General features: G+C 34.8%; 7 protein-coding genes and 1 pseudogene across 14 annotated transcripts; 5 read left to right on the forward strand and 3 right to left on the reverse strand.

The window, feature by feature from the left end:
• Positions 1-308: 308 nt before the first annotated feature.
• On the forward strand, positions 309-28,227 carry LOC110810081 (dehydrogenase/reductase SDR family member FEY-like). Its single transcript, XM_022036144.2, has 8 exons — positions 309-656; positions 825-945; positions 1,160-1,277; positions 6,699-6,835; positions 12,476-12,577; positions 13,869-13,961; positions 16,525-16,597; positions 27,524-28,227. Exons 1-8 carry the CDS (start codon positions 448-450, stop codon positions 27,784-27,786), a joined length of 1,116 nt encoding a protein of 371 aa, XP_021891836.1. The 5' UTR covers positions 309-447; the 3' UTR covers positions 27,787-28,227.
• A 357-nt stretch (positions 28,228-28,584) lies between these two features.
• LOC110810096 (Tetratricopeptide repeat (TPR)-like superfamily protein) lies at positions 28,585-30,306 on the forward strand. Its single transcript, XM_022036164.2, has one exon. It carries the CDS (start codon positions 28,794-28,796, stop codon positions 30,153-30,155), a length of 1,362 nt encoding a protein of 453 aa, XP_021891856.2. The 5' UTR covers positions 28,585-28,793; the 3' UTR covers positions 30,156-30,306.
• An 811-nt stretch (positions 30,307-31,117) lies between these two features.
• Positions 31,118-38,567, forward strand: LOC110810083 (RING/U-box superfamily protein). Of its 2 annotated transcripts, XM_022036147.2 has the most exons (6): positions 31,118-31,583; positions 34,591-34,674; positions 35,970-36,148; positions 36,551-36,634; positions 37,676-37,834; positions 38,106-38,567. In XM_022036147.2, the coding sequence occupies exons 1-6, from the start codon at positions 31,373-31,375 to the stop codon at positions 38,226-38,228; spliced, it is 840 nt and encodes a 279-aa protein (XP_021891839.1). In that variant the 5' UTR covers positions 31,118-31,372; the 3' UTR covers positions 38,229-38,567. The 2 variants fall into 2 exon arrangements, with proteins under 2 accessions (XP_021891839.1, XP_021891840.1); XM_022036148.2 differs by lacking the exon at positions 34,591-34,674 and having other exon boundaries at positions 31,121-31,583.
• Positions 38,568-38,937: 370 nt separating this feature from the next.
• Positions 38,938-43,983, reverse strand: RPE (D-ribulose-5-phosphate-3-epimerase). Of its 5 annotated transcripts, none has more exons than XR_002538934.2 (11): positions 43,620-43,983; positions 42,654-42,768; positions 42,270-42,410; positions 42,059-42,172; positions 41,297-41,375; positions 40,601-40,710; positions 40,457-40,513; positions 40,234-40,303; positions 40,049-40,129; positions 39,860-39,900; positions 39,471-39,745 (listed from the first exon to the last, which is right to left on the reverse strand). XR_002538934.2 is itself a non-coding variant. In XM_088210820.1 (10 exons), the coding sequence occupies exons 1-9, from the start codon at positions 43,724-43,726 to the stop codon at positions 40,080-40,082; spliced, it is 843 nt and encodes a 280-aa protein (XP_088066946.1). In that variant the 5' UTR covers positions 43,727-43,983; the 3' UTR covers positions 38,938-39,116; positions 40,049-40,079. The 5 variants fall into 5 exon arrangements, 3 of the variants coding, with proteins under 3 accessions (XP_088066946.1, XP_088066947.1, XP_021891870.2); XR_002538935.2 differs by having other exon boundaries at positions 39,471-39,769; XM_088210820.1 differs by lacking the exons at positions 39,471-39,745; positions 39,860-39,900 and adding an exon at positions 38,938-39,116.
• Positions 43,984-45,145: 1,162 nt separating this feature from the next.
• Positions 45,146-47,097, reverse strand: LOC110825011 (amino acid transporter AVT1I-like). Of its 2 annotated transcripts, XM_088211931.1 has the most exons (5): positions 47,075-47,097; positions 46,736-46,852; positions 46,335-46,430; positions 45,817-46,028; positions 45,146-45,679 (listed from the first exon to the last, which is right to left on the reverse strand). In XM_088211931.1, the coding sequence occupies exons 2-5, from the start codon at positions 46,821-46,823 to the stop codon at positions 45,176-45,178; spliced, it is 900 nt and encodes a 299-aa protein (XP_088068057.1). In that variant the 5' UTR covers positions 46,824-46,852; positions 47,075-47,097; the 3' UTR covers positions 45,146-45,175. The 2 variants fall into 2 exon arrangements, with proteins under 2 accessions (XP_088068057.1, XP_088068056.1); XM_088211930.1 differs by having other exon boundaries at positions 45,817-46,430.
• A 24,321-nt stretch (positions 47,098-71,418) lies between these two features.
• Positions 71,419-74,982, forward strand: LOC110825851 (galactoside 2-alpha-L-fucosyltransferase-like). Its single transcript, XM_022056370.2, has 2 exons — positions 71,419-71,915; positions 73,261-74,982. The coding sequence occupies exons 1-2, from the start codon at positions 71,669-71,671 to the stop codon at positions 74,718-74,720; spliced, it is 1,707 nt and encodes a 568-aa protein (XP_021912062.1). The 5' UTR covers positions 71,419-71,668; the 3' UTR covers positions 74,721-74,982.
• A 602-nt stretch (positions 74,983-75,584) lies between these two features.
• Positions 75,585-111,824, reverse strand: LOC110824574 (DNAJ heat shock N-terminal domain-containing protein). The gene is made up of 20 exons (XM_088211636.1): positions 111,603-111,824; positions 111,417-111,486; positions 110,088-110,130; positions 109,855-109,932; positions 109,598-109,682; positions 109,388-109,470; positions 109,032-109,089; positions 105,735-105,845; positions 105,201-105,258; positions 104,969-105,065; positions 92,902-92,937; positions 88,432-88,568; positions 88,166-88,236; positions 88,032-88,085; positions 86,024-86,166; positions 78,924-79,064; positions 77,689-77,916; positions 77,410-77,469; positions 76,651-76,896; positions 75,585-76,121 (listed from the first exon to the last, which is right to left on the reverse strand). Exons 1-20 carry the CDS (start codon positions 111,742-111,744, stop codon positions 75,993-75,995), a joined length of 2,070 nt encoding a protein of 689 aa, XP_088067762.1. The 5' UTR covers positions 111,745-111,824; the 3' UTR covers positions 75,585-75,992.
• A 24,784-nt stretch (positions 111,825-136,608) lies between these two features.
• Positions 136,609-139,597, forward strand: LOC110810090 (transcription factor MYB76 pseudogene; annotated as a pseudogene). Its single transcript, XR_015816605.1, has 3 exons — positions 136,609-136,796; positions 137,075-137,204; positions 138,547-139,597. The product of XR_015816605.1 is annotated as a transcription factor MYB76 pseudogene (transcript).
• The last annotated feature ends 4,582 nt before the right edge of the window (positions 139,598-144,179 follow it).

Genomic DNA, 144,179 nt, shown 5'->3' on the forward strand with positions numbered 1-144,179 from the left:
TTTACCTGTCTCACAATTTTCTAATCTTAACCAACCAAATTCCTCATTTTTTATGAGACAGCTATCAGCAGGTTATATATATATATATATATAACTTGTCTCCTTAACTATATCTATACGTATAATATTGTGTAATTTATTTATAATAATAATTATTTTTTTTAAAAAATGGGTTTATCATTAAAACGAAAATTTTAAAAAATAAATATTATGTTTAAGGTAATTATAAAATTTATTTATTTAAAATAGAAAATGATAAAAATATGGCCACGTTTATTTTTATTTTTCTATTTTGAAGAGAGAAGCCGGCGAGTCATGAACTTTACCATGGGAACCTTTTGGACTGATATATTCACGTGAATTTTTTAATCCATCGAAACAGAGGGTGCGGATTCAAACTCGATCGCCCCTCTGGTCTGCCAGGAGTTGGTCGCCGGAATTGGAGAAATGAGAAGGGAAACGGCGTCGTCGAGCAAGAAGAAGGAAGGATTGGGGTGGATAGAGTGGGGAAGAGGATGGTTGTGTCTGATACAGGAGATGCTTTTCCAGAGAATAATGGCTAGCCACTTGCAGAACCCTCTGCCTTTGCCTCCTGTTAATGATCTCACCTGCATCGTCACCGGATCCACCAGCGGAATCGGCCGGGAAATTGCCAGGTCCTCATTTCTTCGTTTTCTTCGCCGAAGAAATTAACGTTTTCTAGCAGATAGAATCTGTTGTATAGTTTTAGATAGAATCTGTTGTATAGTTTTACTCTCTTTTCTTTTAGCATGCTAAAGTTGGATAATACATTTAGGTTTTATTTATTCTTCCTCATTCTATAGGCAATTGGCAGAAGCAGGGGCGCACGTTGTTATGGCAGTTAGAAACTCGAAGGCCGCTCATGAGTTGATACAGAAATGGCAGAATGAATGGTCTGGAAGGGGCCTTCCTCTTAATATCGAGGTATTTATAAGAGCAACTGTGCGTGGCATTATGTCTTTGAAGCTGTTTATTATTTAACCAGCTTTGTAATGTGGCCATCCATAGGTAAACATCGTAGTTGTTAGAGTTTGAATCCGTAGGCAATGCAGATTTTCATATTTCCTGCAAGTGATTTTCTAGTGTTCCTTTTAGAATTTCATTTTGGCATGGCTGACACAAATTTTTACTTCTCAAGGTGATGGAACTTGACCTTCTCTCCTTGGATTCTGTTGCGAGATTTGCTGAAGCCTGGAATGCACGTTTAGGACCCTTGCATGTTCTCATTAACAATGCAGGGATCTTTTCCATTGGAGGTTGGTGCCTGTAAATGAATTGAGTTCGATTTGCTTGTATGATTTGTTTGACTTGCCCTATGTAAGGTGTACTGGTCGTTAGAGTTTTATTCCCTAATATCTTTCTTAGTATTTGTGGTTCTTGTTGTTATTCTATCTAACCTATTCTGTTCATTCTGCTTCTCTTCGTATTCTCTCATCTTTTTTCTTTGAGTGTAAAAAAGTAAAACATTCAAGAGTACTAAAGGAGTGCAAGGCATGTGAAAAAAATTTACAAATCAACCAAAATGTCTATCAAGTTCCCAAAGTCATCACTAGAACAAACTAGATGACACCTGATCAGATAACTCAAGGTCTGAAAGTGTCTAAATCTATTAAAATTAAATTCAATCCCCCCTCAAAAGATCTTATGTTCCTTTCTTTCCATGTGACCCAAAAGGTGGCTAAAGGTATAAGCTTTATCCTCTTATCCCCTTGTTACCCACCCCAAGCATAGAGTTCACTCTTGACTGACTTTGCCCACAGACAACCTCAAGAGTCCGTAAGCCGAACTCTAGAGCCTTTGTGCAAGACGACATCACAAAAGGATGTGATTAAAAGTTTCTTCGCCACTCTTGCACAAATGACATCCGCCTACAAGAATTCTGTTATTTAATCAACTTATCTAGATTGAGAATACATTCCCATGCTACCACCATAGTAAAAAAAAGCCACTCTTGGCAAAGCTTTTACCTTCCAAATGTGTCTAACAGGAAACTCAATCCTCTCCATCCCCTTAAAGGTCAAGTGCTCATAAAAAGATTTCGGCGAAAATTTACCCGTTGAATTCAACTTCTAGATTGGTTTATCCTCTGCTGTATGTCCACTTTCATAAATGAGAGAGACCTAATAAGATTCATGTACTCATCCAACTTCCAATCATTTAAGTTCCTCATCAGCTTGATACTCCAATTCTTGTTGCCATTGTTGCCCATCATAGACTCCTTGATAGTTATTACAAACTATTACATAAATATTCAAATATATATGCGAGAAGGACCCCCTTCTGTATCCAGTCATCTCTCTATAACTACACTCTCCCCGGACCCCACCCTCTAGCCAATGCACCTCTACAAGTCCCCTCTCCTCATGTGTATTCTCTTCCATAATCCCACTCCATGAGATATCCTCGGGAATTAAGAAAACCATCCCATTCCTTCCACCCCCATGTTTCACTGCTATAACTTTCCACTAGAAACTTTCTTTTTCCCCCATAAATCTCCATAGCCACTTTCCTTGTAATACTTTATTAAACCCAAGAAGCAATCTCAAACCCAAGCCTCCTTTATGAAAAGGCCGTTTCACCATGTCCCATGCAAAAAATGACATTTTCTTTTTCCCATTGTGTCACCCCATAAAAAATTATATTGGATGTTCTCTATTCTTTTACCCACCAAGGAGGGGATAATTGACAAGTTGGAGATAAATGGGGATACTTGCTAATTTGCTTTTCAGGAGTGTCAATCTATTGCCTTTAAATAACAAACATCTCTTCCACCTAGCTAACTTACACTTAAATTTGCTCACCACTGGGTCCCAAATATTGCTTGAATTTAGCTCCCAAAGGTATTCTCAAATACTTTATAGGAAGATTTACATTTTTGTATCTCAGGATTGAGCCTTTTGAATTGCATCCCTATTTTCTCCTAGTATTAGAAGCTTAGATTTAATCTTGAGGTCTGATATTGCCTCAAAGCAAAGCAAAACACACTTGATGTTAAGCATATACAAGAAATTTCTCCTATATATACTAGACATGTTGGGTTTCAACGTGGCGTACCTGGATTAGGACGTGCATTGTGAAGAAAGTTGCATAAGTGGAGTGATGACTAGTTCGGTGAGGGAAGATATTTGGTCTTGGAAGGGAATTAGTGGAGAGAAGAAACATGTTAGGTAGGTTGGATTTCAGTTTCAAGTGGTGTACCTAGATTAGGATGTGCATTGTGAAGAAATTTGAATAAGTGGAGTGATAGATAGTTTGGTGAAGGAAGAAATTTGGGCGTGGAAGGGCATTAGTGGAGTGAAGAAACATGTTAATCTCATTCCCTTTGCTACCTTTTGGGCGATGGAGACAAAGAAACAAGAGAGGTTTTGAGGCTGTGGAAGATGATTCTGATAGGGTAAAAGATAGATGGTTACCGACAATAGGTTTTTTGATTATGGGTCATTTGAAGATTTTGGGAATCTTATACATATTTTGATCATATGTAAATATCTTTCCACATGGACTTACACACATTGATGCATGTAAATGAATCATACCATACTACTATTTTTTCTTGAAAGACCTATTTTTGTTTGAAGATTATCAAAATAATTAAAGATTTTATGAACATGTTTGAACTTTTCCTATCTTAATGCTCTGCCACTCCAAAACTCGAGATCGAGCTCTCACCAAGTAGTGTAAAATGATGCAAAACAAGAAGATCTCAATTTAGAATCAATTTTCTATTAAAGAAATCTTTTGCAATTATTATTATTTTGTTATTTTTAACTTACTTAGGTTATTTAGCTTTATTTAGACATTATAATATCTTAATTTTTTTTTAGATAGATTTTAAATATTATAAGAATAGAATGTTTGAAGCTTCCTCTTTTATATTTCCTTACTGGTTGAAATATTGAAATATTTCAGTTTCCTCTTAGGGAGATTATGATATTGTAGGAATAAGAATTTTTAAGATTTCCTCTTTTATAATTTTCCTTATTCATTGTAACTAATGCCTATTAAAAAGCTAGTGGTCACGAACGAAAAAGGAGGAGACAATGATGAATTAAGAAATTTTTTTTTCTTAGGATTTAATTTACTATCATCTTTCTTTGTGTTTGTTTTTGTGGTTGTTATTCTATCTAACCTATCTAGTTCATTCTTTTTCTCCCTGTATTTCCTCACCTTGCTCCCTAATTTCCTTTCTCATGTCTATATTCTTCTGTTTCTCACATAAACGTCCTCTATTCTAAACTAGTATATAGGACAAGATTATTTTCTGGTACCTGTACTACATCATCTATTCTTTTGTTAATAATAGTTTGGGCTTGTTAAGGGAGAGCGTAAAATTCTTATTCAACATAAAGAAGTCATGATTTGTGATGCAGTTGAGATGAGGGGAGGTATCAGCGAGTGGCAGATTTCAGTGCAAAGAAATTTGAATAACTAGGAGATTGGGGAATATGATCGGCTGCTCAGAATTCTGGCCAACATTTCTCTAAATGACAGTAGTGATACCCCTGTGTGGTGTTTGACAAAAAACCGGATCTTCATAGTCAAATCCTATTATAGACAGCTATATAAACTTGAAGGGAATGCAAATCCTATTCCGTACAGGCAGATTTGGAAAGGAAAAGTCCCACCCCGTATTTCCTTTAGCGCCTGGGAAATGAGTAGGGAATGTATTTTGACTATAGATAAACTCGAAAGGAGAGGTAAAATATTGGTTAATGCATGCTACTTTTGTAAAAAAGCAGAGGAAAGTTACAATCATGTCCTGCTTTGGTGTCTTGTGGTGTCAAGGCTTTGATCAATGGTCTTAAGCACTATTGGAATCAGCTGGGTAGCTTCTGGTTTGGTTAAAAACGAAATTTGGGCTTGGATGAGGATGGGAAGTTGGAGAAAACATGCTGAGATAATCCCTCTTATTATGTTTTGGGTTGTGTGGAAAGAACGTAACAGAAAGGCTTTTGAGGGGGTAGATTATATAGATGGATTTGACTTACTTAAGAATAGATGGTTCCAAACCCTTGGTTTTTTGTTGTTGAATCACTCCATCCGATCTTTTGGAGAGTTAGGGAACATATTAGATAACCTAATAAAATTGTAAATAATCTATAAATGGATCGTACCTCATTGGTACCAATATTAATACAATTTTTATTTAAAAAAAAGGAAGGGAGAACGTAAACTTCTTTTGAAAAAGAAATGCTCAAACTTAATCTGAAAATGCATCTGTATTCTTTGTCTTTCTTGAAAACAGCATTATATGCAGTACAAAAGAAGAAAGTCAACTCTCCAGTATAATTGTTTTCCTTGGGTAAGAGCTATTGCTTGAATAACAAAAAATTCAAACAATTAACTAACCAGGTCAAATTCAATTACTCAATTTCCTAAATAACTATTTTGTTGAATTAGACCACTGGGATGGCCAACAATTAACTTTCTAGGTCCGATTCAACCTAAATAACTATTTTGTTGAATTAGACCACTGGGATGGCCAGTAGAGTGGGTTACTTGTTAACCTGTTCCTGCCCACTTCATTAGGAGCAAGTAAATGGGTAAATATAGAGCTGCAGGGCAGATGTGGGTGAAAGAACAAAATATTTGCTACCTGGGCAAATATGAATGATACATGTGCCCGTGCTGCACCCTTAGTATTTATGAATTCAGAAATTACAGTTAACATGTTGTGTTATCACAATGTATAATTATTAAGTTTGATTACATTATTTTGATTAGCAACATGTTTAAATATTAATTTAGATTTTCTTTGCTAACTATTAATTTGAATGTTGTTGGATTATAAGAAGTTATCAATTTTTTTTAATTTCTGAAGTAAAAAAAAAGGGAAAGCATGGTGGGCTTGGGAGGATGGAGGCTGTGGGATAGTTAAATAGATGGTATCGAGTTGAGTGGTGGTATAAGAAATTATCCGTACAATGTGGATGATAATTAGATTTGCATACCTGCCACATACATGCTCTGTGGCCATCACTAGACCACATAATTATCATAAATCGTTTTTATCCACAAATACGATCTTAACTAAAAGTAAACACAAAATAAACACAACAATCTGTTATGACTACTAAATTACTAATTCTTCTTCTTCTTCCAATGAGTGAACCATTTATAAACCTCACCACGAAAAGGGTACCATTCTGGTTACCAATTCTTAGTCTGTTGATTGTCGGTCTAGAACGGTAGCCCTGCGCATTCCTTAACTTGGGTCCTGTTTGGAAGGCTAATCTGGCCTCTTATTTTCCATTCAGTCAGGGGTAATGGGTTGCTCAAACAGCAGTAACTATAATTTAGGCAGAAAATTTTAACAGTAAAGGAGTACTAAAATGATAGTGCTGAAGTAGCCTTGCTAGTCGCCTCTTCCTGTCATTTCTTTCACAAAAAGATGTGTTGCATGCTTATAGACACAATTAGTAGCAAAATGTTAGCTGTTTAAAATGTTTAGTATTTGAAAGCTGAGTGTTACTGAATGTGATATGGTTCAGATTTTAGTGTCTTATCACAAATTTGTCAACATTTATTTCAAAAATCTTGTATTTTTGATACTATTTTACAATTTATGACAATAGCAGAAAAGTTGTTTTTCGCAATTTTTATCAATTTTATCATTAAATTTTTTTTTTTCCATCCCATTATTTCTTGCAACTTATCATCTGTCATGTGACTTTCAGAACCACAAAAGTTTTCCAAGGATGGATATGAAGAACACATGCAAGTAAATCATTTGGCTCCAGCATTGCTTTCAGTGCTTCTTTTTCCATCCCTTATCAGAGGCTCCCCCAGCAGAATTATTAATGTGAATTCTGTGGTAAGTTCAATGGTGATTGCACCTGGTTCTGTCATTATAATATAAATTTTATTTTTTGCATTATCCCTATAATCTCTCATTGATGTTTCTTGTTCATAATGTTATAATTTTTTTTCCAAAAATTTGATGGATAATGAACATGGAATTAGCTGGCAATCCAATGGAAAGAGTTCCCATTGACAGCAGAATTTATGCCTAATTTATTTAGGAGAAAAATGAGATAGTCTTGTGGCAACCCTTTGGAGGTTGATTATTCTGATTTGCGAACAATACTGTTTTTAGCCCCAGAACGTTCATCTAGATCTCACTTTAATCCTTCAACGGCAGTTTATTGCAGTTTAACTATTGACTTCTACAAATACTATTATCTGAGGACTTTCTTGACTCTTCGAATGCAAAAGTTGGTAGATTTGCCTTACCTAAGCATGAAGGGCGCTAGCATGGCAGTCTATTAGTTTGCACCAGAAGTTAATGAAGTCACCAAAATCTGTTAGGTTAGATTTTCCCCCCATATTTGGTAGTTATATTTTTGTCACTTTTAATTTACATGACATTCCAACACCACATTATGGCATAGTGGTCTTGATATGACAAATCTGTTGATTTACTTACTATAAAAAAATAGTTATGGAGATTTAACTTGTTTGAGAGTAACTTTTGGTGGAAGATAAGAGCCAAGTATAGGTTTGATGATGCCGAAGCCGGGATTAACAACTTAATCCAAAACTCCATAGATACATCAACAATCAGAAACTAAAAACCCTAAATAAACCCTCCTTACTTGACCCGCACTAAACAAGTGAATACAAACCAAGGTAATAGGGATAAATGAATTAATTAGAACGCCACAAAGAAAACTTTGATAAGTTAAAATTAGTTCAAGAAAGAGATTGATGAAAACATTACAAGTTATTTTAATAAGTAAATATCAATTCCCCACTTAACAAGAAGGTTGAAAACTTCACTAGTTGAAACTAAAATTTTGTAATTTTATTATTATCAAAACTTGAATTAATACAACTGGGAATTGATGGTCTAGTTATAGTACAAGTCATGTGAATAATAAGAAAAATAATGTAAAAAATTAATTGCAAAACTATATAGAAAAATAAATTTAGAATAAAATAGGAAATTTGCAACAATTAAAATGATTGTGTTATAAAATAGAATAAATATGATCTCCCTATGAGGAAACTTTTTTAAATGGAGAATATCGTAATTAATTGTAGAGATATTTTCTTTTAAAGGTTGGAGATTTAGTTTCCTTTTTTCTTAAAAGATTGATTGATTTAGGAAAATGTAGTAATTTAAAGAAATTTTTTTGAAAATATCTTAATTTAATAAAGATCTTTGGATTCTTTAGAAAAGTAAATCCATTCATGATCTTGTGATAAATGTTTAAAATCCATCTATGATCTCCCTTGATTTTTTCTATATGCGAATATGCTCTTTTAGGAAGATACGATCTTGACTTGAAGACTTGTAAAGATATGATCTTGATTCTTCCTTGATGGATTTCTGAAATTCCTTGATCATGGTTTCTTTTTTGCCACTTGAGAAAGATATGGAGTGGAAAAAGAAACTTTCCTTCTACAGATAAAAATCTCTCTTGAGTGGAAACAGTCTCTCATGGGTGGGGAGAGATTTCCTATGGGATTTCAACTTCTTTAAGGGTTGTTTCTTTTTTTGACTTGGTTGGTTGCTGGAATAGTCCAAGCTATCCATGCTCACATCACTTGATGAGGGAAAGTAGAGAGCCAAAAGATCCAGAGATTTCTATGGAACAGATTTATGGCAAAGATCAATTGGGATGAAGGTTAATTTTGGTCAGAGGATAAGTTTGTCCTTTGTAGATGCACTTCCTAGGCTAGAAATTTGGAAGCAATGGTGTGTGAATACTTCTCTCTGTCCACTGATCATGTGGTTTGGGATGTTAAGCTATTGAGAAATTTGAATGATAAGGAAGAAGATAAATATTGTAACCTCTTCAATAAGTTCTCTCTTTGCATGGTGGACCTCATGGGGAGGGACTTGTTAGTGAGGAAGCTGGGTGGTAATGGATCCTTCAGCATGATTTTTTTCACTTGCACCTTGACCATCCCCCTTACTTATCATTGTGGCCTTACTTGGAAACAAATCTAAGAGAGCAATATTTTGCCTAGAATACTTTTTTTGCTTTGAAAGTTGTGAGAGGAAAGATTCTAACTTTTTTTTTGAAATAAAATGTATAAATATATTAACAAAACACCAAGAGGGTGCAACCCATGTATAAAAGTATTTACATGTTAGTAAAACAACCAATCATATACCCAAAATCTTCCACCCTATACAAATCATGCCCAAGCAATAAAGATCCGAACAAACGGAATCTTCTATCTCAAATCTTTAAAATTTCACTATCAATACCATCAAAAGCCCTCTTATTTTTTCTTTTCAAATAACCCAAAAAATAGTCAAAGAGACGAAACTAATAAATTTTTCCTTTTTACTTATTCCCTCCCATGCCCAAATCTCCTTCCTAATCGAACTAGTCATGACTCAACTCACCCCTAAAAGACCATAGATCATAGACCAAATATGCTGGACAGCCGGACAAAAAAGCAGTAAATGGCTGCACGTTTCAGCCTGGCGTTTACACATGTAGCAACTGTTAACCAACACTTTTCGTCTTTTCTTCAAGTTGTCAATAATCAAAATACAATTCCTGCTGGCCTTCCAAGCAAAAAAAAAACAATCTTAGACAGAGGCTGAATCTTCCAGATCTGCTTGACGGGGAAGAAAACGGACTAATACCATCCATCCCCATAAAGAACTCATAGTAGGATTTTACAGAAAACTACCCGTTTTTCTTGAGTTTCCAAATCAGATTGTCTTTTTCAGTTGTAACATTCACCTTGGACAGTAAGAGGAGAAAATTTTCATATTCCTCTACCTCCCAATCATTAAGACTTCTTGTCACCACCACTCCAACTACCGCCACTCCTTCCTAGCCCAGAAGCCTCCTCCACAGAAATATCTTTCTCTGGTGCAACAGCAAATCTGTCCCTAAGCCGTCCGTCATCAGCTCACTCATCCAACCAAAAATGAATTCTTGTTTCCCCTACCAAGCTTCCATTTAATACATTCACTCCAAGTAGCCATCCAAGCTGATTTTTCTCCATAACCCAGTACCATATGTTCCCCCCATTCCTTCACAACAGCCTCTACCATTCCAACTACCCCACCTCACCTCCACAATCCTTGTCCACATCCTATCCTCCTCACTAAGATATCTCCAAAGCCATTTACCGTGTAAAGCCCAATGCATCTCCACCAAGGATCGAATACCCAAAACCTCCTGCTCCAATGGTTTTTTAACCTCCATCCATTTTACCAAGTGATATCTCTTTCTATCATCATCATCCCCCCAAAGGAACCGATATTGAATTATTTCCAATTTTTTTGCGACCTTTACCTGAATTGTGAGAGCCGGTAAATAATATATGAGGATGTTAGATAGAGTGCTTTTAACAAGTTCCGTTTCCAACTAGCCAATCTTCTCTTAAAGAGCTCTATCACCGGATCCCAAATCCCACTATCTTTGTGCCTTGCACCTAGTGGAACATCCAAATATTTTAGAGGGAGTTTGACCGTTCTACACCCCATCAAACCGTCAAAGAAATCGTCATCGCGGCGCTTCCCATTTCTAACCATTTTGGACTTTTCCAAGTTGATGTTAAGGTCTGACACAACTTGAAAGCATGAGAAAACACCTCTCAAATTCATCACTATTTCCTCCTCCGATTGACAAAAAATGAAAGTATTGTCTGCAAATAAAAGATGTGCCCCAATGATTTCTTGTCACCAGCACATTCTAACTATTGACATTCTTAGGAAGAGGGAAAGGATTTGGTAAATGTTCATTTTGCTTTCCAAGAGAGTGGCTGAGACCCCAGATCATCTTGCTTTTCTGCTGATCTTTCTCCTTTTACTTGTGGTGCACCACTTTGAACTTAATTCTAGTAGGTCATAGTCAGGTTCATTTTGGAAGAGCTAAAGGCTTGGCATTGTATTCAAGTTGATAATAGAAGGAAAAAACTTCTCTTTCTTGTTCTCTTTGTTACCTTGTGACTTATTTTGAAGGTTGTACAAATCAAAATTACCTTAAAAAATTCATTTGCAAATGCACAAGAGACATGATCACTGTTCGTGCATGTCTGTATAGGAAATATCCACCAATCACCCGACGATATCACATCTTCTCCTACAGCTTCTAGGTCATTCCATAGAGCCCTCCTCTTACTGGCCTTCCATTTATCATACACCTTGCAAAACAAGTAACACCATGCCAAAGCTTTGATTTTAACAATATAAGTAATCAAGCATTCACCCCTCTGCCAATTTACCATCTCAATATTTCAATTATCCCACAAAACAGAAATTCCACCAGCTGCCCCAACCAGGAGTCACGCCATCTGAACTCCCTACTTTTCGGCAACACATGCTTTAGAGAATTAGGCATACATTCCATTTTCGTTTCGAGAAGACACACTATATTCTGCTTCCATTTAACAAGACAACCTTTGATAATTGCCCTTTTGTTTGTCTCATTACTATCACACACATTACAAGAATTAATCTTTTTCAAACATAATTTAGACAGGTATTTCAGAGGCAGAAGCACCTCTAGCCCCTTAACAATTATATTCCCTTTTTCATAATTTATAGGATGCTACAATCTCTTAAGTTCCTTAGTACTGTTCCTGCTGACTTTCTGTTTGCTTTGGTCCTTAGGTGTTTTAGCTACCCATTTGCTGTAACCTGATGGCCTCTGTTTAGTTCAATTGCCTAAAAAGGTTAGTAGCCATCTCTTTATATCCTTTAAAACTTACACCTGGAAAGATCGCTCATAACCCATTCCGATGCACTATCCTTGTCAGTGAAATCTTCATCATTCACAACTGATTCTTCCTTTCCAGCAGTTCTGACTACTCCCAGCTCACTCAAATGGCTATTCTCAGCCCGTAGAAGCAGTCTCCCTTTTATCTCATGGATCTCCAAAGATGCTAGAGGGAGGATGTCAAAACTGGAGGCCTCCATAAAAGGACCAACCAGGTTTGCCAGCAGGAATAGCTAAAGGGTGCCTTATATATCAGGTTGTTTGACACCCTTTAGCTACATTGGTGATCCAATGTTACTGTAGATAACTGCTTATGAAACTTATTGCTGTTCCCATATTGATTGAGTACCTCATAGTCCTGTGACTTTAGATTGGATTTTTTTTTTCTTTTTCTATTTTTCTAAACCTTATTGGGCTGTGTGTCAGTAACCCAGTCTCATTGCCAGAGATACAAAGAAACCCTCCAAAATGCAATGAGATTTGACCCACACTTAACGAGGCAATAATATGTCTATTACTAAAGCCTTGTTGGAAAATTCTTACATTACATTCTGAGCACAAAGCCCACATCCCCACATGAACAGCAAGTCTCTACATAGCCATATCTTTAATTGAATCAGTTTGCTTTTCCATTCAGAAAGAAAGGTGGTGGATATTATTTCTATGTGCTATAGTATCAGAACTTTGTTTTACATGTGGTTCTTGTCATGCTAATCCCATTCAATAGCACATCTCATGATGTCTTCTTTTTCTTCTTGTAGATGCACTATGTTGGTTTTGTTGACACAGAAGACATGAATGTTGTGTCTGGGAAAAAAAAGTATACAAGCATGTTGGGATATTCAAGCAGCAAGTTAGCACAGGTGAATCAGGGAAAGGCTTTCCTGGAAATTTGCTTCCAGTTTGTTTAGGAATTCATTTCCAATACAAATTTGAAAACTCTTTTAGTACTTTGGATGAGTGTAAAATTCTTCTTTTCCAAAACCCACTTCGGTCCAGTTGTGATTCATATATAGCTAAAGGTAAGTTATCAAAAGAAAATTCGAGGGCTTCAGTCCAGGTTGTGTTTGCATTATTGGCTGCGTTCATATGGTTTCTTCAGTAATATAAAAGCGCATAATTCAAGGGCTTTTGTCTGGGGCATTCTTCTTATAAACTTGTTTTCACTATGTTGTCTCTCGATTTGCTAGGAATATCCCTGTTTGGGTATACGTGACTAGCAATATGCAAGTTATAGGCACTTTGACATTGAGTATCTCATTTCTTACAAATACAGAGATTTCATAATCTCTCAAGTTCTAATGTTCTACTGCTGGTAGAGATGGAGGAAGCACTACATCAGTAGATATGACTTCATATTTGAAAAAGTGTCATTTATCATTCCATATTTGCTTTTATATGAAACACTTTTACTTATATCTTATTCTTTTTGTGATCTGAAAAGCTCAGTTTTTAACAAAAGTTAATCCTTCTTGTTTAAAGAAAAGAAAGGTAATTTGTGTCCTATTGTTACCCTTTTAATCTTTATATTTTCTTTTTGAAATATTTTAAATAAATTTATTTAAGTACATCTTTCCAGTTTATATTATAATATGCTATTTTTGATGGTACATTTGGCTAATTGGCTTATACTGAAACTTTTAAAGTATGTCTTCTTGTCTTCAAAAAATGGATTATGTTTTTGGACAGGTTAAAATCAAAAAGTGGTTCATTTTGGGTGGGAATAACTGATTTGCATGAGGAAGTGGATCTTCAGTAGCTTGGTTCCATTATTGGATGGAAAGATCTTAAAGTGGAAAGATTCATACTAAAGAAGTCTTTTACAATTATTGTTTTTCTCTGAAGCTAGAAATGTTCTTTGTGAAACAACCGGCACAGTTGCTTTGGCTAGCCAGTCTGGCCAAAGGAAGAAGGCTAGAACAGAAGGGCCGGCCTCCCTAGCTTACACTATCTCTCTCTCTTTAAGACTTATTTCTCTCCTTGTCACTTGCTCTCTAACACATATCCTTAGCTAATCGATTATGCTTATTTCAGTGATTTCTAGGATTATTGGGCTGCAGAGCTCTGAGTTATGAAAAATAAATAGGTATCTTATCACATGCTAGTAAAGTTATCTATAATAACTTAGAGTTTGTTGTGCCCCTTGAATTGCAGGTTATGTTTAGCAGTGTCCTCCATAGACGACTTCCTGCTGAAGCTGGCATTAGTGTTTTATGTGTATCACCTGGAATAGTCCAGACAAATGTTGTAAGTCCCTTATTATCTTTTGACTTATTTTCCTGAAAACATAGGTGTCTATTCATGACTTACAATCCCCTTTAATTTGCCTAATGTGAATGAATGTTGCAAAAATATGTATGATTACTGCAATTACTCCTCAAGGAAGTTTCCAGCATGAAGCTAGGCAGTGGTTTTCTGGAGGTAGCTAGAAAGGCCCAGAGATTTTATTGAATAAATTTCAGAAAATGACCAACTTCGTTTTAAAAGATTGCAGCATGTCGAATGTTTTGATTTTATATGTGAACTAAATCATAATATTCTTTCACTCTCATTGCGTCTATGGATAAAAATTTGGACTTGTTGATCTACTGGACTTTGGTATTTGTCAAACTGATCTGCATTTAATACTTCTATATAGGTAGTTTCCACTGCGGGTAACTTTAGCTGATTAAACATTTTAGTATGCATTTTTTCTTGCCTTTGGCCCTACAAACTTTTAGTGGAGTTCATGAAAAAGGAGTAAAGCATATTAACAAGGCACCAGGGGGGTGCCACCTAAATACATTAACTGTATAAAACTCAAGAAAACAAAACATTCACAAGGTTGCCTAAATCCTCTTCATGTAGCAGAGGCTGATCATTAAACGAATTAGTCAAGTTCTGGAACCACTGATCTCCCATGCTAGCGAAACAAGCAAAAGAAGATACAATGCCATAAAAAGAACTTATGTTACTTTCCTTCCAAATGATTCCACATGATCGCCAGGAGAAAGAAGGGAGACAATCTTTCTCATCTACTTGTATGCTTCAATCCCATGCCAAGGCAATAATTCAGTCGCAATCCAACCACTAATCACCTAGGAAAGGTTAAGTGAGGACAAAGAGAAATTGCATAACTTCTAACCTGAACGCACCAAAGGAGGAGATGATTAATGGAGTGTCACTCATGTGGAGGCTCCAGAAGTAGTGATGCATAAATTTGGAGCAACGGTTCTTATTTGAGATACATTTATTTAGGTACATCAACCCGGGAAAATTTTAGAGAGTGCTTCATGTAGAGAGCCTTAATGTTTAACATAAGTTACATTTTGCTCGAGCTGAACATATACTTTTTTACTGTTCATTTCTATAGTTAGTAAAGGAGAGCTTACTATAGCATGGTTTGTGGTACAAATAGTAAGGCTTTTGGTTAGAGGTATGTTTAGTGGCAGTAATAGAAAATTTGTGTAAATTAATAAAATGGATTGAAGAGTGAAACATAAACTTATGCATATAGATGTTAGTTTTTCTGGAGATTCTAGATTTGGGTAGAGCAGCAGCTGCTTTTTGCATAAAACTAGGAAGTTGATGGAGCTTTTGGTAAGAGAAGAAAGAGAACCATTGGGGCTGGTTTCCAACAATCATAGAGTTCACCAGATTGAATAATTTTTTTATAGTTAACTCTTAGAATCTATTTCTTAGTTCATGATCCCTCTTACTTATACTAACCGGAATTAAGAATTAGTAGATTGGTTCTACTTAAAATGAGAATGGGTTGAGGGTATGAACTATATTCTATAATATGATGATTGAGTCGATTCCATAATTATAAGTGCATTCCATAGTTCACCAGATTAGAATAAGGTTATATACATTTTCATTATGAGAAAAAGTCATTCAAGTGTATCTAGATAGATATATGTCTACATATAGATCATTATGTTGTTATATTCTATTTAGGATTAGGAATAGGCGTAAATGGACTCACTTTTTACATATCTCTCATTATTGGGATGTTATTCATCTGTTTGGGCTTCTATTGAATTGATAAATAGGTTTCATTATTCATCTTTTTGATAATTAATGTTATAAGACATTATTTGGATAACTCAAATCGAAGCAATTGGATGTCTGACTTTGGCCTATGTGACATGATTGATTAATAGAAATGTTCCAACACTCTATCTTTGTTATATATTTTATATATCACACTAGATAGATATCATATTCATGAAATACAATTCACTTTCAAAATGTCTTGGTGGTGAAATGGTAGACGCACATGACTTAAAATATTTTCCTAAAGGTCCTAGAATTTGGGGGTGGCTTGGGTAGAACAATTTGTGTAAGTTATGGCCTTGTCAACCTTACTTTTATATATATGTATGTATATTCTTTCATACATTATAGTAAAATGTAATATCTGGATGGTTCACTATTAAACTATGTGAATCATACGTTTCAGTAATTAGGAGTACATTACTGCATATTTATTTATTTGTTTCCTCCACTTATAATAGATTTCACTGGTATCCTTGTTGCTCATTATAGACTTTCAGTGCGTAATAGTTAAAAAAGTTCTCTTTTTCGTCATACATTTACCATATAATAGGAAATTAAACATTTTGAGAGATCTAGTTTTGCAAAGTTACTAATTTTTGGGGTTCAATAATGATTTTCTTATGTTCCCTTTAAGCAAAAAAATAATTATGGTCTCAATGACAAGATTGATGTTCAAAAGATACACTAATACTTATTAAGTAATTCACTTTTGATCTTTCAAAATTTTTGGTTGGTCTATTCTCATTATTTTTACTTTATATAAATGCAGGCGAGGGATCTTCCTAAAATTGTTCAAGCTGGGTATCACCTCATACCTTATTTCATCTTTAGTCCCCAGGAAGGTGAGTTTCCTGAATATTAGTTCAGATGTATTAGCGGATAAAGTTATGCAACAATTGGTTTGGAATACCAATTTTTCCTAAAAATTTAGCTAGTAAGAAAAGAGATGTTTCTATATTTATTATTATTTTTTTCTTTTGACCCAAAGGTCTCTTATTCTATGGGATTGAATCTCAATTAGGAAGGCCTATTATGAGAGAGGTGTTATATGTAGAAATATATTAATATAGGGCGCCAAACCTATGTACAAAAAGATTTACAAGTCAATTAATATATTTACAATTGATCGCAAATCATCAGAATGGGTAATACTATGATCTGACACAATAGAACCAAAGATATGGAGCCATTTGCTCAAAATATTGCTAAAGGTGTTTTTCTTTCCTTCAAAAGCTCTGTTGTTCCTTTTTTTCCAAATTACCCAGAAAATAGTAAGAGGGATGAGTCTGAATTTTTTATTCTTTCTGCATATCATTTCCCAAGCAAGTAATTCCTTTTTGACAAGACCAGCTGCAACCCAAAGAATGCCAAGAAGACTGTAGACCATGGACCACAGAGAAGAAGTGGTAGGACACCAAAGCAACAAATGGTTACATGATTTTGAATTGCTCTTGCACAAATAGTATCTGTTTGTTAGAGTAGTGCCTCTTTTCATGAGATTATCGATGGTAAGGATACAGTTTTTAGAGGCTTCCTAAGCAAAGAAGGAGATTCTTGGGGGTCTGCTGTTTTGGCCGGCAATATGGTTATAGAAAAATTTGATGCTAAAAGAGCCACTTTTGTTCAAAAACCATATCAGCTTGTCATCTTTATCACTAATTCTTATAGATTCTAGCATAGCCATCAAGTTATCAAATTCCTCTATTTTTCAATCGTTTAAATTCCCGTTCAACACGATATTCCAATAGTTGCCTGTGCTATTGTCAACCGCATGCTCAGTGCACATAAGTTTATCTTGGCCAAAGCATAAATGAGAGGAAACGTGATTGCATATTTTTGTTTCCACACCAAATGTCCGACCAGAATTGGATTTTATTTCCTCTGCCCACTTCCCATTTAGAGCGTTTCATAATAACTTTTTCCATACTAGAGATACTCTTCCATAAGTTCATTCCATGATTACTGCGGTTCAACAGATTCTGGTTTAGACAACCCTTCATATTCCATTTGCAGTCCACAACTTTTTTTCACAAGCTATTAGAATCATTTCAATATCTCCATGCCCATTTTCCATGCAAGACTTTATTTAAAGTCCTTATAGATCTCAACCCGAGGCCTCCAGAGCTGATGGGAGTCTTCACCTCCTCCCAATTTATAAGATGGATTTTTTTCTTGTTTTCCTCATCTGCATTGTATTCTTTTGAGAATTTTGGCAACATTTGTAAGGATAGTTAGGACAGAACGATAGTATGTTGGGAGGTTTGATAAGGTGCTTTTGATCAATGTCAATCTCCCTCCCTTTGACAAGAAATTTCTCTTCCAACCAGAAAGGTGTTTATCAAAGATATCCATAATTGGCTCCCAACTTTTAGAATCTTTATGTTTCGCACCATGGGAGACCCCAAGGTATTTTATGGAAAGCAAAGTTGTTTTGCATTTCAAAACCGAAGACAGAGGATCCACATCATTGTTGATCCCAAAACCCACCATCTCAGATTTTGACATGTTGATCTTTAAACCCGAAACAACATGAAAGCGCAGAAGAATACATTTAAGATTAAGCAGCATGTTAATTTCAGGTGGACAGAAAATTAGGGTTTCATCAGCAAAGAATAGATGAGTGATCTCAAGATTTTCCTCTTTAACCATGTTGATTCTTCTGATCATATTCAAGTTTCTTGCTTGCTCAATAAGGTTGTTTAAAGCTTCCATAACCATGATGAACAGTAACGGAGACAACGGGTCGCCTTGGCGCAACCTTCTTGAAGCATTAAAAAATGAGGAAGGGCAACCATTGACCATGACAGTAAAACTAGTTGTAGAGATGCAAGTTTTAATCAATTTGTACCATTTTAAGCCGAATCCAAAAACGCTTGAGCATATAGTCAATAAAGTCCCAATTAACATTGTCGAAAGCCTTCTCCATATCTAATTTACACAACAACTCTCTTCTTTTATTTTTGTTAAGATCATCAACCATTTCGTTTGCAATCAAAATAGTATCAGAAATTTGTCTCCCTTCAACAAAAATATGTTGACAATCCCCGATGATAGATTTTAAAACTTTAGAGAGTCTTTTAGCCAACACCTTTGAAAACAATTCGTAAAAGCTGCCCACTAAACTTATTGGTCTAAAATCGGCAAAACAGGTAGTCCCTTCTTTCTTAAGGATTAGGACAAGGAAAGTGGAGTTGATCGATTTAACAAAATAGCCATTCTTGTAAAAATCATTGAAGAAATCAAGAACACCATTTTTTAGCATATACCAGAATTCTTGGAAGAATTTTAGGTTGAAACCGTCAGGTCCAGGTGCTTTGTCACCCTCAATCTTTTAAACAGTCAAAAATTTCTTTTTCCGAGAATTCAGATTCTAGGATTGATCTATCAGCGTTGTTTATCTAGTTGAAGTGGATGTTGTTGAGTTTCAGCCTTTGTTCAATAGATTTTGTATATAAGGATTTGAAGTGGTTTTTTGCAGCTTCCCTTATGGCCTCATTACCGCTGACTTAGCAACCGTTGACAGAAAATTCCTCCACATAATTTAATCTTCTTCTATGATTCGCAAACATTGAAAGAACTTTGTGTTCTTCTCTCCATCCCTAATCCATTTATCTCGGGCTTTCTGTTTCCAGGATACATCTTCCATATGAAGTCTGTTAGTGAGTTCCTCACGTAGGCTATTCCTTTTTTCGTTTTGTTTAGGGAGTAGCTCGAATTCACTTGCCAGAAAATCCATTTTAGCCAATTCGTTCAACAAGTCGTTTGTTCTGTTTTCTTCTTTCAAACCAACTTCCTTAGTCTAGGGTTTTATATTCTGTTTGAGTCTGATAAGCTTTTTAGATAGTTTGAAACTTGTCGTGCCTCTTTTAAACTGATGATTCTATGTCATATTGACCATGGACTTAAAGTTATTCACTAGTAACCATTTATTGTCAAAACGAAATGTGCTGGGTCCCCATTTGATCCCATTAAAAGTTAGGCATATAGGAAAATGATCAGAAATAGGACGAGGAAGTACCTTTTGATTGAGGCCTGGAATAGACAAAAGAAAATTGGTGGAGATCAAGAATCTGTCAATTCTGGAGAAAGGAGGCTTGTCTCTCTAGTCGGCCCATGTTCATTTTCCACCTTTGGGAGGAATGTCTTCTACCCCAAGGCTGTTGATATTATCTTTGAAATTTTGGGCCACAGAAGCAGAGAATTTTTTCCCAATCGTTCGTTTCGGTGCATGATCATGTTGAAATCACCACCCACCACTCTATTTACCCCCTATCTGACTTGACACTGGAGTAGCTCATTTCATAATTTTTCTCTGTGCGATGCATTCCCCCGGTAATAGATTCCAAAGAAAGACCATTTTTCTTTGTTTTTCTTGTTTACAAATAAGTAAGAGATAGATATTTTACCTTTTATGTAGTCAGTACATGCTAATATGTCTGATTTCCAATAAATAAGGATACCACCAGCAGTCTTGTCTGTCAGAAGATAGAGCCAATCGGTATCTTGTAAGCCCCACGCACTATTGACCGTAATTTTGTTAATGAATGCCATTTTGGTTTCTTGTAGATAAATCAAATCCGGTTTCCATCGATTTGTGCATCCCTTGATGATATTTCTCTTCTTTGAATAATTTAAATCTCGAACATTCCAAGATATTATTTTGTTAATCATCGATTTTGCTTGGTCTTTGTTCCATTGTTGGATGCTATTTTGTTTTTTCCTTCATAATTGATAGAAAAATGCAATCTTTTCAACTCGCGGGATCCTCACTCGATCGGTTTTTCTTTTCCCTGCTGGCTGTCTCCTCATCTTTCTTTTTTTCAAGGGTTTTTGTTTCCAACATGGAAAATAATGCCATCGCTTGCTCTTCGTAGCCTTCGAAAGTGACTCCCAAGGGTTTACTAACTCTGAGAATATTTCTTCGGACTTATGTTGAGTAAAATTTCTCGTCGTAGTGGTTCACAGCTTCTATCGGCTCCATCATTTCCATGTATAGTTCAACTGCCGAGATAAGAAGTATATAAGGCACTGGTTTAGGAAGAAGAACCATTTCAAGGCCAGACAATGAAGGCGATGAGGAGATTGAAGAAAAAATCACCTGATGACATCTTTTTGTCTCTATCATCCTCAGTCTCACTGGGTAGAATAGTGAACTCGTCGGGTGAAAGATTGTTAGCCGTGGTACCCGCAAGACTCGACAACGAAACATTTAAGGATTTTTTGGGAATGATCTGTTCAAAGTGAGTTCCTTTTTCCCTGTCAATGCTCTCTGGACAAAAAATAGTGATTGGGATTTTACCTGTTAGAGAGAGGTTGATGTGGGTTGGGTGCTTGGGCCTCCGGACCTGCTTGAACTTTGGGACTTTGATGCCGGGCTTTTTGAATTTCTTTGCGTCTTTGCTAGGCCCATTATAATTGGTTCTCTTGCCTTTTTTTGCCCTTGAGGATCTGGGCTTTGACCCATTAGAGTTATTCACCATGAATTCCGATCTGGCCGGATTTGCAACAGATTAGGTTTGAGCCAAAATTTGGAAACGGTTCTTTGTGTGTCAGAAATCCTCGATTACTGAAGCTTGTTTGAAATTCAAACGAATTCTGACATAGGGTGGGTCGGGTACACTCTTCTTCGCTTGGTTTGTAACTTTAGGACCCGATATCACTGCATCAATGAAAGTTTTTTGTTGTTTCAAGTCGAGATGAAGCTCCATATGGCAGTGTGGGCACTTAACTGAGAAAGGGTCTTGTGAATGATCGCTTGAGACAGGATGGGGGATCCTGTCTAACGTAGTATCACAAAAAACAGGAGGTAGAGTCTGCATTTGCTTGGTTTGCTCCAAGAAAGGGTTTACAATTGGGACTTCAGCAAGTTCTAAGACCGATTCATGATGTGCCACAACCCTCTTGCTTCGATTCCTTCCGGGATAAATATTCTCCTGTGTTTCTTGCCCCATATCTCGGATAAAACAAGGAAGCGACCCCTCTTGTTCCTTCCAAGCGCCAAACTGAGAGAATGGTTATTACCGTTGAGAGTTTTGCCCCAAGTTTGGCCCCCCCTTATTCCAGTAGAAATCTCTCAGGATTTCGACAACCCAACGGATTTCCTCTGCATTAAGATGAATTGAGATCCTGAATCCGTGCCCGTTTTTGCTGATTCTTAGTTTGTCCATTTTCTTTCTTGCCCATGCGATGTCAAAAGGTTTGCTGTCGATGAGAATGAACTTCTTATTCAGACTGTTTGACATGCCCATAGGTTTTTTGGATCGACCGAGAACGCTTCGAGGCTTCTTTATCTGCAGGATTGGTAAGGGTTTTGATAAAGAGAGAGGGATTAGTGAAGAAAGTTTAGATCTGGTTTTGTTTTGAGTTCAGTGGAGGGTGGGAGGGGAGAGAGAGAGAGAGAGTTAAAAAAGCTTTTAACCTTTTTATGGTAAGAAATGTCACTCAATTGATTTTATTTTTGGGATTAAAAAATTTAAATCCTAAGAAAATCCTAACTCCTAGTCTAAGAAAATATTAGTTTATTGTTTATGTTGGCTTTTTAATGGAAAAATAAGTATAATTTTTTTTTGATAGAGAAATAAGTTTTATTAAGAATGAAAGGAGTCAATACAAAAAACAGCGGATAAGATATCATATCAAAAAAGAAGTTAATTTTTTTGAAATAAAAAGTGTGAAGTATGTATTAACATGATACCAAAAGGGTATCACCCATATACTAAAAATTGACAATCGTGTTAGGATATCAATGATACTCCCAAAATCCTCATCCCTCATGATGTCATTCCCCAACAAGATGTAATTAAAATAATGAAATCACCTATATCTCAGCTGATAAGTCAAATTCTCTTTACCCTCAAAAGTTGAATAGTTCATCTCTTTCCAAATAACCTTAAAAATAGTCAATGGAATCAATTGGGTACATTCTTTTTTCTTACATAATCTACCCCAAGCCCAAATTGCCTCTCTAACAGTACCCGCCATCACCCAATTAATCCCTAGAAGCCCTATAAATCATGCACTACAGATCATAAGTCGCAGGATGCCACAAAAGAAGATGGTTCCACGACTCCCTCACATTCATGCATAGTTAACATCTGTTGACAAGAATACAGCCTCTGGAAATCAGCTTGTCAATGGTCAGTATGCACTACCTGCTAGTCTTCCAAGCGAAAAAAGCAATTCTAGGTGTTCTTGATTTGCAAAATTTGTTTAACCGGGTATTTGTGGCTCCTTTCAGACCCTTCCCTCCTAATATGGCCGTAGTAAGACTTGACAGAAAATTTTCCTCTGATTCAGCTTCCATAGCACCTGGCCCAGTTCATTGTTAAGCTGTTTGGAATCCAGAAGGTGCAGAAGAGCTTCATACTCCTGAATCTCCCAATCATTTAAATTTCTATTAATGTTGACTTCCCAAACCCTGCTGTCATTACTTTCCTTGTAAGCCTCCTTTACAACCATATTTTTAGACTGTGTGATTCTATCCCCTCTCCCAATTTTCCACTGAGTGCACTCCCCAAAACGAGGCCATTCCCCAGTCATCAAAACAAAAGAGAAGCTAATGAAAACAAAATAACATAACCCCCTTCGATGAGACCATGCTTGCATGTGCACATAAAATCAGATACGTGCAAGCCAAACTGATGCAGAGTGAATTACCTTTTGATTTTCTATCCAGATTAGGAATCATAATTATATTAAATATAAAACTACTACACTATTAGGAGTCTATTGTGCATGTACAATTAGGGTTAGGGTTCCTTCATTTTACCAACTTCCATCTTCCTGCAGCCACCGCCTGCCCATCCTACTGCCGCTGCGTAATAGTCGAAACGGCCGAGCAAATCACGGCTCCCTCCATGTTATCTTTTAAATATTTGATAGTTTATAAATACCTCTATTTTGTACCATGAAAAACATGGAATAAAGATAAAAAATTATCACAGTTTCTCTGTTTCTTCTATCATTTTCTCCTCCTATCTCTGCTCTCTTTCTTTTCTTTCTCAGATCAGACAGCCATGTCCAAGGCTTCTGGCACATTGCTGGCATGGGCAACATCAAAATAAGTCCTACTCTGATTAGAAAATGTGTTACATAGTCCTAAATTCTGCACAAACTTTATATCAATCACCAAATTATCACAAGATCTGAATGGTAAAGTGACTTTTTTTCCTTCTTATTGTGGCTTTTAGGATCATAACTAGGGGAAGATAATTGGATGTACTAAGGGTAGAAATGGTTTATACTACTTAGATGCACATGGTGGATCTCTTTTTACTTTATCTACCGACTTTAACAAGTTTTGGCTTTACCACAAAAGATTTGGCCATCCATTTTTCTCTATTTTAAAAGTTATGTTTCATTTATTATTTAAAAATTTTGGTTATGGGAATTTATGTTGCAGGATATTCGAGGTTTGCCAAATATAAACGTGTACAATTTTCTATTAGTAATAAAAGAAGTATGTTTTCATTTTTCTTATTTCACAAGGATATTCGAAAACTATCCCACGTTCTCAGTATTTCTTGAACTCAATGGTTTGTATCATTTATTGATGATTGCACTAGGGTTACATGAATTTTTTTGTTAAAATCCAAATTTGATATAAGGCACATAAGATCCAAGTTTTGCAATATGATCAAAATCCAATTTGGAACCCACATGAAACGGTTTCGCATTCATAATGCAAAAGATGTTTTTAGTCACACATATTTATTCTTTTTTTCACTAAGAAGGGATTATTCATGAATTATCACTGTCCAAACTTCATAACATAATAGAGTGGCAGAACATAAGAAAGATCACCTTCTTGCGACACTAGAGCTATTCTATTCTAGAACCACGTCTGAAAACAATATTGGGGAGAATTAATCCTTGTAGCCACATAATATTATTAACCGCTTAACCTCTAGTGTTCTAGATTTAAAAGTTCTCTAGAAATCCTCTCCAGATTCTATTTAAAAGTGGGTGTTACAAATTATCTGGTCTTTGCAAGTATTCTGGTATATGACCTTCGTTCACATTCGTTTGTCCCAAAAGGGGAAACTTGATCCCAAAGCCTAAAGTGCATTTGTGGAGTACTTCTCTTCTTAAAAGGGGTACAAATGTTATCATTCGCCTACACAAAAATTATGTGTCTTCAGATATTGCATTTGTTGAATAAAACTCATATTTTTTTTCAACTTTACTTCCATGGAGGAACCTATGCTAAAATATAGGGGCACCAAGTTCTTAAGACATCACCCGACCACCTTTTCCGCCCTTATCACTGATTCAAGTACCATCCAAGAAAACCCCTTAGAGACCACCAATGAACCCATCCACTCATGGAATTATCCCTACCCTCATGTTTATTTAGGTGCATACAAGGTGGAAGAAACCGAGTTCTAAGCTGAAGCAGGTTTAAGAATCTAACACGAATTCTAAGAGTGAGCTAAGACTTGAAAACTCTACTTGTTCTGATAATATTATACCAATTGCAATTCATAAAGGAATTAGAGAATACACTAAACGTCCCTTTATTCCATCTCACAGTTTGTACCACTTGATAAATGTTCACAATCGTATAAAATTTTTCTTGCAAATTCAAATACCGAATCTATCCCTTACATTGTATTTGAGGCATTATCCTGCAAGAAATGGAAAAATGCCCATGAATGTTGAGATGTAGGCATTAGAGAATAACTAGACAAAGAAAGTGATGTATATGTAGAGTTCTAATATTTAATACACCCTATATAATTAATGTAATTTATAGTATATTTTCTTTTCTATTATAGAATACTTGTATATATAAGGTTGTAATATTCAATAAAATAACAACCATTTTTGACACTTAAAAATCATGGACTCTTGCTTATAGCCACCTAGATATTAATTGGATGATGGCTAGAATAATGAGGGATGAGATTTGAGCATGGAAAGGAGTTAGTAGAGTGAAAATTTAGCAAGCTTTGTTCCTTTGATTACGTTCTAGTTGGTTTAGAAAGAAAAAAATTGGAGGATTTTTGAAGATATAGAAGCTAATTTTGATAGTCTTAAGGACAAATGGTTCTAAACTTTAAGTTTTTTTTCTTAAAGGTCATCCTCTTTATTCTTGTGAGAATTTTCAGACCTTATCAATATTTTACTAGATATATAAATACTTTTTATACAGGTTTGCATTTTTTGATGCCTGTGAATAGATATTATTTTTATTTCAAAAAGAAAAATGAACAAAAGGTGGGAGTGACGTTTTGAAGGTTTGCATTTGGGATCCTTTGCTTTTATATTGTGTAAAGTTACTGAATTGGGTGATTATTATCCCATATGCACAAGTACAAAATGTAGTTCAATTTTATTATGAATATTCTAACAAATGGATGATCTGCCTTTGGAAAAAGTGTTGATTAACACATTAAAGTGTGTTTGTAACAAATTGCTTTTGTTTGGTATCTTTGGCATTGACTCATTTGATGCCAGAGGTTGAGCGATGGCAATAGGCATGGAGAGAAAGATAGAAGTAGAAGGGACTTAGAGAAAGATAGAAGTAGAAGGGGCTTAGAGAAAGATAGAAGTAAAATGGGCTTCGGATGGTTTAACAGAGTAGTGGGGGGGAAAGGATAATTGGGGAAATAAGCTGGAGTAGGAAGATGTAGGGAGTCTAAGACAAGTAGTTTCGTTCTTTACGAGAAAATGATTTGTGCAATGGCTAGTGGAATTTAACTTGGTTTGATAAATGATAAAGCAACTATTTATTTTTCATGATCTGTGATTCTTTCATCTCTTAAACGATATATAATCCTTTAATATTGTCTTTTTTTTAGAAAAAAAATTATTTTGTATTTATATTGTTTTACTATTTGTGCATGGAATTTATGAAGAAATATTTGTATATTAATTTCAAATAATTAGTTGAAGAAAGGAATGCTCTTTTGGTCATCATCTAACTAAAAAATAATAAATATGTAAAAAATTAAATTATTATGACGTATATTAAGTATTATATTACTCTTATTATAACAATAGACGAAAATTACTACAAATTTAATTTAATATGAAATGGAATATAATTTTTTAAAAATTGCATGTTTAAATTACCAAATTCTTGTTCATGTGCCCTTCTTTTTATTTATTTTATTAAAATTTCAACCTATACGCACATATTTACCAAACACAATGTTTGTGGACCTTAAGGTCAAATAAAAAAATGTGTACCCAAACAAATTTTTTTGCTTATTTTTCAGCTTATAAAAGCTCTATGAAGTTATAAGCATCTAAAACGACAAAGCCAAATCAAATTATCCCTATATAAAAGAATTTACCTGGGTTAGAAAAATGACATTTAGCAGGGAAGGGTACTGTAGTGAGTCATTGTAGTGAGAGTAAGAGGAGTAGAGAATTGAGGGGGAAATTAGGCTAAATTAAATTTCTTATCATAACTACTATAATAGATTTTGGAGGGTTGGGTGGGATGGATGAAAGTAAGTACTATGACAAATTTGAGTGAAAGAAACAAACTTTTTTATTATGATTCTTATAAAAAGAAGAAGAGAGAAAGAAATGATCATTTTCTTTGCTCCTAGGTTTAATTCACTCTTTTTTAGACCATTTGTTGCTCCAAACTTCAATTTTCGCTCTAGGTCCAATTTAGAATTTATTGATTCAAACCCCAGTAATCCATGTCAACAAAAGGCCATTATATCCGATTATCCGATGCAGCAATGATTGTATAAACTTTGGAAATTTACAAGAGGTTGAGCTGACCTTGTCATGGTTTACTACAAATGCAGGTTCTAGGAGTTCTCTCTTTGCAGCCACCGACCCTCAGATTCCCGAATACTGCGAGATGTTGAAAGCAGACAATTGGCCTGTTTGTGCATATATTTCGCAAGATTGTCGTCCAACAAATCCTTCAGAAGAATCGCACAACATTGAGACTTCACACAGAGTGTGGGAAAAGACCCTAGAGATGATTGGTCTTCCTTCGGATGCTTTGGAAAGGCTTATAGAAGGAGAGGAGGTTACATGCCGATATGGTGCTAACTGTGAGTAGTTTTCTGCTGTTATATCACTGAGGAACCTGAGTGGTCTCTGGCTCGACATCTATTCTCATTCTACATCTCAAATGATGACCAACGAGTGAATGCCACCTTTCGTAGTGTACACGGAATGATGAAAGGAAGAACTCTCCTTCACATGATTCTGTGGAAATTTTATGAACAGAGCATTCTCATGTATGCAATTCCTATTACCACGATTATTTCTCTTGGGGGATGGACTTGATGATTGCTTGTAGTTATGGAGCTGATTGCTTCATGAATTTAGCCACTGTTGATGAGCAGTGGGCTCTTACATTCCATGTTGTTGTAGCCTAATTTTTTTATTTTTTTTTATTTTTTTCTCAACTTGAAACTACAATCCCTGATGTCAAATTATCCTCTTTAGCTCCCATATAACCGATTTTGTATAAATTTCATTTGCTCCATTCTGTTTATTTACATTTGCTCGGCACATTTTAGAATCTACTATTATTATGTACCTCTGTAAGCTTCAACAATTGGAAACTTTGAAATGCCTACATTATTTTCGTGATCAAACTTGAAATGCTGTACCCTATCAACAGGGTAGAAGATACAGAAGTTCGTTTTTATTCTCTTTCCTTTGATTAATTAAAATATATATATTAGGCTCATGATGCTCGTGTACAATTTCATCCTGTTTTACACTTTATATTAAATATATAATTTTAAGTTATCCTGAGTAATATTCTTTTCCTAACCTTTAGTACCAAAAAGACAGATGTATGCTTGTAAGTAAGAATATGGAGACAGTAACATATATCTTTGAAAGGAAAAAAAAAGGGCATAGAAATGTTTAATTCTTCTTGGCTGACCTCAAAAACTACCAATAGCCCCATTTTACCTTTCACTTCTTCTTACTCGCCAAGGGATTGCAAGTTCCCTATAAAATGTCATGGTAGTGATTTTCTATTCCCAACTAATGGTTAATGCAAATGATTGAAACCCTTTTGCAAGATGATTTAATAACACAGGGTATGAGATGAGATTCGGCATAAGCAAATTCCACTTACAACCTCCCAAATCAAACCAAGCCCTTCAATATCTCCTTAAATCCAATAAAACCATTCAAGTAATATCATTATTTAAAGAGTTATTAAGAAAAAATCCCTCTTCAATTGATAGCTTCTCTTTCTTGTTTGTGTTAAAAGCTTGCACCCAGAAATCAGCATCATTTGAAGGAAAGCAATTACATTGCAGCCTTCTGAAATCTGGTTTCTTATCCATTATTCAACTTCAAACCTCTCTTCTCCAGATGTACTCGGCAACAAGAAATCTCACTGATGCACACCACATGTTCGATCAAATGCCGCTTAAAAACATTGTCTCTTGGACTGCGTTAATTTCTGCGTACGTTGATAACCACAAACCAAGCGAAGCCATTGAGCTTTTCCGACAGATACAGGTGGGTAATGTAGAACCTGATCAAGTAACAATGACTGTCTTGATTTCTGCCTGTGCTCATCTTGGTGCACTGGAAATGGGTGAACGGATTCATGCTTATATATGCAGTAAACAAGCGTTAAATGTGGATTTAAGCTTGAGGAATGCGCTGATTAACATGTATGCAAAATGTGGGGACATTCAGACTGCGAGACAAGTGTTTGATAAGACCAATATAAAGGATGTAACGACTTGGACATCCATGATTGTGGGACATGCATTACATGGACAACCAAAAGAAGCTCTGAAACTCTTTGAAGAAATGAAAGAAACCAACAAGAGCTCCAGGAAGAAGAAGAAACAGAAGAGGGTGATGAATGTTGATGGAGGGAGTTGTTTTGTTGTTCCTAATGCTGTTACTTACATAGGTGTTTTGATGGCCTGCAGCCATGCAGGGATGGTAGAAGAAGGGAAACACCACTTTACTAGCATGAGGGAGGATTATGGGCTGGAGCCTAATGACTCTCACTATGGCTGCATGGTGGATCTTTTTTGTCGAGCTGGTCTTCTAGTAGAAGCTCAAGACTTCATATTGAAGATGCCAACGAAACCAAATGCTGTAGTTTGGCGGACATTGCTTGGTGCTTGTAGTCGCAATGCGAACATTGAGCTCGGTAGTGAAGTTAGACGAAGATTACATGAACTCGAACCATGTCATGTAGGCGATTACATTGCCATGTCTAATATCCTTGCAGCTAAAGGCATGTGGGACGAGAAGCTGATAGTCAGAAACCAGATAAAGGAGAGAAGGGTTCCTGGTTGTAGTTCAATCGAGGTCGAAAGTAGGATTAGTGAATTTGTTTCCGGGGTTAACGATCATCCTTTAGTGGCAGATATACATGAAGTCCTTGAGCATTTGCTTGTTAATATGATTGCTTATGGCTACTCACCCAAACTTTAAGATTAAAAGATTAGTAATTAACAAGTCTTGCCATAGAGACAAAGGATGAAACTAGGACAGCCTTGTCATTTTGTATCTTTATTCAAATGTAACCACAGTGAGTCCTTTTTCTTTTTCTTTTGGTGATAATTCAATACATATGGTTTGACTATGTTATTCTTTATTTACAGGAACGTAGGTATAGAAGTTTAAGATTAAACAAATCAAGATTAAGAGGAAAAATAACAAAGTTATAAGTGCTTCAAAGAACCAACTTCTTATGTATAATGAAAAAAACAAAATTGAACTACATAGTATTTTTTATTTTTTTGCTGCATCAAGAATGAGACAACTAATGAATTTAATTCTACACTATTAACACCTATGAAATCTTAGGATTAATCATATGTTTTATTATAATTTTAAATTTTTAAATAGTACTAAAGTCCCAAAATAATATTGGAATTTGAATATTTAATTGAGATTTTTAAAACAATATTAAATTTCAAAACCATTCATGAGTTTTAAAACAATACTTAAAATAATATGTCTAACTCAAAAAATATAGTATCACGGAATAATTTGTACGCAGTCTTATATTTTTAAAATAACTTTGGAGTTCTATATTATAATTTTTATAAAATTTTAACATCAGTTGACTCACAAAATTATATTGTATTTCAGTATTATTTAAAAATTCTTGGATTACACTAAATACCAATATTGTTTTGAAATCTTAAAAGTAAATTAGATTTTTATACTATTATAAAGTCTCTGGGTGTTATTAGATATTTTTTGAGTTTTGTGTATAAACTATAATTGCTAATACTTCACTTATACACGTACCAAGTTACAATTAAAAAAATTTCACTAATATATACATATATATATATATATTTGTCTAACATATTTAGGATAATTATCAACAAATAAGAAATTCAAATGATGAAATATAAATGAAACGAACTCTATCTTACAAGGAAGCTTTTTTTTCTTTTTCCATGCGTCTTTTCCTCTCTTTTGTTACTTCTCCAACAGAAAACTCCAAGGGCGCCATTCCCTTCCCCCAGAAAAAGAATAAAAAGGATCTCTCTCTACCCTCCTGCTTTTTTTCTCCTCGTCCCGAAAGACTTCCTAAATTCCAGCTCTCTCAACTTTCCATGGCTGCTGCCTTTCCTAGCTCCCCTGGAATCTAGGTCTTCTCTCATGAAAATACAAAAAACCCTAATGTTTTCTATATGGATGGGAATCATGTGATCCCTCACTGCACCTGTGACCCTTACCAACCAGGCTCTTACCCTTGTGACTTCTGTGCTTCAATCCTACCTTCATCCTTTTTCCCTTTCATGGACGCTCTGGAGTTCCGAGGAACCGCCAGAGCTCTCAACGCCATACCCCGATTGGTAGGCGGCGCCATTTCCGGCGCTCTCACTGGCCTTTTTGCTCTCGGTAATCGTTTGATAGCGCATAAATTCCATGTCCATGTTTCTTTTTATAGTCATGTATTGTATGTTGGTAATGATGCGGGTGACGAATTAACGTAGTAAGTGGATATTACTACATGATGCTTCTGTTATTGCTGATGTATTACGCGATTGCTTCTGTTTTATCTATTTGGTTTTTGATTGGTTCGTTCTTGGAGTATGATATTTGGGTCCTGATCCTCTGGTGCATGATTAGAAATGTGTGGTTTGAACAGAAACAAGTTCTCTGTAGAACTCGTTACAGAGAGAAGAAAAGGAAGAGAATGAGTTCACAGTAGAACTCGTTACAGAGAAGAAAAGGAATGAACTTTCTTTTCTTTATTCACAAAGATTGGTTTCTATTTTTGATACAGATTGAAGTACTTGTATACATGTAGTAAGTCTGTTATGTTTTACAAACTGATTAACAACTAACTAACTAATATAGAACAACTGACTAACCAACATAGAGTTAGTCCAACTAACTATTAAATTGATAAACTAAACTAACATCCCCCCCCCTCAAGTTGGACTTTGGTGGACATCTGCCAAAGCCAACTTGGAAAGCAGATTTTGAAAGCCTGGAGAGGAGAGTGGTTTAGTGAACATATGTTGTCACTTCGGATAGCCTTAATACATGAAACATTACTGTTATGAGAAACCTTCAGGATTGGAAAAGTGAAGAATATGAAGCTTTACTTCTCTGTCTGTCGCACATTCAGATTAAAAATCATGGAGACAAGTTGTGCTGGAAAAACAAAAACCGTGGCAAATTCACTGTCAGCTCATTCTATGACTACCTGGATGGCCGGATCAACAGAAATCAATTGAAATTTCCAGCTAAAATCATTTGGAGATCTGGTGCCCCACCCAAAATCTCTTGGGAAGCTGCTAAAGAAAAAATTCTTACCCTGGATAATCTTATGAGAAGAGGAATTCCTATAGCAAACAGGTGCTATCTCTGTAAAATGGGTCCAGAATCGTGTAATCATCTTCTACTTTGGTGTCCTTTCTCTCATAAACTCTGGGTGATGATTCTTGGCCTGCTGGGGCTTTCTTGGGTCATGGCAAACATAATATTTGGGGAGCCTCTTGCTTGGGAAGGTCTTAGCATTTCTATACATGCTCTTCAAACTCATCCCCCTCACAGTATTTTAGGTTATTTGGAAGGAAATAAACAAAAGTGCTTTTGACGGAAAAGAATTAGAGTTCAACACTTTAAAAGACAATTGGTTTTACTATTTTGGCTCTACGATACTTGAGCATGATATTGATAGTAATATTGATTTTGCTTCTATTATAAATATACTCATCGATATGTAAAATTGTACATGGGTGGTGCCCCCTTGGCACTTATCATCAATACATTTATGTACTTTTCTTTCAAAAAAAATGTTGTTGCGATGATACCCTCTTTTATCTTAGTTCGAACCACGTGGCAATCTATATTCAAGTACTTTGTTCTTTCATGAAATACTGGATTGACAGTTATATGCATTGTTCCTTTGTTATCACTTTCGAGATCTATAGGTAGAGAATAAGATATCTTCAAATCTTAGAGAGTATACAAAATCCATTGTAGCTCACAAACTGTCGTTGCCATGGGTCTATACTCTGCTTCTGCTGAGCTTCGACTGACAGTGAATTGCTTTTTTTGTTTTCCATGATGTGAGTGATGATCCTAAGAATATGCAGTATTCAGTGAGGGATTTTCTGGTTTCTGGGCATGTTGCCCAATCTGAATCATAATAAGTTGTAATGTTGAAGCTGTTCTCTGCTGGGAAGAATAATCCTAAAGATGGTTCTTGCTTTAAGTGCTTGAGAACATGGTGTGCTGCTTTCAAGTGGATCATTCTAGGAGCCTGCACATGTTGACTCAACTGTTGGACGGTGTGTGTCAGGTCTGGGCGAGTAAAACTCAAATATAGCCATCTGCCTACAATGTTTCTGTATTTTTGAGGTTATCAAGTAATGGTGATTCCTTTGAATGTAATTGCTGTCCTCTTGGAAATGTGATAGATTTTGGCTTTGCACCCAGAAGGCCGACGTCTTTAAGTATATCCAAAACATATTTTCTTTGATTAACATACAGACCCATAAAGTATTTTGCAGCTCATAAGTCTTTAATGGTGAATTTTGTATCTAATGCTATCTTCAGCTTAGTAATATCTGTTTCTGAAATTCCAGTGACGAGTAAATCATCAACATAGGCTAGTAGAGCAATAGAGTGTTGATCTTTTTGATAAGAGAAGAGGCAATGATCATGACTTGATTGTTGAAAGTTGTATTGGATTCGAAAGTGTGATAATTCAGAGTTCCATTGTCTGAATGCTTGCTTTAAGCCATAAAGAGATCTTTGAAGCTTGCATACTTCTCCCTTTTTTTCTCTGTCATAGCCTTCTGGAGATTGCATACACTTCCTCGTTTAAAAATCTGTTGTTGACATCCAGTTGGTGTAGTGGCCATTGTTTAGCTGCTGCAACTGCCATTAGGATTCTGACTGTAATCACTTTTGCTACTGGTGAGAAGCTGTCAATATAGTCTACTCCTTCCACTTGATGATAACCGTTTACAACCAACCTTGCTTTATATTTTTCTACTGTCCCATCAGGTTTCAGCTTCAATTTAAAGAGCTATCTGCATCCAATGATTGAATTTCCATGAGGCAGGACAGATAAAGTCCATGTTTGGTTCCTTTCCAATGCTGCTATTTCAATTTCCATTGCTTGTATCTACTCACTGGATTGTTTTGCTTCCTTATAAGTTTTTGGCTCTTTCAACATTGTAACATTTGCTAAAAAATTAGAGTGATCAGCATAAAAAAATGGAATTAGAGATAAAGGGAAAGGTCTTGGGTATGTATGGTGAAGTTAGAACTTTTTTTGTTGTTGTTGCACAATTAATAGTGGTTATGTAAGCTTGTAACCAGTTGGGTCTTCTTTTCACTCTTGCACATGCCTTTTGAGAGTGAGACTCACCATTTTCTATTTCAGCATCAAGATTAGGATGGTGGATGCGTTCTGATTGCAGCATATCAGAATCTAAAACTTGGGCTTCAGTCGATGCACTTGTATCGGGTAAATCAGTGTTGATGATGTCATCTGTTTGTGCACCTGTATATTGATGTGTGCTTGATTCAGTAGCTGGATTTGAGGAACAACTACTGATGCTTTTGTTTGCCCTTGAGTCGTGTATGAGAACTGATTTTCATAGAAGATTACATCTCTGGACACTATCCATCAGTTGTTATCAATATCAAAAAGCTTGTATCTTTTCTTTCCTGCAACAAATCCCACAAAAACACATTTAAAAGCTCTTGGAGCAAACTTGTGCTTGTGAGGTTGAGTATTCGTTGAATAACATAGGCATCCAAATACTTTAAGCCTGTTGTAGTCTGGCGGTTTTTGATGCAGTATTTCATATGGACTCTTCCATTTTAGGATTGCAGAAGATGGTCTGTTTAACTGTATGTGGCATGCAGTATTGCTTCTCCCCAAAAGGTCAGTGGTAGTGAGGCTTGGAACAGTACAACTCGAGCTACTTGCAATAGTTGCCTATGTTTTCGTTCAACTCTTCTGTTTTGTTGTGGGGAATAAGGACAGGAGGTGTGTATGCACTATTTTGACTGATTTGCTCCATGTCCAATAGTTCATGCCATTAAAGGGGATTGAGACAAGTGAAATTCCGGAGTTCTCATTTGACTGATTCATCGCTGAAGTTCTTCCAATCGAAGCAGTATTGTTTTGCGCTTGATTCATTGCCTTCTGTCACTGGTACTGCTTTGATACCATGAATAGAAACAAGTTTGCTGTAAAACTTCTTACAGAGGAGAAGAAAAGGAAGAGAATGAGTTCACGGTAGAACTCATTAAAGAGAAGAAAAGGAATGAACTTTCTTTTCTCTTTATTCACAAAGATTGGTTTTTGTTTTTGATACAGATTGAAGTACTTGTATGTCCTATTTATACATGTATTAAGTTGTTGTGTTTTACAAACTGATTAACAACTATCTAACTAATATAAAACAACTGACGAACCAACATAGAGTTAGTCCAACAAACTATTAAACTGATCAACTAAACTAACATGATTGGTAGAAAAATATATAGCGTCTTCAAATCAATATAAACAATGAAATGAACCTCGTGTTATTTTGGAAATTGGGTTTCAGACATGAGCTTGAATGTGCTTGCCATCTTCTAACATTATTAGGTCCCTTAACATTGGTCAAGGAGATTGAGTAATCTTATGTATTTTAGGTGTTTTGCATTTAGAATCTTGGTAAATAGCAGCAAATGTGTAACCCTAAGTCTGTAGCACCATTTGTATATCACTATTTTGTTCCTTTTTCATATTTTGTTGGTCTCGTGCAGCTGGAGCTTTTACAGGAGCTGTAACTGGGGCTGTAGCCGGTAGGGCTTCTGACTATGGAATCCTTCGTGGAGCTGGACTTGGTGCCATTGCTGGCGCTGTACTCTCTGTAGAGGTGTTGGAGGCATCTCGTGCGTATTGGTTGTTGGAGCAATCGGGCTCCCGGGGTTCATCATCTATGGTTAGTCTAACTAATCTAGGTTCTTTTGTTTCTTTTATTTTTTGATTTTATGTACATCCTATTTTATATCTTGCCAACATTTATGTCCTCATTCATAGTGGCTTGAACTCAATATTAACCACGTTGAAAGTAGAAAATTGAGTGTTGTCACTTCTCATTATCATTTCTTGCTAAAAATCACAACTGATTGGGTTTAGAATTGGCTGGCCTTTCGGTTCAGTTATGTGAATTATCCATTTAATTTTGTACTACTTCATTTGACTGAAAAAATCTTACACAGTAGTTCTAAAAAACTAATATTTGTTCAATATTATTTTAGATTTCTTATAAGTTTATTCAGAGAAGTCTTCTGTTATTTCTTCTGCAATAGACTAATTGTCTATATATCTATTTTGGATCCAGGCAGATTTCATAGAGGAGCTGCTTCGTGGGAGGCTTGTAGAAGAACAGTTAACACCAGGAATGTTAACTGCCTATCACTGGCAGGTTGTTGTTTATTTATATTTGTTTCTTTGTTGATAAGGTTGTTGAGAATCTGAATGACTGTTTTGGGAATCAATTGAAATTTGTTCTCATTAACTTTTAGCATTCTCAAGGTGGTAATCATTGATAATGAGTTCTTTTTTTAACGCCGCTTGTCATGTTATAATGAGCTGCATTCGGGGAGAGTAAGTTTTCCCTGCCAATATCCTACCCTTTTTTGGGTTCGAAGGCAGGAATTCTCCCTATTTGGAGAAACAAAGAATTCTTTCTGCTATTTTTTCTTCATTTTTCTTTTTTGAATCATTTCAATGTCTTAGAATTTATTATTGAGATTTGATAATCACAGGCACCAAGAGTTGCAAATAAAAATTGTGGAACCTTAGTTCTTCCAAGTTGCTTATTTGGTTCTTTGTGCAGAAAACCTCAAATATAAGCTTTTGCAATATTAATACAGATAGAATTACTTAGAATTATCTTTATAATCAGTTAGCAGATGATTGGCTTAAATCAAATCCTTTTCCTTCTTACCTTTATTTTTCTTTTCCTAACCTGCTTAGTTTGGTCTGTGTATAAGTCTGATCTGGGCATGAGCTTAGAAGTCGTAAAGTAGTAGTGGTATGTGATCGTCATTTTCTATATACATATATATTGTACGAGCACAAGCTCTACAGAGAACAGGCAAAAGAACTCCAAACAACACTTTGATAATGGAATTTGGAATCTGATCAAGTTGTATGAAAGAGAAGTTTGACATCTGATATTCATTTGCTGAACAAAACAGTTGCGTACATATTCGACCTTATACTATTGGAGATGATGGAGAACCTTAATTTTGAAGAGATCTTTTATAATTACCATTTAGGATGAATGCCTCTATAAATTGTATTGCAGAAAAAGGGGCAGAAAATCATGTAGTTCCTTCTGATCAAAGATGAATCATCCCCGAGGGTTCTTTGCTTTTCTATTGATTAGTTGTTGTTCTTTTTACAATTGGTCTATTTTGTATATTTAAATTGGTAACCAGTTTGTGTTTGTAATGAACAGATGAGAATTGCAGATATGAGCAATGATGATATTCATGATATCTATGAAGAAGTGGCAGCTAGGGGGCTGTCCGGCAATGCATTGAAGAAATTACCATGTTACATTATGTTGGATGAAAGTAAAGCAACACATAGCATCTGCTGCACGATTTGTTTGCAGGTTTGTCTTGATTTATTTAGATCCATGTTTTAAGTTGAAATTCGACACTTGTTATCTCTTGTTATTACTTTTTTTTTATTTTTTTTTATTTTGGCATAAGGACCTTCCCCATATGTAATGAGGAATGGAACCCCAATTAGAAACATCAGCCAGTTGGGAGGAATCCCATCTTAGCCAAAAGCTGTTGGGCTATGATCTCATGTTTTGCATTGTAAGAGTTTTGCCATGTTTTGCATTGTAAGAATTTTGCCAATGGTAAATTTCATTGCAGGATATTGAGGCAGGGGAAATCGCACGAAGCTTGCCTAGGTGCGACCACACATTTCACTTGGTTTGTGTGGACAAGTGGCTCATTAGACATGGTTCATGTCCTATGTGCAGACAAGATGTGTAGGTGTTGGGAGGTTCTAGTTCGTGTATATTAAAGACCACCAGCCTTAGATAGTTGATGCATGTGCGATATAGTTCTTCTGTAATATATAATGTTCTTTTGTGTAAATTCCGACTGTCATTGTTATCAAATAGAAATTTACCATATTTACTGTAAGAAAAGGCGATATGGTGTTTGGATTTGTACCGTCTGTGTCATAACTGCCAGACTTAGATGTTCCATTATATTTTTTTTTTGTAGTCAAAGATGTATTTTCTTTGTGGGTGCCGATGCTAAGTGACAAGTTGAAAATTTTGCTGGAATTATCTGAAAATCTAATAGCTATTTCAGTTTTGGATCTTATTATTAATGTCCTCTCTTCAAAACCCCAAAACAAGCCACTCTTGAAAGAGAAATGAATTCCAAAGATCTTGAAGGAGTTAGAATTTTTTATGACATGCAACTGAAACAAGTTCTTGCTAATGGTAAAAAAGAGGATTTGTACGCGGGAGCTGCTCTCATTTTACTGGAAGGGTTTAAAAAATTAGCTCCTCCTGCTCCTGTTTTGCCTGAGTGGGTGAATCTCGTCCTGGCCTACCTAATTAATTTCAAAACTATTCTTACATTATATTTCCATGTAGAAATTTGTTTATAATTTTGAATCTAATTTTAACAGGTTTTTAACTAAAGTTTAATGTATGTGTAATGTTCTTTTTTGTTTAAAACTATAAAATAATATGAATCAGTTAAATTATATCTGTGATAATTTGTACATCAAAGTAAGCAAGGCAACAGAGTGGTAAGAAATTCTCCCTGAAAACTTCAAGTATGAAAGAGGTGTGAAAGGAGGCTCTCCCTCCTCTTCTTATTCTTTATCCCATTACATCTGGACATGCTTTTAAACCATCATCTCTGAAAAGACAAACCATGTAACGGTTGGATGATTAGTGCTTTACACTCTACTTTTAAATGATCGACCATTTTATTAGAATATAAAGATAAAGACAAGATAAATCATTTTATTAAATATAAATATTTTGGGTGAACTTTTTTATCTTTATTTTAACTTTTCTAGATAAATTTAAGTTAATGGCGGACATGTGAAGTTTTTGAAACACACTGTATTCCCAGTATTATACACATATACATACACACACACACACACACACACATATATATATATATATTGCTTTTCTGGTTCCTTGCTGCTGGATGGGATGGGTCAGCTACCACCGTACACGCATGTACAAATAAAAAAAACTCAAGTTACTGAAAGTATTGACTTTTGACAGAATGCTGATACATGTTTGATAATCTGGATCCCTGTAAAAGTAGTCTCCATACATGAAACGATGCCTGCAAAGAGGCTTTCTTTACACTGAATTTGCTTTTTACTGTTTTTTTTTTTTTTTTTTTTTTATATATATATATATATATATATATATATATTCTTATTGTTCCATCTTTGAACAATAAAGAGAACTGATAAAGTGTTGCGTACATCTACAACATGAAGGAGGAAATATGGTGGCTCTTACAATCTGCAGATATAAAGACAAAAATACCTAAGATAAAAAAGTTTGAAGCCTGTTAGAACAAAACTAGAATTCTGTAGGTAAAAACACACAACAGAAAGAATAATATGCTAAACTTACAACAGAAGCTCAAATATGTCTCAGCAAGGCCAAGGTTTAAACTGATTGATAAAGGTACCGTGTTAAGGAAAACTCTAAAGAATTATTCACAAATAGTTGTATCATGATATTATGATGGTACAAGAAGGTGCCAACAGATATTTAATTTTTACATTTGAAAAAAATTGAGGATGTGGGAAGGTGACATACACAGGATAGAATCAAATTCGTTGATCAGCTATCACACGGCAACTGCTTCTGGCTTTTTGCTGGTTTTGATTCCTCTTATAGCTGGTAGGTGGAAAACACAAGCCACAAAAATTAGTAAGGTGAATTAACATATATAAGAAATATGATTACTCCAGGGGGTTAGAAAACTGGTGGAGGGCCTTTACCTTCTGCATAATCTTTAGCTCCAAAGACAGCTGATCCGGCTACAAGAGCATTTGCTCCAGCATCAATCACCTGCCAGAACAGAAAACGATCATAATATACAATCACGATCACTTCATGAGTTATGCAGCTCCTATGTTAATACCAAAAAGAAATAGCATATCGTTTTTGGCTGTGCTATTATTTACACAACATAAATTAAAAAATGGGAAGAATATAAGATACCTTATAAGCATTGCTGGGACCAACTCCACCATCCACTTCAATCCATGGGTTTACCCCCTATGACCAAAACAAATAAACGATTATTGCTTTTCATATGGAGAGAGAAGATCTACACAGATCTCATACAAACAGAGAAATTCAAACCTTCTCTACGCACATTCTTCTCAAGTCTGAGATTTTCTTTACTTGACTCTCAATAAAGCCTTGCCCGCCAAAACCAGGATTGACCGACATTATCAAGACAAGATCAACCACTGTTAAAATTGTAAAAGTGCCCATGTCATCAATTTTGTTCCAAACAGAGAACAAGTTTCTTCCTTCCTCTTTGCATCATAGTTACATACATGCATAAAACATATATATATATATATATACATATTCAGTTTATGACTACAATGAAAAGCCCCTTATCAAAGAATTTAGGATATGGACAGCAGATTGCCTTGTTAAATAATAGTCTAATAACTCAAGAAAAAGAAAAGTTGCCACCTTGCATAAAAGACGCATAAAGCATTTTGCATGTATTTCCAATCTTTATAAGTTTCGTTTTAACAACTGACTTTGATTATCTAACTGTAGCACTGATGCTCACATATAAGGGGAAGGGGAGAAAAAGGGTCAGATCCCACACTTCACGCTTTTCTTAGCAACTTGGAGATGCACTATACTTAATCTATCCACTGTCAACAAGCAGCCAGGGCATTCTGCTAGACCTGGAGCATAATCTCGTTAGCTCCCTTAAGATTGCCTAGGTTGACAAGGTCAGCCTCTACAACGTCTTTAGTGTCTAGAGGAATTAGCAAATTACCAATGTAAAAATTAAAAAGAAAAATAACTCACCATCAAGGACATACTCAATCGTAGTGAGGGGCGTAGCAGGGTTTAGCACGACTCCAGCCTTAGCTCCTAAGCCTTTTATCTATATGGTAGCAGAATATTACAGATGAAAAATGGAACTAATATCACAATCAAGTATTAATTAAGTAAGCATGCCAATCAAAGCAGAAAATTTAACCTGCATGAGCAAGTCTGAAGACTTGTTATTTAACAAATACATCTCAAACACCAAAGAGTTTTCAGAAGCATTGTGATGGAGAACGAATATGACCTAGAAATTTTAAATAGAGTGGGAACTCTGTCTCCAGCTAATCCACACTTCATTGAAAGAGTTCGAATATTTTAGGTCTTCAGTAGCTTTAGAATTTTTTTTTATAGGATTTTATCTTTAAGCACTATAATTACCAATTTAACTTCATTTTTGAAAGGAAGCAATGAGTTAATCAAATTATCATGAGAGTTTTCTCAATAACTTCATTATGTGATGCAATCAACTTCTAGTGTCTAATGATTAAGAAATAGTCACCTCATTTATGATGCATAAAGGATCCCAGGTGCAACTCCTAGTCATTTTTCTGTCTCAAAACTATCCAGAATCTCTATATTTACCCCAAACTCAAAGTACGAAAACCAATGCTAAATTTTCCTACATCACATTGGTAATGTTATTTTTTGAAATCGAAGAATAAAATCCAACATATTGGAGTCTAAAGAAGATATCTTTATAAAAAGTTCGCAATAATAAAGATTTTCATAGAGTGTTACTTGATTAAGCGTGCGATGCAAATGGATGGTGGCTGACTGCTCACAGTGGACACTGACTATGTCAGCTCCGGCCTTGATAAAGTCTGGAACTCGCTGTTCAGGTTCAACAATCATCTGCAGTATCGGATCTCATGTAAAAAATATGCTTCTGATTCAACTTTGGCTCAATTAATATGACAAGTGAGAAAAGAAAAGAAAAAAAAAAGAATACCAGATGCACATCCAAAGGAAGATCGGTGACCGGCCTCAAGGCATCAACTACAAGAGGCCCAATAGTAATGTTTGGAACAAAACGGCCATCCATTACATCAACATGAATCCAATCACAACCAGCCAACTCTACTGCTTTTACCTATATTAAATGGGAGTCAATCTCTAACACCAAAAGAAGAAAAATCTGGAAAGGAAGAGAAGCTAACTACATTATAATGAGTATGCCAAAGAAGTTATCAAGGACTAGAATGAAAAATAAAATTATGAAGTGATACAGATACAGTTTAAATAGGTTGAAACCACTACAATTCTCAATTTTTCAGCATGATAGCAGTAAAATAACAGAAGTGACGAATAGCAAAAGTTAAAGACCAGAGAGAACCTGCTCCCCCAACTTTGCGAAATTAGCAGAGAGTATTGATGGAGAGACTATGATATCATTTTTTGAGAACTTATCTACACGAGAAGTTGCCTTTACTACAGAGTGAATTTTCCTCCTGAAATTTATACAATATATCAGGGAAGCATATCAGAAACGGCAACACTAACTAAATGTGGTCGAAATTATGTGAACAAATATATTTTATGGACATGCACATGAACATTTGCACTTTAAACATGCTATGTTCAGCGTTCAAATGAAGCTAAATAAATAAGAGAACTACATTGCATAACGAGGGCTCTATTATGGTTCGGAGGATAATAGGATCCTAGACACTAATCAGATCATAGAACGACCAGCCTAAGTAATCCAAATAAAGAAAACAACTTAATCATATTAATTGGAGACAAACATAGAAGCTATATTTCGGTAAAAGTTTTTCCAAAAACCTTTCTCTACCTTGCTTACCCTGAAATTCATAACCTTCCATCACAATTACAATTGGGCAGAGAATGGTGCCGTAATATCAGTTGAAGAGAAGCATAAAAGAGCTAAAGCTTATATACGATTTCAATGGTGCACCAAAACTGCAAACTAACCAAATACGCTCAATTCTCTCACAATTCTGATAATCAATAAGAACTGAGAAAAAGAAGGAAAAATTTCATCATTGATCACAATAGCCGTATATTAACCAATTAAGATTTCCAGAACATAAACCCATGCCTACCCCATATAATTCCATTGAAATAAACAGGATCAAACTCTAAAACACGGCAATCAAGCAAATTAAAGCTCTGATAAAGAAAGAACAAGGAAGGTCAACCATTCAGGGTTACCAAAAATGTAATTCTCTAATCCAGGTTTTGGCCCGACGATATAAAAAATTTCCACCTATAAAACTCAGAACTAAATCAAATAAACAAATCAAATAAATACAATTACAAAAAGAAGCATTGGAAAAACCTCGTAAAAGTGAAGGAAGCGGGTTGATAGAGATTGGTCTTTTGCAGCCTAAGACCTCCGCCGAAGCCATTGATCTGAGTGGATGAACACAAAGAAGCTGTTGACATTTCTGGCTAAAAAATACTCTCTCTAGAGCAATAATCGTTACTAGGGACAGAAGATTTGTTTGGTATTTTGCTTCGTCTCCTCCTATCTTCGTCTTCCCCAACCAATCAATGTTTCCGCTCAGGAAGAAAATTTAGACAAATTTCCGAGAAAATACGTGTGGGAGACACGCGTCAAGTCTTTTCTGTGGGTGTGGGTGTGGGTGTGGTATGCTTATCTGCAATGGTTGGCGCTCCATCTTGCTGACTTGTAGATGACGACCCCAAGGAGAAAGCAGCTCTCAGTCTCTGGTTAGTCATCACCATTTATATTTGCCCATAATTCTGTTTTGATTGTTTCAAAAACCAAAAAAAAAAAAAAACATTTATTGTATTAAAATTCATATAATTATTTAAGGTTTTAAATTGTATATTAGTTGTACAAATATGATTATGATGACTCTAATCATTTTTAAATATTTAAAATATATTAATTAAATGTGTATATAGTAGTAGTATAGGTTTTGAGGGAATAAATTGAAATACCTTATTTGTACAATGAAATATTGATTAATAAAATTTATTAAATTTAATTCTTTTAGAAAAATTTTGATTTCAAGAATTTTTTCTAGTAAAAATAGACATGAAAATTACTAAAAATTCATGAATTTAGATTTTAAGTAAGAGTCATTAACTAAACAAAAATTAAAACCAACAATTAACTCTTATAAATATTTTTAATTATATTTTTAACGATGAATAAATAGTGTGCTTAGAAGGTTTGTCCAAGAGGAATTCTTGGAAAGGCGCCTGCGGTTCTTGATAATTGTCATATATATCTTTTGAATGTAATAAAGAAGTTTTCATACATTCATTGTTTACATAATTCAGTGAATTATACAAAAACTAGTATGGCCTAAAATTTCAATTTCAAACATGACAGCTCCAATATTTGAATTTGTGTAAATCCCTACTCTAATTTCAAATCATACATACACAATATATATATATATATATATATAACTTAATTTTATTCACCTGATCAAATTTTGCTTCCTAATTCTCAACAAATATTAATTCTAACATATTTTTTATTATAAACAAAAAAAAAATGGTGATAATACCATTTGCATTATTAGTTCAAATGCTAAAATACATCAAGAATATTATTAACAATTGTGAAAAAATTATAATAATTAACTATATATCGTTAGATATTTTTTTTTTAAAAAAATATTTATTATATACCATATATACATTTGGAAAATAATTATTTTTTTAATATTTTAATTTCACGATATAAATATGAGCGAAATTTAATTATCAATGGTTGGTCATAATAATAATACAAGTTAGATGACAAAAATGTAATTCGAGACATTTTGCTTCGTTGATTCTCCACCATTAGATTAATGAATTAAGATCTGATACAAGTCAACAAACTTAAAAAAAAGAGAGTTTTAATTATAACCCTCAAATATGTTTCATAATCTGCACAATAGATGAATATGTACCCATAACTCCAACAAGAATAGCCACAAGTATAATCCCCACAATGATCACAAATTCATATCTCCATTTTTTACCACCGAAAATCTTCAAATAGCAAATGCAGGGCAACAAAATGGAGACTGTGACATTAAGTATTGCTCCAACAAGTGCCATGAGTAGCCCAAAAAATGGAAAAAGCAATGCTACAAAAACTGTACTAAGCAATAAGAGAGTTCTTATGATTATGCAACTGAGTCTGTGGGTAGACACTTGACTTTCAATTGCATTTGCAATGGGTGTAATTATAAGTGCATATTTAGCAATAGGGCCTGCCAATGTGGTGTATATAGCTATTTTTGAACTCACTTTGTTTGTGGGTAAGTTTAATGTCACTTGGGATTCAACATGTTGACCAAACATTAGGTACCCAACAACAGCCATTAACATATAGCTCATAGTGCTCAAACCAAAACTTATGAACAAAACCTGAAAAATTTTGAAAAGTCAAAATGGATCAGTTGAGTCTAGAACAAAAAAATGTAAATGAGTAGGTAAAATTTGATTTAGGAGAAAATGGATAGGTAAAATTATGATTTACTTTCATGTTAGACTTATTAAATTACCTTGGGAAAACGAGTTTTGTCTTTCATGGAAGAATACAAGGTAGGGAAAACTGGGTGAGCACCATAGCAAAATGCATACAAGCTGAGAGCAGTAGGAATTCCCTTCAAGTTAAATACTTCTTGTCCTCTATTACTCGAGAACCCAACTCCATCAAAACCACCAACCCAGAAAACCGAACCAGTAACCAAAATGGTCGACAAGACTCCACCGGCTGACACAAACGAAAGCCAGCTTAAATCTTTCAGCCACATAGATGGTAAGATTATTAACCCAGCAAGCATTGTGAAAAGTCTTTTCCCTCCGATGTGGGTTCCAACGATCTCAAATCCAACGTTTGGAAATAGTTTGTGTAAATTATCTCCTTCTAATATTAAGAACCCAGTTGGGACTAGATACAACTCTAGATACATAAATATTGATATGATTAATTTTCCTTTTTGTCCAAATGCATACAAACCGATTTCTGGGTAATTTTTGATTGATGGGTTGGAGTCTAAGCATCGATGTAGAAGGAGACCTGTGTAACAAGTTACAATTGCCATTGATAGAAGAGCAGCCAAACCAGACCAACCGGCTTGTGAGAGTGTGTAGGGGATGGTTATTAATCCAATTCCTGCATGCCCATCATATACGTAGATCATTTTCAGTTAACGTACATCTATATACATGTGCGTATATATATAAATCAGGTCCTTTATGAGATTAAACATTATAAGTCATTATTAAACTAAATAATTGATACGTTTCTATTTTATACAGTACTATTGTGTATATTTTTATTTATATATTATTTTATGTCGTGTTATGATGACGTGTGTATTCGTTAATTATTGATGGATTATAAATTTTTAATTAAAGAAAAAAATTTAGATACATGTAAGGGATAATTAAAAAAATAATTAGGAAAAGAGTAAGAACCTGATAAGGCATTTATGCCATTGAAGCAAGTCTTGAGGAAGCTTGTTCCTTTTGTTTTGAAGGGTGGAAGCTCCATTTTCTCTTCCATTACTCAAAACCCACTTAATTACTTATTCTCTGTTATACATAAAAATGACAAAAATATAATTATATATAATGAAATATGTGATTAAATAAGCTAGAGATAATATACATCTTAAAATACCAAAAAAAAAAAAACATTTATGTTCCTATAATAAAATCTTAAAACACATTCATAATTAAGGTTTAGCCCTTAATTTAATCTGTGTTTTAAGAGACTTGAAAAAAAAAAATAAAGGAAAGAGAGAATATACTGACTTGCTTGTGGGATTGAATTGAGTAATCTAATTTTCACACAAGAGGATTATTAGCCTACTACTTATACAAGAGAGACAGTACAGTGAAGGCAAACTTACCTTTACGTTGACTTTGACTTGTGAGTAAACTATCGGGGCCCACCTACTACTACAGCTCTCCAACTTCAAACTTCTTGGTTTGACCAAAAATTCTTATAATTTTAGATTATTATTATTTTAAAAAAAAATATATATATATATATATATTCGACCGACGTGTGAACTGTTTGTGATATTTTAAAAATTATAAAACTTAATCTTAATAACCTGTATGTAACTTTTTTATTTATTTATTTATTTATAACGAATTATAAAAATATTGTAAAAGGGTATAATTTAATTTTAAACAAAAAAGTAGATAAGAAATTGAGAGAGATGGAAAAATTAAAGATGTTTTCTATTTTACATACATATTTTTATTAATTAATACATCTTTTATATTTCATGATCTGCCGAAATGCTGACTTTTGTGTTCTTTGTTGATCATCATGGTGTCAAATTCAAGTTTGACTGGGAGAAGAGAGTGCCAAGAAATTCCAGATAATGCCCAAGGATAGAGATTCTTAGAATCACAAAAACGCGTATATATATATATATATATTTTTTTTGAATTAATAAAAGTCATTTACTATTTACTATTAATAAAAAAAACATTTATAAAAATGTTAAAAAATAATATATATATATATATGTATACGTATATATAAGAGAGAGATATTTTAATATTTTGCAAAAATAAATAGAAGAAAAATTAGAATGTGTGACTTGTGACAAAGCATACCTTGACTTTTTGTAATATGGAGTATGACTTGAAGTCTTCTCTTGTTAATTTATTGATCTGAAAACCTCAATATTCAATACCCATTTCAGTTTTTATTCCTTATTTGGAAGCTTCGTATGAGATGAATATATTATATATGAAGTATTTATTTTTTTAAATACGTATTTCAATCACTACAATATTTTTCTAACAAAGTTAAAAATGAAATAGATAAAACATGTGACAATATTAAATATTTATGTTTAAAATTATTAACATTTATTATTTAAAAGTATTACTAGATCAGAAATATATTATTATATTTTAAATATTATTATAATTAAAAAAACAATAGTTGAGTAAAATATATGTAGAGAGAGAGAGAGAGAGAGAGAGGATTTTGAAGTTTGAAACTTTCGAAGCAAAACATAAAGAAATGTCAATCTTCTAATGCTACTCACAATAATTGTCTTGGACACCAAGGACGAGATGGCCATTTAGAAAATGGGTGAATGCGAGAGTCAACACTTGCTAGCACCTACCAAACTAGGAAAACAACATTTTGGTCCAAAACGGGATGAACTACTAAGGGCTTTTACAAGTATTTTCTAATTTTTTTTTTTCCTTTTAATTTCTATATGATATTAGATAACATTGTTTTCTTATACCAAAATTTTTACCAATTTATTATGTTATGCATTTTAAATTAATTTCTCAAGTATAATAGTGCGAACAATAAATTTACTTTATGATTGTGTGTGAGTAAGTATGCGATATTAGATGATGAGAAACAACAAATAAAGTAAAGAATAAAGAGAAGAACGTGCATAACTTTTTTTTTTTTTTTTTTGAGGAGGTTTGACCATACCACTTGTCTTTACATCATCTTTATGGAGCTAACCAGTCAAAATTCTATTACTTTTTTTAAAAGTGTTATATACACTCAGTTATTCACAATGTCTATTTCACCATTCGTTCATTTCCTTCGAATACTATCCGTATGTTAATCAAGATATTAAGTTTATATTTATATTTGCTTTCTCTAGAACATTATCTATTTGTTTATGAAAGTGTCAAACTCATATTTCACTTGTGGTCTCTCAAACATTACATATTTATTTAATAAGGTGCCGGATTCACCTTTCACTCATGTTCTATAAGACACTACATGTCTGTTTATAAATGTAATGACCCGAAACTCAAAAGAAATAAATTTATTATTTTAAATGCGAAAGCGAATAATAATATTAGAGTTTACATTCCTTACACAATAATTTAAAATACCAAATAGGATTACGAGAATGTCTCTTCTACATTAGTTCATAAAAAAATAAACGGTAATTAAAAAATATAAATAAATAGATATTTTGAGGGTTAATCTTCACTAGCACTTGAATGGAGTCCGGGAGGTAAACTACTTATAACCCTCTTACTGATCGGGATCTGGATCTTAGTCTTCTTGATCTATTAAAATGATTAATAAAAATGTGAGGTACACTAACCTAGTAAGAATAGTAGATTAATAACTGATACGGAAAACTGAAAGTTGGTAAAAATCATAAAATAACTAATGAAGCCCTTGATATAAGAAAATACATTTAACTCTAAAACATTTTATTTTATACTTACTATTACGAGTTTTTCTGAAAATAACCTATGAAGACAAATAACTAAGTGACACTTTAATTTCATGCATAAGATCTGTAATTCTTCCTTTTAACCTACTCACTAAGATTCCTGGGGGTCCATAGGGATATTCTTCTACTCGTGGACCTAATATCAAGATTTAACAATTAACCTGACTGTCCTCTAGACCTCATCCGGTAATGGGCGCCAAAAACACCATCGCCTCGATACTTCGTCCGATATGAGGGTGAACTGTATCTCTCAAAAGTCTTCCGATATGAAAATTTTCAGTCCCGTTCGACTGAGGTAATGTCCGCTGTAGGGTTCCCTATGTTTCGAGTCCATCCACCTTTTTCCAGGATACCCAGTAAGCTTTCATTTATATAGATTCTCATCATCCAAACAACCACCAACGTATACCAACATCTCATTTTATATTCACATATTAATTTAAACGGTATTTAAGTAAGTGATATAGTTTAATATAACCGAATAACCAAGTAACCATAATACTGAATAAACAATGCAGGAGGAACCAAATAACCAAATAATCGAGAAGATAATAAAAACTATCAATTTAAATATGTACAATATAATAGTAAACAACTTAAGCAGTACATAAAAATAAGTAGAAAATCATGACAAATATGAATTAACCGGTTCCGGCTCCATTAGTAACTTATAATTATTTTTTTTATAATTTTTTAAAGTTTCACAAAACACAAAATTATCGATTAGTAATCTTCAATTTACCGTAATAGAGAATAGGGTGAGAGATTCTAACTCGAATCGGTGTTTTAAAATGCTGTCCTACTCATATGCCTCCTGATAGAGCCCGGGTTTCTTGAACTTTTCATGCGGAAATTAAAATATTTGTTACGTACCCAAAAATCTAAAATCAGTGTCCAAAACCCTTTATGCCAATTTTAAGGTTCCGGCACGGCGGTGACGTCGTGCTCCGGTGCTGGCTCGACTGCCCACGACGACGGCTCGCCTCGGCCTGATTGATTTTGACCGATTTTACATGTATCCCTGCGAAAAAATATATTAGGGGCATCAGTTGGCTAAAAAATCGAAAAAAACCGAACCTACTAGCAGTGGGGGTCTCTCGGTGCGGTGGTTTTGCCAGTTCTCCTTCGCGGCTGGGGGTTTCTTCTTCAACTAACCTGTATAGAAAAGGACAGTGAACACAATGATTAAAAAATTGTGTGAAATGGGAAACGAAAAACGGGAAGGGGATCATCGGAGAGGGGTTTAGGGTTTTAGCTGCAGCGGCTCTACCGCGCTTTGCCTGTTATTTTCTGTCTCACCCGCCATTTCTTTTTCTCTAATATGGTCATAGGGAGGCTAAGAATTGAATTCGGAGCATAAAAGAAATTTTTTTACCTTTTTTGGCAGTCAGTGGTAGCTCTGGTGTGGAGCCTTCTTCTCTAGCGAGGGCTGAGTAGTTAGGGTTAGGTTCTCCTGCGACCTAATATTTAAATACTCATCTCGTATCGATCTGGGTCGTCCGTTCAGGGACACAAGGAGCAAGAAAGACCGTTTGATGATTTTCTGTTTAGGTTGATTGCATGGACGAATTTAGACCGTCCATCGTGATCAATCTCGTTCGTCCGATTGCCTCTAAAGAGGGAATGCATCTAGGCCATTCGCGTGTGTGGGATACGATTTGGGTCATTGGATTGTCTAGGCACGCAGATCGCCTGCGTGGCCTCTCGCGTGGAGCTGATGTCAGCCAGCCAGCCACGCAGCATGCTCTGGTTCACTTGGGTTGCTAACTAGGTCGTCCCACGTGACTAAACTTTTTTAATTTTTTTTTCAAAAATACCTCACCGCTTCAAAACTTTGCCACTTTTTCTCAAAATTATTTTCAATTTCGTCATTAATATATTTTTGTCAAAAAATTCAATAAAAATAAATTAAAATAAATTGAATTAATTATTTATATAATTTCTTTATAATAAAAAAAATTTGGGCCGATTTTCAGTCTCGGGCATTGCAATAAATGTATCAAACTCACTTTTTAATCGTGTTCTATTCAATACTATAGCTTCATGAAGTTTTATCAAGACTTTCTTACAATACTCCAAAAAATATAAATAAAAGGTTTGCAACTTTTCTCTCTTAAATAATAGATTTACAAATGATAAACACATTTAGAACTCAATAGAATAAGATTTTTACTTTTATTTCACATAGTTGATTTTTCTCTTCTCTCACTTGTAAAATTTGTAGGAAGAAATTATTTAAATATATGAAAGTCAAGTAAAGCTGTTGAAGTTATTTAATCTCAAATTAGCATTTAAAAGTACTGAAACCATGTTATTTAAGAATTTAATTTTTTTTATATGATATCATTTTGTATATTGTACTTACCATAAAAAATAATATGTCTTAAATCCGTATAACATTTGACTTAATTTGTGAAAGTAACATTTTTTTATCAAAACTAACTTTAGTAGAAATTTTCCAAAAAAAAATTAGTATGAATCATGATATGATTTTACAGAAACCATAATCTTTACTTTATTTAATATTAGAATATTTTTTATGAGTATTTTGAAAAATATTCTACTGAATCATCTTGTGTAAAAGCTCGTGACCTTAAAAGAAATGAATTTATAATTTAAATGTGAAATTAGATAATAAAGTTAGGATTTACATTCCTTACACAATAATTTAGAATGCCCAATAGGAGTACGAGAATGTTTCATCAAAAAGACAAATAGTAATTAAAGAAAATGCGAATAAATAAACATCCTAGGATAACCTTCACTAGCACTTGAAGGAAGTTTGAGTGATGAACTACTCAAAACCTCTTGCTGATCGGGATCTAGATCTTGGTCTTCTTGATATGAAATTGTTAATGAAAGGGTGAGCTACATTAGCCCAGTAAAAATATCACACTAATTACAGATATGGAAAATCATATGTTGGTAAAATCAAAAAATAATTAATGGAGATATTGCTGTAGGTAAATACATTTAACTTCAAAACTTTTTTATTCGATACATGTCAACGTTTTCTTAAAATCAACCCATGAAGACAAATAACTAAATAACATTTTAATTTCATTCATAGGATCACAATTTTTTCTTTTTTACTTGCTTACTGGTACCCTTGGGGGTCCCTAGGGATGTCCCCTTACGCGTGAACCAAATATTCAATTTTATCAATTAATCGGCCATCCTCATACCCCCTCAAGTAATGGACGCCAAACATTCTATCGTCTCGATATTCTGTCCGGTATGAGGATAAACCATAATTTTCAAACTCTTCCAGTATGAGACTTCCCAACCCCTTTCGACTAAGGTAATGTTCACGGTAAGATTCTTTATGTACCGGGCCCATATGTCCTTTTCTAGGATGCCTAGTAAGCCTTTCACATAAAGATCTCCATCAACAAAATAAACATCAAATGCATGCCAACATCTCATGTCATATTCACTGATCAATTTAAACGATATTTAAGCAAACGATTTAATTTATCATAACCAATAACTAAGTAGTTAGATAACTAGATAAACCATGCAGAAAGGGACCAAATGTGTAACGCCCAATAAATTTTAATTTTTTATTATTATTATTTTTATTAATTTATTTGTTATTTATTTTATTTTATTTTTATTGAATTAAATTAAAATAAACCTAATAAAATAAAATAAATATAAAATTGGGTAAAAATATTACTTGAATTTAATTGAAATTGATTTTGGGAAAAAGGGGTGAAAATTAGGATTCTGGGGGTATTTTTGAAAAGAAAATCGGAAATCGGGGGTCAAAACGCAATTTAGAAAAATTGTGCCTTGTCAGCGCCACGTCAGCAGCCACGTCAGCAGTCCAGTCAGCAGTCCTGGCCAACCAGGACCTGCCGCGTGGCAAGATCACGTCGACCCGGGAACGAGCCACGTGGGCGATCCGCGTGCGCGCGATCGGATGGCCCAGATGCGTTCCCGCGCGCACGGACAGCTTAGATGCAAGCGCACGGACGGCCCAGATTCAATCGCGCACGGACGGCCCAGATTTAATCAAAATGGACGGCTGTGATCAAAAGGAAAAAGGGTATAAATAGAACCCCCACACTTGACCACAAAAACCCTAGCCGCCTGCCCTCGCCGAAGAAGACGAACCAGACGCCGGAGGAGCCGGCCGCCGCCACCCGCCGCCGCACCGGGGAGTTTTTCGACCGCCAATCGAGGTAAATTTCATACCCTGGCTCGTTTTTCCACGCTAAGTTCCCCTGTGGTCAAATCAGAGCCAAAATCCCGGCCAAATGGCCAGAAAACACGGCCGAAAACCAGCGGCGCCGTCGCGCCCCTCCTCAGTTTTTGCCTCCGATGAGGCCCTTCCCGGCCTCCGTTTGATACAATTTTTATATCACCGTGATCACCATTCTTTTCTCTACAGGTTGATCGGAGCCAAATCACCAAAACAAGAACCTCGCCGGAGAGCCACCGCACCCGAGAGCACCGCTGTTGGTAAACTTCGGTTTTTTGTAATTTTTTGGCCATCCGAGGGCCTTAGGGTTGTTTTATCACAAGGACCGATGCAAGTGTGGCCGAATTCGGCCGGAAACGGCCAAAAAGGCCAACCCGAGGTGAATCTCCGCCGCAAGCGGCGGCGGCGTCGCCGGAGCACGGCGGAGCCGTCGTGCCGGAATTGCAATATTGGCCGAAAGAGGCCCTGGGTCTAATTTGGAATTTTTTAGAACACGTGCAGGTACCAGTAGTGCGTTTCAGTTTCCCAGAAAAAATTCAGGAAAAATTAGGGACAGCCTGCAAGCGTACTGTAGAGCCGTATTCGGACCCCGAAACAAGTAAGAACCCCTCACCCTATTTCCTATCACGGTATTAAAGTTCAATAAATGATAAAATGGTATTTCATGAATCAACAGATGTGTGAAATTGTTTAAGGTCGCTAATGGAGCTCGAGTCTGGTGTGTTTGTCTGTTAGCTGTTGTTTGGCCTATTTTACGGCTTTAAATGCAGTATGAGGTCTGATATTTTCATTTCATAGTTTCGTGTGCATATATCACTATTTTATTGATTATAGGTTGAATGACTGAGAACCCGATGTTGTATGTCGTCTTGTTTGGCATAAATTACTGTTTTGCTTGTTTGTGTGTGAATTGATGATGCTGACTGAGGAAAAGGGGAATGAAAGGTTATGTAAATTGATAATTGTATAATGTGGTCAGCCTGACTAGATATCCTGGGAGATGGTGGACGGACCGGGTCTGTATGGAATCCTACCGGGATTGTGGTCTCTCATACCGGACGGGGTATAGAGACCTTATGTGTTTTGGCGCCCATACCGGACAGAGTATGGGGACGGCCCGTTTCACCCTCATACCGGACGAGGTATTGAGGTTTATAGTTTTGGCACCCATACCGGACGGGGTATGGGGACAGCCCTGGAATCTGATTACAAGTCAGCAGCCACGTTAGCAACCCTGGCCAACTAGGACCTGCCGCGTGGCAAGACTACGTCGACCCAGGAACGGGCCACGTGGGCGATCCGCGTGCGCGCGATCGAACGACCCAGATGCGTCCCCACGTGCACGGACGGCCCAGATACAAGCGCACGGACGACCCAGATGCACGCGCACGGACGGCCCAGATTCAATCACCCTCAACCAGCCCCAGTCCCTCTACCTCGGGACCCCGCTCATTCCTTGATCGACCCCGTCTTCATAGAGAGGTACAGAAGACTGAACCCTTCTACTTTTGCAGGGGGATCCTCTTTTGAAGAGGCCCAATACTGGCTGGCAGAGACTGAGAGAGCTTTCGAGACCTTGGGAGTAGTTCCTGAGCAGAGGGCTGCCATTGCCTCTTACATGCTGGTAGGGGAAGCAGTACGCTGGTGGGAGCTCAAGTGGGCCACCCTGCCTACACCAGCTACTTGGGAGCAGTTCTTAGCGGCCTTCCACGCAGAGTATCTCCCTAAACACATCCAACACCTGAAGGAAATGGAGTTTGCTCAATTGGTCTAGGGAAACATGACAGTGTCGGAGTATGCCCGTAAGTTCCTGGAGCTGGGCCGATATGCCCCGGAGACATTGATGGATGAGGGCCGAAAGGCCAGGAAATTCCAGTGGGGCCTCTGCCCGGAGATCAGACAGCACTTATTGGTAATGGAGCTCGAGACATATTCAGCAGTCCTAGCAAAGACACAGATCATAGAAAGGAGCTTCGACACCCACCTTCAGCTAGCGGGGAGTTCTCGACCCTCAGCGCCGCTCCGCAGGCCAGCACCTACCGCGCCTGTCCAACCCAGTAAGAGGCCCGGACCCGCCATCCAGGCCCCTCCTCAGGCTACGGGGGCAGCATGTGGGAAGATCTGCCAGAACTGCGGCAGGGATCACGGGGACCGACCCTGCTACCGCCTCAGCAACACCTGTCGCATATGCGGCAGTGCCCAGCACTATGCAAGGGAATGCCCGAGGAACCAGAATTAAAGAAGGCCTCCAATCCAGGGCAGAGTTTACAACCTTACCCAGAAGGATGCCGACGCAGACCTGGACGTGGTACATGGTATGTATACTATCTCTGACCACATTGCTCATGTTTTGTTTGACACTGGTGCATCACATTCTTTTGTTTCACATGTTCTTGCTTCCAAAATTTGTGTATCACCTGATAGACTTGATTCATTGTTGCTTGTATCTACTGCTGGGGGGAGACATTGCTAGGAGAGCTTATCTACAGGGCATGTGCCGTGGAGATAGCAGATAGGAAATTGAGGGTAGACCTGATAGGGTTAGACACGAGGGATTTTGATGTAATCCTAGGAATGGATTGGCTAGCAGCGTATCACGCCACCATAGACTGCTTTAACAAAAAGATTGTATTTAATCCTCCTAACGAGAAGCCATTTACAAGTTAATAAAATCATTCAGTACTGATTTTCCCTGATGACAAGTTTTCTTAATTCCCAGTGCCTTAATCTTGTATTTTCTCTAACTAAGTAAACCTAAGAAAGAAGTTTGTATCTAAGAGATCCCAGTAGTCCGAGACTTTCCAGAGATATTTTCAGATGAACTACCCGGTCTACCAGTAGATAGAGAGGTCGAGTTCACCATAAAATTACAGCCAGGTACCCAGCCCATCTCGGTTGCTCCTTACCGAATGAGCCGCATTGAGATGGAAGAATTAAGGAAACAGATCACTGAGTTATAAGACAGTAGTTTCATTAGACACAGCGTTTCCCCTTGGGGTGCCGGAGTTACTTTTGCAAGGAAGGGAGATGGAACGTTGAGACTGTGCATTGATTACAAGGGGATAAACAAGGTAACAATTAAGAACAAATATCCTCTTCCCCGGATTGATGACCTTTTCGATCAGTTGCAGGGTGCACAGGTCTTTTCTAAAATAGATCTACGATCAGGTTACCATCAGGTAAAGGTAAGAACAAAAGACATCCCCAAGACGGCATTCCGAACCAGGTACGGACACTATGAGTTCCTGGTCATGCCGTTTGGGCTAACCAACGCCCCAGCCATCTTTATGGATCTAATGAACAGGATCTTCAGAGAGTTCTTGGATCAATTTGTCATCGTGTTCATCGATAATATCTTAGTCTACTCAAAAAGTAGAGAAGAACATGCTCATCATCTTGCCCAAGTCCTACAGGTCCTCAGGGAAAATAAGTTGTATGCAAAGTTGAGCAAGTGTGGATTTTGACTCGAGCAAACCGCCTTCTTGGGACATGTTATATCGAATGAAGGAGTATCAGTGAACCCCGAAAAGGTTGAAGCGGTACTTGGTTGGGAAAGGCTGACAAAGGTTAAGGAAATTCGTAGCTTTTTAGGGATGGCAGGTTATTACCGCCGGTTCGTCGAAGGGTTCTCTAGCCTAGCAGCTCCTCTAACCCGACTCACAAAGAAGAACGCAAAGTTTGAATGGAATGAGGACTACGAAAGGAGTTTTTCAGAATTGAAGAAGCGACTGACTACTGCACCCGTGCTGGCTCTACCGAGTGGATTAGGAGGGTATACGGTTTATAGTGATGCCTCCTATCTGGTCCTGGGTTGTGTCCTGATGCAGCATGGAAAGGTTATAGCATATGGGTCCAGACAGCTAAAGAATCATGAGAAGAACTATCCTACCCATGACTTAGAGCTTGCCGCAATCATACACGCCTTGAAAATCTGGCACCATTATTTGTATGGAGAGACCTTTCAGATCTATACCGATCATAAGAGTTTGAAGCACATCTTCACTCAGAAGGATCTCAACATGCGTTAGAGAAGGTGGATGGAACTCCTCAAGGACTATGATTGTGATATCCTATACCATCCAGGTAAGGGCAACGTGGTGGCCGATGCCCTCAGCAGGAAAAGCGCAGGCACCCTAGTCCATTTGATGGTTCCAGAATGCAGGTCAATTGGGGCCACGCAGCAGGTTCGACTGCGAGATCTGAAGAAGGCCACATGTTTGGGCCACCTAGCAGTCCAACCTGAGTTAATCCAAAGAATAAAGGAAGCCCAGTCAGTCGACCCCGCCCTAGTAACCCGCAAGAAGGATGCAGAACAGGGAGTGAGTTCAGAATTCCAGCTCTCTGCCGATGGATTGATTCGTTTCAAGGACAGAGTGTGTGTCCCAGACGACAGTGAGTTAAAAAGAGACATCATGACGGAGTCCCATAGTTCAAAGTTTGCCATGCATCCAGGAAGTACCAAAATGTACCAAACTATGCGACCTCGGTTCTGGTGGAATGGGATGAAGAGAGATATAACTGACTTTGTATCAAAATATTTGGTATGTCAGCAGGTCAAGGCAGAGCATCAGCGCCCAGGTGGGTTGTTTCAGCCCTTACCGATCCCGGGATGGAAGTGGGAACATATCACCATGGACTTCGTATCGGGGCTACCCAAGGCGCGTTCAAGACACGATGCCATTTGGGTGATCGTTGACCGACTTACCAAGTCTTCCCACTTCCTAGCCATCAGGATGACCGATTCATTGGACAAGTTGGCAAGGATGTATATCCGGGAGATAGTCAGATTCCATGGGGTTCCAGTAACAGTAGTGTCCGACAGGGACCCCAGGTTCACCTCTCGATTTTGGAGCAGTTTCCAGCAAGCTATGGGAACAAAGCTGTCTCTTAGTACTGCCTTCCACCCCCAGACTGATGGACAATCAGAGAGGACAATTCATACGCTTGAGAATATGCTCCGAGCTTGTGTCCTTGACTCCGGGGGCCATTGGGACGACCATCTACCCCTGATAGAGTTTGCCTACAACAACAGCTACCAAGCAAGTATCGGCATGGCTCCATATGAGGCGCTATATGGGCGCCCCATGCAGGTCACCGATTTGTTGGGAGGAAGTGGGCGATAGAAGATTGTTCAGCCCGGAGTTGGTAGAGGAGACCACGTCCAAGATAGTTAAAATCAAGAAGAACATTCAGACAGCTCAGAGTAGGCAGAAGAGTTATGCAGATATCTGGAGGAGAGACCTAGCGTTTGAGAAAGGCGACCGTGTGTTTCTTAAGGTCACTCCTTTCAAGGGGATTAGTAGGTTCGGCAGGAGGGGAAAATTAAACCCCCGATATATTGGACCATTTGGAATCTTAGACAAGATTGGTATCGCTGCCTACAGACTAGCACTGCCCCCCGAGTTTTCCCGAGTTCACAACGTGTTTCACGTATCTATGCCACGTAAGTACAACTCGGACCCTTCTCATGTCTTGGCTCATGAACCGCTTCCACTCCAAGAGGACTTGTCTTATGAAGAAGTACCGGTCGGTATCACGGACCGAGAGAGTAGAATACTCCGCAATCGAGAAATATCATTTGTAAAGGTCGTGTGGCAGAACCACACGCTCAGGGAGGCTACTTGAGAACTGGAATCAGAATTTAGAGCCCAGTATCCCCATTTGTTCGACCAAGAGTAAGAGGCAAATTTGGGGGACCAAATTTCTTTAAGGGGGGAGAGATGTAATGCCCAATAAATTTTAATTTTTTATTATTATTATTTTTATTAATTTATTTGTTATTTATTTTATTTTATTTTTATTGAATTAAATTAAAATAAACCTAATAAAATAAAATAAATATAAAATTGGGTAAAAATATTTTTTGGATTTAATTGAAATTGATTTTGGGAAAAAGGGGTGAAAATTAAGATTCTGAGGGTATTTTTGAAAAGAAAATCGGAAATCGGGGGTCAAAACGCAATTTAGAAAAATTGTGCCTTGTCAGCGCCACGTCAGCAGCCACGTCAGCAGCCCTGGCCAACCAGGACCTGCCGCGTGGCAAGACCACGTCGACCCGGGAACGGGCCACGTAGGCGATCCGCGTGCGCGCGATCGGACGACCCAGATGCGTCCCCGGGCGCACGGACGGCCCAGTTAAGCGTGTGCATGGACGACCCAGATGCAAGCGCACGAACGGCCCAGATGCATGCGCACGGACGGTCTAGATTCAATCGCGCACGGACGGCCCAGATTTAATCAAAATGGATTGTTGTGATCTAAAGGCAAAAGGGTATAAATAGAACCCTCACACCTGACCACAAAAATCCTAGTCGCCTGCCCTCGCCGGAGAAGACGAACCAGATGCCGGAGGAGCCGGCCGCCGCCACCCGCCGCCGCACCGGGGAGTTTTTCGACCGCCGATCGAGGTAAATTTCATATCCCCAGATCGTTTTTCCACGCTGAGTTCCCCTGTGGCGAAATCAGAGCATAAATCCTGGCCAAACGGCCGAAAAACACGGCCGAAAACCAGCGGCGCCGCCGTGTCCCTCCTCGATTTTTGCCTCCGATGAGGCCCTTCCCGGCCTCCGTTTGATACAATTTTTATATCACCGTGATCACCATTCTTTTCTCTACAGGTTGATCGGAGCAAAATCACCAAAACACAAACCTCACCAGAGAGCTGCCGTACCCGAGAGCACTGCCGCCGGTAAGCTTCGGTTTTTCGTAATTTTTTGGCCCTCCGAGGGCCATAGGGTTGTTTTATCACAAGGACCGATGCAAGTGTGGCCGAATTCGGCCGGAAACGGCCGAAAATGGCCAACCCGAGGCGAATCGCCGCTGCAAACGGCGGCGCCGTCGCCAGAGCACGGCGGAGCCGCCGTGCTGGAATTGCGATATTGGCTAAAAGGGGCCCTTAGTCTAATTTGGGATTTTTTGGGATACGTGCAGGTACCAGTAGTGCGTTTCAGTTCCCTGGAAAAAATTCAGGGAAAATTAGGGACAGCCTGCAGGTGCACTGTAGAGCCGTATTCGGACCCCGAAACAAGTAAGGACCCTTCACCATATTTTCTATCACGGTATTAAAGTTAAGTAAATGATAAAACAGTATTTCATGAATCAACAGATGTGTAAAATTGTTTAAGGTCGCTAATGGAGCCTGAGTTTGGTGTGTTTGTCTGTTAGCTGTTGTTTGGCCTATTTTACGGCTTTAAATGCAGTATGAGGTCTGATATTTTCATTTCATAGTTTTGTGTGCATATATCACTGTTTTATTGATTATAGGTTGAATGACTAAGAACCCGATGTTGCATGTCGTCTTGTTTAGCATAAATTACTGGTTTGCTTGTTTGTGTGTGAATTGATGATGCTGACTGAGGAAAAGGGGAATGAAAGGTTATGTAAATTGATAATTGTATAATGTGGTCAGCCTGACTAGATATTCTAGGAGATGGTGGACGGACCGAGTCCATAGGGAACCCTACCGGGATTGTCGTCTCTCATACCGGACGGGGTATGGAGACCTTATGTGTTTTGGCGCCCATACCGGACGGGGTATGGGGACGGCCCGTTTCACCATCATACTGGACGGGGTATTGAGGTTTATAGTTTTGGTGCCCATACCGGACGGGGTATGGGGACAACCCTGGAATCTGATTACAAGTGTTAAGGGTTCACGGGTAGCGGGACCCCTATGGATCCCCACGGATACTAGTAGGCTGGTAAATGAGGAAGAATATGTTGTATAATGATTGAATTGTAAAGGTGTGATAAGTATTATTTTATACAGCTCATATGATTTCATGATAATGATAATGTTACTACTTTCGTATATTATTTTATGAATTTCACTGAGTTAAGTGGATAGTAAAGGATTTTATTATTGATAAAAGAATTTATTGTAAATTATGCTCCATTGGTCTTTTTGTATTTTTTACCCACCTTTACCTCCGTGACGGTGAGATAGTGTGATGTCTTTACTGGGCTGGTGTAACTCATTCCTTATTTAATCATTTCAGATCAGGAAGACATTGTTCCCGAGCCCGTTCCGCAGGAAGACGGCGAAGGGGATGCCTGAAGACTCCGTAGTTATATTTATAGCTTTTATTTTCGAGTTTCTCTTTTAGTTAGTTTGTTCTTTTATACTTTGAGCACATTTTTGGTTTTAGTGTAAGGGATGTTTAATCAAAATTTTATTTCGCTTCCGCATTTGACCTTTTTAATACACATATTTCATTTTAAATTTTTCGGGGCCGTTACAAAATGAACTAGATAATCGAGAAACTATAAAAACTATCATTGTAAACGTGCACAATATAATAATAAACAATTTAGGCAGTATAGGAAAATAAATAGAAAATCAGAACAAATGTAAACTAATCAGTTCTGGCTTCACTAGTAACTTGTAATATTTTTAGGGTATTTTTAATTTTTAACAAAATATACAATTATGAATAATTAATTCTAAATTTACTGTAACTAAGAATAAAGTGATGGATCCTTACCTAAATCGGTATTTTAAAATGTTGAACTGTCCACCATGTCTCCTAATGAGTCCCGGGTTTCCTGAAGTTTTCCTGCGAGAACCCAAAATACTCTTCATGTACCTAAAAATATTTAAAAATACTAAAACCGGTGTTGAAAATCCTTTCCGGCCAATTTTAGGGTTCCAGCAAACCCATGGCAGTTCACCTCGGCCTAACCAATTTTGGCTAGTTTTACACACATCCCTATGTAAAAATACATTAAAAAGCCTCAGTTGGTTAAAAAAATTGAAAAACCGAACTTACTAGCAGGGGAGGTCTCTAAGTGCAGTGGCTCCGTTGGTTCTCCTTTCCAGCTGGGGATTCTTCTCTAGTTAACCTGCATAGAAAAGAACAACGAACACAATGGTCAAAGAATTGCATGAAACGGGAAACATGAAGAGGCTCATTGGAGGGATTTTAAGGTTTTTTGTTGCGGTGGCTCTGTTAGATTTTGTCTATGGTTTTCAGCTCACTCGTTCTCCCTCTTACTCCAATATGACCACAAGGAAGGTCAAAATTGAATTCTGAGCAAGTAGGGAAAATTTTGATCTTTTTTGGTAATCGGCAGTGGCTCTGGTGTGGTGGCAGTCGGTGGTTGATGGTCGGCCTTCTTCTCTGACGTCTAGTTCTTCTTCTCCAACGTGTCTAGCAGTTAAGGTTTGGGTTTCCCTATGAAGAGGAGTTTAAATACTCCTTTCCTCTTCAATTCGTGCCGTTCGTTTACGTTGATGTGGAGCAAGGAGAACCGTTCAATCATTTCCCATTTAGGCTGATGGCGTGGTTGAATCTCGTCCGTTCATCACATTTGATTTCGTCTGTCCGGTCAAGCCTAAAAGGAGAGTGTATCTAGGAAGTCCAAGCGTGTGAGATCAATCCTGGGCCATCAAATCGCTTGGCATGCAGATCGCCCGTGTGGCCCCCCTCGTGGTGTCGACGTCAGCGTGTTTTGCCACATGACGCACCCTGGTTCCCTGTGCCTGCTGATTGAGTTGTCCCACGTGGCCAAATTTTTTCTATGTATACTTTGACCCCATGTTTCTAATTTTTCTTTCAAGAACACTCTCTGAATTCAAATTTTCACCCTTTTTATCTAAAATTATTTTTAATTTCATCCATAATTCATTTTTTCTCAAAAATTTAAATAAATTAATTAATTATTTTAGAAATAATTTATCAAAAAAATTATTTCGGACTAATTTTCGGGCCTGGGTATTATAACTCTCCCCCCTTAAGAAAATTTTGTTCCTCAAAGTAATCACTCTCTCACTCAATCGAACAGTTAGGGGGTACTGGGCTCTGAAGCTTGATTCTAGTTCTTAAGTGGCCTCTTCCTGCGTATGGTTCTGCCATAGGACCTTGACAAATGAAATTTTTCGGTTGCGAGGTACTCTATTTTTCCAATCTACAGTGCCTACTAATACCTCCTCATAGGATAGATCCTCATGAGTGAAAGGGGCTCATAGGACAGGATGTTTGAGGGGTATGTATTGTACTTGCGTAGCATAGACATGTGGAATACATTATGGACTATGCACAACTCTGGAGGTAGTGCTAGTATGTAAGTGGTCGCACCAATTCTGTCTAAGATCTCAAATGACCCAATGAACCAAAGATTTAATTTTTTTCTCTCACCAAACTTGCTGATTCCTTTGAAAAGGATGCCCTTAAGAAACACTCATTCGTCTTTCTCAAATTTCAAATCCCTCCTCCGGGTGTCTGCATAACTCTTCTACTTGCTCTGAGCTATCTGAATGTTCTTCCTAATTTTAACTATCTTGGCTGTAGTTTCTTCTACAAGATCTGGACCAAACATTTTTCTATCGCTCACCTCTTTCCAATAGATCGGCGACCTACAAGGCCGGCCATATAATGACTCATACGGGATTATGTCGATGCTTGCTTGATAGCTATTATTGTAAGCGAACTTTCTCAAAGGTAGGTGATCATCCTAATGACCCACGAAGTCTAGAACACAAGCTCAGAGAATATCCCCTAGGGTACGAATCGTCCTCTCTGATTGTCTATCAGTTTAATGGTGAAATGCGGTATTAAGGACAGTTTTGTTCCTATGGCTTGCTGAAAACTAGACTAAAATCGAAAAGTAAATCTGGGGTCTCTGTCGGATACCATTGTCACTGGAACTCCATGTAACCTGACGATCTCCCAAATATATATTCTTGTTATCTTATCTAAGGGGTCGGTCATCTTGATAGCCAATAAGTGAGAAGACTTGGTGAGCTAGTCGACAATTACCCAGATGATATCATTCCCTGAGTGTGCTTTAGGCAATCCTATCACAAAGTCCATTGTGATATATTCCTACTTCTACTCTAGAATCGATAATGGCTGAAGTAGCACGCTTAGGTGTTCATGTTGTGCTTTAACCTGTTGACATACTAAATACTTGGGGATAAAGTCGGCTACCTCTTTTTTCATCATGCTCTACTAAAACCAGAATCACATACTTTGATACATTTTAGTACTTGCAGGATGCATGACAAACTTTGAGTTATGAACCTTTGTCATGATGTCTCTTTTCAGTTCATTGTCACTTGGAATACATACCCTGTCTTAAAATCTGAGCAACCCATCGGCAGAGACTCAGAATTCTAGATTTACTCCATATTCTGTATTTTTTTTCTGAGAGCTACTAAGGTGGAATCGATAGATTGGACTTTCTTTATTCTCTAGACCAATTCGAGTTGGACAATTAGGTGGGCTAAACATGTAACTCTCTTCATGTCTTGAAGTCATATCTGTTGTGCAGCCCTTATTGCCCTGCATTCAGAAACCATTAAGTGAGCCAACATAGCTGTATTTTTTCTGTTGAGCGCATTGGCTACCATATTGCTCTTGTCTAGGTGATACAAAATATTACAATCTAGTCCTTGAGGAGCTCTATCCAACGCCTCTGATGCATGTTGAGATCTTTCTAAATGAATATATGCTTCAGGCTCTTATGGTTAGTATAAATTTCAAACGTCTCCCCATATAAGTACTGACGCTGGATCTTCAAAGTGTGGATAATAGCGACTAGTTCTAAGTTGTGGGTAGGGTAATTATTCTCATGACTCTTCAACTGCCTAAACCCATAAGTTATGACCTTCCCATGCTGCATTAGAACACAATTTAACCCTAAGTAGGAGGCATCACTATATACTGTATATCTATATGTCCCACTCAGTAAAGGCAACACGGGTGCAGTAGTCAACCGTTTCTTGAGTTTCATATTCTTTTTACAATTTTTATTCCATTCAAACTTAACGTTCTTCTTTGTGAGTTAGGTCAAAGGAGCGACTAGGATAGAGAATCCTTCCATAAACCTGCGGTAATAACCTGTCATTCATAGAAAGTTACGAATCTCCTTAACCGAGATTAATTTCTCCCAACCAAGTACTACATCAACTTTTTCAGGGTTCACCAATACTCCATCCCTTAATATAATATGCACTAGGAAGGTAGCCAACTCGAACTAGAACCCACACTTACTCAATTTTGCATAAAATATTTTCTCCATGAGAACCTACAAAACTTGAGTCAGGTTGTGAGCGTGTTCTCTCTACTCTTTGAATAGACTAGTATATTATCGATAAACACAATGACGAACTGATACAAGTATGTTTGAAAATCCTGTTCATCAAGTTCATAAAAATGGCTGGTGTATTGGTTAGTCCAAATAGCATGACCAGGAACTCATAGTATCCATACAAAGGCTGTCTTGGGAATGTCCTCTGCCCTGATCTTTACCTGATGGTAACCCGAACACAAGTATATTTTGAAAAACACCTAAGCACCCTGCAATTGGTCAAAAAGGTTATCAACCTTGAGGATGAAGTATTTATTCTTGATTATGATCTTGTTTAATCCCTTGTAGTCAATACATAATCTTAATATCTCATCCCATTTTCTTGCAAATGTGACTTCAGCACCCCAAGGAGACACACTATGTTGGATAAACTTACTATCCTGCAATTCATTGATCTATTTTCTCAGCTCTTCCATCTCAACATGACTCATGCGGTAAATGACAATCGAGATAGGTTGGGTGCCAGGCTGAAAATCTATGGTGAACTCAACTTCTCTGTCCACTGACAGTTCAGGTAATTCATCATGAAACACATCCAAGAAGTCTCGTACTACCGAGATCTCTTAAATGCTAATTTATTTCTTAAACTTCCCTAATATAGAGAAGATATTCGTGTTAAAGTACTATGTAATAAGAAAATTATTACGAGAGAATAATATTTAAAATTTTATTAACTTGTAAATGACTATTTATTAGGAGGGTTGAATATAAGTTTCTTGTGGAAATAATCTACGGTGGTGTGATATGTCGCTAACCAGTTCATTCTTATAATTACATCAAAGTTCCTCATATCAATATCTATTAGGTCCACACTCAATTTTTTATCTGCTATGTTTATGATACAAACTTTGCATATAACCTCCCCTAATAGTGTTATACTCCAAAGAGTAGACACAAACAACAGAGATTCAAAATTTTCAAGTAATACATCAAAGTTTGGTGTAAAAATATATGAGACAAACGAATATAAAGCACTAGTATCAATCAAAATATGTGCGAGGTGATTACAGATAGTATACGTACCCTGTATCACGCTTGGATTGGCTTCAATATCCTATTGAGTGAGGTTGTAAACTTTGCCCTGAATGAGAGGTCTGGCCTGGTTCTGATTTCGCGGGCACGCTCTTGCGTAGTGTTGGGCACTTTGACATATGTCGTATGTATTGTTGAGACGACAACAAAGTCGATCTTTATGATCCTTGCCGCAGTGTTAGCAAATCCTATCGCGTTCTGTTACCAGACCATGAGGAGGAACTTTAGTCACTGGCCTAAGCCTCTTGTTCTGTTGAATCGATGCAGAGGATGCTGGTCTGTAGTGTGAAACCGAGGGTATAGGATTCCCCACTGCTTGAGGAAAGATGCGAAGGTTTCTCTCCATTAGCTGTGCCTTAGCCAGAACAACTTAGTAGATACTAAGCTCAAATATGTACAACTGCTGTATGATCTCAGGACGGAGGCCCTACTCAAACTTCCTTGCCTTTGTGCCTTCATCTATCATGCTTTCAGGGGAATACCGACCCAACTTTAGGAGCCTTTGGACATACTCTCATACAGTTATATCGCCCTAGATTAGTTGTGCAAATTTCATTTCTTTTAAATGCTGGAGTTGCTCTGGAAGGTACTTTACATTGAAAGCTATCAGGAACTGTTCTTAAGTAATTGAAATGTGCAAGGTGGCCTATTTGAGCTACCACCAGTGACCTACCTCTCCCACGAGCATGTAGGTGGCAAGTACGACCTTTTGTTCAGGAATCATTTTAAGAGTTGCGATGTCCTTCTCAGTCTTAACTAACCAATACTCGACCTCTTCAAAAGAGGATGCCCTTATAAAGGTATATGAGTTTAGTCTTTTATACATTTCAATGTAGTCTGGGTCCATCATGGATGAAACTGCATCCTGTAGAAGAGGGACTGGATTGTGCTGTGGAGGGACTAAGTGGCCCTGTGGTGGTGCCGGATGATATGGTGGTGGCACTGGATATTACTGCGGCAGTGCCAGATGATACAATGGAGGAGCAGGGTTGTATCGGGGTGGCTTCGGATCTTCTCACTACAATGGTGGCTCAAATTATGGCAGTGGGGGACGGTCAGACAACTCCCTCATTTCTTCTCGAGTCTGCTGGGCAGAGATGAGTCTCTCCAGCATCTCAAAGAGTTTGTCAATATCCTTTCAAAGTGAACCATCTCGGGCTGCTCGATTTAGTGAGGGTCTTCCTCTCTGCATATCCTTGTACCTATATTTTATAAGGAAGGGTTGAGTGATAGTTTGTATTTGGTGTTTTTAAGTATTTGTGCAAGGAATAGTTCCTAGGAACGTGGCTCTGATACCAATTGTAAAATCACGTGACCTTAAAGGAAATGAATTTATAATTTTAATACAGAAATGAATAATAAAGTTAGAGTTTACATTCCTTACACAATATTTAGAATGCCCAATATAGCTACGGTAATGTCCCTTCAAAAAGAAAAATAGTAATTAAAGAAAAAGCGAATAAATAAGCATTTTAGTACAACCTTCACTAACACTTGAAGAGAGTCCTGGTGGTAAACTACTCACAGCCATCTTGCTGATCAAGATCTGAATCTTGGTTTTCTTGATCTGAAATTGTTAATGAAAGGGTGAACAATACTAGCCCAGTAAGAATGTCACACTAATCATATATACGAAAAATCGAAGGTTGGTAAAATAAAAAAATAACTAATAGAGCTCTTTCTTTAAGTAAATACATTTAACTTCAAAACTTTTTTATTTAATATATACTATTATGTTTTTTCTAAAATCAACCTATGAAAATAAATAACTAAATGACATTTTAATTTCATTCATATGGTTAAAATTCTTTTTTTTTTACTTGTTTACTAGTACTCCTGGGGGTCCATAGGAATGTCCCATTATGTGTGAACCAAATATCCAAATTTATCAATTAACGAGCTGTCCTCATACCCCGTCGGTAATGGGCGTCAAACATTGCATCACTTCGATACTCCGTCTGGTATGAGGGTGAATCATATCTCCCAAACTCTTCTGTTATGAGATTTTTCAGCCCCGTCCGACTGAGGTAACGTTCAGGATAGGGTTCCCTATGTATCAGGTCGTCCACCCTTTCCCAGGATGCCCAATAAACCTTTCACACAAAGATCTCCATCAACAAAACAAACACCAAGTGCATACCAACGTTTCATGTCATATTCATTAATAAATTTAAATGACATTTAAGCAAGTAATTTAATTTATCATAATCAATAACCGAGTAATCAGATAACTAGATAAATCATGCATGAATGGACCAAATGAACCAGATAATCAAAAATAATATAAAAACTATTAGTGTAAACATGCACAGTATAATAGTAAGTAATTTAGGCAGTACAGAAAAATAAACAGGAAATCAAGACAAGTATGAACTAATTAGTTCAAACTCCACCAGTGACTTATAATATTTTTAGGATTTTTTTAATTTTTCATAAAACGCATAATTATATTTATTAATCTTCAATTTATTGTAATCGAGAATAGAATGAGAAATATTTACCCGAATCGATGTTTTGAATTGCTGAACTGTTCACTATGACTCCCAATAGGTCCCGAATTTCTTGAATATTTCATGTGGGAACCCAAAATATTTATCACGTACCAAAAAATACCTAAAAAAATCCAAAACTAGTGTTAAAAATCATTTATGGCCAATTTTAGGGTTCTGGCATGGCGGTGCTGGCCTGCTCTGTCGTCGACTCTACGACCCACGATGGTGATTCACCTCGGCCTGGTCGATTTCTGTCAGTTTTGGTTGATTTTACACACATCCCTGAGAAAAAATACGTTAGGAAGTCTCGGTTGGCCAGAAAAATTAAAAAACTGAACCTACCGACGGAGGGGGTCTTTGCATGCAGTGGTTGCACCGGTTCTCCTTCGCGGCTAGGGATTCTTCTTCGGCTAACTTGTATAGAAAGGAACGACGAACACAATGGTTAAAGAATCGTGTGAAACGGGAAACGAGAAGGGGCTCATCAGAGAGATTTTAGGATTTTGACCGTCGCGACTTTGTCAGGTGTTATCTGCAGTTTTCGACTCACCCGCCTTCCCTCTTGCTCTGATAGTGCCACAAGGAGGCTTGGAATTAAATTCCAAGTGGGTAGGGGAAAATTTTATATTTTTTTGTGGTCGACAGTGGCTCTGGTGTGGCGGCGATTGGTGGTCGGCCTTCTTCTCCGGCATTTGGTTCTTCTTCTCCGGCGGGAGTTGGCAGTTAAAGTTAGGGTTTCCCTGCGAAGAGGAGTTTAAATACTCATCTCCTCTTCGATCCATGTCATTCGTTTCTGTTGACGTGGAACGAGGAAAACTGTTCGATCGTTTCCCTTTTAGGCTGATGGCGTGACTGAATCTTGTTCGTTCATCGCATTTGATCTCGTCTGTTCGATCAAGCCTAAAAGAAAAACGCATATGGGCCGTCCACGCGTGCGGGATCAATCCTGGGCCGTCGGATCACTGGGCGCGCAAATCGCCTGCTTGGCCCCCTGCATGGTGCCAACATTAACGTATTTTGCCATGCGACGCGCCTTGTTTCGCCGTGGCTGTTGACTAGGCTGTCCCACGTAGTTGAATTTTTTATATTTGTATTTTAACCTTGTGTTTTTAATTTTTCTTTCAAAAACACTGCATAAATTTAAATTTTCACATATTTTCTTCAAAATTATTTTCAATTTTATTTTTAATTTATTTTTTTTTCAAAAATTCAAATAAATTAAATAATTATTTTATAAATAATTTAATAAAAAAATTTATCCCGAACTGATTTTCAAACCCGAATATTACACCTCGTATGATACACCATCCGTTTAATATATTCTTTGTTAAGAGAACTGATTATTAGAATTTCATCTCTAAACACACTAAATAAAGTTATCTTAAGAACTTCAATTTTTTTAAAAAATTTCTTCAACACAATATTTTAATTTTGAAAACATTAATACGATAATTTAAAACCAAATTTTGTTTTAGAAAAATAATAAGAAATTATTTTAAAAAAAATACATTTTCGAAAGGGATTTCAAGAGTTAAAGAATTAAAAAGGATTTTTTTGAATCATTGACCATAAGTTACCTAATTTACATAGAAGTTGAATAAATTTTGTAAGAGATTTATGTTCAATTTTCAATATGTTTCTTTTCTTATTGGTACCCTTGTGGTCTTTCGCTATATCATGCTTACTAGCTTAACAATTCAATTGGTGTTATAGCACGAGAGTAGGTTTATATAATTTATTAAAATTAATAAAATAATTCTTTTTTTTTAATAATATTTTTTATAAATGATAAATTTTTTTTTAAAAAAAAAGCAAAATGTATTATATAAGAAGCATTTTATATAAAAATAATTAAAAATTAAACTAATATTTTTCACATCGTATTTTATATAATATTTAATGTATAAATTTATTTAATTAAAAACAACTTATACTTGCATTACAAATAGGTTAACATGAAAATTACCATATATATTTTTAAATTAAAAATTAAAAAACAAAAAAAAGTAAAAAAATGAATTCAAATATTTAAAAATTATATAAATACAATTTAATATTTATTCCCAGCAAAAATCAATTCGCTGGCCGACTATGATTTCTCTATGCATGTGATTGTGTTCCTCTAGATCAGTGCTTTGTTGTCAGAACTCTAACCGTGGACCATACCGCAGAGAATCCTGTTTCCTTTCTCCCTCCTCTTCCTTCCAGTGGCTGGGTCTCAGTGGTGCTCTCAGTAAAAGAATCCGCCATTGATGCAAAACTTTCTTGTTGTACCCATTTGAACAAAATCGCGCCTTTCTTAGTTTTTTTATGATACGTTAATGAGCATTCTGCATGTATGAAGCGGGTCAAGAAGAATTCGGATGGTGATCCAGGATTCAACCCGGATCCTGATAGCCACAGTGTGTCGAGAGATGTGGATAGGAAATGCGTGCTCAACCTGATGAGGCTGATGGGTATTTTTGTGGCTCTCTTGATGCTGATCTCGGTTCTGTTTTCTATCTCTATAGTATTTAAAGACCCGCCATCTGATAATGTTTTGGAATCCAAAGAGGCTAGGGTTCTTGAACTGATACCCCACCTAGGTACTTGTTCCTGTCCTTGTTTTGAGTGATTTAGTTCATGGGATTTCCGTTTTTTATTATCCATGTGCTACTGTTTTTGTCGATTTTGGTAATCTGAAGTTAAGATTTTTCACTTTGATAACCTTGCATCTGGGTTCTCTAATGCGGATTTAGTCATTCACTCAAAGACAGTGATCAGATTGATTGTCACTTGGTTTACGATACATTCTCTTATATGTTGACTACTAGAGCTCCTTACTGTTTTTCCATCTTTTTGTTCGGAATCTTTTTCGGCGTGCTAATTCCATCTATGCTAATTGCAACTTTCCTGGGAGGGTTGTTTTTTTTTTCTTAGTGAAATTTTTTTCCAGGTATCCTGATGATGAATCACCTTTTAGTTGGAAATATTGGTTCCTTCTTTTGTGTGCTTGATGTTCAGTCCTCAACTCTTTTTGGCTTATGTTTATGTATTTAGGAAAATGAGATTCCTTGTTATTTTCTTTGTTGATTATAGATAGTTCTAGATAAGCATTGCTTGTTTCACAGTAGTTGAGATTGTTTATTCATTTCATCTTTTAGATATGATTATTACTCTTGAAAAGGGGCTTATGAAAGAAAATTATCTTTCCTCTGTCAATTTGTTTGGGAATTGGTTGTTTTTTTCGAATAAAAAGATATAGCTTGTTGCTGTATTAACTTATATGGAAGTTCTTGTCAATTTGCATAAGCAGAGGGAAATTATATGGAGTCTGAGATCTCATCCTTTTTTTAAAAAAATTTCTAGACACTTTCTTTGAGTATGATGTATGTTTTAGTTGTTAAATTCCCGCTCCACAAATTATATGTGCTCTGCCATGTTTGTTTTGCTTAATAATGTTGGTTTTTGAAAAATAACTATAATGCATTTGGTCATTATAGCGTAGAGTTGTGAGTTTTGTTTTGTTAAATAGGGAACAGACTACCATTTGATTAGGATCAAACCCACATTAAAGGATTCCTACACCTAAATTAGTGGGAGCACTGTGATGAGGTTAAGCATCACAGTTGTTTGACTTCATAGTTTTAAAATCTCACCTGATCTATAATTGCTTTTGTGATTTTTTGCATGGTTGCTAGAACTGAGATCAATTAGGATTGAAAAAGTTAATTCTCAGATTAATTTTTAATTGCTTAGTTTTCCTTTTTTCACATTCCATCTTATATGTTAGATAATGTTCTTGCCTGAGAATATCATTACCTGCTTTTGGTGGATCATCATCCATAGCCATTTTTTTATGCTTTAATATGTATTATTTACATAATATGCTCAACTTCTGTTAGTAAACTGACATTTTCTCTTCATGTTTCTTCCTTTCTCACATCATAGATTCAAAAGCTGATGTCTCCAAGCCTGTTGAATTACCGAAAGAAAAGCTTCTTGGTGGCCTTCTTGCCACTGGATTTGATGAAAGATCGTGCCTCAGCAGGCATCAGTCAAATTCATATCGTAAAGAACTACCACATAAACCTTCTGCCTACCTTATCTCAAGGTTACGAAGTTATGAAGCTCTCCATAAAAGATGTGGACCCTATACAGAATCCTATAACAAAACCTTAGAACAACTAAAGTCTGGAGATCAGGCTCAAAGCACAGATTGTAGATATGTAGTGTGGGTTTCCTTTAGTGGATTAGGTAACAGGATATTAACTCTAGCATCAACTTTTCTTTATGCTGTCCTTACAAACCGGGTTATATTAGTGGATCCTGGAGTTGACATGGTTGATCTTTTCTGTGAACCATTTCCAGAAGTGTCTTGGTTTCTCCCATCAGATTTCCCCCTTAAAAATCAGTTCAACAACTTTGATAAAAAATCTCCGCACTGCTATGGCAGAATGTTGAAGAATAACACTTTCACAAAGTCTAGTGGACAGATAATTCCACCTTTTGTTTATCTTCATCTAGTCCATGATTATGATGATTATGACAAACTTTTCTTTTGCGATGAGGAACAAACTTCACTCCAGAAAATACCTTGGTTGATTGTGAAAACAGATAATTACTTTGTTCCGTCTCTCTTTCTGATACCTTCATTTGAGGAAGAACTGAGTAATCTGTTCCCAAGAAAAGAAACAGTTTTCCACTACCTGGGACGATACCTCTTCCACCCCACTAATCATGTCTGGGGATTTATTACTAGATACTATCAAGCGTATTTGGCTAGAGCAGATGAAAGGATAGGAATCCAAATCAGGGTCTTTGACACTGGAACTGGTCCATTCCAGCATGTTTTAGATCAGATCCTTGCTTGTACCTTGAAGGAGAAACTACTGCCTGAAATTGACAGGGAAAAGCATGCCATAGGTCAATCTAGAAATCATAAAACAAAAGCTGTTTTGGTTACATCTTTGTCCTCTGGGTACTTTGAGAAAATCAGAGACATGTACTGGGAACATCCAACTCTGACAGGGGACATAATAGGTGTTTATCAGCCAAGTCACGAAGAGTATCAACAATCGGAGAAGCAAAATCACAACCAGAAAGCTCTGGCTGAAATGTACATGTTGAGTTTCTGTGATGTTTTAGTCACAAGCTCGTGGTCAACATTCGGATACGTAGCTCAGGGACTTGGAGGTCTGGAGCCATGGATCCTCTACAAGCCTGAGAACAGAACTGCCCCTGATCCACCATGCCATCGAGTAATGTCAATGGAGCCCTGTTTTCATGCCCCTCCTTTCTACGATTGCAAGTCTAAAACAGGAGTTGACACAGGTGCGCTTGTTCCTCATGTAAGGCATTGTGAGGATATGAGCTGGGGTCTTAAACTTGTTGACAAGGAGGAGTTCTAACCATATATTGTCTGTGGCTTTGCTCTGCTGAAAAAGTGCCTATAGGAATTATCCTCCCCTATTTTTGTTGTACCATATAGAGTCAGTTAACTTTGTATAATCATATCTTAATTATTTCCATTCAATATATTGTTTAAATGAGTGCTTGTGGAACGACTCATTTTAAGGTGACAGAAATTTTTGTTGACGCTGCTGCATTTCTTCTACTGAGTTGTAAAACTGCTATTAAAATAGCTTTCGGTAAAAGTAACCGTTGGAATTATTCTCGCCTATTTTTGATTGTACCACATAGAATCAAGAACCTGGTATAGTCATATCTTAGTTATTTCCGTTGGATATATTGTTTAAATGTGTGATTGCAGCCATAAAAAATTGAGTTAAAAATATAGTGATTTAGTTGTATTGTTTCTTGGAATGTTTTTGGATTTAAAAAGAAATATTTTGCATCATGTAGATTCACACATTAAATGATTTTAATGTAATGAGTATGAAATGGCTTGGTAAAATCATATATATCACATTATAAAATATTGTTTTAAAATGATTCTTGTTGGTTTGCTATGGATTAGTGGAATCTATTAGAATCCTTAATCAAATGCTTAAGAGGAAAAGAAAATGGAAGTATTAGATTGAGTGTAACTACTTCAGTTGAAAAATTTGTGTATGCAATTATAAGAATTTCAGATCAAATTGTTCTTTAAAGGTAACAAAAAAAAAAAATATTTGGGAAAAATATATTTTAATCCACAAATTGTAAGATCCTTCTCTAAAATAAGATAATTACCCATTAAAATTAGAAACTATTATATTATACATTGTCTAGAATATGCATATATAAGTTGAAAAAAAACATATGCATATAACTTCCACATAAATAACAACTCAATATATAGATCATTCTTAAACAAATTTACATATATATTTCATTCTTATATATATAAAATAAACGAAATCCTCATTAAAATAAATGTTATAATTTAACATGTTTCTGAACATGAAAATTTGAATACTAAATGGATTCTAAACATTAAAACATAAAACTTTAAATGAATTTCATTTTTCGGAATTCTTTACTTTAAATAGAGTGAAGGATTAATAAAGAGTATAGGATGCATGAAAATTAGGAATTTCTAAAAGCCAATCCTATGATTAAACTAAACTCCGTATCTAGCTATGCGAATTAAGAGTGATTCAAGGAAAAACCGGATGCCACCTGAAATAATAGTTGTGGAAGGCAAGCTCTTTCCGACCTCCATTCTTTAAAAGGCATTATTATTCAGAGTCAGAATCTAAAAATGGCATTTGCTGTGCATCTTTTGGTTCTACATCAGTAATAGATGGGGGCAGATCTTTCTTCGGTAAGTTTCTTCTCCGGTTTCTCTTCCTTTCTCTGGGTTCATCCTGCAAAGACATAAAAGTGCAACTCTTTCACAAAATCATAAGAGTATAAATCCATAAGAGTAAGCAATTTTATTGGCTTGTGTAGGAAGAAAAGAGAAGAAATATTTCAGCATTTTAAGCAAAAAAGTATCAAGTATCTTAAGGATAAGGCTGTGAATAGTTTTTTACGAGAATAACCTTTAACCTAATTGAACATAGAAGGCTGGACGCAACAATTCATATATCAGATTGCAAGAACATCAGGTTGAGAAAGGTTGGAGGGCAATACATTCTAGAAATAGGGATACGTGGTATTAAGTCCCATGTCATCTGTGAAAATTGAAGTGTTGATATTCATTTCTGTTACAGTATAAGTTTTCAGCAACTCTTCTATCATACAGTACTAGAAAGATAAAAATATAAAACGTATTCATTTACATCTAACCATTCTTCCGGCACTTCATGGTCAGTAAAATGAATTAGTTCACAAAGTGCAGCAAATAATACCTTCATGCTTCCTCAACCCATAATATGTAAAGCAATCACTTACTGTGGTATCTGATTGACTTTGTTGACTTGACTGATCTAGACCTGTTGGCTGACTTCTTGCCCACCAGATGGTACCAGAATACAATAATGCTCCCAAAAGCAAGGCCGGGCCAATTCTTGGATCTCCTAGACTATCAGAAATTCTGTTTGAGATGCTACTGACTTTCCTTTTCATGCTGGTGGTTTTAGACTCTCCTGACCACACTGGTTCAGCGTCCTCGGGAACTAACTCAGGAGTTTTTGTTCTCTGTGATGGAGAAATAAGCAATACCATTAAAAGTTAAGAGGAAAATAAACAGTCAAACCAGACACAAATTATAATATACAAAATTTAGGGTTTATGGTAAATTGCCAAGCCTTTTCCTAAAACGGGTGGGACATAGGACTCAAACTGGAGTTGTTAACTTTACAATGAGAGAGTCATGCGACCTGAGTTAGACGTTTTTAGCCGAATATTAATTCATTTAATAGAAGGCCAATGGAGCATAGCTATCAACCAGTAGTGCAGTGCATATATTATAGGTACTTGAAATAATATAAAAGCCAAAGTTTGTTCTGAACAGAATTTTGAAGAGCCTTCTCAACGGAACCAGAACATAATAAGCTATATTTATTAGATAAGAAGATTCAGCATGTGAAATAACTTTACCAAAACCCACAAAGGACAGAACTAAGTGCAAAAGAAAAGGAAACAATTATGAAAGTTCCAACAAATTATTAAACAAGTAATTTATAATTTTCATCACAAAGATGTACTTACGTAGAAGGGGAGATCCTTAGAGTCACCATCTTCAACCATATTTGAGATCCATTTGATGATCTAAAACAAAACACAAAAAAGGATCAAGCAGCAACTTATACACATTAGAAAGCATCAATCGACCAAAAGAAGTGAATTAGATTAATGATGTGACTATATTATTGGTCAACAAGCTGTGACGCAGAATCTACATCCTCTTTCTGTGGCATTTCACAATTAGAAGTTCACAAGAAAAAATCAACAAATATGACACCAAATTTCACAATTAAACACTCATACCTGTGGGATTTCAGCTGAACCATTGTAACTAACAACAAGCTGTGATGCAGAATCTACATCCTCTTTCTGTAATTGCCAAATTGTTTTTGGCTTCTTCTCATGCTTAACATCTTCAGTAACATTCCTCATATAGCGCACAATCAATAGCTGAGGGACATCAGTTACAACTCTCCTTGGCCCACAAGTTTCATAGCTGGTTTCTGAGTGAAGGTAGAAAAAACAGTATTTCTGGAGAAAAACTGACGTGTATCAGAAAATTCAGACACAAAAGGAGTTTCATATAATTAACACTAAGAGTAATAAGTCAATGATCTTTCCTAGAATTGTAACTGGAAGGCTGATGTAGCCCAGTGGGATATGATTCAGAAAAGAAAGAAAAAGGAACTCCAAATCTATTACGGCATGTTTGATTCATTGAATGCAATAGGGGTGGAACGAAATAAAGGTTTAGTGGGAATTAACAGCAACTGTAATATAATTATGGTTATATTACGTTGTTTAGTTGGTTTTTTATTTTGATGAAAATTGTTTAGTTGGTATTTAATTACCAAGTTGGAGTAACAATAAAATAGGCACCAAATGACTAAAATACTCCATAATTATACATCAAAATTTAAAAGAGTACACCATTTATTCTCAAAAAAAGAAAATTGACTTAAAAAAGATTGTCCTGGACTGGTTGCATGACCAATCATCTTCCTCTTTTAGTGGAAAAAGAGGAGAATGGAGGTTTATGCATAAGAGGTGTAAAAGAGAAAGAAAAGAAATAAGGAGGCAACAGAGGAAGCAAGGAGCCCTGATTTACTGAGAGCAAAGTTGAGATGGAGAGATTTCATTAAGGGGTAAGGAATTTATGGATAGCCAGGTATTTTTCTTTCTTCATCAGTATTTGTATGCTTTGATTTATTCAGTGATTACAGAAGTGGATAGCCATTGTGACAGAAATTGTGCAAGAGATGAATGATAATTGAAAAACTATAAGCATTTCAATCCCATCCTGGATGCAAGGTCAAGATGATAATTTTCCCATCTCAGCTACTTGGTACATAATTTGCACTACTAGAAACTGGTGAAAGTTTGAATTTGCCCCCTTTTTGGGGTCAAAGAACCTTGACGTCAGGCATAATGTTTGATTGAAGTGAAACTAACATAACCTTCGTGATAATTTTATTTGTGCTAAAAAAGCAAAACCAAAATTGTAGTCAACATGAAGGTAACGGATAAGATGGACTCACTTGTTGGGCTTCACCATCAAGCCAAACAAACGTCAATCTCTTTTTTTCCAGTGCGATTGCTGCTGTAGCCATGCTCTCGTCATTGCCAACTGCATTTGGTTCATTGTAACTTGATAATTTTTCCTGGACCCTGTACATGGTCTATAAACTTTTATAATGCCTCATTTCCACAAATAAAGAATATATATGCATCAAGAAACATATGAGATTCAGTAAAGAATAAACATTACAGCATTATATAATGTATAGTACTTAATATTCTTGTAACGTTTTCAACTAAAGTTCCTAGTAGGCTGCCAGTGGGGGAAGGGAACAACTGAATGGAAGTAATGAACATAACACCACTAATGCTTTCACAAAAGGCTTCTTCCAAATAACAAAACCTACATTTTGCAATCCGACATAATCATTTTCTTTTTACAGAAAAAGATGTTTTATTAAGACTAGAGGGAAAATTAAGTAGAAAGAGGGTGATACTCCTTATCATGTCAACCCATAAAAACCAAAGAAAACATAAGAAATCAGAGACCCAGCGAACAAATATGTGGCCAGGCCATTAATGAACAAAAATGATAGTCTCCCAATTCTGATGGAGATCAGAAATGGTTCTCTCAGACAATTGTCCATGTGTCTTGACCCATAAGGTTGCCAGAAAAGTTATTTTCTCCCAAAGCTCATGGAAGGATGTATGTCTCTCTTTGAAGAGTTTCCGGTTTCTTGCAAGCCATAGTGTCCATAAACCAGAGAAAATGGTTCCTTGGGACAATAATTTTGCTCCCTTTCTTCCCCTATCTCTCTCTTTATATAGACATAAGAAGCTCTCAACTGCAGGAGTGACCCAATGGAGACCCCCTTCCAAGTTATCTCATAATGGAGGAATGGGTGGGACAATCACACATCATCTTAACAGTATCTTTTTAAGAGCCCAGACAAATTCCCCAACATCCCAGAACTATGGTTGACATTTTTTTCTCAAGAATACATAGTAATGCACATGAAAATTACAAGCTCGAACACATTGAGCACAAAAGTTTGCACATATGTCAGTATCAGTGCTAAATGAAAGTAAACCAAATAAAAGAAACTGGTAAAGTTCCTTCTCCACTACATCCCAGGTCATCAGTTTGACAAAACGATTAAGAATTAGTGTAATCATCGTTAAGAGAAAGAGACTTGGAGGTTCAGAAAGGAATATGCTTATTTAACACTGAGTTGAGTCAAGTCAAATTTCACTTGTATGCAATATAAATGTGAATAAAATACAAATGTAATCAAGATAAGAACGAAAATAACAATCTGATTTCAAGTCAATTCCATGTCCAATTCAAGTAAATTGACAAGTAATAGTACAAACAAGCATTGTGGAAAATTGAATCTTTTAGTTAGTTCAATTATGCAGCAAGTATGTACATTATACTTGATTCTTATATCTAATAAAGACCCATGAATTATATAAGAATAAAGTAGCCTTGAACCAAATGAAGCGGAATAGTATAAAATAAACTTATTCTTAGTATTTCTGTTTGCTTCTTTATGTTCTTAATAAAGAATTTAAAGGAGTATGTGAGAGTTCCAGTTTTGAAAAATTTTTCGTGAATGAGGAAAAAGGTCAATCAGATTTTCCTAAACCAAATATCAGATAGTCACTGTTCATAAAATTACAATATTATGTGGTCCTTGTTTGATACCTGAAAATTTTTGTTACACAGTTTATTTGTAGGTTTAGTTCCTGTATTGGAAGAGTACTAAAGATATCTTCATTGCAAAATTTATTTCTCAAAGGAATTGCATTCTCAATGTTCCTTACAAAGAATCCCATTCTCACAAAAAGAAAAGAAGAAACAAAAGAATCCTCCATTCTTATTGCTTCTAATTAGCAAAAAGTATACGAAAATAGTGGATATTTCGTTTCATGTGTACGCAAGATAGCATGATGACCTTGAACAGAGATGCTCTTTTGACTGAGATTGAGGCTCTCAATTGCAAGGGGTTTTGGTCTTATCTCTCATCAAAAGGGAGAGGAGCTCTTCGGAAAGACTTGAGCTCTCTAATTTATTGATGTCGAAGAAATTGCTCCAGAGCAGAGATCTAGAATTAGATGGATCAAAGTGGGCTACAGCAACACAGGGTTTTTTCACATATTGGCTAGTTTCCATACAAGGAGTGACTTTGTTTCTCTAATATTTTCCTGACCTCTATCCAAAGCCATCTGACTGGAATCCTAATCTTAATGGAATTCTTCTTTTTGAGCTGCCTCATTGGTATGGGAATTTGGTTAAGAGAAAATTTAAAGAAGAAGAATTTCTACCCACACTGTCATCTTGCCAAGGTGACTGATGTGGACAAATAAAGTTGATTTGTCCACTTAGGAAGTTTGAGGATAAACCTAGGTATCACACCTAGGGTTCCTAGGTATCACACATAAGATTTGGTTGAATCACACAATCAAGTATTAATAAATTCTTAAAATATGTTATTGAATAATTGAATGATAATATCAGCAGTTACAGAAGTATTTATGGGGTGTTAATAATTTTTTCCCGTATTTGAACTCCGTCACTGCTGACAACCAGCCTTCTCAAGCAGTCTCTGTGAGCAAGGAGAATTGCTTCACAATAGCATTGCTTCTCTCCTGAATGAATTTCCTGATCAATGGCATCTTCACTGAGTAATCCGCCAGGCATTGCGCTTTATTTGGCAGCAGATAATAATCATGTGAGAGCACCGACGAGACCAAAACGGGTCAGGAAATTAACGTTGATGTTTACATGGGTCCACGTGGACGCCATATGTCCTCTATGTGGCATTCATGTAGACTAAAACAAATAACATCATCATCTACACATGCTGATATTTGATGGTCTTAAATTTTCCTAACGGCGATGGGTAATTTGCATATTTATAAAAGCTGATGGCTGATTTAAACCAAGGTGCAATTTAAAATTTTCCATAAGTTGAGAGTGAAATCAGGTATTTTGCCATTTCCTAACAAAGATAGAGTTTTTTTCTTTTTAGTTTGACCATAAGTTACAAACTTTGCGATCTTCTCACCTTTAAATTTTTTTTATATTTTTTGTACTTATGCATAGCAAGGGAAAACCTCTTTCTCTCATAGAAAATGAATATGTGTTTTTCCTCCCACTATGGTATACATTTCAATCATCTAGCCAAGGGCAACCAAGAAGAACATGAGTCACTTGCATGGGAAGAACATTACACAAGATGGTGTCTCTACACTTACTGTAGTGGAAAGGGACAAGGCATTGTTGAGTTACCAAGATTGTTATGTCATCAATCCATGCTACCTTGCGAATGTGGTTTTTTGAAAGTCTGAGACGCTCTACCAAATTTTTTGGCTTTAGGTCCATAAATTACAACATTTGAATATCATAGTACGACACTAATTATCTTCCTCAACTGTAAGTGTTGTAAGGATATGTTTGACTATAGATACAAGGAGTGTCTTCACAAGCATGTATCAATCATAAGTCATCATCATCGGGAAACATCATCGTTCCTGTCCTTCTTTTTTCTCTTCTTCTTGTATTATAAGTTAATTTTCTTAGGGCATTGATAAACTATATGGCATTGTCTTTGCACCTTAAGCATACTATTTCCCTACTTTTAGTGTTGGGCATGTCATAGTGTAAGGATCCCGAGTATAAACAAAAAGATATAAATTAGAAAGTACAAGATTTGTAGGGGTGTACAAAAAGAACTATGAAAATGTCTGCAGGAAATTCAAACCTAAAAAGTCTTTAATTTTCTCAAACTTTTAGTTAATCAGCCATTTCTTCTTCTATCTCCATTCAATGAATTTAGAGATTTCTTTTACAACTCCTTGGGTTTCCATAAAAAATTGACTATTTATTTACTTATTCTTGCATCTGTTCTTTCTTTATAAATCAATTATTTTCATCTGTGTAATCAACCAATGAATGAAATATTTTGAATACATTATCATTATTTCTCTCAAATTTCTATCTCTCTCTCAATATCTATCTTTCCTCTTTGATTTTCTATCTCTTCCTCTTGATATTCTTACTCTTATCTTTTTCAAATCATTCTATTTCTTCTCTCACTTTCCTTCTCTTTATCTCAAATCTAAATACATACTTTTTAAAAATAGAACCATGTGCCTGAGTCATGACACATAGCCTAATTTTGTGATAATTAGCTTGACTTGTAGCTCATTGTATACAACCTACTTGCACATCATAATTTTCTCCAAAGTTTCCCATAGATGTTGATTCCACAATGAAACATTCAAACTCCCTCCAAGTTGGATACCCAAAGTAGGCTTCAATGTCTATGACATCTTGGTAAGTTTGGATTGTTGTTGCACGAGGGTGCTGAATTAACTCTCTTTTAATATCAGCTCTGAGTCCTGCCTTGAATCTAAATGCTGCTTGACTATTATCTTCAACTGACTCCAAATTTTTAATTTTTCTAACTTCCAACATATTTAGTTAGAGATATGTTACCATGAGTTAAAGTGTAAGCTCAGTCACAATGTTTGCTGAAATAGCCGGGAGGTAAATACTTTTTAAAAAGAATGGCTTTCATCTCACTCAACGCTTCAATTTTGGTTGTCTCCTCGCTATATTCTCATCAGCACTGTAACATTATAATTTTGCAAGTCCAACCAACTTTATTTTTACAAATCTAATTCTTCAGGCATCTAACATGTCATACTAGTTAAATATTCTTCAATTGAGTTAAGTCAATCGAGGAAGACATCAAGATCTCTTTATCCATCAAAATCAGGAGCTTCCACATTTTACCTTCTTGATAATATCTCCAGCATTCATCTTCAACAATTCTTCTACTGGGAGCAGCAATCTGTACAACTTGCTAATTTTGAGCTAGCAGAACTACTTGTACAACGCGCAAGCGTCTCAATTCTTCCAAGATTGCTTTAATTTTGTTTTGCATTATCTCGAATTTAGTATTGTTTCTGCCTCGTACACATCTTGCTTAGAATTTATTAAGCATTAATTACCATTATGGCTGAAATTTCTCTTAACTAACACCGGAGGAGTTTCGCAGCTGTTTGGACGTAAGGTTTTGAGATTTTGAGCACATGATGCTTTTATCTCTGATAACAAATTGATATAGGATAAATAGGGTCTATTTGTCCACTTGTAGATTTGGAAACGGACCTAGATATCACACCTATGTTACTTAGTTATCATGCTTGAGATTTGATTGAATTACACAATTAAGTATTGAGAAATTCCTAAAAAAGCTATTAAATAATTGATTGATACTCTCAAGGAGGTTACAGAGATATTTATAGAGTGTGAAATAAGTCTCTCTCAAACAGACTAGCAAAGTATTTAAACTAGCAAGATAAGGAATACTACTACGCCTATGTGCCATTAGTGCAAACCCCTAGCCCTGATGGCTTCTATATGACCTCCTTGCAGAGAAAGCAGAGAGATGTTAAACATGCCTCATTAATTGTTCAAGGAGTTCCACCTAAATAGAGAGATTGCCTCCAACCTTATGCCACTTTCTTGTTCTCAGCCACTTTCTAGTTCTCATCTTCAAACTCAGGATGTTGGTTGCATTTATAAGCTTCTAACCAAGGTCCGTTCAATTAGACTAAGATATGCTATGGAGAAAGTGATTTTGTTGGATGTCTTCGAGGAGATGTCTATGGAGAAAGTGATTGGGAAGCCCAGTCAGCCATTTCCAACGAAAGAGAAATTCTAGATGCAGTGCTAGTGGCTAATGGAAAAACTGATGCAGCCATCAAGGACAAAGTAGGAATGTTTTCAAAAGTAGACATAAAGAAAGCATGTGACCATGTAGATTGGAATTTCATTTACTATTGCAGCACAGGTGGCTCTGGTAGTAAATGGTATATTCGGCTTTAGTAATGAATCTCTATAATCTCCTTTACAATGCTATCTAATGTGGGTTCTTCCTCCTTTTTCTAACCTTCCAGAGGATTGCATGAGAGGAACCTTTCTCCCTCCTATTTACTTTAAATAATAGTGAGCCAACCTGGAAGCTTTCCCCCAACTAGCTACTCTCATGGTGCTCAGAGGAAAAGATACGTGTGACTATTATTCTGATGGGCTTAACTGGGCTGTCAATGGCGTTTATATCCTCTAAAGTCTTGGCTTGAGATTGTATCCAAGTTAACAAGAACAACAAAAAGCTGATTGCTCTGGTTCCCCCACTCCATTTTTCGGACCATTTGGAGCAATAGAAAAGTGCTTGATGATATTATACTTAAATTTTCCAGGATTAGAAAAAGTCCCAAACCTTAATTCCAAACCTTACGGTTTTTGTTCAAAGATCATTTCTCTTCATTTTGGCAAAGATCCTATGGACCTTTTTAGACATTTTGATTGATCCTATTTTGTAAGTTTTTCTTTCAAAGCTTGCTTTTGTACTCAAGTGGACCCCCTTAGTGCCGTCTATCTACAATATCTTATTTTTTCTCAAAAATAAAAGATGGCAAGACCAGATTGTTGATCTCTAAATAACTTGGTGCTCCTTAAGGTACGGTTCATGTTCTCTTCTTTCTGGGCACAGTAGACAGCCACTAATAAGCTTCTGGAGATATTAAGGTTGTCGGATGTTTGCAAATGAAAAAGTTGCCAATTATAGACAATACTGCTGGGAGATGGGAGAACCTTGAAAATGAAATAATCACTAGGGTTTTAAAGGTGATGAACATTAAGTTGATAAGTTCAACATCTAGCGATATCCTTTTTCTTCTATTTTTACTCCAATTACAGGGATAAGTCCAGCTGTTGTTACACTGAAATTCTTATAACTCCACTAGGTAAGAGCTTACTTCTGATTTTTCTATCCTTTTTCATCATTTTCTCTTTTTGATTTTGGTGCTCTTGTTTATCATGTAGATACTCACCTGGATGAGGCTGCCTTGGAACAGTGTGATGATATTTCTTTTTGAACTTGTTAAAAAATTATAGTAATATCAAATAAAACTTGTATAAAGTTTGGATGAACACTCAACCAAATGATTGCAATGTAAACTACCAACTAGACTGAAAAAGGAGTATCTGTCAGAGTTTAATCTGCTTAAACCATGAAAAATAATCTTGCACAGAGATACCTACTTCCCGCATTTTGTTCAGCTCCAGACCCTGCCTTCCAACTAGGATGGCACAATACCATGTAAGTGTATCATACCCAGCACGAGAGTAACCTCGGGCATCACAACCCAATTCCATTGATGTCACACTCCTAAGTTGAGGAAGCCCTGAAAACACAAGGAGTAAGAAATCATACAATTTAACATCTCATCTCATGGTAATCTATTGCAGACACTGAAAAGATATTCCAAGTCAAATCAATTCAGTCATGCCCAGACATTTGTTCCTTAACCAGCTTCATTGTACCAATCCGAGCATTAGAAGAACTACAATTTATTGTTCTTTTCTTTATAAAAAAAAGTATATGCAAAATATAGTATGGAAATGCCACCATGAACACAAGGGTGTAAATACAAGGCCGGATTCTTTTATCAATTTGCAAGGAAAAGATATTGAACAACCTTAGTTCAACATAATTTTAATACAAACTAGAAGTTCTGTTAACAAAAGGCAAGAAAAGGGTTCCCACCAGCTCCCAAGTAGAGGCATATGTTACTGAAATTTTGAACTTTGTAAATTCTTCTTAATATGAAAATAGAAAAAACAAATGTCCGTCCTTCAAAAATTTAGTCGGTGTAACTCCTCCCTTTTTATATATCGGAAAAGAAATATTGTTAAGATAAGAAGGAAAGCTTTACAAACAAGCAACAGATAAGTTATCCAACTGAAGCAAAGAAGAATAAAACAAAAAGTAAAAATAGAAAGCACCAAATTGGAAAGAATCACTTGACTATAGCATCCCAGCTCCTACTAAGCACCGTGAGGGAGATGTCACAGTATTTCCCATGAGCCTTGGCCCAAAGGGAAGCCAGCAAAGTCATTTCAGAGTTGTCAAACATCCGCTGATTTCTTTCTCTCCAGATAGTCCAAAGACTAGCAAACAACAGTCCCTACCATAGTGGTCTAGCCTTTACCTTAACCCCGACAGCCAGTGGTACAAGTATGGATGAAACAATCTAAAGGAGTAACCCGTACTAGGTTAAAACTATTAAAGAGCCTGACCCATAACTTCCACACAATTTCACGGTGTAGACAGTCCCTCCCTTATGGTACATAATACATAAGTCAGGAAACAAAGCTTGGTTAGGCCTACGAGTTTGCAGCAACTCATTCGTGTTAAGCCAGTTCAGAATTGTAATCTGCACGAAAACCTTTACCTTTGAGGGAGTCTTGACTTGCCAGAATGTTGGTAAAGGTACTTTGTTATATGATTAAAAACGATTTACATGTATATGTATCCAACGGGTCTAGATTTCATATCCTGCAATCAGGCTGCTGAAATGTTGAAACAATTGTAACAAGCTTAACATGGAAAAGAGTTCAACAGTTTCTCCATCATTTAACCAAAAAAAAGTGAAAGTTCCAAGTCAGAGAACTGTTGGAAACGTAAAAGAATTGGTCAATCAGGATACTGTGGTGGGAAGATATGCAAAAAAGATGTGGAACTGGACACCCAATGATGGGTCGCTCCTCCGAAGATCCTCCCGAAAGAGGACATTGGAACCGTCCCCCACTTTATACCCAGTATGGGGCTTATAAATGTTAAGCAAACTTGAAATGACCTTCTCTGAACTTTTTTGATTGGTGGATCTTGTGGCTACAGCATCCCAACCACTCCACTGACTCCCATAAACACTTTTGATTACTTACCACGAAGAATTAGGCTCCTAGAAAAATGGCATAGCCACTTAACTAATGATGACAAGTTCCTAGATTTAACATACCTCCCATTTCACTAAGTGATCTTTCCTATCCTCATCATTCCCTGCCCATAAAAAATTCCTCATCATACCCTCTAAGCGCTCAATCACATTGGTGGGAACCTCAAACAAACACATATAGGGAATATGGATACCAGATAGATATGCCTAGATAAGAGTATCCTACCTCCCAACGAAAAATATGAAAGTCTCTATTGAAATGAAGTAGAAGTAACAGAGTTAACCAAACACTGTCAAGTTATTAAAAATACCTAGTTCTTTGTTCTGCTCCAAGACATTTTGAAACCAGGGCTCATTGAATGATCCTGTGACAAGCATTTGTTAGATTCTGTATCCAAATAACCCAAAATCAAATGAAGTGAAAAACCAAGACAGGGTAACATGCCATGATAGACAACAGGTTTTACACCCGGATCTTTTAAAAAGACAACAGCAGGGGCAGATTCCACTCCAAAACTGTTAACAGTGGAAAAACCTCAGATGTTTAGTCCATGGCACAAAAGAGTGAAGAACAGGACCTGTAACAACTAAAAAAGTTAAAGATACATAATTGTAGATGCAATCTATATTTTACAATTAGAACAGAATCCTTTTTCAGGAATCAAGATATTGAGCAATTTGAAGAAAATCAAAGAAGAAACATTCACATACGAATTCCACCAAAAAGAAGATTCCTCTTTCCTCCATAGAACATAGGCAAAAGAGATATAATTCCAGTAATCCTTTGCAGCTTGACGTACAAATGGTGTTGCACGCTCTCCTGTTTCTGAGAAGAAAATGGCTTTCACCTATGTGCCAGAAGCATGAAATGGTGAGAATTAAAATTTTATTTCAAAAAAGAAATGGTGACAATCAAAATGACTTGATAATATTCTTCATGAAATATAGCAAATGTAAATCAAATCAAAACCACTAAAGACCACTAAACAACTAAAGATTATCCAGTGGGAAAAAAAATCTTTTTTAGTTAAAGGAAAAGCTTTTACTAACAAACTTCCTGTAGGTAATGTTATTTTTCAACAAAAGATGAAACCCAAATGCACGATAAGATCAATAAATTCACTAATGAGCCACCAGAATTGAGTATAGTTTTATCAAATGAGCCACTGCAATTGATAACAATGGAGATAATTCGAGTATATAAAGATAGAGCATAGTTTCTTGATGTTCTTCTATTCGGATAAATTTTCCATCGCATGCAGGTTCATGCATACTCATTCAAACATAAGGAAAATATTCATAAATAAGCTGCAATAAATGAAAAAATGGAAATAATGTTAATTAAAAAAGAAAAATGATGCTTGTGACGCCACCATGTTCATACTAAGAAAAAACCTTTCTGTTATAGTGCATATACAAAAAACATTTTTTTAATTAATTATTCTTCTACATGCCATATAAATGAAGCCCCCTTGAGAACAGATTTGCAATAAGGTCACTACTCGGGGAAACAAGTAAGTTCTTCCAAGCAAATTCAAAACTATTAGATTATTAATTCAACCAGAATAATGTTAGCCTACATTCAAAACCTAAAAGCTTAAATTTACAGGTTAAAAAATATTTATTACATTTCTTGAACTAGATTAAAAAATGAAGATTCAAAAATAAAGAATACTAGAGATAAACATAAATGGTAAGCACAACCATGTCTTCTTGGTGCTAAATCCATTTAAGATATCTCTTCATGGTTTGAAAATGAATCATGAACAAGTATTTTGATTTACTCAACATGTTAGAATTCAACAGCCTGAATTATGAGAATATGCTGCTAGCAAGGTTACTTCCCAGAAATTGGATTTGGCTTGCTATATTCAAGGAAATAAATTGGTACAAGGAACCACAACAATGACATGATATTTGCTGAACCACACCACCATAAAAGAGCATAAATTTTATAGATCACCCATTCCTTGAAGATGTGTTTAATAGATCTCGCCACATTCCTTGAACTAGGGTAAGAAATGAAGCTTTAAAATCAAGTATACAAGAGATGAAGATAACTGCTTGCATAACCTATGATTTCTTGGTGCCAAATCCATTCAGATAATCTTTCAAGGATGAAAAGTGAAAGAAGTGCTAACTGAAGTAGTTCCATTTATTCAACATGCTAGTATGATTTGACAGCCAGACTTACATAAAATATGCTGCCGGTAAATTAACCATGTTCATGGAAGTAACTGCTAAATTAACCACAGAAATGACAAATGACATTGGCTGACTCCAAAACTGCTTTTTAAACTTGTTAAACATACAAATAATCAACAGCTTCACAACAAAATTATCTCATCAAAATCTAGCTTACCCTACGTGCTTTAAAGACTAAAGCTAGCATGCAGTGCTATTAACGTGTTTTATTCCAGTTTGATCCTAACATCACAACAGAAATGAGAGAGTAAATTTAGCTGATATAGTAGTACATATCACACTTCCCGTTCAATAAACCACTGACATGACAAAAATTTATCATATTGATATAAGCATATGTTAAGGAAAGTATGTAATTAGGCTACAGGCATTACAATAAAATACATCCTACGTAATTAAGGCTTCTTTAACCACACAATCTCATCCTTTATCTATCAAGAAGGGATTATGTATGAATCATCATATGTTCACACTCATAAAAAAAGGAATGATGGAACGTAAGAATGGTTATCTTCTTGCAACCACTAGAGCCTTTCTATTCTAAAACTACGTCTGAAAACAATATTGGGTTAAAACCGCCTTCACAGCCACACATATTATTAACCGCTTACCATCAAGTTCACTAAAATTCAAAAGTCCATAGAAACCCTTACTAAATTTTATTCAGAAATAAATGTTAGAAACCATCTAAAATTGCAAATATTTGGATGTGTCACCTATGTTAACATTCATCCACATCAACAGAGAAAACTTAATTCTAGAGCATTGAAATGTGTATTTATTGGATACTCTCTTCTCGAAAGAAGTACAAGTATTATCATCCACAAACCAAAAAATTATATGTATCTGCAGATGTTGTATTTTGTTGCACAAAACTCAAAATTTTCTCAACTGTATCTTCAGGAGGAGCCTATATTAGAAGACAAGAATATCGAGTTCTTTATCTTACCACTTTTTACACATACTTAACCACCACCACAAGAAAACCCATAGAAACCACCAGAGAACCAGCCCACTCAAGAAACTATACCTGACCACAGATTCATCATATGCATACAAGGAGGAAGAATCTCAAACCGAAGCAGGTTCAAGAATCCAACATGAATTATGAGGCTGAAATAAGATTTGAAAACCCTACACAGTCTGATAATGATATTCTCATTGTAATTTATAAAGGAATCAGGACATGCACTAAATATCCCCTTCATTCTATCTCTAACACTGTTTATGAGACATTATCATGCGAGAAATAAAAAAAAAAATATCATGAATGTTAAATGCAAGAACCAGATAAAAATCAAACATGGACATGGTAGACTTGCGCAAAAGGAAGAAGTCTGCAAGTTGCAAGTGGGTGTTTACAATAAAAATATAAAGCAGATGAAGCAATTGAGAGATATAACACAAGATCGATGGCAAAAGGATATACTCATATCTATGAGATAGATTATCGAGAGATAGTCATATTGATAGCTAAGATGAACACAATGCACATTTTGCTACCTTTAGTTGCTCATTTTGATAGGTAACTACAACTATTTGATGTGAAGAATATACTCATACATGGAGATTTGTAAGAAGAAATCTCTATGAAGATCCCACTAGGATTTGACAGAGCGCAAGATCACATAAAATTTGTAAATTAAAGATGACACTCTATGAATCCAAGCAATCACCAAGAATAAAATTTGGTAGTTTTGCAAGATTTGTGACATGCTTGGGATACAAGCAAGCTCAAGGAAACAACGCTTTATTTATCAAGCATTTTGGGACAAAGGGAATTATCACTCTTCTAATATATGTCAATGATATTATTATAACAGGAGATGATGAAAAAGAGAAATTGATGCTAAAAAAAATTTAACTAGAGAATTCGAAATCAATAAACTAGGTAAATTGAAGTATTTTCTCGGAATTAAAGTCGTTCGCTCAAAATTAAAGATCGTCATCTCCCAATAAAAATACATACATTACGTATCAATCCCAATCATAAATTGATAAGTTGGCAATCTGCTATCAAGAGATCCCAGCAGAGATCTTCATATGCTATTAAGAGATTCAGACAAACTAATATGTAAGCCAGATAGCAGAAGAGAATACACCAGTAAATAAGAAAATGTATCAAGATTAGGTAGAAAACTAATATGCCTATTATACATAAGATCTGGGATCGCCTATGCAGTAAGTGTTATAAGTTAGTTCGTGCACAGCCTTAAAAAAATACACTTATAGGCAGCATATAGAGTGTTGCAAACCTAAAAAAGTCACCTGGAAAAGAGATCATGTTATGAAGAATGACAAGTTGATCTTAAAAGCCTATATAGATGTAGACTACGGAGGATCAGCAGTAGATAGAAAATCTACCACAAGTTACTATACCTTCTTGAGAATATCTTGGCTATATGAAGGAATAAGAAGCAAAATATAATTGCAAAGTTGAATGCAAAATCAGAAATCCGAGCAACAAAGAAATTAGAAGATTTAAATATCAAGTGGGACAATAAATCGGTCATAGTATTACCTATAATCCGGTATACTATGATAAGACCAAATATATTATTGACAGATATTTCATCAAAGAAAAACTAGACAGTGACCTAACATGTGCCCCACACATGCCGACCATCTCTCAACTTGTAGATGTGTTAATTAAAGACTTAAGTAATCTAGCATTTCAAACTATCATTGGCAAGTTAAAGTTGGATAATATCTATTCCCCAATTGAAGATGAAGTGCTAAAGAATATACTTAATTAGGTTAAAAGATATTATGGTAAAATACATTCTATGTAATTAATCGTTTATCTCATTTTCTATTAAAGAAAACTTATATATATAGAATTGTAATATTCAACAAGTACACATTCAACCGTTCCTCACAATATAACTACACCTTTCTGAGAGAATGAAGCGAGCAAAAAAAAAGAATAACAAGATTTTAGATTGAAAAAATAATAGATCTGAAAGGATAACGAACCTTATGGGAACCACTTCTTGCAAGAAATTTTGGAACCTGGCATAAAATATTAAGACAGTAAAGATATTATTATGAGATGTAAAACCACAATAGCATTCCTATTCTTCAATAACTTAGAATTTTATTTTTCTTATTTATTTTTTTTATTTATTATATTAGTAATTTTATTTCCTAATCCTATCACCATTAGTATTTCTCAATTTAATTCTATTTGGTAGTAGTTCCTATGAAAACATTATAAATATCTTTTGTAATCTCACTTTTGAGGCAGAGCACACTTATTTAATAACATATTTTGATAATTTTCTCAACTTTTTTTTAATTGTCTAATACAATCAAGTTCTTAAGTATGATATCTAGAGTTGTTTATATGTAATGCTTAAGAAATCCTATATGAGATGTTAACATTTTTATTCTCAAATCCTTATGTATACAAATTAATTATAATTTGTCCTACATCAATTGGTACAAAAATTAAAATAATCCACATCCTACAAACTCAAAACCCTATTTTTTTGTTCTTTAAAAGAAGCTACTAAAGCATTTAAGGACAGAAAAAGATCACAAAGCCAGAGAATAAGTTATACTCATCAATAAGAAAACTAAAAATAAAAAGTAAAGAATAAAAAACAAAAACAAAAAAAGAAAACAAAAAATAGTGAAACTATGAAGCCTATAAGTCGCAATTGCAAGTTCCTAATGACCATTAAGAGGTAAATCCCATAGCCATCACCGGAAGTTCTAGATGACCGCATTACAAATCTCCTTGATCCTGTCGTTCATCGAAATCACAACTTGCAAAAACCTTTGACTTGCAACCCCTACCTCTCATCGAGTCACTTGAAAAAAAAAATTGTCACCATCTAATGATTGAACATTAATAGATGAGCCCTGCGCTCGTCCAACCACAAATCTTACTTGCTCGGTTAGTAATGTTTTAACATTCTAGCACTTGTGACTAGGCCAGATTCTTTCTTCAATTAGACTAGTTCAACATTGATTCAAGAAAATTTTAATTAATTTGTCATCTCGTCTAAGTTGCAAATTACATATAACAACTTTAAAGATAGTCACTATAGTCAGATTAATTGCTAATCAAAATATGTATGAGGCAGACACCACTACTAGATTTGAGAAAATGCAAAAGGCAATTGAAAATTTTTAAAAATTAAGACTCTTGTGCACTATTCAAGTACCTCCATCAGTTTGAAACCTGAAAGTAGCCAACGACAATGCAACTAATAGGAGACATATTGAAGATAATACTAGAGATATTACTCCAAAGGTAATGGTAAAAAACTCCTTATCTTGAAGGATCCCAACTTCTTTTTCAATTAGCTTAACTCAATGGAAGAATACTGTAACTAGTATGACATGTTAGATGCGTGGATAGAAGAATATAGTATTGATCAAAATCTAGCAAGAATGAGACAACCAGCAGTTGAACATGGGATAAAATGAAAATCACTCGCCATAAAGAGTATTTACCTCAAACTACTTTGACAACCTTTGGTATTAAAGAAAATGACTGATTCTCAAGGAGAAACTTGAAGGTTAAGGTTTTAAATCATTCGGCGCTTCCAAATCTATTACCAAGTTTTATTAATCAAGGGAGAAATGATACATAATTAGTTAACTCTAGATTATATAAATAGATTAGAAATTAAAATTATTTGTTGATGATACCCTTACCTTTTGTCAGCCAGAAGAAGAGATGGTCATGAATTTGAGATGTATTCTTTTATGTTTTCAAGCTAGATCTGAACTGAATATCAATTTGTGTAAGTCTAAATTGGTGATGCTGGGGAGTAAGGGAAATGGTGACAGGTTGGCTAGAGGTCTTGGTTGCAAACTTGTCAATTTGCCTATTAAGTATTTGGGTTTACCATTGGGAGCTAAGTTTAAGGATGTAAAATCATGGGTCCGATAATTGATTTATTTGAGAAAAGACTTGCAAGTTGGAAAAGAAACTATCTTTCAAAAGGGAAAAAATTAATTTTGATTAAAAACACTCTTAAAAATCTTTCTATTTATTATTTATCTGGTTTAACTATCTCTGTGAAAATTGTAAAGAAGTTTGAGAATATACAATGTCGCTTTTTATGAAGGGACGACGATAGAAGCCGTAAATATCATTTGGTGAAGTGGGACGAGGTGAAACTACCAAAGTGGAAGAGGGGGTTTGGGTATTCGGTTTTTGATGGATTTAAACAAGGCGTTGTTGGGGAAGTGGTTGTGCAGATGTCATTCGGAGGATGAGAGGTTGTGGTGCAGGGTTATTGAGGCAAGGTGGGGGGATATTGTTGGGAAGGGGATTGGTAGGGTGTCTGGCAAGCCTCACGAGGTGGGTCTTTGGAAGGGTATTTGCATGGGTAGGACGCAGTTAATGGAGGGTATACAGTGGAAGCATAGGAGGGATAATATCATTAATTTTTGGGAAGATATATGGATTGTTAGGAGTAGTCTTATGAAGACGTATTGATTGTAGGGAGAAAGAATGTGGTGGTTGAAGAGGTATTTAAGGGAGTGGATGGGAGGAGTGGTTGGGACATTAATTTGGTTAGGAATTTGAATGATTGGGAGATTGATGAGTTCACAATGCCACTACAAGTTCACGCTGATTGTGCAATTACAAAACCACAAAGATAAGATCACTTGGAAATTCAAAAAGATGGTATCTTTACTGTGAAGCTCTTCTATGGCTATTTGGCTAATAAGGAGAAGGTTGGCTCGAAGTTTCCAGTTTGTTAGATTTGGAAAGCACAGGTGCCACTAAGAATTGTTTTTTTTTTCTTGGGAATCGGGTCGAGAATGTATTCTTACTATAGATAAGTTGATGAGAAGAGGTCATACTATGATCAATGGTTGCTACCTCTATATGGAAGTTGCTGAATCTTGCAATCATTCACTCCATTGGTGCCCGTGATCGATAGTCTTTGGCATATGGTGTACAGCTTACTGGATATTAATTGGATGATTGGAGACTCGGTCAAAAATGAACTCTAGGCTTGGACCAGGGTGGGGATCAGACCAAAACTTGCCACTTTAATTTGTTTGGCTATTTTTTGGGTGGTGTAGAAAAAGAGGAACAATAGAGCGTTCAATTGGTGTGTAAGGGGATATTAGTAAAATTAGAGACAAGCAGTTACAAACTCTTGCATCTCTAATTTTGGGTCATGATATATATGGGTGAGATGATTTTAGAAGAATATTGGATGTACTACCTGACTTGTAAATATTTTTGTATAGAAGAAGCACTTTTTAAAAATAAAAAATAAAAAAATAATGTATATATATAAACAAGGTACCAAGAGAGGGAGTACTACCCATTTACAAAGAGGATTTACAACCGTGTTAGTGTATTAATGACATTCTCAAAATCCACATCACTGATAATGTCATGACTAAATGATATTGACCCAAAATAACGTAACTATCTATTTTTCATTCTATTGATACTACTTTCAATATTGTCAAAAACCATACCATTCCTCTCCTTCCATATAACCTAAAAAACTGTCAATAGAATCAAGTTCGCAATTTTATTTTTTACAGATAGTCCATCCCATGCCCAAATTTTCTCTCTAGCAGATCCAACAATTACCCACTCAATTCCCAACAAACGATAAATCATACACCACAAACTGTGCACAGTCAGACAACACAAAAGAAGATGATTGCAAGTTTCCTTAGCTTGAAGACAACAGATGCAGCCATTAACCAGGATCCTTCCTCTAATTTTCAGTTTATCAATTGTCAAGATTCGTTACCAACTTCCGTTTTCCATATTTATTTTGCCAGGAAAATAACCCTACCCTCACTATTCTTTCTACATAGGAATTTGTAGTGAGATCGGACAGAGAAAAATCTGTTATCCTCAAGTTTCCACCAGATTTGGTCCTCACACATAGATACCTCCTGCTTTTCAAGAATCTGCATTGATTCTTCAAACTCACCCACCTCCCAATCATTCAAATTCTGGGAAACTTTGATATCCCACACAGCTCTATCATTCACAAACTGGACAGCATTCTCCACACGCAAATTCTTGGATTGAGTAATGCTGAAAATACTGGGAAATATACTTCTAAGGCTACCCATCCTGCAACCAATCATCATCCCAGAAGAAAATCTTGTTGTCTCTGCTCAGTTTCCATGAAAAACATTGCTGAAAATTAGTCTATTGCATCGGAATTTTTCTCCACAGTCCTCTCCCATGAGGGATTGTAATTCTACAGCCAGTCCTGCTCATCATGAAATTACCCCATTTTGAATGTACAATTCTCCTCCACAAACTGTTTTTTTCTTTCAAGTATCTCCACAACCATTTACCATGTAAAGCCTTATGAAACCCCCCCCCCCAATTTGGCAGGCTCTTTGATATTGTCTCATTTTACTAAATGGAATTTCCGAACATCATCACCATCACCCCAAAGGAATCTACATTGTATTGTTTCCAATCTTTTCGCCACCTTAGCAGGGATAGTAATTGTTGATAAATAATATATTGAGAGATTAGATAAAGTGCTCTTGATTAATGTGTATCTCCCACCTTTAGAGAGGAAATTTCTCTTCCACCCTGAAAGTTTTCTTTCAAACAATCCAATTTTGGCTCTCAAAACATGAGATCTTTGTATTTAGCACCCAGAGGAATTCCAAGATATTTAAAAGGGAATTTTACCTCCTTACACCCCAAAACAGCAGCAAACAGTCCAGCATCCCACTGCCATTGATTCTAACAATTTCAGATTTAAATAGGTTTATTTTGAGTCCAAAAACAGCATGAAAACACAGAAGTGTGCATTTTAGATGTAGTAGATTCTTAATTTTTGGTTGACAGAAAATCAGGGTGTCATCTGCAAAGAATAAGTGAGATACTTCGATGGTGTTCTCTTCTTTTCCAACCAAAACACCTCTGATCAAATGAAGTTCCCTTACCCTATCCAAAAGACCATTTAGAGCCTCCATTACTATAACGAAGAGTAGAGGAGATAAAGGATCGCCTTGTCTTAAACCTGTAGATCCATTGAAAAATGTTGAGGGGTCTCCATTCACAAGAATGGCAAAAGAAGTGGTAGAGATACAATTCTTCATCCATGTTCTCCACTTCAAACCAAAACCCATCCTAAAAAGTATATAGTCAACAAAATTCCAATTAATGTGGTCATAGGCTTTTTCCATGTCAAATTACGAACCAACCAATTCTTTCTGTTCATCATAAGGTCATCAGCCATTTCGTTAGTGGCCATTATAGCATCAAGAATCTGTCTACCATCCACAAAAGCATGTTGACAATCTCCAATAACCACCCCCATCACCTTTGCAAGTCTTCTAACCAGCACCTTAGCAACAAACTTATACATACACCCGACCAAACTAATAGGTCTAAAATCCTTAAATTCATTTACACCACTCTTCTTGGGAATAAGAGTGACAAAAGTGATGTTTAAGGATTTAATAAATTTTCAATTGGAGTGCAACTCCTTGAAAACAGCCATAATGTCCTCCTGCAGTAGGGGCTAGAAACTCAATAAAAAATTCATACCAAAACTATCAGGACCCGGCACTTTATTACCATCACAAGATTTTAAACCATCAAAGACCTCTTCAGCAGTAAAATCTTCTTCCAGTGACTATCTGCACACATCAGATATTCTGCAAAAATGAATACCATCCAATTTGGGTCTAAAGGTATGCTCTTCTCTGTATGGGTTCTCAAAGCGTCTCCTGGCAGCATCTCTCAATTCAGAATTTCCCGAAATTTTCCTTTTGTCCACCAGAATTTCCTCAATATAATTAATCCTGCGCTGATGGGAAGCTAAAGCGTGAAAATACTTTGTATTTTTGTCCTCCCTCCCCCCCTTCCAACCACTTTTCTCTAGATTTTTGTTTCCACAACAATTCCTCATCCTTCAAAATAGATGTCAGCTGTAATTTCAGGATACCCCACTTGTTTCTTTCATCCTCATCAAGACCAAATTCATCTTCTTCAGAATCCAAAATGCTAATCTCGGACATAGCAGTTTCAAATCTGCATTTCCCTGTCAATCTCTCCTCTTTAGTCCTCCTGCTTTTAATTGCATTCTTCAAGACTTTGAGTTTGCAAGCAAATCTGTAGCTGGTACAACCCTAAATCCCACAATTTCTCCAACAATCTTCAACCAGTGATCGGAACTTCTCATTCCTCAGCCAAATATTCTCCAATCGAAAAGGAATAGGGCCCCCTTGGATTCCCTCAGCCTCCAAACATATAGGATAATGGTCAGAGGTGAGACGAGAAAGGATTTTGTGGCAAACATTCATCAAATCCAACAGAAAGTCAAAAGAGATAAAGAATCTATCAATTCTTAATCGGTTGTTTTGGTTGGATCAAGTCCATTGGCCATTTGAGATCGGTAAATCATCAACTCCCAGAATCTCCATAGTAACTCTAAATTCATCAGCTTCAGTTCTTGAGAAATTATTGTCACTTCTTTCCTTCCTTTCCAAGATTATGTTAAATTACCTCCAATAACCCACTTGCCACCCCATTTGGTTCTACATGCTATCAATTTTTTCCATAATTTCATTTTATTCACTCAATTACCCCTACAAAAAACCTCAGTGAACATCCACTCAATATTACACCTACCATTTTTGAAAACACATGACAAGGTGCATTTACCTTTAATCACATCCGTGCAGTTCACCCAATCCTTCCTCCAAAGAATAACCATCCCTCTAGCTGACCCAATAGAAGGAATTGTGTGCCAGTCCCTACTGTTATCACACCATACACTGTTGATCATATCGGTTGAGAAGTTAGCCACTTTCATTTCTTGCAAACATACAATGGACGGCTTCCATTTCTTCAAACAACCTCTTATAATCAGTCTTTTGCCCCTACAGTTAATTCCACGGATATTTCAGGAGACAATCTTTCCTATCATTTGCAAAGTATCCTCTCCCCACTTGCTGTCTTTTCAGCTTCTTTTCTACCTTCATAATTTATGAAGGATTCCAATCTTTTTAACTCTCTAGAGGTGCCATGACTCGTTTTCTTCTTCTCTTTAAATGCATGTCCAGTATTCTTTTTTAGCAGTTTTCTTTTTTTAACTTCAGAGAAAAAGAAATAAGATAAATTTTTCATACTTTCAAATAAAACACCTATTGTCCTGCCAAATTTATTCACATTGTTGATCACCCACTGTGAGCAGTGATCCTCCACCTAAGCCAAGACATTGACTCCCTCCAGGCTCAGCTGAATTAATTCTTCTATCTTCGATCCGTGAACAGATGTTAAAGCCAAAGCTTCTTCCTCAACCACCACTAGTTCGTGGTTCCGCATCGAAATTTCATCTCTTGAGTATTCGACCATATTCTTCCCTTCTCCTTCAAAGTCCTCCATTGTCAAGAAAACAGAACACATATCTTCTTCTTGATCTCCAGATTCCATAATCCCAGTTACAGCATTCGTTCCTCTCCCATACACTTCATTTTCTTTTTCTTCCGCGATGAAACCTAACTGTTCTTTCTTGATTCATTTTTTTTTGTTTTTTATCCTAGGGTCAGGAATAAATAGCTCTTCGTCTTTTGTACTTGAAGACTCACCCCAGATCGGGGCTGGAACTGGGTCTGGATTCAGGTTAAGTTCTTTAAATTCAGAGGTATCTGCCATTATTTTGCATTTCTCCTTTTCTCTCCAAGTATAGCGTTTCTTCTCTTTTAGCCCATTCATTTTGTGGTCTTGATTTTGGCCCAAACAATTCAAGTTACATTCATCCATATTTCCAAAACGCGGTTTCATGCCGTTTCTAACATGCCACTTGCCCGACTTATGTTGTTTTTTCGGGTCGACCTGCTTCGAATCACCAACGGATTTCTTCTGCCCTACCCACAACATACTATTCTCCACATTTTGCAGCGCTGCCACATAAGTTCAAGCACCATCGAATTCCATCGAAATGTTGATTGGGGTATTACAATATGGGTAGTGAAAAGAAGCTTTCCACGGGCGATTCTTCTGAATCATATTCTTCTTGGATAGCTCCCCATTGTTCCTTTCGCGTTCAGGCACACTATTAGAAAATTTAACTGGTTTATCCACTAATTCAAAGGCTGCCACCATCAATTTCCACCATCCTCTCCCCTACATTCCCCCTAGAAAGAAGATTCTCTTTGCTCAACGATCTCTTTGTATCGTTAACACCAAGTACTCCCCTCTTCTATTAGAGCCAAAAGCCAGCCATAACTCGTAGTTCTTTTTCACCAAGTGTTTAGCCCAAGTACCCGGTCTCCTTCTCCACCAAAAATCATCTATTGCATCAAGGAACCATTCATATTCGTCTTTGTCTAAGTAAATTGATTTTCGGAACCCACGTCCATTTCCGGTAATTCATAGGCCATCAGTTTTCTTTCCATCACAATATAAATCGTAAGATTTATTCTCAATAGCAAGAAATCTTCGTCTATACGAGCTCATGGAAAGCTTGGCCGACCAGGGTACGATGTCGGAAAAAAGGTTAGAGAGAAAACGAGAAATGCAGTATCTGGAGCAATCTAGAGAAACTCCATGCTCAGACTAGGGGAAGCACCCCCTTAGTGTCATATGCATAATACAAGTTTTTATTTTTTTTTAAAAAGACTATTTAGAATTCTATTATTAGTTTATTATGATTTTCGTAACTTTAGAATTTCTTTATTCTTTTTAGTATTCAATTTTTGTATTCCTCGTCCTATCAGTATTAAAATTTCTTAGTCTAATTTTTTTTAGAAAGGTTAGTTAGAAACTAATATAAATACCTTTCAGGATTCTAGATTCGCGTAATAGTCTCTTAGGCCTGCCGTTGGGGCTTCAAGGTGTCATTAGGTGATGCGGGATAATAAATTGGCTTATTATGTCGAATGCGTTGAAGGTTATTTCCCTCTTTAAGTTCTCCTGAATATTAGGGCTAAGGGGACTTGGTGATTACTTGTTTGTATGGCTTCAATTCTCCTTGGTTCCATACTATTTATGGGAGGAGCTTTCGTATATGTGTGGTTTATATAGCCCTTCTTGGTGCATTGTGGAGATTTTAATGCCTACAGGCATCTGTCTACGATGTTGGACGATAAGAGGGTGACAGCAACAATGAGGAATTCCAATAATCTCTTCCATAGCTGAGCCAAAACCTGATATATGCTGCCAGAAAATTTTTAGTTAGTTAAGTTAGTAGGTTACCTAACATGTAGTTCTTTCTGTCTTTAATGTTGGTTAGAGGTTTTGGGAGGAATAGGAAAGAGCTTTAGGAACAAGAAACTAGACAGTTGAGTAGCAGAAAAGAGAGAAATTGAGAGAAGAGAGACCAGAAGTAAAAAGAAGGTAATTCTTTTACTAGGTTTTTCTGATAATGAACAGATTATCAGAAATATACAATGTCGCTACTCTTTACCTTCTTTTTAAAATAGTAAAAGAATTACGTTCTTTTTACTTCTAGTCCCTCTTCTCTCAATTCATCTCTTTTCTGCTACTCAACTGCCTAGTTTCTTGTTCCTAAAGCTCTTTCTTATTCCTCCCTAAACCTCTAACCAACATTAAGGACAGTAACTGGCCAACCCATGGGTCTGCAGCCTAACAGGTCATGACCTTAGGAGTCTTCTTCTTTTAAATGTTCAATTTACATGGTCAGTGACCAGGTAGAGTTATGTCATGTCACATTGATCATTTATTGTCTCAAATTGCTGGGAAGACAATTTCTCGAATTTAGTCCAGGAGGTTCTTTCCTGCCCTATTTCTGACCATTTTCCTATTTTACTAGAGTCCAGCCAATTGGATTGGGGTCCCACTCTATCCCGTTTCAAGAAAATACAATTGACCCACCTTGACTTTATGGAAAGTGCTAGGAATCAGAGGGAGTGTTATCTTGAAGCATGGAAGGGTTTTAGATTCATTGAAGAAGTTGCAATTCTTAAGGATAAGTTGAAGGCCTGGCATAAAAATGTATTTTAAGTGATAGTAGAATTAGGAAGATTAAATTCTTCATGAGATATCCTCTATCGATCGGGATGCTGCAAGTAATAGTATTAATGAGCATCAACTTGCCAGGTATTCTACCCTTAAGATTGATTTTGAAGACGTGTTTGTTGAAGAGGAGATCAGTTGGAGACAAATAATAAAATATGAAATAAGGAGGTTGATGCCTACTCTAGATTCTTCCATCAAATTATTAGCAGTATGAGGAGGAAGAGCCATATATCAAGGAATTAAGAGGAAATCAGAGGGATGACAGGGATGATTATCATTGAGCTCTACTAGAAGCTCAATGCGGAAGATTACACTGTCACTCTTTCATTGAGGGGCTTGATTGTTGTTCAATCGGCGAAAATAGAGCCAGTCGGATGGAAAGGCCTGTTGAGAAATTGAGATTAAGCTAGTGGTGACTGACCTCAGTACTAATGATGCTCTTGGTCCAGATAGTTTCACTATTGATTTCTTCAAAAAATTATGGGAATAACGTTAAAGATAACCTGTTAAAGGTTTTTGAGGAATTTTATCTCAATGGAAAGGTTGGCTTAAGAATAAAAGTACATTTATCCTTAAGAAAGATCGCTATATTTAAGGTCTCTTATTTCCAACATATTAGCCTGATCACTAGTGTGTACAAAATTATTTCCAGAGTTACCTCCTAAAGGTTGAGTGAGGTTCTTGAATGAGACCATTTCTATTTCACAGATTGTAGGGAGTAGGCAAATTTTGGTCGTGTCTCATATTGCCAATCAGGTTGTAGAAGATGTTAGGATGTCGAGATATATTAGGTTAGTTCTTAAGTTGGATTTAGAGAAGGCCTATGATTGCATGGATTAGGCCTTGGGAAAATTCTGGAGAGCAAAGGTTGCCTTTCCTCTATAACTTTTGTTGTTTTAGTCAATGGCAAAGCTAGAAAGTGAGGGCCTTAGCAAATTCTATGGAACACTAAGTTTTGGAGCAGTCTTTTATTTATCTTGGCGTTCCTGTACGGGAGAACCTGGGGTTGGCCCCTTTGGAACTCTGTCATTGCAAGATTTCTAAATGCCTAAAGAATTATGAGGCACCATTTTTTTCTTTAGGGAAGGGGGTTCCCTCTTATTTGATGTTACATGTCCAATATTCCCTTTATTTTTCTCTCTTTTTAAGATCCCTAGAGGTGTACCTGATAAATTAAGAAACCGATAGAATCATTTTCCTAATCAAGTTCAACCAAGCCTAAGAGAGATAATTTAGTTGGAGAAGTGCTGTCTGAGTAAAGAGGATGGTGATCTTGGCATCGGGAAACTTTTTTGGCAAAAATCTGTTTCTTTTAACCAAATGGTTATGGACGTTTCCTTTGGGAATGAATTCATCATGGCACCAGGTCTTCAAGAGTAAGTTTGGTCTTCCCCTGAATGGTTGGGATAAAAAGGTAAATGTTTTGAATACCTATAAGAGCTCTTGGAAGGTGATTTCTAGTAAATATGCTTCTTCCTTATTTTGACATCAATTGAGGGTAGGAGATGGCTCTTGTTCAGCTCACTTAGTTAAGAGAAGTATAGCCTGGGTAAGGAGGATGGTAGGCTTTGCATTGAGAACCTTTTCTTGGTAAATTTTTTGCCATCAAAGAAAAAAAAAAAAACTAATGATTGAGAGAAGTTCAGTTATTCAATAAAGAGTTATTGAGAATTTTCTCAAGTTTTCTTATTTTGTGATGCAATCCAACTTGCAGATGTAATGTTTAGGAATTCTTAGGTGTGATACATAGGTTTTATCCTTAAATCCTTTAACAGATAAATTAACCATAATTTTTATTATATGTACCAACCATGAAAGCAAAATGCACTCTAGATGTCAAAGGTCCACAAGAAATCCGTCCTAATTTTGATTAGCTTCAGCTTACACCATGCAATGCAAAGCCAAATCAGCAGAAAAGGCACAATTATAAACCAGGTGATTAGGTATTATAGTAATATGTGACCAGCAAAAAGCCTTCTCTTTCTATTCAGATAATAATCTTGCCAATAGTTCTTGCAACAGCATATTTAATTCTCTAACTATATCAAAGTTACATTATGACTTCAAAGAGGGCCATCAAATTACCAGTGACTCTTTTGAGTAGTAGAGAATGCGAGGTAACTTGAGCACAGTTGTCGCAAACCAATCAGTAACTGCATCAACAGAGCGCTCTCCCTCAAACCTAGCATAAGAGATAGATTACTCTGATCCTGTTAGAATTATTGTATCCAGTGTAAGAAAGATGTTAAACTGCATAAAACACAATATATATGTATATATACTTCCCTTGAATAAAAAATGAAAAAGAGCAACTCACCTAACGAGACAATCTGTGGTTCTACAGTGTGGCGGAAAAGAAAAAAGTGAAGGAAGGCCTGCATATGCAAGTATTTAAGTCAAACAAGGAAAAATGTAGAGCACCAATATCCCATTTCTCAAGACGAACCAAATAATTTCAAATAACAAAGAAAATTTTGTTAAGTACTTCAAGCACGAAGATACACAAATTGATTCTTTTAACCTCAGTAGATATTTTAGCTGCTTCATAGTCTTCTTTAAATAGGTAACTATGTGAAAAATGGTTGAATATGTATTTTATTGAATATCATAACCTAACATATACAAGTTTTCCAGAATATGAAAAGAAATATACCATTAATTACATTTAGTACATTGTATCTTAATGTCCTTTGACCTAATTATATGCTTTCTCTAACATTTTTCCTCAAGCTAGGAAGTAGATATTACAAGTAGGAATTCTATTTCCTTTTCCTCCTTCGAGAGCTGAGTAGAGACAGGAAAACTAAAGGAAAGGAACAAGGTTGATGAGTTGAGTCGATATACCACTTACCATTCCTAAAGAAAGCTTGTCCTGTTGGGCTTCTCTCTGCCAGATATGTGGACAACTGGACATCACCAAGTTCCACCATACCAATGTTGGCAACTCCATCCATTAAAGCACCTAAATATAAACAGATGTTCAAAAACAAAATCAAGGAAAAAAAAGGAAAAAATCATATCTATCACTTAAAAGGCATCAGGTAATTAAATTTTATATTTTATATTTAGGTTCTAGATTATTCAAAGAAAGATATTTGTTTTGCTTTCTTTTACTGGAAATTTACGAGGAAGAAAAACATATGAAAGAGCCTTGCTGTCAATAACATGGAGGAGAATACAAAACTCTTTATGAGAGCATTAAAATTCCTGATTTCAGAATTTTTCATTATTGGTTTTACTGATTTTTTCAAGCATCATCTGATTCCTTGGTTCATTAGTACAACTGCAGTATTCCTATGAGTCACATGGAATAGGAATGATGTCATCGCTCTGAGTATCCTCACCAACTAGCAAGCCGCCTGGAAAGTCCATATCACCTTACAAACCGTCCTTTTCTTATGACAACATTAGAATTATATGTTGTGAATGAGTGCCCAGATAATTGCCCAAGGCTATCCTGCTCCAAGTTAGGTTCTTTCTCAAATAATTGAGATTCTTGTCTGCAACTTTCTCGCAGTTTCTGCACCTCCAGACCAGTTTCCATAAGTGGCTTTTTCTTTCTTGTCTGCTTTGATGGATGTGTCAAATAGCTTGTGTGATGCTTCCCATATATCTTCCCCTTGCTCCCCCTTTCCCCTTGCACTATTGGGTTCTACTTCTTAATTCAAATCCGCATGTGACTTTCAACTTCCTCCACCTCTAAAAAATCAAAAGAGGAGGCTTACAAACTTAGTGAACATCATCATCCATTATCCCTTGTGATTGTTCTTCCTCCACCTCAGCTTCTTCTTCTCCAGGGTCCTTCAACTTCATATTTTTCTTTTTTCCAGATTGTTCCTCCGCCTTAGCTTCTTCCTCTCTAGGGTCCTTCAACTTCATCTTTGCTTTTTTCCAGATTGTTGTTACAGCTCGGCCATGAGCCACAAAGATCTCTGCTTTGCCCCATAACTCACTGCTTCATCTCCTCCCAAGACAATCACACTGAAGGAGGGACTACATATGATTGACTTCAGGCACGCCTTCTCTTCAGTCTTCATTCCAAGTATGTCCCCTTGAAGTTTTGGCCCGTGATATGGTCTTGTTCGATGGCGTTCTCTTCATCATTGTGAGAAAGAGCAATCGACAATGTAGAGTTAGGTTAGGACACGTCTAAACAATGGGTGCTCCAACTCGGCCATTTGGGCTGCTAAAAGGCCTTTATTTTATTTCCTTTGGGTCGGTTATGAAGATTTATCTACGAATGCTTGTTTGTGTTAGTTTGGGTTGCCTGCGTAGCGTTTGGTTTTGCCCCATATGTATGGGGTGTCAGACCATTTAGAAGAGCAATCTAAAGGATCTATACTACTTAATTGACTCTTTTTCAGTCCATCAAAATTTATAATACTTTTTTTGGGGACCAACCTCAATAATAATGATAATAATTGCATATTTTCTTTGACATTATCCCGCAATATCCCCAAGAGTGATTTTTTCCTCATTTTTAGGCATGATATTACCCATTTTGAAAATTGAGTTATGCTTCAAGCTCCTCAGTATTCCATCCTCTCCACCACGTATATTTTTCCTCAACCACCCTCCACTGCTTGGACTGCCGCCTCCAATTCCTGGTTTGCTGTTCTTGGCCATCGTTTGGTCACCTCCAGCCGTATCTTCACTTGCACAAGATCATAGCTATGTGCTCCGGAGACATTTCTAGCCCAATCATTGCCTCCCTTCCGGCTAACATATTCTTCTCCACCTCTTACTTCCCTCATAGTAAAACAGTGACAAAAATCTTTCATTCATATAAGAAACTATTTAGGTATATCCAAACGGTGTTCTCCATTCGGGGGCAGCTTTTTACCAACAGCCAACTCAGACTTGATAAACTGGTGCAACCACATCCTCCTTGCTTGTCCAAAAAGAGATGGAACAATTTGATTTTGAGAAACTTCGAAACTTTCATGCCTCTTCCACGCCCGTTATAATGAACCACACGTAATATTTTCCTTTCTCCTTGGAATGCAATATCCAACCTCATATCCTTCATCATTACTTAATTTAATCCAACTAAAAGAAGAAAGATAATGGCAAAGGTTCTTTCATCAATCATAATATGTAGAAACATTCTGCAATACTAGATCTAGAATAAACGTCGAAGAAACATTCTCAATTCCTCCTCACTCAAGACTACTCACTAGGCTAATATGTCAAAAATTTGTGACCTTAACGGAGTAACTTTGCTAGCAAAGTAATATGTCTGAAAGGAGAATGTTCAAGTGAGCTCCAGCTCACTGATTGATTATAAGCACTAGCATTTTTGGCATTAGATGTCAAAGTTTAAGAATAACAGTTTCTAAAATTTGTAATTTAATAGTTAAAACATCAGTACTTATAATTATTGTGACAAATTCGAGCATATAATAATACTATCCAATACAAAATTAATGTTGGTACCGACCTTTCCATTTAAGAAAACTTCTAGAAAACATTTAACTAATGCCCTTTGACAATTTCTTAATTGCTTGGGAAAAATAATTAAAAACCCACTTAGGTCAAGGACTTTGTCCATATCAAGATCCCAAACCACATTTTTAATCTCTCTCTCTCAAAGGTGTCTCTGACCTTCCAACTTTATCGCTGTCAATGGAGCACCAATCCAGACCCACAAGAAATTTCTTAGTCTTATGTAAAATGACAAAAAACCAAACCACATGTAATGAAATGCAACAGAGAAACCCACAACTATTGAATGTACAAAAAATTAAACAGAAGGGAATAGTGGGAATGATGTTGATGTAACTTCACATTCATGTTGACACACTAGCCGTGTAGGATGTCTATGTTAAAAGGAAGAGCCACATTACTACTTTGTTATAGGTCATGCAACTAAATATGGGGGATATATTTCTATTCCATACTTCACAATGAGGTTGGAATATTTAGTAATTGATGGCTAACTATTAAACTTAGAGATCAAGACCAATGTGAACATCTATAAGTTAGACAAGAGTATTGATATGAGCCTCCCTAAAGAATATGACAACAATTTTCAGTTGAGTCAACAACAAAGCACCCTTTAAAGTGATTTGGACAGCTATTATTAAACAGGAAACAAACAGAAAACTTTAAATTATTAGACTGAATCTCTGATTGTATGAGAATGTACCAATTCTTTTCCAAGCATTAGAAAACTCAGCACAGCGGTTACTCCCAGATGAATATACCTAATCAATTTCAATAACACCTCATGAGACCATATACTTTCTTATCAGAAATATATTTAAAAGGCATAAAGTAAGTGGCATAACCAGTACATAAAAGCAATAGTGACAGAAAAGAAGCATAAAATAAAGAAAGAAAGAGAGTGAAACCATAAAAACATATTTAAGAAAAAAGGATTTGTTAACTCCCAAGAACAAAGTTGCACAAGTAAAGGACAAACATATTGAAAGCCAAGAAAACAAGGTAACAAAACTTCCTGAAAAAGAAAATATGCAGGCAAATTATAGGTAGCTACTATACCTGTATTAGCCATGGTTTGGAATTTTGAAATATCGACTGAAAATTTGTAAAGCTAATAACATTAAAAGCATCATCTCCAGAATCTGGGATAAGAATCAAGATTTATGAATTAACCAGCTGAAAATAAATACTTTACAAGGTAACAAATTTCCTAATGAAAAAACCAATAGTAGGAAATGAAAAGAAAGAAACTTCTGTAAGTGTGCTAACCATAAGCAGCAGGATGTAGTACCGGAAGCTCTACATGTGAAAAGTTTTCCCCAGCATATTGCATTTCAACCTTGTCTATAACATGCTGCAGCCAAGAAATCAAATTATTCAATGCAACAATATCAAACCAGGCAGAAGAGGAAAAAAAGTCTCTTTTTCCTTTTTTTTTTATCCTTTTTCATTTTGCTTCCACAAAGCGGCTGCTTGAGAACAAAAATCTGGCAAACTAAGCAAAGTACCAAAAGCATGATACTTACAAGTTGCTCATCAATGCCAAATATGTCATAATCCCTTTTCCACACCGGATTTCTTAGCAACTCATAGGCATATTGGATCTGCAATGCATATCAGATTTTAAAACTTATGGTTTGCCGCTATGACAAATAGGCACATCAATCACAATGATATTACAAAAACAACATATTATCAAGATGATACCAACATTTCTGCCTCGGCATATCAACTTCAAGACCCAAAGTAACTAACTAACCTTTATAAAATCTTTCATACTAGGGACTTCTGAATCTGAATCCCTGAAAGAAGTATATTCAAAAAAGCTCATGAGACATATATTGAGAGCACCACTAAGTTTAGACAAGCACACAGATACTCAAGTCTTCTTTTCTAAAAATACAGGAACTAAAGGATATACGAGAGATTACCAAACAAGAAAATCAATAACAAACTTTTCTTAGAGCTGCATTTGTCTCCCAACATGTAATCCGCTAAAACATATAAATATGCATAGGAAAATGTTTCATTGAAGTTTAGAAAACAGCTATATTTTTTAAAAAAAATAAAAAAATAGTTGGTATTTTGAAACAATGGATATGACTCAAATGCTTTATACTCGTCCTTGTTAAATACATTTCATTGAAAAAAAAAACAAAAAAGAATCAAAGAATGTTAAAATAAGAAGATGAAGACGATAAAATGTTTTGAGGTGCAGCATGACTAAAATAAAGTTCTTCTGTCTGTAGATAAGTATCAGATAAGGTGTCTGATTATTAACTTAACTAACACACAAGCAGAGAAACCTCAATGATCTCCTATCCACCTCACTCCAACTGGCCAAACTAATAATTTAACAAACATGAGACTACTCTTTCCTCGCATGATGAGAAACAAATGCTGAAAACTAAAACAAGGAACATAACATGATGAAACTTCCATGAACATTATACCAGAGAAAAGCACCTAAGACAGCATAGAAGTAGAATGTGCGAATACAATTTGGTACAAAAGGAGCTACATCACTAAGTTGTCAAAAAAATCGAATCTTTAGAAAGATTCATAATAATTCATTGAAGTTAACCAGGTATCGTATTATCATTGAAGAGCTTGTGACCACCTTACAGTGACCTAATTGCACACAATAACCACTTCATAAAATTGAAATGCAAATGCCACATTGGTATTTGTCGAAATAATATTTTTTTCACTAAGCAACATCATAATACACTCAAATGACCTAAAGTTGTGTTCTTTTCATCGATTTAAAAGTAATCCTTCTTTGACAATCAGGGAAAATAAAAAATTGAAATCATTCACGTAATATAGAGTATTCATATTTGAAACTAAAATTCTTACTTTACCAAAAAAAAAATTGAATTCTAATCCAAGCAGTGGATTTTCCTATCAAGTTCTTATAAAGATTTTAGGATTCCATGTTCATGCTATTCAACTCTTTTAAATGAAAAGAATACACTTGAATTTTTCAAAAGATCAAACATCTTAAATAACAAATCCAGCATGGAATGAACGGATTTTAAAATCTGACTAAACCGGGTGATCAAATAAGCAAGAATAAAAGAATTACCATCTGGATGAAATATTCTTGTACGCTTCTTCCACGGTCTCCACAGAACTGTACCTCTTTATTCCCAAGACTACAATTCATTCAACAAAAAAAAACATATATTATCAATAAAAGAATTGAAAACACACCCAGAGAAAAAAAAAAAAAAGACGTATAGAAAGAGAAAGTAAGAAAGAAGAGAATGACCATCGTAATGAGAAGGAGGAAAAGAGCGAGGAAGAACGACGAGTTGATAGAACATGGCAGCAAAGAGGATCAAAAGAGGCACTGAATAGGCTCTGAGAACCGACGCCATTGACGAGCTAGACGGAGCAATTCCCCTGTCCATGGCTGATTATCAATCTACCGCTAATCAATCTGTACATCAAAAAGAAATATGGAAAGAGAACGCGAGCGGTGCGCGTATGGCAATCCTATAAATGCTATAATTCTGTAAATAGTTAATTTACTATGAATTTTTTTAATTATTTATATATTATTTTTCTTGTGTTTATTAAGATAAAAAATTATAGGAAGTAAAATATTATAAAACATATTTAAATATTTCATGCGTGATTAATCCAATTTTATTCTTATTTACAAAAATGGAAGTTGATTTTTATTAATTTATTTTTGCACTACTTTTGGTGAAATATAAATTAGGAAAAAAAATATGTAAATAATTTGTTTTCTATAAATTGTGTAGTTAATCTAAAAATTTTAAATATGTATTTTGTTAATATAAGAATTAAGATTTAAAAAAATGAAATACATATAAATAATTGGAGACAATTAATATATTAAACATAAATGTATAAATTTTTTTGAAGGTAATAAAATCTATCAAAATAATATTCAATTAATACTATATAAAATGATTGGTAATTTCTTCTTAAATTACAAAATCTTTTAAATTAAGAAAGTGTATATCTAAATTATTAAATACCACCAAGAGAAAATATTTATGTACATATAATTAGATATAATAGTATAGAGGTAAATTTTAATTACCAAAATAATCAACCTTCTAATCCTAAATTTAAACATTTTCAGTCAAGCAAAATTAGTGTCTATTTATTTTTATATGTTACTTTCTTTTTGTTAATATTTTTTTAATTAATATTAATTTTTAATTTTTATGAACTATTAAATTATCAAATAAAATAAAATAAAGAACAACATTGTTTTTATTGTGTCAATTTATTAACATTATCCATAACAAAATATATAAAATTCAAAATACTTATCTTTAATGAATATAGTGTGATATATTTTTTACTCTAACTTAAATTGTCATTTATCAAATTTTCTTTTTTGTTAATATTAACTTTTTATTATTTTCGAGTTCTTAAAACTACAGTTTTTCTCCTTCTTATTAATGAAAATATTTTTTTTTCTTTTTGTTGTGATTATGTTTTTGTTGGGATAAAAAATTTAAAGAAAAATACATTTTACTTGAGAAAAATCTAGAAACTTAAAAAAAAGACAATAGTTTCGGATCTTACGTAACTCCCAAAATAATTTTTTCTATTTTATTTTTTTTGATGTAATTTAATTTAAATTAATTATTGTGAATATAAAAATATTAATAATGATAAAATTGGGTAAAAATATTATTTGGATTTAATTGAAATTGATTTTGAAAAAAAAAAGTGAAAATTTAGATTCTGGGGATATTTTTGAAAAGAAATTCGGAAACCGGGGGTCAAAACGCAATTTAGAAAAATTGTGCCCCGTCAGCGGCCCAGTCAGCAGCCCTGGCCAACCAGGACCTGCCGCGTGGCAAGGCCACGCCGACCCGGGAACGGGCCACGTGGGCGATCCGTGTGCGCGCGATCGGACGGCCCAGATGCACGCGCACGGACGGCCCAGATTTAATCGCGATGGACGGTCCAGATTTAATCCAAATTAAATCGCGATCGAACGGTCCATATTAAATCAAGATGGACGGCTGTGATTAAAAGGCAAATGGTATAAATAAACCCCCCACACCTGATCACAAAAACCCTAGCCGCCAGCCCTCGCCGGAGAAGACGAACCAGACGCCGGAGGAGCCGGCCGCCGCCACCCGCCGCCGCACCGGGGAGTTTTCCGACTGCCGATCGAGGTAAATTTCATACCCCCGACTTGTTTTTCAATGTTGAGTTCCCCTGTGGCCAAATCGGAGCCAAACTCCCTGCCAAACGGCCAGAAAACACGGCCGAAACCCAGCGGCGCCGCCGCTCCCCTCCTCGATTTTTGCCTCCGATGAGGTCCTTCCCGGCCTCCGTTTGATACAATTTTTATATCACCGTGATCACCATTCTTTTGTCTACAGGTTGATCGGAGCCAAATCACCAAAACACGAACCACGCTGAAGAGCCGCCGCACCCGAGAGCACCGCCACCGGTAAGCTTCGGTTTTTCGTAATTTTTTGGCTCCCCGAGGGCCCTAAGGTTGTTTTATCGCAGGGACCGATGTAAGTGTGGCCGAATTCAGTCGAAAACGGTCGAAAATGGCCAACCCGAGGCGAATCGCCGCCGTGCCGGAATTGCGATATTGACCGAAAGGGGCCCTAGGTCTGATTCTGAGATTTTTGGGACACGTGCAGGTACCGATAGCGTGTTTCAGTTTTTCAGAAAAAAATTCAGGAAATTTAGGAATAACCCACAAGCGCTCAGAAAAGCCTATTTCGGGTCCCGAAAACAAGTAAGGATTTCTCATCCTATTTCCTATCACGGTATTAAAGTGCAATAAATGATAAAATGGTATTTCATGAATCAATAGCTGTGTGAAATTGTTTAAGGTTGTAAATGGAGCTCGAGTCTAGTGTATTTGTCGGTCAGTTGTCGTTTGTTCTATTTTACAATTTTAAATGCAGTATGATGTCTGATGTTTTTATTTCATAGTTTCGTGTGCATGTATCACTGTTTCATTGATTATGGACTGAATGACTGAGAACCCGATGTTGTGTGTTGTCTTGTTGGCATGAACTACTGGTTTGCATGTTTGTGTGTGACTTGATGATGGTGACTAAAGAAAAAGGGATAAAAGGTTATGTGAATTGGCAAACGGATAATGTGGACAGCCTGACTAGGTATCCTAGGAGATGGTGGACGGACCGAATCCGTAGGGAACCCTACCGGGAATGTGGTCTCTCATACCGGACGGGGTATGGAGACCTTATGTGTTTTGGCGCCTATACTGGACGGGGTATGGGGACAACCCGTTTCACCCTCATACCGGACGGGGTATTGAGGTTCATGGTTTTGGCGCCCATACCGAACGGGGTATGCGGATGGCCCTGGAATCAGGTTATAAATGTTAAGGGTTCACGGGTAGCGGGACCCCTATGGATCCCCATGGATACTAGTGGGCTGGTAAAGAGGAATTATGCTGTTTAAAGATTGAAATGTAAACGCGTGATAAATGTTTTATTATAAAGTCTATGTGATAACGTGATGATGATAATGTGTTGCTTGTGTATTGTTTTATGGATCTCACCCAGGTAAATGGAAAGTAAACATTTTTATGAACAAATGGATTTATTACAAATTATGCTCCATTGGTCGTTTTTGTTTTCTACCCACCCTTACTCCTGTGGCAGTGAGGTAAAGTGATGTTTTTATAAGGCTAGTGTAGCTCACTCCTTACTTAACCATTTCAGATCAGGAAGACGTGGTTCCCGAGCCCGTTCCACAGGAAGACGGCAAAAGGGACGCCTAAAGATCCCATAGTTATAATTGTAGTTCTTACTTTCGAACATTTATTTTAATTAGTTTATTCCCTCATTTGTTGAACACGTTTTGGTATTGGGTAAGGGATGTTAATTGCAATGTTTAATACGCTTCCGCAAATTCAGATTATTTATCTATGTATATGCCTTTCTAATATTAATTTTTTTCGGGGCTGTTATATCTTAAATAAGTACAATATGATGTATTGACGAGTAAAAAAAATAGTAACATTTAATTTTTTTGATCCTTTTTTATATCAACACAAAGTATCAAATACGAGATATATAGTTTCTAATTTAAATTAAAATTTTCATATAAAAAATAATAATATATGAAACTAGTATTTTTAAATTAAACAAAATTTTTTGAATATAAAATATATAATTAATTTTTAAATATTGGAATTTAAAACTCGTGTTCATCGGTAAACATAACTAACTTAAATAAAGGAACTAATATAACTTCTTTTCTTATCAACATCATGCTACTAAACTAATCATACATGTTTTGTACAAACCTATTTTTCAGACATATATATATATATATACAGATTGAAACAACCATAGAGAATTTAGAAGTGGAATTACTACAAATTTGATTGAAAACAAATAGTAGAATTAATTGTATGTTAAAATATGACTCATTAGAACATATTAGCACCCACACCTGTTGTTTAAATCAGTAATTATAATAAGGGTCTGTCTGTAAAGAGTAAAAATTGAGTGTATGGATACAAGTAACACACAAAATAAGACATACGACCAAAATGAAATTAAGATTTATCTATTACCAAAATAATGAAATAAGTTCTTCAAGATTTACAAGACCACAAAGAGCATCCAAAAAATCGTTAGTAAAAAAAAAAAAACACTAATTCCTAATTTAACCACCATCTTTGTTTTATCCCCAAAGCTCTTATTGACACATACATAAAATTCATATATAAACCGTACACCAGCAAAATATTTGCATCAAAGACGATTTAATCTCGAGATTAAGAAAGATGAATTTTCAAATCTAACTTCGTCTTCATCATCCTATTAAAATATTTACGAGTTAAGTTTTAAATTTATTGAATCAAATATTATAAAATATCTTTTATTTTTAATGCACTTAAAAAATAATAAATTCTGAACTTTCGATAAAATTTGAACTCTATATTTTTTTAGATGGATCACTAATATATTAATTATTAAACCATTTTAATCAAGAGAATGGAACCAAGTCTGCCCCTTGATGTCTGTACAAATCATATAAATCACTTTTAACCCAAAATCACATAAAAGAAAAGGAAAGATATGGAAATGAAGATCTCAAACCTGCACAGCCGCCAATCATAAGTAAAAGAAATGGTGAGAGAGTCGTAAAATGGAGGAAAAGAATAATCTCAAAAATCACAGAGAAGAAAGCCTGCTGAAATCAAAGAGGATATATGGAAATAAATATATACTTAAAGATACAAAAGTAACTGGAAATAAATATTCAGTAAACAACAAAACCAAATCAAACCAGCAATCTTCAATCAATCAAAACAGTACCTGGCAAAAGATAGACTGAAGCCACTGGTCGCTCGGGAAGAGATGACGATGGCAGGTATTAGGCAGAGAGAGTAGGAGGTGGAGAATGAACCGGAGCATCTAACGACACAGGGATTGGGCTGCCTAAGCGGATCGTGACGGAGAAATCTAACACTTGTATGGCCGGGAGAAGAAGAAGAGGTCGCAGTGTTGATGAATCCAAAGGCTAAAATGGCAGTATCTATCCTATATTATAAAAATCCATCTAGTATAAACAACACAAATTCAATTGCCATGACGTTTTTCTTTATGAAAAGAATAAATATGAATGCTAAATCTAAATAATTTCTTAACCCCAAAAAAAAATAAATAGTTTGTGAAACTTTGAGCTGCTAATAATTTCAAATTTTGATGGTAGAATTTCATATAGTTCAAAAGTATTGGACTGTGGTTGTTTATAAAGTAACAAAACTAGAATGTGCTACATTAATAGAAGCCTAAAAACGGAGTTCGAAACACAAAAATTAAAAATTATCTTTTTCAGATCATTGATCGCTCAATTTTTAGAAATTATTTTTTGCAAAGACAACTTCAAAGCTAATTTGGAACTCCATGAAGAGAAAGTATTAGAGTACAACAAAAGTAAAATGAGCACAACTTCAAACTATTCGTGCTGATTTCAAGACTTCATATATGAAGATAGTAAAATCACTTTTAAATTATTTTTTAATAGTCATTGCAATTACAAATAAGATGAGGATTCATAATAAAAACTAGAAGATGTTACTATTATTGAGAAAATATTTCGTTCTATGACAACAAAATTTAATTACACTATTTGTTCAATTGAAAAATTTAAAAACACCGATAAACTTTTGGTTGATGTATTGCAGAGTTTTTTAATAATTCACAAACAGAAGATAAAACAACATGAGAAAGAAGAGCTGGTTCTATAAATCTTATATGATAATCAGTCTATAATATTAAAAAGAGATGGCCGATGAAAAGACAAAATCAATAATGTATCGTATAAACTTGCATAAAATATCTAAAGATAATAATTGTTCTCTTACTCAATGAAGAGGAAGAGATCATGACAACAACGATTCAACTCATTCAAAGCCAAAGTCAATAGGAAAACCTAAAATTGAATGTTATACATTTCACATATATGACTATTATAAATCAGAATGTTGAACTAATTTAAATAATTATAGTGGAAGACAATCTAATTTTGTAGTAAAAGAAGAAAAAAAATTAATTACTGATCTGCCAAATGAATGAGTAGGGAAATGAGAAAACTCAATAGAATTTATAGCATTTAGATATTGGATGCAACAATCACATATGGGGGAACAAATCAACCTTCTCTATTCTAGATGAGCTATACCAAGATTTAGTAAAGTATAAAGACAACTCTAAATTCTAAGTCATGGAAAAGGACAAGTGATTATTTAAACCAAAAAGAATGTTGCTCAAACAATTTTTAATATCCTGTATATTCTAGATTTAAAGACCAATCTTTAAATATTTGTCAATTATAAGAGAAGAGGTATGTAATTCTCATGAAAAATAAAGCATGTTTGATTTAAGTCGATAATTACGGCTTAATTAAAATGACTAGTAACAAAATGTTACCTCTCTATTTTAATAACACGCAACAATCATGTTTTTCGTTAAAGTAAGAAGATGAAGGTTGACTGTGTAACAAAATATTACCTCTCTATCTTAATAACACGCAACAATCATGTTTTTCGTTAAAGTAAGAAGATGAAGGTTGACTGTGACATTTTTATTATAAACATCTTAATTATGATGGATTGAAGACTCTACCACAAAAGGATATGGTAATGGGTCTTCCTCAAATTTCACATTCCTCACAAAATATGTGAAGAATGTGTTTTTAGCAAATAATATTGCAATTCATTTCCACAAGAAAAATCATGGAGAGCAAAGAAGGCATTAGAACTTGTTCATTCTAACATTTTTAGACCCATAACACAATCTCCAATTAGAGTTAAAAACTATATAATTACCTTCATTGCTGATTATACTCGAAAAATATGGTTGTATTTCTTACAAGAGAAATATGAAGCCATTGGAACTTTTAAAAGCTTTAAAGTACATGTTGAAAAAGAGGTTGTTAATTCAATAAATGTTCTTTGCTAGAATTATTTGAGAGAATTTAACTTACAAGAATTTGCAACTTTTGTGAGCTTCATAAAATAAAAAGACAACTTACAGCAATCAACTCATCTCAACTAAATGAAATTTACAAAAGGAAAAAATTCATTATTGTGAATATGGTATTTTAAAGACTTTTTGACATGAAGCAATTAATTTGAGTACTCACATTCTGAGTGGAAGTCACACATTTGCAGTTCAAAACATGACTTCGGATGAAACATGGAATGAACAAGACTAGTAATAAATCATTTTAGAGTTTTTAGGTGGTTAGCATATGCCTATATTCATGATTAAAAAAGGAAAAAGCTAGAAAATAAAGGAAAAAAAAATGCATTTTTCTTAGTGTTAATAATCAATTGAAAGTTTATAAATTTTATAATCTTAACACTAAAAAACTCTGAATCAATCAAAACATTATTTTTTTATGAAAATCAATTTTGGTCATGGAACAAAAATTGATTATAACATGTTCCAATAGTTGCAACATCTAAAAATGCCCAAAATGACACCAGTAATAAACAAATAAGTTAAAATAATAGATGATTCACATTTTTATTATATTCGAGAATAGATGTCAGATTATGAGGTAATTGTAATTGATCAATGTGAAGATCGTCTCACTTATTTTGCTCTGTTTTTGGATTGTAATTCAACAACTTTTGAAATATTGTTAAAGATGCAAAATAGAAAAAGGTGATAAATGATGAAACTGAAATTTAATAAGTAACAAATAATATACTCTAGTAAATGTCAACTCATATAATTAATTTAATAACAAATTAGTACATTTAAGTAATTTTATCCTTACCAAAATTCTCAATTTTTCGAATCAAAAATAAACTTTTAAGTCTTAAATTTTTTTTATTTAAATAAATAAACTTTCTAAGGTTAATAAGTTTATGTATTTTTTGAAAACAAAATATATGAAGATACAATTAGAACTCAGATATTCAATACTAGAAAAATATATATATATACACAATATGAATAAATGTTATTGGAAAATTTATGTGTTCTTAGTTATGTGTATACTTGTAGAAATAAGATTACTTACAGATTTCTAAAAATAATTGAACACAAAATATTTCTCTAGTAATCTAAAAATTTAAAAAAAAAAATGTTCTTTTTTCATTTTTCACTATCTTTCACCTCTTGAAATAATATGTCCCTCGTTGCACCCACAACTAAGCATCTCAACCGTTAAAACAATATGCTTTGCCACCTATCAAACCTTTTTTTTCTGTATAAGCAGCAACATATTATTGCTTTTCAAGAGATCAGCTATTGCCAACTTTCGAAAAGCTATAATAAAGCAAAACTATCAAAATAATCAAAAGAATTTTACATAACTCTTGTTATAATTCTAATGTGATAAACCAGGAGTAATTGTTAAGTACTGCATCGATAAAAAAAAAAAAAGGACTTTTTCACAATAATGTATATCTCTTCCTTATATCTTGACATAAAAGCCATTGGAGCCAGAGGTGGCAGATTGCTTGCATGGAGGTTAAAGGAGGCAGCGGGCTGGCAGCTGATCGCAGAAGAAAGTAATCAAAGGTGGTGGATTGTTGCAGATGCTTGCAGGAAGGTTGAAGAAGGTGACGGCAACTAAGGTGCTTGGAGATGAGGATTTCTAATGTGTGGAAGAGGAAGGGTTTGGGATATTTACATACATGGGGTGTCTGTGTAACTATAAAATTTGAGCAATGGTAATTTTTTAAATTTTAAGTTTAAATTTTTAGTAGAAGTTAAAATTATTTTCTAAAAATTAAAAGTAAATTTTTATATGAAATTAAAATATAATAATATTTATAATTCAGATAATTAATATTCTCATAAAAAATATATATTACAACCACAAAATACAATTTTAGTGCAATTTGTCTTTGTCTCATGTGGATCACACCCTCTCTTTTGCTTTTTGCTTTTGCTTTTCATTTTGTTCTCTTTATGTTTGTTTAAATAAGCTAATTTTTTCAAATAATTTAGTATATTTAGAAATCTATATTTAGGTTTAGCAAAAGCCATATAAAGCTCTAATTCCAAGTAATTCTTAGGTTCAACTATAATAATATATCCCGACTTAATATAACAAATATTGTGTTATCGAACTTTTCAGTTTTAACTTAGACACAATACGCATGAATATTTGTAAATTTTTATGTTTCGATTTCAGCTTAATACTAATTCATTGTTAACCTATACTAAATGATTTATAGTATATATATATAACTATAGCAATTGACAAATATTATTTCAAAATGGATGTTAATATTTAATTAGAAAATTTATAAAAATAAAACACGATATTGTTTTTCAATGAACAATTTATATTAGTTCTAAATATTTAATATGTTTTAAAGTAAAACCCATAAATTAAAAATATTGGATAAATAGCATGCTAAAGTAAATACATAAAAATTTATTCAAACATCTTTCTCAAGTTGTTCTTCATAAAATAATGACAATTTTAATTTGTTATTTCAAAAATAATATTTATAGTTTCATTTTTAAAGTTTTCTAACAATAATAATTTTAATTTCAAAATTTTTAAAAAATATATATATATATATTTTTAAAATTTTAGATCTCAAAAAGTATTTTTTACTTTACAAATAAAAATTAACTTATTTAACCTTCATTCTTTACAAAGCTATTTGTTGCCAAACATACCCTGTACATTTGCATGTATCACTTTTTCTATTTGTTCCCACCTATTTATCTAATGACAACAATTATTAAAGACTTAACTAATAAAGTAGGGTCCAACTTTTTCCTTTTTTTTTAGATCCAATAATTAATATTTTAATTGTTGCAATTAATTGCATGTTTTTTATTTTTATTAATTAGTATTTCAATTAATTTATTTAATAAAATAACTATATATATTCACTTGAAAATTTTATCCAGTTTAAAAAAAATTTAAACCTAACGTACTAAAGAGAGTGTTTAACAGTTATATTTTTTCAAACTTCTAATCTATATTATATAACTCTATCTAACTTTTTTTACTTCTTGTGAATTAATTTACATGGCAACAATATAATTAATTTCTAATTATATTTCATATGAAAGTTAGGGTATGTTATTAAAGCATAATAATATATACGTATTGATATAAGTTGATAGTGTACAACAAAACTACATTACTTTAAATTTTATAATAAATTGGTAGAATTTAAAAGTCAACAAGATAGTTTTTAAAGAGAAAAACTTACCTCTTTAAGTTTCATATTATTTATTTGGCCTGATTCTGTAAATGTTTTGCGTATATCATGGGAAATATTTTGTGTATATCTTGATAAATACTCTGTGCATATCATGAGAAATATTATAGGAGAAAACTCTAGTACTTTGTTTATATAAGTGTCTGCAATTTTATTAGTGATGTATTCTCAATTTTTATCATATCAGAAAATTTCTTCTCAATGTTACTCCTGGATGGCATATTTACTGAATCATATTAAATCTTGTATCTTTTCTTATTTTATTTTTTACTTTATTTGATTGTGTGCATATTGGAGATTTATTTAATCAATAATTAGTATTAGAGCCAAGGTCCTAATCATACCAGAAGAGATGAAAAAAACCAATTACACCTAGGTAGCGGTGGAACCAGAAGGTAATGACGATTAGTGAGAACATATATCGGTTGTGTGATGGATTCTTTTCCTACGCGTGCGATAATCTTGCATGCAATAGTTTCTATGCATAGAGGAGTTTGCGTGCTACAGTGACTCTCTACGCCATGGTGTTTTTGCATGGGGGTGGCAACGACTGTTTCTACACCGATGTCCTGACGCGGGAGGGTATGAGGAGGATCGAATAAATTTCTATAACCCACTTAATGTATACAATAGTAAAATTTAATCACTTAGAAAACTACTCCCTCTAATTGAATCTACAATCCTAAAAGGAATGCAAAAACAAAAATTAGAAAAAATAAATAAGAAAAGGAAAAATGTCATGGACTTACCGATAACTTGATCTCTTTTTCTTAGTTCAACAAGACTTCTGAAGACTTCTGTCTCTTGAATAAGTTAAAAATTAGTAAAATACTAATTGAAGAGAAGTCTAAACTTTTAAGAATTTCTCTTAAATCGATTGTAATTGAATATACTTACAATTTATGGGCAAAAACCTATTTATAACATTCTCTAGGATAATTTTAGATTATTACAATTTCTTAAAGAAATTAATAAAATAATATTTTAGATAAAATTTTATCTAATTTTAGGATAATTACGTAATAAAATATTTATGTTATCCTATATAAATACAAGATAATTAATTAGATAATTCTAAGGATAGAATTTGTATTAAAATAATAATAAAAATAAGATAAGACTTTATTCCATGTAATTTTCATATAAAACACATAGGAAAATTAATTTAGGCATGTGGGAATTAAATTAAAAATATGAGGAATTAAAAATGTGGGGTCTAAAAGCCTTAAAAATAATAAAATAAAATATTAATTAATTAAAAAGTGGGAAGGGCTGATCGAGTTCAAGCAACCCAGGCAGATCAGGCCAGTTGGTCTGCGTGGGTCGCGCAAGGTGGTCATGCAGATTGGGAGCTGGGCCGGTTCCTGGCCTCTCCGCGTATAGGCCTATTAGGCCGCACACGTGGGTGCTGTCGAGCGTTTGTGTGTGTGATCCATGCGTGCACGTGTAGACGTGCGCATGTATGGAGCGTGCGAGTTGAGCCACATACTCGGCTCACTTGTGGGTAGTCTCGTTCGCATGTTGGCCTCTGTATCCATACATCTAGAAATTTTCCTATCTCCAATTTTCCTGTGGGGTATAAGGTCGCTTCAATTGGTCCATCACGAGACCTTAGAACACCGGTGGACATGGGGACCAATATCCTATATGTACATTACAATACATGTGTACCCCACGGGCACCTATAACTAAAATACAAATGGGCTTTCTTATTGGGCCCACAGTTTTGGGTTGAGTTGTTCCTTAGCCGTGAGGCCCGTTATCCTTTAAATTTCTGTCACTTTCTAGTGTCATCTCTTCTTAGGTCGGGATTTCTGTTTGGTGGATTCAGTCTCGCTGTTTGATATCTGATCAGAGATAGAGTAGCCTGTAGCGCTGTTACTTCGTAATCATTTCCTTTCACTTTTTGGAAGGTCATTAGTAATAGCCCACTTCTTACCTTCCACTGGTTTAGGTTTGTCCTCAGCGAGTATTGTGTCATATATAGTGGTGATTGCATCAAACTCAATGATTTTGTGAGCGATTGTGTTTCCCTATGCACAATTGTTTCTTCTTGATAGTGACGTCTTCTTTATTTATTTTGTGCACAATCTAGGGTTTCAAGATGATATCATATTCCACAAAGTATAAGCCAGAAAAGTTTAATGGTTAAACAATTTTCAGTATATGGAAGATTAGAATCAAACTATTCCTAATTTTAAGAGATTTATGGGGCAATTAAGGGAAAATTTCTAGAGGGTATGAAAGATACATACAAGGCAAATTTGAAAAGAAAAGCGTTGGGTGCAATTTTCATAAGTGTGACTGATACATGTAATGCGAGAAATTACTAAAAAATTTCGATTTCAGCAGTGTGAGAAATTAGAAGAGTTGTATTCTACAAAATTGCTGACCAATTATCTTTATCTAAAGAAATTATTATACAATATTAAAATGAGCCAATGATGTCCATTAAACAATATCTTACTGAATTTTATTCTATTATTATGGAACTGAATAATATATATATATATATATATCAAGATTGATAATGATGATCATGTTTTAATTGTATTGTGTATTGTGTTTACTGTCATCCTCTAACGAGACTTTGGATGTACTTTGTTATATGCGAATGATAATATTTCACTATATGATGTTAGTAATACATTAAAATCGAAAGAATTAATAAAAGAACTTCTTAAAGTATAGAATAAAAGAGGAAAATTTCTTGAATAAGGAAAGAACACAAATAAAGAATAATACAAAAGGTAAATCAAAATCTAGAACTAAGAAAGTAAAATGTTTTGAGTGCAGGGAGAAGACTCATTTTAGGAGAGAATGCCCTAAATTGAAAACAAAAAAGACATGAGAATTCTACTAATATAGTTTATATAAATAATTATAATGATAGTGATATCAGTATTGTTAGAGAAGTTTTATTTGTGAGTTTGGATTGTAGAAAGAATTATGAAATTCTTGATTCTGGTGCTACATTTCACATGTGTCCACATTTAGTTTGCTGCTTACAAACAAATTAGTTATACTGTTTATATAGGTAATGATAATTTGTTATCTATAGATGGTATTGGTAATGGTAGATTGAGAATACTTGATAGATTTGTCAAAACTATTAAATATTAGCATATTCCTCATATGAAAAGGAATTTGATTTCTCTTCCTATCTTAGATTCTCAAGGTTATAGATACCAAGTAGAAAATGGTATTTTCAAAGTGTGCAAATGCTCTATAGTACTCATGAAAGATAGTTTTATGTTCTAGATTGTATATTCTTCATAACAATATAGTTTCAGGAGAAGCTGTTGTACCATCATAGAGCAGTGATCAGAATCAAGCTAAGTTATGACATCTACTTTTAGGTCATATGAGTGGTAAAGAGTTATCTTTTTTGAGCAAACATAATTTTTTAAATGGGTATAAAAAGGAAGCCATGGATTTTTATAAACATTATATATTGGAAAACAGACCAATGTGAAGTTCAACAAAAAAACAATGCATAAGAGTAAAGATAAGTTGGGTTGTATCCATTATGACTTATAAGATCCAAACAGAAATCTATCCAAGAGTGGTGTCAGATATTACATGACTCCAATTGAAGATTACTCGTTATTCGAGTTATTGTCTTCATATATCGTTTTTTAGAAATTCATAAAGGTAAGTATTAAATAACAATTTTTAAGTTAAATATATTTATTAAGAAAGTGAATGACTTTATTGGTTGTTTTATGATTATTTATACCAACCTTCGATTTTCTGTATAAGTGATTAGTGTGATATTCTCACTGGACTCGCGTAGCTCATCCCTTTATTTAACTATTTCAGATCAAGAATACCAAATTTCAAATCCTAAATAGTAGGAGAGTTACGAGTAAAGGTTACCTCCCAGACCCCATCAAGTTGCCCAGTGGAGATTAACCCCATAGGAGTTTTATTTCTTTTGTTTTAACAATTTATTCCAATACTAAGAATTGCTATAAAAAGGGACATTCTCGTAGCCTTATTGGGTATCCTAATTTACTGTGTAAGAAATATAAACTCTAAATTCTAAATTATTTCCGCTTATAGTTGATATAATATAATATTTTTATTTCCATTAAGTTTTAGGTTTTTATAGTTAGTATCAGAGTCGTGTTCCTCGAAACCATTCTTTTTACACAGAGATTTAAAACACTAAAATTTAATCCGACACTCAATCATTTCTTGTGAACTGCAGATACAATGATATAAGGAGAGGAATACCCCCACTAAACCGAACAACCCGGGATGGGTCACTTTAAGAGGCTATCGATCAACTCTTTAAAATGCTAAAGAGACTTATCTCCACCAAGCAGTCCTGAAAAGAATGGAGGGAGCTATCTGACCCTCTATCGCTGTCACAATTTGAGCCACCCCTACAATGAGAAGATCCGGTGCCACCCTGATACAACCCTGCTCCTCCACCATATTATCTGGCACCGCCACAGTACAATCTGATATCCCCACCATACAATCAGGTGCCACCACAGTGCCACTTGGTCCCTCCCCAGCACAACCCAGTCCCTCTTCATCGAGATCCGATTCCACCCATAATGGACCTAGACTACATTGAGAAGTATAACAGACTAAACTCATCTACCTTTGCAGGGGCATCCTCATTCGAAGAGAACAAGTATTTGTTAGTAGAGACAGAGAATGCCTTCATAACATTTGGGGTGGTTCTCGAGTAGAAAGTTGTACTTGCAACCTACATGCTAATGGGTGAGGCAGATCCCTAGTGGTTGCTAAAGCAGGCCACCCTACCCATTCCAATCACTTAAAAATAGTTCCTAATAGCCATTAATGTAGATATCTCCCTGATCATCTTTGGCAATTGAAGGAAATAGAGTTTGAACATCTGGTCCAGGGTGATATGACAGTGTTAGAGTATGTCCGAAAATTCCTAGAGTTGGGCCGATATTCTCCTGAGAGTATGATGGATAAAGGCAGAAAAGCAAGGATGTTTGAGTGGGGCCTCTGTTTGGAGATTAGGCAACAACTATATGTATTCGAGCTTAGCACCTACTCAGCAATTCTAGCCAAGACACAGCTAATAGAGATGAATTTTTATATCTTTCCTCTAGTAATGAAAAATTCTAGACCCTCGGTCTCACATTGCAGACCAGCACCTATTTCACCGATTCAGCAAAATAAGAGATTTAGGTTTGTGACTCAAGCTCTTTCTCAGGCTTCGGTAACAGGACACGGTAGGACTTGCCAACACTGTGGCAAAGATCATAGAGACCGATCATACTATCACCTCAACAACACTTGCCACATATGTCGAAGTGCCCAACATTACGCAAGAGAGTGCCTGCAAAATCAGAATCAGGTTAGACCTCCCTTCTAGGACAAAGCTTACACCCTCACCCAACAAGATACTAAAGCTAACCAAGACGTGATACAAGTTATGTACACTATCTGTAATCACCTTGCACATGTTCTGATTGATACTGGTGCTTTACATTTTTTTATCTCACATATTTTTGCAAAAAAATTGAATGTATTACCTGAGAATCTTGATTATGTGTTGTTTGTGTCTACTCCTAGGAATGAGATACTACTAGAGAAGGTCATATACAAAGTTTGTATCGTAGAAATAGTAGATAAGAAATTGAGTGTAGACCTTATAAAAATAAACACATAGGATTTTAATATAATTCTGAAGATGAACTGGTTAGCGGTGTATCACGTCACCGTAAACTATTTCCATAAGAAGCTTGTATTCAACATTCTTAATGAAAAATCATTCACAAATTAATAAAATTTTTCTATATTATTCCCTCATGGCAATTGTATTGTTTATATGATGCTTTAACTCGATTTTCTTTTCTACATCAGGCAAATATAAGAAAGAAGTTTGTTTTCAAAAGATCCATGTGGTCCAAGAATTCCCAGATGTATTTCTTGATGAACTACCCAGACTGCCAGTAGATAGAAAAGTTGAATTTATCATAGATTTTTAGCCTGACACCTATCTCATCTTAGGTTTCCTTTACCGTATGAGTCGTATTGAGATAGAAGAGCTAAGGAAACATATTAAAGAATTGCAGGATAATAGGTTTATCCAATACAATGTATGTTCTTGGGGTGCTGGAGTCACATTTGCAAGAAAAATAGATGGTCCTTGAGGTTATGTATTGACTACAAGGGATTGAACAGAGTCACAATTAATAACAAGTAACCCCACTCAAGATTGATTATCTTTTCGATCAGTTACAAGGTCTTCAGGTTTTATCCAAGATAGACTTGTGTTCCGGTTACTATCAGGTAAAGATCAGTGCAGAAGACATTCTCAAGACAGCCTTCAAAAATAAGTACGGACAGTATGAGTTCCTGATAATGCCATTTGGGCGAATCAATAAGTCAACCATTTTTATGAACATGATGAATAGGGTTTTTAGGCAATTCATGCATCAGTTCGTCATTATGTTTATTGATGATATCCTGGTCTATTTAAAGAGCAGAGAAAAACACGTTCATCACCTGACTCATGTTTTATAGGTTCTTAGGAAAAAGAAATTGTATGCAAAATTGAGCAGGTGTAAGTTTTAGCTCTAGAAGACTACCTTCCTAGTGCACAAAATATCAAATAATAGGTGTTAGTGTATCTCGAGAAGGTTGAGTCAATACTCGATTAAGAAAAATTGACTTTGATTAAGGAGATTCGTAACTTTTTGGGAATGGTAGATTATTACCACAGATTTTTAGAATGATTTTCTATCATAGCCACTCCCTTGACCCGACTTATAAAGAAGAACGTCAAGTTTGAGTAGAATGAGAATTACGAAAGGAGCTTTACAGAACTTAAGAAGTGGTAAACTATCGTACTTATTTTGGCTCTACCGAGTGGGACATGTGGATACACAATATATAGTGATACCTCCTATCTGGGGTTAGGCTGTGTTCTGATGCAACATGGAAAAGTTATAACCTATGGATCTAGACAGTTAAAGAGTCATAAAAAGAATTATCCCACCCAAAACTTAGAACTTGGTGTCATTACCCACGCCTTAAAGACTTGATACCACAATTTGTATAAAGAGACTTTTGAGATTTATACAAACCATAAAAGCTTAAAGCATTATTCAATCAAAATGATCTCAACATGCGTAAAAGGTGTTTGATAGAGCTCCTTAAAGACTATGATTGTAAGATTTTATGTCACCCAGATAAGGACAATGTGGTAGCCAACGCACTCAGCAAAAAAAGTGCAGGTATGTTAGCTTACTTAATAGTTTCTGAGTGTAGGGTAATAGGGGCTGCGCAATAGATATGACTTCAGAACTTAAAGAGGGTTACATGCCTAGCCAATCTAACTATCTAACCTGAACTATTCAGAGAATAAAGGAAGCTCAATTGACCGATTTTATCCTAACAACTCTCAAGAAGGATACAAAATAGGGAGTAAATTCAGAATTTTGAGTTTCTGCCGGTGAGTTACTCAGGTTCCAGGACATGGTGTGTGTCCAAGATGACATAAACTAAAAATTGATATCATGACAGAGGTCCATAGCTCAAAGTTCACCATGCATCCCGGAAGTACTGCGATATATTAAAATATGCAACCCTGATTTTGGTAGAGCGGAATGAAAAGAGAAATCGCCGATTTCGTCTCGAAGTACATTGTATGTTAATAAGTTAAGGGAGAACATCAACGTTCAGGTGGGCTACTTTAGCCGTTACCGATCCCAGAATAGAAATGAGAACATATTACCATAGAATTTGTAACAGGGTTACTTAAGGCACCCTCAGGATTTGATATTATCTGGGTAATTGTTGACTGACTCACTAAGTCCTCTCATTTATTGGCTATCAAAATGACTGACTCCTTAGACAAGTTAGTAAAAATTTATATCCATGAGATAGTCAGACTACATAGAGTTTCCATGATAATGGTATTTGATAGAGACCTCAGGTTCATCTTTCAGTTTTGGTCTAGTTTTCAGCAAGTAATGAGAACAAAATTATCCCTCAGCACAACATTCCACCCTCAAATTGATGGATTGTCAGAACGAATAATTCGCACTGAAGTATATGCTCAAAGCTTGTGTTCTAGACTTTGGAGGACATTGGGATAATCACTTGCCCCTGATAGAATTTGCTTACAATAACAGTTACCAAGCAAGTATCAGTATGACCCCATATGAGGCATTGTATTGCGACCTCGTAGGTTGCTAATCTATTAGGAAGAGGCGGGTGATAAAAAATTATTTGACCTAGATCTTGTAGAGGAGACCACAACCAAGATAGTTAAAATCAGAAAGAATATCTAGACAACTCAGAGTAGACAGAAGAGTTATACAAACACCCGAATGAGATATTTAAAATTTGAGAAGGGTGATTGAGTGTTTCTTAAGGTCACCCCCTTCAAGAGTATCAGCATGTTTGGTAAGAGAGAAAAATTAAATCTCCAATTCATTGGACTGTTTGATATCTTGGACATGATTGGTACGTCCGCCTACAGACTAGCACTACTTCTAGAGCTATCCAGAGTGCAGAATGTGTTTTATGTGTCTATATCAAGCAAGTACAACCCAGGCCCCTCGCATGTCTTATCTCACGAGCCACTTTCACTTTAGGAGGATCTATCATATGAGGAGGTACCGGTAGACATTTTAGACCGGAAGAACAGAGTACTTTGCAATAGAAAAATTTCCTCCGTCAATGTCTTATGGCAGAATCACGCAAGGGATAAGGCCACTTGAGAGCTAGAATTGGAATTTAGAGCCTAATACCCCTAACTATTTAACTAGTGAAAAGACGACAAATTTGAGGGACTAAATTCTTCTTAAGAGGGGGAGAGTTTTAACCCGGACCTGAAAATTTGGCCCAAAATAATATTTAAATTAATAAAATTATATGTATAAATAATTTAATCTTTAATTTAATTTAATTTTGTGGAATGTTTGAGAAAAATTGAATTATGGATGAAATTGAAAATAATTCTGCTAAAAAATGGATGAAATTGTGAATAAAGATGGTGTTTTTGAAAGAAAGTTTAAAACCAGGAGGTAAAAATGCAAAAAAAAAAAATATGACCAAGTGGGACAACCATGTCAACAGCCACGACGAGTCAGAACATGCCGCATGGCAGACACGCTGACATCGGCTCCACCTGGGGGGCCATGCAGGCGATCTGTGTGCTTGGGTGATCCAATAGTCCAGATTGCATCCACGCACATAAACGACCCGGACCTATTTCTTCTTCAGACGCGATCAAAGGAATGAGATTGATAGTAATGGACGGTCCTGATTCGCACACGTGATCAACCTAAATAGGCAACAATTAGACTGTTCTCCTCGCTCTACGTCAACTTGAACAGACGACCTAGATCGAATGGAGAGGAGTATTTAAACTCTTCTTAACAGGAAACCAAAACTTAGCCGACATAGGAGTGACCGGAGAAGAATAAGAAGGACGGCTGAGGAAAGAACTAGACGCTGGAGAAGGAGACTGGCCACCGTAGCTACTGCACCGAAACCACCGTCAATGCCAAAACATGTATTTTTTTTCTCTCCCACTCAAAACTCAATCCCAAATCTCCCTATGCCCATATTTGAGCCAAAGGACTAACTGACGAGCCAAAAAATATGAGCGAAGCTCGACCAAGTTGCTGCTGTCAAAATTCAAAACCCTCTCCGATGACCTCCTTCTCGTTTCTTATTTCGTACAATTTTTTTACCGTTGAATTTTCTGTCCTTTTTTTGTGCAGGTTAGCCAAAGGATAACCTCAGTCATGAAGAAAAACGGCAAATTCGTCGTACTCAGAGATCCTCCCGTTGGTAGGATTTCGATTTTTTTCTTTTTCTGGCCAATAGAGGCCCCCGAAGTTAGTTTTTTGCAGGTTTCCATGCAAAACTCATTAAAATCGGCCTAAACGGCCAAAAACGGCTAGGCTGAGAGGAATCACCACCGTGGGCAACTGAGCCGATGCCGAAATACAGTAACACTGCTGTGCCGGAACTTTAAAATTGGCCAAAAAAATTTTAAAACGCCTATTTTGGCTTTTTGAGGTATTTTTAGATACGTGACGGGTATTTTTAATTTCTGCAAGAAAAATTCAAAAAACTCAAGGATCGACAGGAGGCGCAATGAAAAGTACAGTATTTTGAACATTGATCTGGGGTAAGAATCCCTCACTCTTTTTCCTGTTATGGTAAATTAAAATTTAATAATCAATAATATTGTGTTTTATGAAAATTAGAAATCCCTAAAATTAATTACAAGTTACTAGTAAAGGCGGAACTGATCAGTGTATATTTGTCCTAACATGTTGTTTATTTTCTCTTATACTACCTAAAATGTTTATTATCATATCGTTTACTTTAAATTACTGGTTTTAATTGCTTTATTGCTTATTTAGTTACCAAACTGCATTGTCCTCATCTGTTGATTTATTTGTAATAAATATCCTAATCATGTTTCCTAGATTTACGTGTTGTCTAAATTTCATGACTTACTGTTGATTGGATTACGTGTTGTCTATTTGCATGATTTACTGTTGATTGGTAAAAATGTGATATTGGTATATGGCTGGTGTTTAGTTAATGATGTGAATCTATGAACGAAAGACTTATCAGATACCCTGCAAAAGGGTGTATAAATTCGGTACATAAAAAAATCCTACCGTAGACATTATCTCACTCGAATGGGACTGAGAAGTCCCATACCGAAAAGAGTTGAGAGATATAATCCACCCTCATTACTGGATGGGGTATTGAGGTAGTGGTATATTTGGTGCCCATTACCGGATGAGGTATGGAGATGATCAGTTAATCGATAACTTGGAATTTGGGTCCACGCGAGATCCTTATGGACCCCCAAAGGTACTAATAAGGGGGTAAGAAGGTAAAATATTATTATTGCTCGTTTGGATATGAAATCACAATGTTATTCGGGTTATTGTCTTCATAGGTTGTTTTTTAAAAATTCATAAGGGTAAGTATGAAATAACAATTTTTAAGTTAAATGAATTTATTTAAGAAAGTGAATGACTCTATTGGTTGTTTTGTGATTCTTTTTACCAACCTTCAGTTTTCAACATCAGTGATTAGTGTGATATTCTTATTACGATAGTGTAGCTCATCCCTTTATTTAACCATTTAATATCAAGAAAACCAAGATTCTGATTCTGAACAGCAGGAGGATTGCGAGTAAAGGTTACATCCCAGACCCTATCAAGTTATCCGATGGAGGTTAAACTCATATGATTTTTATTTCTTTTATCTTAACCATTTATTTCATTACTATGAACTGCTGTAAAATGAATATTTTGTAGTTCTATAGGGCATTCTAATTTATGGCGTAAGGAACATAAACCCTAAATTCTAAATTGCTTATGCTTATAGTTGTTATAATGCAATATTTTCATTTCCATTAAGTTTTAGGTTTTTACAATCTACATTCTTTAATTGTTTTGTGTTCAGAGGGTAGCAATATTTTAAGGTACTCATATATGTCGTTCCGTGTTCGGATACATGAAAAACCAGTAATAGGTATCTGTACTTACACATAATGTATGATAACTAATTGGTCCCCCATAATGATGATGAAGTATACAACGAAACAATTATGGATCTATTTTCTAATTTGTGTATCCGTTTTCTGATTCGTATATATTTTAAAAATATTATATGATATATATTTTATTGTATGTAAAAAAATTATATATTGCATGTACTATATTTTGATTTTATAATATCCTTATTGAGATATTTTATCTCACCCCCCTCATCACCCTCCAGATAGTGAAGATACCATTGCAGAGTGAGTAGTTATACGGATGAAATTAAGGTTACTATTTTGTACTTTTATTTAGTAATATAAGTGAAAAAATTTAAAGTCTCGTACATATGTTTATATTTTATATTTAAGATATGTAATGCTTTTGCGACTCTGTTATGATTAATAAAGTTAAGTTATTTTACTTAACTCGGGTATATGTGATTTAAGTAAGTATGCTCCAGTCATTATCCTGTAAGACGGGGTATGGTCCATGACAAGTGACTTGGTACTATGTGTGAAGAACTTAACGACAAATATTACTTCATTTAGGATATTATATCATAGGGTACTGAAGTTGTGTAGAAAGAGTCTATACTTAAGAATCTTGTAGATATAATAACCAAGGCGATCCTTGTTAATAAGTTTAAGCATAACCTAACCTTGGTTAGAGTATTTAATACTAAATAGTGCCTTAAACTTGGTTACAGTGCAATGATCCAAAGTCTCGAAGGTTAATTATCATTAGAGATGTAATATTTAATGAATCTACTTCACTAGACAATCAGAATGAGAAAATAGTAGCACAATCGTGAATAAGTACAGCTAGAGGTATAAAAATCAAGAAGATGATAGTACACATGATCAATAACAATTATATAGTATTGTAATAGGTAAGGAAATAAGACAAATTAAATTACCACAGAGGCATGAAAATCTAGTTGCATATGCTTTATCAATTGCAGGGACAGTTGATTTGCAAGAATCGGGTAACTCAAATGCAAATCAGTGGGTTAATGTTGTGTGTGAAGAACTTGATGACTATATTTCTTCATTCGAGACATTATATCACATGGTATTGAAGTTATGCAGAAGTAGTCTACACTTGAGAATCCTGCAAATATGATGACTAGGGCGATCCCTGTTAGCACGTTTAGGCAATGCCTAAACTTGGTTAGAGTATGTAATTATCAATAGTATCTTATGAGGGTATTTTGGCAAGATAATATGATGAAGCAATTATGTTTCTTTGTTCATGGAGAGAATTCAAGCCAACAAGAAGATTTGTTGATGTAACTTGATTCTCTAAATATTTTGTATATATCATAGGAAATATTTTTTATATATCCTAAAGAATATTTTGTGTATATCTTAAAGAATATTCAGTGTATATCTTATGAAATATTCTAGAAGAAAACCTTAGTACTTTATTTATATAAGAGTTTATAACTTTATTGGTGATGTACTCTCAATTTTTATCATAGTAAAAAGTTTCTTCTTGGTCTTTTCCGTTAATATAGGTATACTTGCTTAATCATGTTAAATCTTGTATTATTTTTTTTTACTATTTATTTTGTGTAATTATGTGCATATTGAGGATTTATTTTCTCCACAAATATTTTAGAAAACTAGGTGAGATATACTTATTTAAAATTAGTTGAGAAAATAACTTCATTTGGACTAAAAATATTTTTTTTACTTTACTTTTTTTAATTAATTTATGTATATATATTCATGTGTATATATATATATATGCACAAAAATATGTACTCTTTAGAGTAATCGTGTAGTACACTTATTTTTAGAGAAGATTAAGCATAAAATATAATTTTTACGTTGTATAAAAATAATACAAATATCATTTTATGTAAACAATTATGTACAAGTAAGAAAATTCTAATACAACTGTAAAAAATTATTATAACTTATCTTTTTTCAAAAAAAATTGTAGTGAGATGTAAATAAAAAAAATAAAATATGATTAAGAGTTTACGATAGTGCATTATGTGAACAAAAGTTATATAAAAGCAAATTTGTAGAATGAATCAGTGCCGAAAAATGAACAATCAACAGTTTATGTAATGCATAATGTTAAAATTCATATTAAATAGATAGATAATTATCATCTATATAATTTATTAGTTTTATTTAAATAGATAATTATTGTATTAAATATAAAATAATTAAAAAAAAGAATTGACATGTTATATATATATATATATGTATATATTATTGATTTAAAATGGATTACTAAAATATGTGGAATTAAATCGTTATATATTTTATAGCTAACCTAAATATAAATTTGCAACATAAAGTATTTGACAAAATAACCTTATTTAGGACAAACATAGGGGAAACAAAATAAAAGGCAAAAAATTGAAACGAAAAGGTAGAGGTGTAGACCACATGAGACAAAGAAAATTGTACCCCATCATAATTGATTAATGGTTCCAACTATGGGTGGATGGAAAGCTTAAAAGATTTCTAATGAACACTGAGTTTGAGATTTTGAGTTTGGATCGAGACATATTCTATTTATCATTCAACCGACCATACTAAATAATTTCTTAAAAAAATAAAAGAACGATAATTTATCAACTTTTGAAAATTATACTAAAAGAGTCATGAATCGAGTATTGGTTTTAATCTTACAAATTTATTATAACTTTTATGAGCGAATATTCCTGTTACACACACACATATATATATACTTCCTCTCTAAATCACAACTACACATCTCCTTTCAATCGTCAAGCAAATATAGAGAATAATCAAGAAGAGAAAAAAAAAAACATATGAGAGAAATGATTAGAAATAGCAACTGCATTCATCGAGCAAGTAGAGTATCAGTGAGGCTTAGATATGTTTGTTTAAAGGTTTTGATCAAAAGATCTATTAATTTCTTCAATCTATCATCAAACTGTTTTATATCTTATATCCACATTTTTAATATTTCAATAGATTAATATATCGAAAATATATATATAATTATAAAAAGCTTCAATTTCATGAATCAAGTCTTTGTTTAAGTATAGAAGATTCATGAATCAAAGTTTTTCGTTTTAAGTATAAATATATGTAGTCCGGGTTATGTATGAAAATGACGAAGACACCATGCAATATCGAAGGTCTAAAGAAGGGTGCATGGACTACTGAAGAAGATAAAAAACTCATTGATTGGATCAAAGAACACGGTGAGGGTGGATGGCGCACCCTACCACAAAGAGCAGGTATTTACATTTATGTAGTTTGTATCTTTTACTTGCTAGCTCTTCTTCATTGCTTATATACATACATATATTTGATATGTCATTAATTATGTGACACTTGATTACAATAATAACATAATTTTTTAACGAGAATACATGAAAGTACAATTAATAATTTAAATCAATTCTCATAAAAATGAATGAAAATAACAATTATTGAAATGAAAAATTAATTATATATATGTATATATTTAATGTTAAGCACGAAAGAATTTAATATTTTTATTTATATTATTAAGGTTTACAAAGATGCGGAAAAAGTTGCAGATTAAGATGGACTAATTATCTCCGACCTAATATCAAGAGAGGAGAGTTTAGTCAACAAGAAAAGCAAACCATCATTCAACTCCATGCTGCTAATGGGAACAAGTAAGTTTTGTATTTTTATTTCACTAATACGAATAAGCTTTTTTTTTTCCCCTACTTTCACTTAGAGTGAGTTTATACGACATTCTTTTTAGAACTCTTCTTGTAATAGAGTGTGATTAAAAGTTTTTAAAATAGATAAGTTTTTTTTTTTTACTAAATAAATAAATAAATTATTTTGCATTTTTATAAATTATCAATTAATGAAAAAATTATTTATTTATTTTCAACTGAAAAAATAATTTTTTTTTTTTTTTTAAAAAATTTGGATGAACAATTTTTGAAATTGAGTTGTTTTGTCTTACTTAATAATTATTTTTTTTAGAGCAAGCAAAAGTTCTCTTTTTAAAAGGTAGCAAGTTGGAGATAACATAGAAAACTACATTCTTTTAAAGGACTAAACAAAGTTGTGGGTTGCTGCAGCTGGGAACACACTGTCTTGAGGGCTGAAAGATAAGATTATTCTTATAAATTATTATTATTATTATTATTATTATTATTAATGATAGTTTTTGTTGCTTGGAATAATATTTTGAGAATTATGATTATATAAATCTTATCAACTTCAAAATTAAAAAGCTGAAAGGTTCTCTTTTTAGTAGGAGGATTAAGACACTATTAATTTATGATTATCACATTAATTTTTAGGGTTTCTGAAAGTACACTAATTAATAATGAGTTGTGTATTCTTAAAATAATCAAAGGAGAGAGGCCTCCTCAAGATTGAAAAATAGAAAGAATGGACTATTTGTTCTCTTATATACAATATTTTTTTGGTTGATTGATAATAAGGGTATAGTGTAATGACATAATAATAATTAAATTAAACATCATTATTCCCATATTTGATTAGTTAATCATTAATTTCAATATAATTGTGATTACAAGAGATTTTGTAATTATTGTTTATGTTTAGGAGGTTTTGAAAATATCACTTCTTTTTTTCTTCATTTTGAGTCAATTATATTCTCAACATATATTAAATTATACCTTATATAATCCATACTTCAACAAGTAAATTAATATTAAAACCTCATCATTCCGTAGTTTTCTAAATTAAACTTGAAATTACGATTCAACAAAATTCAGATTTTTTTTTATAACTATGTAAAAATTTACCAAAGTTTATATAACATCAGAAAAGTTGAATTATTTATTATTTTATTATCAATTTTAAATATATTATGTAACTATGATACGCATTAAAATAGGTTTTCAATCAAAGACAGTAAAATAGTATTATAATAATAAATATACATATATTTTAATCTTAATCACAATCAAACCAATTTTAGTAATGAGTTCGTAAAGATTTATTCTTAATAATGATTTATATGTGATGCAGGTGGTCCTTTATAGCTAGACACTTACCAGGTAGAACAGATAACGAAATTAAAAACTATTGGAACACACACATCAAGAAAGAGTTGGTTAAGACATGTGTAGGTCATATGACTCATAAGTTTGTTAACCTATCTCCTGGTAGCTCGTCAACACCTAGCACTAGTAATGCTTTTGTTATGGACCATGAGCACATTTTGCTACATCAGTCGTCCAAGTCCATTTCATTATCTGCCAAGTTGCTTAATAAAGTAGCAACCAAGCTTGCTCCTACTATCACTCATGTTGTTCTATCTAAACTAATAGAAGGACATGATGGTTGTAAAGGAGGACCAAAAATGCTTACTTCCACTTCCACTTCTAGGCTTCTCAATAAAATGGCCACAAACCTCACTTGCATTAAACAAACCTTATCAAAATCTATAGAAAATGGCCTTCTTAATGATGCCCATTGTAGCAGTGGCTATGCAAGTGATGATATGGGCAATGGATTTTATGCGGAAAACTCTTTATCTTCATCTACATCAAACTTATCAGACAGTGCGTTACAAGAGATGTCAGTGGCTACTACAAGTCTTTTGTCTTCGTGTTATAATTTCGATCATCTTGACATGACATTGCAAAATTGTTGGGAAGGGGTCTCTAAAAAAAATGATGTTGTTGAGCAAGACTTTGACATGAACTACGGTAATATTGTGACTCCTATGTCTACAATAAACTTGTTGGAAGGACATGATCAATATTCAAGGTTAGAAACCATTAACTTTGAAGAAGACAATAATGTTAAAGAAGACTGGACAAACTTTTTTCTTGATAAATTTGATGAGCAATTGCCCGCCATGAGCAGAGATGATAGCAACATGATCAATTATGTTGGTCATGACAGCAGTATTGATCAAGATAATAATATTTGCCACTGGACTGATGATTTTGATTTTAAAAACTGTGCATTGTCGAGTTATGATTCACTCGATTCTCTATTGTCCTTTGGCACTGATGATGATAGAGTGACTACCTCTATTCTACCTTACTATAATTATGAGAATCTCGAGTAATTTATGTGTAATATTATAAATCAAGCAAGTACTTTTTGTGCCTTATTAAAATTTTGCAATTATGCGTTGCGAGGTATATATGTTTTTAAATAAATTTTTTTTTTATTGTACAACTTTAAAAAAATCAACTTAAGTTTATCTGTCTAAGTTGTACTATGTTTGCTTTTGTTATATTATTGCTAATAATGATAATAACAAAAGCATTTTTAATAATAAATTGATGAAAATTTATATAGAAGTATCATATTCATTTACTTTAGCTTATTTTTATTTTTTAATATTATTCTTTTACAATTTATATATTTTTTCTATTTTTATTAGGTAATTATGTCCATGCATGTAAAAAGATTTATCAGTTAACAAATTTAAAGGTATTTTCGTGAAAAGAAAAATATATTTAATTAAAAAAATTATTATAAGATGAAATGTTAAAAAGTTTCGATTAGTTTCATACAATAAAAATAATAAAAATTTTTACGCAAAACTAGTATAAAAGTCGTTACTGTTAGACATATCATTCTGAGTCGTTAATTTCACCGGTCTAAGACAACCCAAGAGAGGGTGGATTGGGTTTTAAAATTTCTCGGCTTTTAAGTAAATTCCCAAATTTTTTTTTTTTTTTTACGTAATATTTTACCAAAGATAGAAGAGTTTTCTTGAAAGAATATTTTACTAGTTAATATACAAATAGTGTATAATTTACTCTTTTTTAACCAAATTCTTAAAAGGATAATAATGACGATAGTGTATAATTTACTTTGACTTTGTGAATAAAAGTTTTCAAAGTGTGTTACGTGAAATTGTAATATGTAAGTTTAAAAGATGAATTTATATTTTCTCTAAGTCCATTAAATAAAATTTCATTAAGTCCAAACCATAATCCAATTCACTTGAAATAAATTCTTCATTTTTTCACAAAGTCAAAATCATCACCAAACCAAACCCATCTGTTGGTTTTTTTCTTTTTCTTTTTTTTTTTTCCTTCTTCTGATCATCACTGAGCCCAACCCAATCCAGCCTGTTACTTAGAATGAAACGGTGCCGTTTAGGAACAGTGGTAGTGTGACTTCTGAAAAAATAGAAAATGAAAAACATATATCATATTTAATTTAATATATTAAAATAAGATGACACAGACTTCATGTGATACATACATTTCATTTTGAAACAAAAATAATTATTTTTCAAGAATAATTACTATAAAATTTAAAATACCATGTTGTGTTATTTAAAATAATATTATAATAGACGGCCAATCATTACAAAAAGGAAAAATTATGTCATAAATATAAAGATGATGGCAATGAAGAGATCACAAATGTGTTTATTAAGATAATAAATAATATTAAAGAGGTAACTAATTTAATAATAAATTATACATCTAATTATACACACGTATAATTTATATATATATTTTTTGATGTATTTCTAATCGTAAGATAATTTTTATTAAAACATAATTATGTTAATTAGCAATCTTTTAATTTAAATTACTAAAGATTTTTTTTTTAAAAAAAAAAAAAACCTATTTTCACTAATAAGGTCTAGAATAATGTAGCATAAAATTGTAAATCAAACTACATTATGTCAACATTCTTGAAGAATTTGTTAAAATATTTAATTAAAAATGAAAATACATATTACTATATAGGTATATAGTAGTAATTAGGCACATATAATATAATTTGTCTTGTAGCTCTAGCCTTGAGTTGAGACATACATGTCTTCCTCAATGGAATTATGGGTGTGACACTTAAACAAGAAAATCATAAGATAGGCAAAGTCAAAAGGATGTTGAATTTTTAATTACTTTTTTCTATCTTAATCTTCTTCTCTTTTTTTTTTTTTTTTTTTTAAAGAAAAAAATTCATATGAAAATGAGAATTTCCAATTTTTGCAAAATCCAATTATACCCATCAATCGATTTAATGTTTTACGTAATAACACAAATATGGGATTCTAAATTAATTTTAAGGTAATTAATTATAAACTAATATTTTTTTTTAATAAATTATTTAATTTTAATTATGGTTGAGTTTACAAATTTGGATTTTTGAATAAAAATTACAGCTCAATCTATTGAACTAATTGTAGATTACTAAGCCACATACAATCTTTTTTAGGAGAATACATAATAACTTTCTTTCTTTAAAGAAAAATTAAAATTTGACATGTTAAAAAGTATAAACCAAAATTAATAATTAGTCAACTAGCTCTTTTATTTATTTATTTTTTTAAAAAAATAATTTTTTGTTTGTTTGCTTTTCTAAAAAATTAGATTGAGTTTTCATGTTTGAGCTTTGAAAAAAAAAAAAAACCTAAAATCATGTGGAAAGACATAAGTCATAGACAATAAGCGAATATTCTTATATTAATCCTTACGGACGGAGAATACAAGATTAATCAAAAAATAGTTATCAATTCAAGGGCGTAAGGTGCCCTTACTTTTTCAAGATAGAAAAAATTGTCCTAAATCAATTATTCGAGTATCGGACGCTATGATGCTAAAATAATTCATGTTATAGTTTTAAAAAAATCTCGAACGAATAGAAAAGTATTTGTATCTGAAACTAAAAATAATTTTATATTTTAATAATTTAGTAGATCGAATTTTTATATCTGTTAAAAATATATAAATTAAATCATAATTATTATTTTTTATAATTAATTGAATAACTATAATTAGAATTAAAAATCAAGAAATTTTTCAATAATTTATCCTTAATTTTACAAGGAGAACAGTAAATGACATGTTGATCATGTGGGTACCCTACAAACAATGCGCAAGCAATGATGTAATTATTAGGATTTAATCATTTAAGTTTCATTTTTACACAAAAAATAAAATAAAAATGGTGTGATTCTTTGTGAAGGAAATTGGATTAAAATGGAAAGTGAATAATCATTCAATTTCATTCTTGTGAACTAATTAGGAAAGAAAGATGCAATTGCAAGTCAGTATCTCTATCTCTGAATGGAAATCAAAACTAACAAAAATTATAATGGAAATTGTATATAACTAGGAAGTAAAGATAAGATTAACCATCCTACCTATGGCTTATCCTATATACATATATACATATATGTATATTTATATACATTAGTCTTCAACTATTCCATTAATGTAAATATTTGTACTTAATTAAACACCTAATGGAAGTTTAGAATTTTAATTAATTACTGAATATTATTCCAAGGCCAATATATTTTCTTAATTAATCTTATCTAACCAAAATATTATTTCTTTGTCTCTTACTTATGATTGCTTTAAAGCCACAATTTAATTGAAACATGTTTAAAATGCGATAAATATAAAGTTTAATTGATTAGTAATAATATTCTCCATTTTGAAAATAATAATAATAATAATAAAAAGAGGGTGAATATATACTTATTATGTGTCATTCTTTAAAAAAAAGACCATTTATAAAAGAGGGTATGTAAACACAAATTCTATATAAATTGCATACAAGCCTATGCATAGTAGGGGCATTGGAAATTTTTTTGCTATCACTATAAAAAACTTTGATCTTTTAATAAAAATCTATATATTTTTATAATATTTGTACATTATTAATAACACAATTAATCTCTCGATGATAATAATGTATGAGATATATATTTAATTTAAACTCGTACTCTCATAGAAAATATTAAAAACACTAATTAATTCAATCAATATATAGTCGGTATAACATTTTAATGTGTGTTTTTTTACTTAATTTTAATATGGACAAAATAAATACATTGCAATATACTAATGAAGGTATCTTTTTGGAGTCGAATTAAGTATATTAGAAAATTACATCTGAAAGAACTTGTATAACAAGATTAACATTCATTACCTATTGGGTCTGATTATAAATTGTTTTATTTGACTGTAATACCCAGACTTGAAAAATTAACCCGGGATAAATTTTGTTAACTTATAGATGTATAGAAAATATATTTTATAAATTAATTTAATAAAAATTTTATTATATTCGAGAAAAAATAAATTAAGGATGAGATTGAAAATAATTTTGAAAAAAATAAGTGAAAATTTGGATTCGAATTATGTTTTTGAAAGAAAAATAAAAAACATAGGGTCAGAATGCAAAAAAAAAAATTAGGCCACTTAGGAGCGCCCAATCAACAGCCTCGATGAATCGGAGTGTGCCAGGTAGCAAGGCACACTGACTCGGTGTCACACAGGAGGCCACGCTAACGATCCGCGTGCCCCGCGATTGGACGACCCAAAAGCGATCCTACGCGCGTGGATGATCCGGATCCATTTCCCTCTTAGGCACAATCGGACGGTCGAGATCAAACGCGATGAACAGTCCATATTCATTTTCTCCTTAGGTGCAATCGAATGGTTGAGATCAAATGCGATGAATGGTCTACATTAACGCGAGATGGGTATAAATATTTCGTATCACACTGAACCCGAACCCCAGCTGCCAGCCTCCCACCGGAGAAGAAGAACCAGTCGCTGGATAAGATAATCAACTGCCAATCGCCAAAAAAGGTAAAATTCTCCTATTTGCTCAGAATTCAATTTAGAGTACCCCTGTAACCATATCGGAACAAAATGAATGGC

Source organism: Carica papaya, chromosome 9 (assembly GCF_054855325.1).
Source record: "Carica papaya isolate Zhongbai chromosome 9, ASM5485532v1, whole genome shotgun sequence".
Lineage (NCBI taxonomy): Eukaryota > Viridiplantae > Streptophyta > Magnoliopsida > Brassicales > Caricaceae > Carica > Carica papaya.

Coding starts and splice junctions, on each gene's coding strand:
- LOC110825851 (XM_022056370.2), top strand. CDS start 71,669: ATGAAGCGGGTCAAGAAGAATTCGGATGGTGATCCAGGATTCAACCCG. Junction 71,916..73,260: donor TGAACTGATACCCCACCTAG/GTACTTGTTCCT, acceptor CTCACATCATAG/ATTCAAAAGCTGATGTCTCC.
- LOC110825011 (XM_088211930.1), bottom strand. CDS start 46,823: ATGGAAGAGAAAATGGAGCTTCCACCCTTCAAAACAAAAGGAACAAGC. Junction 46,431..46,735: donor TGGCATAAATGCCTTATCAG/GTTCTTACTCTT, acceptor ATGGGCATGCAG/GAATTGGATTAATAACCATC. Junction 45,680..45,816: donor ACAAAACTCGTTTTCCCAAG/GTAATTTAATAA, acceptor AAAATTTTTCAG/GTTTTGTTCATAAGTTTTGG.
- LOC110810081 (XM_022036144.2), top strand. CDS start 448: ATGAGAAGGGAAACGGCGTCGTCGAGCAAGAAGAAGGAAGGATTGGGG. Junction 657..824: donor ATCGGCCGGGAAATTGCCAG/GTCCTCATTTCT, acceptor CTCATTCTATAG/GCAATTGGCAGAAGCAGGGG. Junction 6,836..12,475: donor TTATTAATGTGAATTCTGTG/GTAAGTTCAATG, acceptor TTCTTCTTGTAG/ATGCACTATGTTGGTTTTGT.
- LOC110810096 (XM_022036164.2), top strand. CDS start 28,794: ATGAGATTCGGCATAAGCAAATTCCACTTACAACCTCCCAAATCAAAC.
- LOC110810083 (XM_022036147.2), top strand. CDS start 31,373: ATGGATGGGAATCATGTGATCCCTCACTGCACCTGTGACCCTTACCAA. Junction 31,584..34,590: donor CACTGGCCTTTTTGCTCTCG/GTAATCGTTTGA, acceptor TTTCTATTTCAG/CATCAAGATTAGGATGGTGG. Junction 36,635..37,675: donor TAACTGCCTATCACTGGCAG/GTTGTTGTTTAT, acceptor TGTAATGAACAG/ATGAGAATTGCAGATATGAG.
- RPE (XM_088210820.1), bottom strand. CDS start 43,726: ATGTCAACAGCTTCTTTGTGTTCATCCACTCAGATCAATGGCTTCGGC. Junction 42,769..43,619: donor GCTTCCTTCACTTTTACGAG/GTTTTTCCAATG, acceptor TATAAATTTCAG/GAGGAAAATTCACTCTGTAG. Junction 40,711..41,296: donor GATTGAGTATGTCCTTGATG/GTGAGTTATTTT, acceptor CAATTTTAACAG/TGGTTGATCTTGTCTTGATA.
- LOC110824574 (XM_088211636.1), bottom strand. CDS start 111,744: ATGGACAGGGGAATTGCTCCGTCTAGCTCGTCAATGGCGTCGGTTCTC. Junction 86,167..88,031: donor GGAGCAGAACAAAGAACTAG/GTATTTTTAATA, acceptor TTGTGTTTTCAG/GGCTTCCTCAACTTAGGAGT. Junction 77,470..77,688: donor GTTCAGCTGAAATCCCACAG/GTATGAGTGTTT, acceptor GTTTTGTTTTAG/ATCATCAAATGGATCTCAAA.